General features: G+C 40.2%; 1 protein-coding gene across 2 annotated transcripts; it reads right to left on the bottom strand.

Annotated features, from left to right (window-relative positions):
- Positions 1 to 54,646: 54,646 nt before the first annotated feature.
- Positions 54,647 to 99,099, bottom strand: Clxn (calaxin). 2 transcript variants are annotated; one of them, XM_052739936.1, is made up of 6 exons: positions 98,974 to 99,099; positions 96,190 to 96,348; positions 95,439 to 95,543; positions 90,520 to 90,671; positions 90,055 to 90,159; positions 54,647 to 56,925 (listed from the first exon to the last, which is right to left on the bottom strand). In XM_052739936.1, the coding sequence occupies exons 1-6, from the start codon at positions 99,029 to 99,031 to the stop codon at positions 56,884 to 56,886; spliced, it is 621 nt and encodes a 206-aa protein (XP_052595896.1). In that variant the 5' UTR covers positions 99,032 to 99,099; the 3' UTR covers positions 54,647 to 56,883. The 2 variants fall into 2 exon arrangements, with proteins under 2 accessions (XP_052595896.1, XP_052595895.1); XM_052739935.1 differs by lacking the exon at positions 54,647 to 56,925 and adding an exon at positions 71,183 to 73,300.
- Positions 99,100 to 144,179: the final 45,080 nt, after the last annotated feature.

Below are 144,179 nucleotides of genomic sequence, written 5' to 3'. Positions count from 1 at the left end.
AATAGTTTAACATACAAATAGTCTTGGATGGGAGATGAAAGTTAAATGGCAAATGAAGTCCTTTTCTTTTGTGCAACCACCTTGGAGTGCTTGTTTTTTCATTGTTAGAACAGCACTGAAGGTTAGGAAAGTAGGCATAGAAAACTAACAGAAAGCCACTTACCTCTTGATGCAGAGATAATATGCCATGATTGACACTCAGGGATATTACTTCTGGGTACCAGCATGTTTAGTTCCATAGTAGGAATCATATTTTTTACCTCATGTTTTCTATTTGCATTATATGGCAAGCATTTTTCACCCATGGGACACTGTTCCAAAGTCATGACAGGAGGCAGAATAGTGCCTCAGAGCTTGGGGTCTGTAATTAAATGCAGCTTATGCTCCAACTCTCTCTACCAGCTACATTCTCTCCATCCTCCAACATCCACCAAATGTTGTAGGAGGAAGGCGTTCTCTTGTTAGTGAGATCCACTGTGTTAATGGGCATGAGGGCTTGCTGCACACTAACTGCTTTGCAAATGTAAGATGCCACTAGATTTTACATGGTGGCATAGCTTCCAACATGTTCAATGTCCCACCAGTCACTTACTCATTCTTCAAACTACCTCATTGTTTTTTACTATTTGTAACCTATCTCTACATGGCTGTCTTGGGTACTCTCACATGGCAAAGGCTGGGGTCACTTGTCTGTAATGATCCACTGGACATGAACTCTGGGACATAGCTATAATCAGATTCTATAGCTATTTCAACAGCTCTTCATTTGTCAACACACTTTACCAGGAAGTTTTTCCTTTGATCGTCCTTATCTCACTATACTTCCTTTGTTCTACAACTGTGTCATGTGTGATAGGGAGACAGTGATTCAGGAAAAACCCCAGATTTCAATCATTTGTTGTAGAAAATGAGCTGAGTCCCCACCACGTTTAGTACAGTAGTTTCCAATGTGATAGGAAAGTGTTCACCTTTAAATTTTTAGAAACATATCTATTCAAAAAAGTCATGATGAGGATGACCTCCACCTCTGAGATGCCCACTGCTAGACCTTGCATACCTTCCATCTTCTAATGTGCCCTCAGTGCCTTGCTTCATACTCCATGCTCCATTTGGTTTCCATGTGGCTCTTTTGTCCCCTGCTATTGCAGCTGGAGACCTGTTTACATTATTCTTTGGAGGCTTCACAATTAGCAAATGGAAAGTAACATGAAAACTGAAGGAAGGCAGCAATCTGTTATTTACAATGTGTCCTATATGTGTTGCCAAATACAGCCATTTAGAAAAGAAATACAGAGTGACTATGCAAACTTTCAATAAGGAAATGCAGTACAGAGGGAGTTACAGAATACACAGAACATGCTGTAGGCATACATTGAATTACAGGAATATTTGGATATCCTACTCCATTATAAACTACACAGTATTTTCTAAATACTTGTTAAGGTTTAGGTACGTTTTCCTTCAATGCATCCAGAAAGTGCATGGAGCTCACAAAGACACAATGCATCCTATGGTATTGTTCTGCCTTTCACTGACAGCCATGGACACAATGCTTAGGATTTAATAATTATAGAAGCCAGGTGCAAGACTTTCCAAGCACTGACTCTGCCTCTTCAACAGGATATGTGAGTAGCCAGATGAAGAGGCTGGGGGGTAAGAGCAGAGATAACGAGGTGGTTCTATTCAATCTCAAGAGACACGGAACGGGTAGTAAGAAAGCATTACCTCCTTCTTAGCGTACACGGGGCTAGGGAGAGTCTCATAGCATTGAGACCATCTGGAATGCGTTATGTCTCCTAGAATCATTGCTAATCAAACAATCTTGCTGGTCAGCAACTTCATAAACGGCTTGCTAGCATGATAGAATCTATCACACATATATTAAACAAAGCGTCAATTCCTACAGACCCAGGCAGTTCAGTTCTTCCTTTTCTGACCACATAGCATTCCCAGGATGATGACTTAGCACAGAATTCTGTTGATTATGTCAACCAAGTTCTAAGCCACTCATTTCTGTACTCTCCACTTCCTATATGTATTTTTTCTTAAGTATTTATGAGATACTATTATTAAACAACTTTGGAGACCTCAGTGGAGTGGGTGTGGACCATAAGAGGGCCCTGTGCCATATCTGGAAACCATCTTTGCTGTTCAACTCTGCCAGCTGATACTTCTTTCTCATCAGTCATCAGCCTTACCGTCAAATGAATGGGCATAGTTGCCCAGAAAATCTCTTGTTTATATATTTTTAAAAACCCTCCTATTTTTCCTTTGGATTCCATCTTCAACTTAGAAGAAGAGGGAAGTTAGCTGCTGTTTTCTGTGAATGAATATTAACCTAGTCTTAATAAGAACTGGAAGAAAACAGTGAGAGTCAACCTTTCATTTTTCCTGGTCATCCTTAAGAAAGCAAAACTCATATTTAGCACTGAGGTTCTAAAACAATTGAGCATGCCAAGAATTGCAGAGTACAAAATGGCATTGGCTCTGCTGAACAATTTCAGAAGCTTGCAAAAAAATATATACATTAAAAGGAACTATAGCAAAAGGTCCAATTCTGTTTCTAAACTGGGCATTATGGTTTGTTACTCCTGCAAATGAGATTTTGATCAATTAATTTGTCTTTTGTAAGTTTAGTCAACAAACATTGGGTAGGTGCCTGCTTTGTCTCGGGTGTCAAGATGCATTGTGGTAGCATTTTTGTGTACCTCACATGGTGGTAAGACTCTAGTAGTAGTTATTAGCGAATAGAGAATGAGTGTTTTAAGATTTCTATAAATGTACATGTACAAATAACAATCTAAAGGGCTCAGGGGAGACCATTAGCCCAGAGGAATGCTTGTCAAGTTTCCCACTATATTAGAGTCTAACACAAGCTTTTCTAAAGTGATAAGAGGTAGCTCAGAAATGTCACAGCATCTACTAATACTCTCTTACGTTTTGAATGTGGGTTGTCTACCACACACACATGTGCTGGAGGCTGGGTACCAGAGTAACTGTGTAGATATGTTTTAAATGGTAGGCCTATGGTGAGATGATTAGGGTATAGAGAAATTGTCTCTGAAGAGTCTGATGGGTGCTCTAAGTACTCAGTTCCAAGGAGAGTGAGCTGTTATAAAGAATGAGCCTGGTTCACAGTTCATGTGTTTCCATTCGTTTGGCTATTTGTCCCTGTGCTTTATCCAACCTTGGTCTCAACAATTCTCGCTCATATAAACCCTCCTCATTCTCACTAATTGGACTCCCAGGGACAAATAGCCAAACGAATGGAAACACATGAACTATGAACCAATGGCTGAGGGGTCACCAACTGGATCAGGCCCTCCAAATGGGTGAGACAGTTGATTGGCTTGATCTGTTTGGGAGGCATCCAGGCAGTGGGACTGGGTCCTGTGCTCATTGCATGAGTTGGCTGTTTGAAACCTGGGGCCTATGCAGGATCTCTTGGCTCGGCCTGGGAGGAGGGGACTGAACCTACCTGGACTGAGTCTACCAGGTTGATCTCAGTCCGCAGGGGAGGCTTTGCCCTGGAGGAGGTGGGAATGGGGGGTGGGCTGGGGGGAAGGTGAGGGGGGCGGGAGGGGGGGAGAACAAGGGAAACTGTGGCTGATATGTAGAACTGAATTGTATTGCAAAATAAAAATAAAAATTAAAAAAAAAGAAAAGAAAACAGAAAAAGGAAAAAAAAAAAAGAATGAGCCTGACCCATTTCAGTTCTCTGGCTTTCTCTGCCATTTTGTGGTCATTTCTTCCCCATGTACATTTGCCTGATAATGGGCTCTCCAAAAAGCTGGAACACACTCTTTGGACTTTCAGCTTCCAAAATTATGAGGTAAATAATTTTTTTTCTTTATAAAGGACCCACCCTCAGACATTTTACTACAGTAACAGGAAACTAATCAATATTCAACACATTCAATTGTATTAGTACATATTATCTGTTACTTTAATTTTTCCCTCTATGTATAGAGATCATAGGATGGTTTCCCTGAAATTCTGTGGTGAGTGATTTTATGCAGTGATGGCTATTCTAAACCTTATCTCTAATTTGTAGGTTTATAATTTTGAAATGTTCATATCTCAAAGGCTATCTCACTCTTTCTAGATTGCAGTGTAGTGCTGTGTTTTACAGTTTATTGACCACTGTTGCTTGTGGCTACCCACATTTAGGTTAATCACTATTAAATGGAATAATACCTTTGATCCTCAGCCACATTGGCCATATTTCTAGGGCTCAACCACATGTGACTTAGTGCCTCAATTGAAGAGCACAGATCCTAAATATTCCATAACAACAAACTATTTGCTAGACAGGCTGGGTATCTGCATATTTACTCAGCCACTAATTTAGATCAGAGTTTTATATAAATGAGCATGACAGTCTGGCAGGTGTGCATGACTCTCAACACACAGGCCACATGTGTTCAGTTATCTATGAATGTGGCCCAACACAAAATTGTTCTAAACTTTCTTAAAACAATGTCCCCCCCCCAGTATTTTGGTAATTCACTTAAGCAATTCTTGAGTGTAAAGTTGGTAGATAACAATTCCATTTCAAAACATGAAAAGGTTGGACATGCCAGTTAGTGTACAACATAAGCATCTTTAGCTTTTGTTCATACCACACACACAACATGGTATTGTCAAGGTACTTTTTTTCCTAAAAGGAGATAGACTCATGCAGGATGTGGTGTTGTAATTCCCCTCTTCATCTCCTTTGGACTAATCCAATGGAGTAGGCATTTGGAAATGTAGAGCATAGAGGATGGGAGGAACCAGACGCAAGAACTATGTTTCCAGTATGGCCACTACTTCTGCTTTCAGGAAAGGGTCTAGACAGTCACTGAGAGCAGGTTCAAATGCTCCCCAAACATAAGGACTTATATCAGCATGGAGACCTCCAACAAAGTTTGTCTGCGGTGAACATGACAAATATCTGAGTCTAGAGAGATGGCAGGATGTTGCAGAATATTATTTTATTTTAAGATGTGTTACATTTGTTTATGCTGTGGAACATTTGTTTAATGATGCAAAGATGTGTTGCATTCTTTTATGTTACATTTGTTTAACTCTGTGAATCTGTGATACTTTGCCTGTCTAAAACACCTGATGGTCTAATAAAGAGCTGAATGGCCAATAGGGACGCAGGAGAAAAGACAGGTGGGGCTGGCAGGCAGAGAGAATCAATAAATAGAACAAGAAATCTGGGAGGAACAAGAAGAAAGAGCAAGAGAACAAGGAGAGGAAGATGCTAGGGGCCAGCCACCCAGCCACATAGCCAGCCTTAGAATAAGAGTGAAAGTAAAATTTACAGAAGCCAGAGAAAGGTAAATGGTAGATGGGATAATTTATAGTTAAGAAAAGCTGGCTAGCACCAAGCCAAGCTAAGGCCGGGCATTTATAATTAATAATAAGTCTCTGTGTGTGACTTATTTGGGAACTGGGTGGCAGGCTCTCCAGAAGATCAAAAGCAGCCAATAACACCAGGACTTGAACAGAAATGAGAAAATCCTTCTGTCAGAAAAGACACTTTCCAGGGCAGACATTGAGGCTTCCTGTATTCAAATCACAGAGTTAATCAAGATCTTCCAAGTCCTTTTACAGGAAAAATAGGAATCTTTGCAATTTACTTAAGGAACAGAACTAAAGAAAATAGTTCTTAATAAAAGAAAATGGAAATATCTTTTAAAAAGTTTGTCCATCCATGTTTAATGATATACTAGTCATAATAAGCAAGTTACAGAGTCAGTCTAGGTATCTGTCAACACATGAATTAATAAAGAAAATGTGGTATATACACTCAATTCAACTACAATAGAGTTTTATTCAACTACAAAGAATAATGAAATCATACCATTTTCTAGAAAATTGACACAGCTAATGATCATCATAGTAAGTGAAATAAGGTACACCAGAAACACAAATGTTACATATTTTCTCATTCTTGGACCCCACATTCTATATAAATAAGTAGAGGGAAGAGACAAGTTAACAGGAGAAGGGGAGGAGAGGAGGGAAGAGAAGAGGAAGAAAGGGAAGTGTTGCTAGAGTTTTCCTGCCTGGCCCACAGTCAGGACAAATCTCTCTCACCCACCAGTCCCAAGCCGCTCAAACCCGATCAAGTAAACACAGAGACTTATATTGGTTACAAACTGTATGGCTGTGGCAGGCTTCTTGCTAACTGTTCTTACAGCTTAAATTAATCCATTTCTATTAATCTATACCTTGCCACGTGGCTTGTGGCTTACCGGTACTTTACATCTTCCTTGTCCTGATGGCGGCTGGCAGTGTCTCCCTCTCCCTCAGCCTTCCACTTCCCAGCTCTATTCTCCTCTTTGTCCCGCCTATACTTCCTGCCTGGCCATGGGCCAATCAGTGATTTATTTATTGACCAATCAGCAACACATTTGACAAACAGACCATCCCACAGTACTTCCCCTTTTCTTTTCTTAAAAAGGAAGGTTTTAACCTTTACACATCTCCAAAGTCAGCTTGGTATATTTGGGAATTTGGGCGTAGCTTCTCTTACTACTTCCTGCTGGAGGGGGGCGCTGTATCTTATGGGGACACAAAGAATATTTTAGGATTATGGAGTAGTCCATGAGGGTGTATCATCTGAGCCAGTTGCCTTGAAACGGTTCTGGATGTTGGATCATCTGGGCCATGGTGTCATCGGAGACCTTTCAGGTGGTCTTGGCTGGTCAAACCTGATGTGTCTTAATCTGGAACAAATCCATAGCCTCTGGCTTTCTGTGGAAACAAAAGCAGAGTCTCCTTTCCAAAGTAACATATCCTTATATCTAAATTTTGAAGTCAAGGTACCTTTAAACTATACATTTTGGCATAACTCAACAGCTTTTACAATCAAATGTTTTTCTGCAGTTAAAAATCCCAAAGACAACACAATCCAGATTCTCTGTGTAATATTCATCTTCACGTGGCTTATTTTTTTATACTAATTTTACTGTCTCTTTAAAGACTTTATTTTTTAAAACTATGTATTTGTTTCTATACTGTATATATCACCTTTTTTTGTCTCTTTAAAGACTTTATTTTTTAAAACTATGTATTTGTTTCTATACTGTATATATCACCTTTTTTTTGTCTCTTTCAAGCCTACGTATATTTTACACACATTTTAAACTATTACATCTGAATCTGTGTTATTGTGAATCTATTGCTTTAAGCTGCAGCAGCTGTGGCTGCTGGCTCCGCCCACCGCAGCTTCCCAACATGGCGGTACTTTATCACCAGCTCTGGGAGCCATCGTGGGTCTATGCTTTTATCCAAGCAGCGTGTAGCCCAGAAACCTCTTTTTTTGTTTTGTACTAGCAAAGGCTAAATTCACAATGTAGCTTAATGTGACACTTGCAGAGGCCTCATTCCCGCCATACTGCAGGTCGAGCACGCACGTCAGCAACCCGCCAGTAGCTCAAACCGGCAGCTGCCGCTCATTTGAGAGAGACAATTAGGAAGCTGTTTTTAGCTCCATTTTAGAATCTTTTTTTTTTTTTTTTTAGTTTTTAGGTGGAAACTCTTGGCCCCACGTTGGGCGCCATTTGTTGCTAGAGTTTTCCTGCCTGGCCCACAGTCAGGACAAATCTCTCTCACCCACCAGTCCCAAGCTGCTCAAACCTGATCAAGTAAACACAGAGACTTATATTGGTTACAAACTGTATGGCTGTGGCAGGCTTCTTGCTAACTGTTCTTACAGCTTAAATTAATCCATTTCTATTAATCTATACCTTGCCACGTGGCTTGTGGCTTACGGGTACTTTACATCTTCCTTGTCCTGATGGCGGCTGGCAGTGTCTCCCTCTCCCTCAGCCTTCCACTTCCCAGCTCTATTCTCCTCTTTGTCCCGCCTATACTTCCTGCCTGGCCATGGGCCAATCAGTGATTTGTTTATTGACCAATCAGCAACACATTTGACAAACAGACCATCCCACACATTTGACAAACAGACCATCCCACAGTAGGGAAGGGTAACAAGGACCAATTTGTTAAATTACATCATATACCTGAAGAAAATAATCTTTATTAAACCCATCACTGTATATAGCAAATAAATGTCAATATAAATTTAATGATAAAATGTTTATAAAGAGATAATATGATAATGAACCCATTGTTGTATATGTTAACCAAAAAAACTAATAATGAAAAAGAAAAAGAAACTTAAGTTTATTTGAAAACATTTTACTTCATGTTCAGTTGTCCAAATCTCTGTTCAGTTGTGGGAAATTAGGTTGTGTTCTTGAACATTCTGTCCAGAGATACTGTTAGCCAAATCAACTGACTTCTTAAGTTACTCTTAGCTCTATAATAGTGCAGGCAAAAATATTTGAAAATGGAAATATTTTAAATTTGAGACTCAATGAGTTTTAACAAATCAAATTTTGAGATACCAGTTTTTGTTTGCCAGAAAACTTATCTCAGATGCTGGAGATATGGATCAGTGTTTAAGAGCCCACAGTTCGGCCCCAGACCCCATCCCTGGGCACCAGCCACTCCAGGGAAGACCTGCCCAACTCGGCCCCAGGTTCTGGCCACCGGGCAGGTTCCCTGCTAGCCCCACCGGGAAGGATCCCCTTCTCCAAGACCCCTGGCAGACCCTGCAGTCTCCACGCCCTGCCCCCACGCCCATCCGCCTGAGCCCCAAGCCTCTTCCTGAGACTTAGAGGCCGGCCCCCAGCTCCCATCTTGCTCCGAACTTCCCTTTTGGAACACTGACTTCCCTTTTGGAACACTGGTCTGTCTGAACCAAGTGTGCGGATAAGGCCAAGAACGAACCACAAGGAGATGGGCAGACGTCAAGGCAGAAACATATACAACAAAATGAATAGCAATACAGCATCACCAGGCCCTAGCCCTCCTCCAACACCTAGACCTGAACATCAGAGATTGGAAGAAGCAGAAGAAAGCAGCCTTATGAATGACATCATGAAGAAGCTAGAGGCTTGTGTAGAGGAAAAGACAAAAAAATGTGAAGAACGCTGTAAACAACTAGAGGAAAGGGCAAACAAATTAGAAGAAATCAATAAAGTCCTGGAAGAAAACAATAAAATACTGAGAGAAAATCAAGAAAAATCAATGAAACAAATGAAGGAAACAGTCCAAGACCTGAAAAGGGAAATAGAAAAAATGAAGAAGACACAAACAGAGGGAATGCTGGAAATAGAAAATCGGAGAAAACAATTGGGAACTTCAGATGCAAGTATAATCAACAGAATGCAAGAGATGGAAGAGAGGATCTCTAGCGTTGAAGATACAGTAGAAGAAATAGATTCATCAGTCAAAGAAAACACTAAAGCCAACAAAGTCATGAACCAAAATGTCCAAGAAATTTGGGACACCATGAAAAGACCAAACCTAAGAATAATAGGGGTCGAAGAAGGAGAAGAATACCAACTCAAGGGCACAGAAAATATATTCAACAAGATCATAGAAGAAAACTTTCCCAACTTAAAGAAGGAAATGCCTATGAAGATACAAGAAGCTTATAGAACACCAAACAGACTAGACCCCCAAAAAAAGTCCCCTTGCCACATAATAGTTAAACAACTAAACGTACAGAATAAAGAAAGAATATTAAGAGCAGCAAAGGAAAAAGGCCAAGTGACATATAAAGGCAAACCCATCAGAATAACACCGGATTTCTCAATGGAGACTTTGAAAGCCAGAAGAACCTGGACAGATGTAATGCAGACACTAAGAGACCATGGATGTCAACCTAGACTAATATACCCAGCAAAACTTTCAATCACCATAGATGGAGTGAAGAAGACATTCCATGACAAAGCCAGATTTAAACAATACTTATCCACAAACCCAGCCCTACAGAAAGCACTAGAAGGAAAATTCCAATCTAAGGAAGTCAGGTACACCCTCAAAAACACAGGCAACAGATAAAGCCACAGCAGTAAACCCCAACGTATAGAAGTACCCACACATCACCACCAAAACATAACAGGAATGAACAATCACTGGTCATTAATTTCCCTCAATATCAATGGACTTAATTCACCTATAAAAAGACATAGGCTTACAGAATGGATACGAAAGCAGGACCCATCTTTCTGCTGCATACAAGAAACACATCTCAAATTCAAAGATAGACACTACCTAAAAATAAAAGGCTGGGAAAAGACTTTCCAATCAAACGGTCTTAAGAAACAAGCAAGTGTAGCCATCCTGATATCCAGCAAAATAGACTTCAAACTAAAATCAATCAAAAGAGATCAAGAAGGGCATTACATACTCATCACAGGAAAGATCCACCAAGATGAAGTCTCAATTCTGAATATTTATGCCCCAAACACAAGGGCACCCACATATGTAAAAGAAACATTACTAAAACTTAAATCACATATAAAACCCCACACATTAATAGTGGGAGACCTCAACACCCCACTTTCACCACTGGACAGATCTCCCAAATTGAAACTTAACAGAGAAATAAAGGACTTAACTGATGTCATGACTCAAATGGACTTAATCGATATCTACAGAACATTCCATCCTAACAAAAAAGAATATACCTTCTTCTCAGCACCCCATGGAACCTTCTCTAAAATTGACCACATACTTGGCCACAAAACAAATCTAAACAGATACAAAACAATTGGAATAACCTCCTGTGTTCTATCAGACCACCATGGTCTAAAGTTGGATTTCAACAACAACAAAAACTACAGAAAACTTGCAATCTCATGGAAACTGAATAATACCCAACTGAATCACCAATGGGTTAAGGAAGAAATAAAGAAAGAAATTAAAGACTTCCTAGAGATCAATGAAAATGAAGACACCACATATCCAAATTTATGGGACACTATGAAAGCAGTACTAAGAGGGAAATTCATAGCACTAAATGCCCACATAAATAAGTTGGAGAAATCTCACACTAGAGACTTAACAGCATACCTGAAAGCTCTAGAACAAGAAGAAGCACAGTCTCCCAGGAAAAATAGATGCCAGGAAATTATCAAAGTGAGAGCTGAAATCAATAAAATAGAAACAAAGAGAACAATACAAAAAATTAATGAAACAAAGAGTTGGTTCTTTGAGAAAATCAACAAGATAGACAAGCCCTTATCCAAACTAACCAAAAGACAGAGAGAGAGCATCCAAATCAAAAAATCAGAAATGAAAAGGGGGACATAACAACAGACATTGAGGAAATCCAGAGAATCATCAGGTCATACTTCAAAAACCTCTATTCGACAAAACTGGAAAACCTAAAAGAAATGGATAACTTTCTGGATAGGTACCACATACCTAAGTTAAATCAAGACCAGATAAACTATTTAAATAGTCCAATAACCCCTAATGAAATAGAAACTGTCATTAAAAGTCTCCCAACCAAAAAAAGCCCAGGACCAGATGGTTTCAGCGCAGAATTCTATCAGATCTTCAAAGAAGAGTTAATACCAATACTCTCTAAATTGTTCCACACAATAGAAACAGAAGGAACATTACCAAACTCCTTCTACGAGGCTACAATTACCCTAATTCCTAAACCAAACAAGGATACAACAAAGAAAGAGAACTACAGACCGATCTCCCTCATGAACATTGATGCAAAAATACTCAATAAAATACTGGCAAACAGACTCCAAGAACACATCAAAACAATTATCCACCATGATCAAGTAGGATTCATTCCAGGGATGCAAGGGTGGTTCAACATACGAAAGTCCGTCAATGTAATACACCATATAAACAAACTCAAAGAAAAAAACCATATGATCATCTCACTGGATGCAGAAAAGGCATTTGACAAAATCCAACACCCCTTCATGATAAAGGTCTTGGAGCGATCAGGAATACAGGGAACATACCTAAACATAATAAAGGCAATTTACAGCAAGCCAACAGCCAACATCAAATTAAATGGAGAGAAACTCAAAGCAATTCCACTAAAATCAGGAACGAGGCAAGGCTGTCCACTCTCCCCATACTTATTCAATATAGTACTTGAAGTTCTAGCCAGAGCAATAAGACAACATAAGGAGATTAAGGGGATACAAATTGGAAAGGAAGAAGTCAAGCTTTTCCTACTTGCAGATGACATGATAGTATACTTGAGCGACCCCAAAGATTCCACCAAGGAACTGATACAGCTTATAAACACCTTCAGCAACATAGCAGGATACAAGATCAACTCAAAAAAATCAGTAGCCCTCCTATATACAATGGACAAAGAAGTGGAGAAGGAAATCAGAGATACATCACCCTTTACTATAGCCACAAATGACATAAAATACCTTGGGTAACACTAACCAACCAAGTGAAGGACCTATATGACAAGAACTTTAAGTCCCTGAAAAAAGAAATTGAAGAAGATGTCAGACAATGGAAAGATCTCCCATGCTCATGGATAGGCAGGACTAACATAGTAAAAATGGCAATCTTACCAAAAGCAATCTACAGATTCAATGCAATCCCCATCAAAATACCAACACAATTCTTCACAGACCTGGAAAAAATAATACTCAACTTCATATGGAAAAACAAAAAACCCAGGATAGCCAAAGGAATCCTGTACAATAACACAACCTCTGGAGGCATCACGATCCCTGACTTCAAGCTCTACTATAGAGCTACAGTAATAAAAACAGCTTGGTACTGGCATAAAAACCGACATGTGGACCAATGGAATCGAATTGAAGACCCTGACATTAATCCGCACACCTATGAACATATAATTTTTGACAAAGAAGCCAAAAGTGCACAATGGAAAAAAGAAAGCATCTTCAACAAATGGTGCTGGCAAAACTGGATATCAACATGTAGAAGGCTGCAAATAGATCCATATCTATCACCGTGCACAAAACTTAAGTCCAAGTGGATCAAGGACCTCAACATAAATCCAGCTACTCTGAACCTGATAGAAGAGAAAGTAGGAAGTAGTCTTGAACGCATTGGCATAGGAGACCACTTCCTAAATAGAACACCAGTAGCACAGACACTGAGAGAAACAATCAATCAATGGGACCTCTTGAAACTGAGAAGCTTTTGTAGAGCAAAGGATACGGTCAACAAGGCAAAGCGACAGCCTACAGAATGGGAAAAGATCTTCACCAACCCCACATCTGACAGAGGACTGATATCCAGAATATATAAGGAATTCAAGAAATTAGACATCAAAATGCCCAACAGTCCAATTAAGAAATGGGCTATAGAACTAAACAGAGAATTCTCAACAGAGGAAACTCAAATGGCCGAAAGACATTTAAGGAACTGCTCAACATCCCTAATCATCAGGGAAATGCAAATCAAAACAACTCTGAGATACCACCTTACGCCTGTCAGAATGGCTAAGATCAAAAACACTGAAGACACCTTATGCTGGAGAGGATGTGGAGCTAGGGGAACTCTCCTCCACTGCTGGTGGGAATGCAAGCTTGTACAACCACTTTGGAAATCAATATGGCGCTGTCTTAGAAAATTGGGAATCAATCTCCCCCAAGATCCAGCTATACCACTCTTGGGCATATACCCAAGAAATGCTCAACCACACCATAAGAGCACTTGTTCAGTTATGTTCATATCAGCATTGTTTGTAATAGCCAGAACATGGAAACAACCCAGATGCCCTTCAACTGAAGAATGGATAAACAAAATGTGGTACATATACACAATGGAATACTACTCAGCAGAGAAAAACAATGGCATCATGAGGTTTGCAGACAAATGGATGGATCTAGAAAAAATCATCCTGAGTGAGGTAACCCAGACCCAGAAAGACAAACATGGTATGTACTCACTCATAGCAGGATACTAGACATGAAACAAGGATGACTTGTCTACTACTCACATCACCAGGGAGGCTACCTGGAAAACAGAACCCCAAGAAAGACACAGGGATCACCCAATGACAGAGAAATGGAATGAGATCTACATGAACAGCCTGGACATGAGTGGGGGTAATGAAAGGCGAGGGTTGAGGGAAAGAGAGCTTGGGGGAGCGGGAGATCCCAGCTGGATCAACAACAGAGAGGGAGAACAAGGAATAGGAGACCATGGTAAATAAAGACCACATGAGAATAGGAAGAAGCAAAGTGCTAGAGAGGCCCACAGAAATCCACAAAGATACCCACACAACAGACTGCTGGCAGTGGTCGAGAGACAGCCCGAACTGACCTACTCTGGTGATGGGATGGCCAAACACCCTAATTGTTGTGCTAGAAACCTCATCCAACTACTGAGGGATCTGGATGCAGAGATCCATGACTAGGCCCCGGGTGGATCTCTGGGAGTCCAACTAGCGAGAATGAGGAGGGTTTATATGAGCGAGAATTGTTGAGACCAAGGTTGGATAAAGCACAGGGACAAATAGCCAAATGAATGGAAACACATGAACTATGAACCAATGGCTGAGGGGTCCCCACTGGATCAGGCCCTCTGAATGGATGAGACAGTTGATTGGCTTGATCTGTTTGGGAGGCATCCAGGCAGTGGGACCAGATCTTGTGCTCATTGCATGAGTTGGCTGTTTGAAACCTGGGGCCTATACAGGATTGTTTGGCTCGGCCTGGGAGGAGGGGACTAGACCTACCTGGACTGAGTCTACCAGGTTGACCTCAGTCTGTGGGGAAGGCTTTGCCCTGGAGGAGATGGGAATGGGGGGGGTTTGGGGGGAAGGTGAGGGGGACAGGAGGGAGGAGAATAAGGGAATCCATGGCTGATATGTAGAACTGATTTGTATTGCAAAATAAATTAATAAAAAAAAAAAAAGTAAAAAAAAAAAAAAAAAAAAAGAGCCCACAGTTCTTCCAGAGGACTCATTTATTTCTAGCATCTTTTTCAGGTACTTCAGAACTGCCTGTTATTTCAGCTTGAGAAGAACCTAGAGTCTCTGGCCTCTGTGGGAACCTGCACACACAGATACATGTGTCCACACATATTAAAGTAAAATAAAATCTTAAAAATAACATAAAAGTGACTTATAGTTTCCTTCAAAAGGCTACAGTACACGATTCTGTCTTAGTTTCTGAAAGATGCTGGGTACTAGTATTCATTTCCAGAATGTAAAAGAACATTCCAAGATTCATGTCTTTTTTAATGTAAGAGCAGAAAACTTAATTTCAAAACACATAAGCCCTGTTTTGAAAATTTTGTTAGTTCTCTAATTTTTTGATAAAGATTTGTTGAATAAATAAATAGTTTGATAGATCCTAGTAGAATTAAGTAGAGCGGTACATAAACTCAAAAACTTCTCATAGGGTCCTGTTGCCAGGGCTCTCCCATGCAGGAGCTTGGTTATTGCCCTACACTACAGTTAAGTCTGTGCCTCTTCATATGAAAGCAGAGTTACAGAGGTGCACAGGTGAAGTCAACTCCAAGTATGCAGCATCTGAGCAACTCGCTATAGTTTTGCCAGTGACTGGAACATTATGAAAACTTAGGAATGCTGCTGCCAAAGGATGAAAGTGACTAAATTTTATGATCCAAGAAATTCTTAGAACTTATTAACTTTGGTGGTCCTCTTCCTTTGGTCATCACGGCAAATTCCAGTCTGAGTAGCACAGAAATAATCAGTGTAGAACAAAGTACCTACAAAAGACATAATGCCTAGCAACAGTGACAGGGTGGTTGAGGCAGAAGGAGGAGACACTAGACCCTGACCCAGTTGAAGCCACAGAAACAATAGAAAACTCCTTCCCTGCCCTTGCTAGCACTCCTGGGGTCACCTTGGTTGGACAAAGGTCACTGGGATTTGAATCAAGTTGATGGACCATGCCCTTCCTGCTTTCACTGGAACTTTCCAGGATTTGTGGTTGTTGAGGGATGGTCAAGAACTCTGAGGAAATCTGTGACCCTTTCTGTCCTCAGAAGCTGAGGGGACCCTGACTCTATTACCTCATGTGAGTTCTTACTCCTAAAGGTACCTATAGCATCTCTGTACCCCACTGAAGAAGAACCAGAGTCTCTAGAGAGTGGCAGTGAGTCGGAACGTAGAGATCAATAGCATAACTAAAAGACCAGCAGGTATTTACCTTTTGATGGCAGACTGAGAGCAGAAGCATCAGGTTTATTGCAGTGAGTGAAGAAATCTGACTTGCTACTATTAGTGTTTGTTGGTAACTAGGATTACTCACTAGCTTTATTTAACTGTCTATGATGAAACACTCACTCTTTTTTCCTTGGCTCTTGTTTTCATCATGGTGACAGGAATCTGTTCATATCACACTCATGGGCTCATGCAGATAGCTCTGGAATATGTGTGCTATGCCCAGTGGCTCTACTGTGTAGGAACACAAACAATGGACTTCATGCAAAACTGGCAAGGGAGTCAGAATGTGCCAGCAACTGTGGGGATAAGCAACGCTGACTATCCTGTTGTGGGGCCCATTAGCCCAGGAAAGAAGTGAGCTTTGAAAGCTAAGACACTCTGCAAAGCTGTCGGCCTACCACAGAGCCCTTTTCTGAGTTTTATCCGGTACTGTAAATGAATCCATCAGCAAGAGAATTTGAGAGAAAGAACATTAAAAGCAGACCAGGTGAATGAGTTTGGAATGAAAGACAGAAAAGCTTGCAATCATTGCTCAAACAAGTTCTTCCTTCCTTCCAAGAAATGAGGTATGGGGTGTGGAATCCATTGTAGCTAATCATAAACAGGTGCATCTTAAACCTGGATGCCAGCCTGTTCCAACATGCTGGGCACTCAGCTCATGCTGTTGCTAATTATCCATGTGCTCCTATTGGTGCTGGCTACAGTTACTCTACAGTCTACATTCCTGTTGAGACCTGTGAGGGGCCATGGGTGTCCCCACAGAGCCTGCATACCTCCATCTCTTCACCTACCACAGCCCCATTTGACACCTAGAGACACTGAATCCGGATATGGAAGATTGGCACCAAAATTCTATCAAATTTTAGGACTTAGAACAAACAAACATAATGATATCATTTTGGCAGATGAACTCAGATCACCTACATGGATGATTTTTGTATGATGACTAGTCTGGGTGAATGTGTTGCCTCTTGTTATAGTCCTTACCCTACATTTTATCCTGAGGTATTTGCTGACAACTTATTCTTCGTTTGTAGATATATTAAATTGCCAAGGCTAGATTCCTGTAAATTATACTTCAGTTTCAGGAATGACCAATTCCCCACCTTTGTGAAATAACAGTAAATATCAGAAAAAAATATTCTTATTTTTTTGTATGATGTAAGCAAAACCAGAAGTAATTGTGAGTCCACTTAGAGCTTCAGGGACTGTTCTGATGTTACCTTTATAAGGTTCCAAATTTCAACATTGTATATATGATATTTTCATTTTCAAAATTAGAAATTTCTATAATTGTATAGATCAGGACCCCTCAAAATCTGCATATGCCCCTGAGCTGACTATAGTGTATGATATTATCTTAAGAGATCCAAGGGCTGGAGATGACTCTGAAATTAAGAGCTTGCACTGTTCATGCACAGGATCTGAGTTCAGTTCCCAGAATCCACACTGGGCAGCTCACAACCTCCTTTAAGTACAGCTCTGGGGTAATCTGATGCTTCTAGATAGGTACACCTACATACTTACACATACACATGCATGTGCGCGCGCGTGCGCACACACACACACACACACACACACACACACACACAATCACAAACACAATTTAAAATAATAAAAAAATGAGATGTTCAAGTCCTTTAGAATTTTGATTTTTACTCAAGTATGTTCTGTACACTGAGCAATGTATCCCAAGCCTTTTATCCCTTTTCTTGTTCCTCCCTTTTCTTTCAGTCCCTTTTGTTCTTCTAGACATTTTTACTTTATGTTTCACGTCATGACTTTATGTATCTATGTAACATGTAGGAATCATGTTTGAGAGAAAACACGGTAAGTGCTTTCCTGAGTTTGGCATAACTCTTCATGTGTCCATTTCCTATCAAATCAGTTTTCCTTCATGTGTTCTCTTTTCTGACTGTGAGACACTGGGGCTCATTCCAAAATTCAGCTGACATGAACAATGCTGCAGTAAACACTGCTGTGCTGGTGTTTCTGGGACATGTTGACAAAGAGTCCTTCGAGTGCATTACATTATAAAGTAGATCTATTTTTAATCCTTTTACAAAATCTACATATTGGCATCAGTGGGCAAGTTCCCCTTTTCACATATTCTTTTCCCCATTTGTTGTTATTTGTTTCCTTAATGACACCTATTTTGACTGAGGTGATATGAACAAAAAGACAGTTGAGAGGGTAGGGAAGTGAGGTGGATCTGAAAAACTCTGGGGAAAGAGATAAATATAATCAAAACACATTGCACAAAATTCTCAAAGAACTAGAAAAAAATATTTTTTAAAAAGGAATCTTAATGCAATTTGACTTACTGGTGGCTAGTAAGGTTGCACATTTTCTCATATTTACTGTCTATGGTGGTTGTTCTTCCTTGTCAACATGACAACATCTGGAATTAACTAAAACCCCCAAATAGAAGAGCAACCTGTGAGGTATTTTGGCATAATTTGAAGTGTGAAGATCAACTTCTAATATGGAACTTTAAGGTTGCAAGACACACCATTAATCTAGATTTTTGAGGTGGGAAGCTACACCAGTAATCCAGAACTTTTGAAGTGGGAAGACCTATCCTTAATCTGGGCCATGCCGCCTGTAGAAATTTATATAAAGACACAAAAGAAGGAAGCCCTAACTCATTGCCTGCTTGCTCTAGCCTCCCTAGCAAGGTTATTTCTTCACTGGTATTAGAGCCCACCTTTCAGGATTCTCCTGAAGACCAGCTAACACATCCAGCCACATGTACATATATACATACACACATATATATGAGATTAATTCTATAAATTCTGTTACTCTAGAGAAGTTGACTAATTCTGATTTTGGTACCAGAAGAGTGGTTCTAGGGCAACAAAAGAAGTATAAGGATGAGTCTTTTAAATATCTAGAACAGGCTTTTGAATTTTCGAACAACTACAGTTACAGAAGCCTCTCCAGATATTGAAGCCTCTCCTGGGAGATCAGAGAATACTGAAAGCCTGTGGTGTGAACTATTTTACAAACCTTAGGAGATACATACATTTGATACACAATTCACTAATTGTGGTCAGCAATGATTTGGTGGTGCTGTATATAAAACTTTTGATGGTTTGTAGGAAAATAAGGAAAATGATATTGCTGGTTAACAAAGAAAAGGAATGAATTTCATGATAAAATTAACCAACTTGTAGCATCTCAAAATATGGTGAAAGGCAACAATGAACTTGGTGATAAAATTGACTGCCTCCAGATGCACATGAATGGTCTAAAGTTTTCTAAATGAGCCCTGGAAGAGAATTTTCTCTCTAGTAGCCACAGAGCTCGAGTCCAGAAAATTAAACCAAAGCCTTTTGTTTAAGGTTAGCTTAATTACAGTGAAAATTCAAATCCCAGCCTTGGAATGTGTTGGAGGTTAAAGTAAGGGTGTTAATTGGTAAGGAATGTCATCCTTTATCTTGGAATGACCCTATTGAAACTGAGAACCCTCAGATTCTCAAGGGTTTATCTTACCTGAGGAAGTCATCTCTCCACTCTTAGCAGAAGATGTACTCGCACCCCCTGAAATATTGTCCTTTTCACCTTTGACTTGGGAAATTTATCCCTCATTATTTGCTAAACCTGTAGTGACTTTCTCTAAAAAGATGCCCATCAATAGTTGTCTCTAGACCTATAACCAGATTTAAGGCTAAACAGGCTCCTATAGAGGAGGTAGAAAGTGTAGTCCATGAGGTGGTACACTACTAAAGAGCTTAATGAGTTTGCCAATTCACTTAAACAAAAGTCTTGGGAATGTGTGTGGGAATGGATTTTAAGAGTGTGGGATGATGGTAGATGGAACTGAAAACTGGATCAGGCTGAGTTTACTGATATGCCCCCTCTGAGTTTTAATTTTAGGTTTAATATGGAAGCTCATACAATATAAAAAGTTGTAAAAAGTTTGTTTGAGTAGTTGGCTGAAGTATTTGTCAAAATAGGCCCTCCTGTAAAGGAGTTGGAGATGCCTGATATCCCTTGGCTTAGTATTGATCAAGGTATTTTAAGGTTCAGGGAAACTGCAATGTTAGAGTTGGTACACTGTATATAACCTAATCCTCCACAATGGGACATGTCTTCACTAATCCTATAACATGAAAGATGGTGAGAGGGGCACCAGCATATCTGAAGAGTTTTGTTGTCCCTCTTTTCCCTGTGCAACACCTTAGGGTTGGCAACAAGTGCTGCTCATTTGGATGAATTAAATGCAATGAATTTAATTGGACCCTGAAGTAGCATCATTGGATCATTGGATCATTGTTATTATAATGGGCAGCATAGACAAAGCAATGTTCATAATCACCTGACCTGTAATGGGAAGCATAGACAAAGTGGATCTTATGTTCACATGACTGGTATGAACCTTTGGTACTGACTAATCAGTCATGGATAGATAAGAAGTATACTAAAGTTTCTTTGATCTATATATGGAGAAAAATTCTCAAATGTAAAGAATTGTGTAGGAGGGAAATCCTAAAAAGGTAATCTCAGCCCATGAACCAATTTCCAGACTTGAGCCTGTTTGTAGACCCAGAACCCCGTGAAAGAAGGGATGGAAGATACCAAAAATTTTACTGTTAGTCTTTCCCCAGAGGGACCTAAGGCCTTTTAGAAAAAGTAATTATGGGAAAGGAAACAATTTCAGAGGTCTGTTTGATGCTGGGTCTGAATTGAGGCTAATTTCAGGAGATCCTCAGAAATATTGTGGCCCGTCAGTTATGGAGGTCAGGTGATCAATTGAGTTTTGGCTGATATCTGACTCATAGTTGGTTCAATGCATGCCCAAACTCATCCTGTAGGTCTTTTCTCAGTTTCAGAATGTATAAGTGGGATAGATATACTAAGAACTTGGCAGATTTCTCACATTGATTCCCTGACTTGTGGAGTGAGGACAATTATGGTTGGAAAGGCTAAATGAAAGCCTTTAGAGTTGTCTATCCTAAGGAAAATAGTGAATGGAAAACAGTGCCATATCCCTGGAAGATTTGTAGAAAATAGTGCCACCGTCAAGGACTTGAAAGATGAGGTGGTGGTGCAAGTTTCCACCACATCTCCCTTTATCTCTCCTATCTGGCCAGTTCAGAAGACAGATGAATTGTGGAGAATGACAGTTGACTATTGAAAACTCAATCAAGTAGTGACTCCCTATTGTAGTTGCTATACTTTTGATATGATGTCCTTACTTGAGCAGATTAACACATATCCTGGTGCATGGTATAAAGCTATTGATCTAGTAAATGGCTTTTTCTCATTGATGTCTTATCTATCAATAAGGACCACCAGAAGCTATTTGCTAGAAATTGTCTGTAAGACTTAACTTGGTTCTCTATGAAACGTTTCTCTTTTGTTAGAATTTTTCTGCCTACTTTAAAGATTTTTCTCTTTTCATTTGTTTTAGGCTATTTGATGATGATAGGCATAATCTATAGTATCTTCATAAAGAAAATATATTTATTTCATGGTGTTTATATTTTTTGAGTCTGTATGTATGCTTATAGTTTTCATTAAGTCTGAAAATTTGTGGTTATCTGTATACGTTCTCTGTCCTCTTCCCTTCTCTTAGAAATACATGGACAGCTGTGCTCAAATTCCTCAGATTTTGCTGTTGCACTGCTAGTTATGATTAACTCTTTTTCCCTGCTTTTTTTTGAATCATTTCTACTTCCATTTTCTTTCCATTTTATGTTTTTTATTAAGAAATTTTGCATTCATTTTACATACCAACCACAGGTCCCCCTCTCTGCTCTTTTCCCACCCCCACACCCTTACCTCCAGCTCCCAGCTCATCCCCCATTCCCTCCTACAAGGTAAGGCCTCCCATGGGGAGTCAGCAGAGCCTGGTACATTCAGTTGGGGCAGGTCCAAGCCCCTCCCCCCACATCAAGGCTGTGCAAGGTATCCCACCATAGGTAGTGGTCTCCAAAAAGCCAGCTCATGCACCACGGATGGATCCTGATCCTACTGCCAGGGGGCCCCTTAAGCAGATCAAGCTACATAACTGTCTCACTTAGGCAGAGGGCCTAGTCCAGTCCTATGGAGGTGCCACAGCTGTTCGTCTAAAGTTCATGAGTGCCTACTAGCTTGGTTTGGTTGATTCTATAGGTTTCCCCATCATGACCTTGATGCCCCTTGCTCACAGAATCCCTCTTCTCTCTCATCGACTCATGGAGCTCAGCCTGGTGTTTGGGTGGATCTCTGCAACTGCTTTCATCAGCTACTGGATGAAGGCTCTATGATGACAGTTAGGGTATTCATGATCTGATTACTGGGGTAAGCCAGTTCAGGCACCCTCTCAACTATTGCTAGTGGTCTAAGCTTGTGGATTCCTGGGAACTTTCCTAGCATCAGGTTTCTCCCTATCCCCATGATGTCTCCCTCTATCATGATATCTCTTTCATTGTTTTCACACTACGTCCCTGTTCCAGCTCAACCATCCAGTTCCCTTATATTCTCATCCCCTATCTCCTACCCTCTATTCCACCCCTGAGTCCCAGTTTACTCATGGAGATCTCATCTATTTCCCCTTCCCAGGGAGATCCATGCATCCCTGTTAGAGTCCTCCTTGTTAGCTAGCTTCTCTGGAGCTGTGGGTTTCTACTTCCATTTTTAAGTTGGATGAAGTTTTATGTAGCAATGCCTATTCTGTTGTTTCTTCTAGCCAGCATAGTTTTCATCTTAGATACTATAGTTTTCAATTCTAAAGCTAAACTAGAGTCTTTTTTATATATTTTATGTATTTTTGTTTAACATTTTAAATACATGTGACATAGTCATTAGTATTCTTACTGTCCTTCCCTTTAGCCTGCTGTCTGGGTTGGTTTTAGTTATTTGTTTTTCTCCATCATGAGTTGTCTCTCTCCTGTTTTGTATACCTGAGCATTTCTAAGCAGATTGCAGGAATCACAAAGCTCATCTTGTTGGTTAAGAGTTATTTAAAATTCTACAAATATTCAATTTTTTCTGGGGTGCAGTTCTGTCACTTGGAAACAGTTGGGCCCTTGGGGTGCTGCTTTACTAGGCTGTGCTAGATGCAGGATTCCTCACTCCCCTCTGAGGAGTTGGTGCCATGAGTAGAACAGACACTCCTGTCAGCTTAGGTGAGAGCTAAGCCTTTCACATGTCACTTGCCGAACCATGAGAGGGACTTAGATTTTCTGGAGTTGTCTTTCCTCTCCAGTGTTGCCACTGATAGCCTTCTGAGCCCCTGTAGGATCATAGCTCCCTTGGCTCAATAAGATTGACCTCTACCTAGATCTCCTCCTTGTGCCAGAGCTAGGAATTCTTTCCAGTATTTGGCAACTCAGGGTATTCCTGTCTTGTTTCTCATTACCCATGGTCCCAGTCTTTGTTGTGTGATCTCTATGTTCTAATATTGTTCCTTTATGTACTCTGTGCAGACTCTTAGATCCTGGTAATTTGTCTTGGAGACAGTCAGCAGTCCCATGGTCAGTGCTCCAACATACTCCTTCTATTGTCTTGTTTAATCCTTACAGCATTGTTTTGAGTAGAAACTTGTCATGATCAGTTTGTAGCAGAGAAAACTAATGCCCAGCTAGAATAAATAGTTTTCCCTGAAATCACAGCTGAAAAAAAAATAAAAGATCTGGTATTTCATATGAGCTTTACAAAGCTTACATATATACATGCAGGACTTACAGCCATTATGACATTTTAGATACTTCTAGATTAACTTCTAAGTAAGTATTTTATAATACTGCAAAAGATTGTGAAGAAATAATCAAGAAATTCCCACTGTTTACAATTGATGCATTAATGAAAAGGTTTTAGAATATTAATACAATTGGCACTTTCCAATGGGTTTTATGTGAGTATTGCCTTTTTTAACCCTCAAGTTCAAAATATTCACCCTATAGCCAGAGCATCCTTTTTGAGTAAATGAGAGAAGAAATTATCTGTTAATTCAAGTTAAAAAATATTTTTTACTAGAGATCAACAGATTCACATACTAAGAAAAGAAAACTTTTGAAAAGAAAACTTTTCTTTGCCAGATAGTTATTTAAAATGACATGTGAGCAATGAAAGAGGTGACTTGTAAGAAGAAAGATGCAGAAATCTGGAGTTGGGAGGTGAAATCAGATAGTGAGGTCTAGCCCAGCACCAAGGGAAGGAAAGTGTTGGGGATGTGATAATGCGCTGGGGCCACTAGCACATCATCTATATGATAATATATCTTACATATATTATCAAATGTTCCTATCTATTTTAATGTATTTTACATTAAGCTATATTTAGAATTATATAAAACACAAGCAAGTTTGGTTTAAAAAGGATTTTTTTAGTTTATTTAACTTCATGTGCTTTGGTGTGAAGGTGTCAGATCCCCTGGAACTGAAGTTCCAGACAGTTGTGAACTGCCATGTGGTTGCTGAGAATTGAACCCCAGATCCTCTGGAAGAGCAACCAGTGCTCCTAACCCCTGAGCCATCTCTCCAGCCTCCCAGATAGAATTTTTAACATCACTTCCAATGTACACTCCTAGCTGACTTTCTGTGCACACTTTAGAAAGACATTGTGGTGTGGGCCAGTGAGTAAATACCTACTCAGTCATAATATACCCATTCCTGTTATTTCCTCCACATCTTTTGAAGATTTTCCATTTCTTTCCCTTTTTGTCCTTTGCTTAACTTGAGCTTGGAATTTTAGCTATGCCTCACAGCTGAGTTTTTCCATGTGTAACACTGAAAGTATCTCTCTTAGCTCAGTTTGTATTTACAGAAGGTTATCTAGTAGTTGCTGTTAACTGTCATGGAAATGACAGAGACAAGGAGCTTCAATTCATATCCTAAAGACTCAAAATAAGATCACATAAAGCCAGTGGCCCTTTGGGCATCTATGCAGTACCCCAGCAGCTGGGTCTCTCTGAGTTTACATTTCATTTACATCAAAGGCATGTAAAAAACATAGACCTCTTCTGGAATAGACAGTTGTCTTTTGATAAGAGCATGTGTCTGAACTTCTGGACTCATGACCTTGGCCAGCATAAAGACAATTTAGTGAATATTTCAATGTAGTTTTCCATAGACAAGTTACATTGGAACTTTAAGGGGGAAAGAATTAAAATTATATTAGAACAACATTGTCACTCTCACCCCCATTGAACTCAATAAATGTGCTATAGCAACAATTACTCTCAGCAATGGCAGACCGATTTCTTTAACCAAATGAGTTATTTAACAGTAGACCTTCACATTTTCATTATATTCACCTTGCCTTGTTTCTGTGTTATGGTGCCAACTTCTGAATATCTCTAAGAAAATATACATGATAGAGTTCCAGTGAGCTGGAGGGTAAAAGTAAGTAAGATCTATTAGAAGGATGAATCTCAGTTGTTTGTATTCTCAGGGGGGAAATATCAAATCAGCAAGGCAGACAACCTACTCAAGACTGAGTTCTTAGGAGCCATGCTGAGCATCTACATCAAATATCTGAGTGATATGACGTTATTTAAATGGTTGCTTCCTTGTCTTTGTGCATAACAGTGGGTTAGACTCTTGGAAAGATTTTGAGCTGGCAGATGCATCTTTGAGTAAGATGAGGATATCCACAAATTGGTGATGACTTTTTGTTTAAAGTTCACTCTTAGAGTGAAGAGCTATTTGCCATATCAGACATACAGTGACCCAGCTGGTTTTCATCATCCACATGGCGTTCTTTTGACATCCAGTAGGAGAATTCCTAACTAGAAAGAAATCATAAGTTTTCCTAACAACAAAACCCGAAAATAAAACAGGAGCAATATCAATGGAAATGTTAACATTAATGTGTAAGGGGAAATTTTTCAGGGAGTCCTAACCCTAAACAAAGAGCTACAGGCAATTATTGACTGCTGGGAAGAGAAGAATTAGCCTTTGTCAAAGATAAGCCCCTTTATTGGTTGTCCAATGCAGAATGGTCAACCCTGGAATCATATGCACACAAACAACAAAAATGGACCTAGTACATTCTATTTGTGCACACACATACATATATGTAACAAATATAATCAAATAAAAAGAAACTAGCATCTTGAGCATGGGGATTCATGGGAAGGATTTGAAAGAGGGTAACTGGGAGGACTTGGAGGGAGGGGGAAGTGGTGTAATCCTATTTCATTTAAAACATTTAAAAATAATAAATAAAATGAAAGAGAACATCTCATTCCTCCACTAACTGTTATAAATTATGACTGTTCTATGTCATAAACAGGATTCACAAAAAATACACAGTGATACCCAGTCTGGCTTCTTGCAAGATAGTCCCACTACAACAAAGTGAAAGATGGCTTAGTGCAGCCCTGTAACCTCATACTTAGATTTTTTTGAAAAATAGAAAATTTGATTCATTAATGTGAGATGAGGATGAAGTTGTTAAGATTTGAAAGGGGATCTGGAGTTTTGCAAAAAAAAAAATTAGTGGGAGCAGTTAAACTAAAGTTCTGGTTGACTTTTGTTCTGTGACCACCTGCATATTATTGCACCCTACAGTATGCCACCCAGGCTCGAAGTGTACTGTGAGGTAGTGGTTGGTGCACATAACTGGTTTCAGCTTTATATCTTGTATAGATTATATTTTATTTTATATCTATACATGATATAGATAAGTATATATAATTTTATATATCATATTCTTATAATAGCATCCATGAAGTCTGTATGTGCATCTCTTCATGATGAACACATTTAGCCAACTCAAATAGGTGATTCCTGTTTTTTCCTTTTCCTTAAACAGTAGACATAATTGTGCAGGGAGAGAAGTACTTTTAATTTCCTTCATGGGTTTTCTGTCTGAATGCTGAGTGTTTCAACATTCCTTCTTTGACTCTCACCATGGGTGTCTCATCATACCCTTGGCATGTCTTGCTAGCTTCCTGAGGCTCTTTTTAGTAGGTGAGGTGGATTTCCATCTTCTGTGTGTCCCCAATCTCGCTGGCTCCAGAGTTTATTTTTCTTCCCTTCCCCCACTTCTCACTCCTTCCCTACAGGCTTTTAAAGAAAAACTTTGAATGTGATTAATGGTTTTCAGAGATTAGGCACATAATGTTCAAGCATTGAGTTGTTTATTTGTTTAAGAGAGTTGTTTTCAGGCTGTTTCTTATGCAGTCACATACCCACTTACACAGTCTTAACTTTGTTGTTGGCTGGAAGCATAAGTCTGAGTCAGGCTTGAAGGAGAAACTCCATTTTCTAAGTACTGTTGGCCCTCAGAGCCACAGAGTCTGTACCCAAGATTCACAGATAAAAGATTTTTAAAAAATTACTTATTTCTTGCTGAACATGTACAGATGGTATCCCTAAATAGTAGAATATATCAATTATTTCCTAAACAGTATAGTATGCTAATCATTACAGTTCAACAGTTATTTTAAGTCATGTTAGAGATTCTTTAACATTCATAGATGAATATGTGCAGATTATATGCAAATACTGTGCCATTGCTATTAGGGACATAAGCATCTGTGTTTTTTGGTATCCTCATAGAGTCCTGGAATCTATAAGCACTAAGGGATGACTGTGCTCTGATTATATGCTGAATGATCCTCAAGGCACATCTATTAAAGTCTTGGCCACAGGGGAGTGTTGTTTCAGAGATGGTAGGAACTTCATGAGGCTCAATGGACAGTCTTAGATTATTGAGGGTGTGTCTTGAAAAGGATAGTGGCACCTCAAGCTCTACCTATTCTCTTTCTCTGTCAGTGGGGTAGGCTGCTTTGATTTATCCCATATTCCAACATACTCAGCTGATCATGGACTGAAGCCTCTAAAACTGTGAGCCTAATAAACAATTTCTTGTTATAAATTCATGATCTCATATGGTGTTCTGTTTCATTTTGTTGCAGTTATAGAAAGATAATTAACACAGACTGTAATTCCTTCCTATCTTCTGGATGATTGTTTAGGGGAAGAAGATACATTTTATGGGAAGTTCATATTAACTTTTAGCATAATTTCATAGCTGAAATCGGATTCTTGAACTGAATATGTTATTGGATCAGGAAGGGTGGTTTAATGAAGCTAATAGTTCATGAGTATTACCATATTTTTAAAGAGAGAATTGGAGCATTGAGGGTTTACATTTTGCTTTGTACCCTAATGAACATCCTTTGTATCAGAACTGTGCACCTTCCCTCTGAGGACTTGGTATAATTCTCTAGAGAATGATTTCAGATTAGGAGGCAACAGAAGAGTTTCTTTCTCAGGAGTTACCCAGCAGTTGCCACCTGCTTTTGACAGCCTATGTTACCATACTCCCATGGATTGCAGGTGAGTGTCCATCTCTACGACCACACTCCTGTGGAACAGACTGAGGGTGGAGACTGTTCTGCAGAGGGTGAATCAGCATTTCTTCCTGGATGTGAGGACTTGATACCAGAGAAAGAATCCTGCATGATATTTGTGACACTGGATGAAAGGGAGACCTGGATCTGAAATGATTCTATGAGGCTTGGTCCTCAGCCAACGGCATCATTAGGTGGTGTAGAGACTTTAGGGTGTGAGGCCTAATGGAATGAAGTCAAGCCATTGTGCTTACTCTTTTGAAAAGAGGTGCTAGCTCTTGGTCCCTTTTCTCTCCTGTTCTCATCGCCTGGCTGCCACAAGGTGAAGCAAGCATCTCCTTCCACCAAATGCTCCCACTACAATAGGCTGTCAAATCGCAGGCCCAAATGCAATGGAACAAGTGACCATGGACTGAAACCTCCTAAATAGAACCCCAAAAAAACCCATTTCCCTTTCAGACTTAGTATCTCTGGAATCTTGTCACAGTCACAGAAAGCTAACTAAGTAGATATCAAATTTTTCCAAGTCTGATGGGAGTCGGCTCACTGGCTCGATTATTCATTTAGCTCAGGTACAGAGTTTGTATTCTGTTGGATTGGATACCAACATATTTAAAGCAGAGAGGATGTCACATAATGTTTTCTTTAGTGTTTACCTCTCCTTTGCCCTGGGGAGGCAAGAGCTTCAGCCCTGGGGAAAGGCACTTCTCTTCCATTTGTCCTTTACTGCAAATGTATTAAACCGGAAAATGGTGATTCTTTTTTTATGTTGCCTTTCTCTCAGGAAGAGTTTGTAGGACTTCTTATTATTCTTTTACACTGTCAGCTTTGAATCTTTCATCCTCTCATTGTTTCTGCCATTGCAAATTCTGGTAAATTACTGAGGAAAATAGTTTTAACATAAAATTTGTGAGTTTTGTTATTCTTCATGGGTTGCCAAATATTTCTGTAAAATTATAATACTAACTTCTCAGTTTCAAGATCTATTTGAAGTCAGTTACTCAAATATAGGCTATCAAATAGCTTTAGTTAGACTTTGGGGAACTGTGGGAAGTATTTTTTTATAAATTGTTTATTTCATACTATACACCTAAGAGAATTATTTCAGTATCAGTCTTCATTACACAGTATACAAATACATGTCAACTGGCAATAATATGAACAAAGTAGCATTATATTTTGAGACTTTCTATGACATTTATATGACTAATTTTATACAATTAAAATTAGCTTAAAGTAGAAGAGTGTTTTATTCCACAGGATAGCTCTCTCAGAAGCATTTGATTTACTATTAAAAATAGACATCTCCGGACTCTCAGACCTAAGGAAACAAAGCACAGTGGTGGGCTAAGGTTGCAAAGGTTTCTTATGAATGCTAGAAATTGAAACCATTTGAATAAATTTTCTTTAAATTATGTTCTTACATTATTGAGTTATGATTGCATAAGGAATATGAAGTGACCTCTTAATTCAACTGAAAGCAACACATAAGATGAAATATCTAAGTGAATGATTGCCAAATTTATTCTGCTAAAGTAAATTACATTTTGGTAGCATTCCTCCAAATATAAGACTTCTTTAGTTGCATTAGTAAATGTTGTTTGAGCTTCCAAAATGTTAATAGGTTATGAATTTCCAAGACAAGTAAATGGGAAAGTGAGACACACTAGAACCCTACTTCCCTAGAGTGCCTTCCAGATATCTTAACAGAGGAAATGATGGTGTTGTTCCTCTTTCTATCACTCTCTGTTCCATATTGCAGATAGACAACTTCTGGGGGTCTTGCACAGAACATCAGTCTTGAGAAGTCTTCAGAACTGTCTATCTTTAGTTATTTTCATACAAAGTGACAGGTTTCCTAAAGGCACTTTCATTGTGTATTTTTACTTTGCAAACCTAAGCTGCAGGACAAATGCTACTTAAAACCATGTTTTCCTAGTCTGAAAGGTTATAGAACTCTGCTGCATAAAAAGGAAATTATTCTATGTATTTAAAAGTGTCAATTTAGTAGCTGGGCAGTAGTGGCACACACCTTTAATCCCAGCACTCGGGAGGAAGAGGCAGGTGGATCCCTGTGAGTTCGAGGCCAGCCTGGTCTACGTAGTGAGTTCCAGGTCAGGCTCCAAAGCTACACAAAGAAACCCTATTTCAAAAAACAAAAAAGTGTCAATTTAGTAAATTATTTTTTCCATATTACAATGAAATATTTTTTGATAAATAAAAAATCTCAAAACAGTTTTTTTTCAGCCACAGATTCCCCTGTCGTCCCTCCTCCTCCCCCCACTCACTCCAGCCCACCCCCCCATTCCCAACTCCTCCAGGGCAAGGACTCCCCTGGGAATTCAGCTCAGCTTGGTAGATTCAGTCGAAGCAGGTCCAGTCCCCTCCTCCCTTCACCCAGGCTGAGCAAAGTGTCCCTGCATAGGCCCCAGGTTCCAAACAGCCAGCTCATGCACTAAGGACAGGTCCCGGTCCCACTGCCTGGATGCTTCCCAAACAGTTCAAGTTAATCAACTGTCTCACTTATCCAGAGGGCCTGATCCAGTTGGGGGCTCCTCAGCTATTGGTTCAAAACAATTTTTAAAATCACTCTAGCAGCAATCTCTTGTTGTATTTGTTGCTTTATGGGGAAAGGTTCTCAGATGTTTGCTAAGCTAAATTGCCCCATGAGGAAAAGCTGTTAACTGAAAGGCATAAGCTAATAATCTTGACTCAGCCCAATAAAGGAACTTTATTAAACTTAGCATTTAGAACATTCAACATAACAGAGAAGGCTATAGAGAATGCTGTAAACGATGAGTTCTCTGTGTTAAAGATGGTGGATTTGGGCAAACATGCTATCATCTATCTCATGAGCATGGCAGACACCCCTCATTAGCTGTCAGGGACAAGGACTGAATCTCCAGTTAATGGAAAAATACAGACCCCCATAAGACAGGGAACTAGATCATCTTACAGTCAGGTTGTCTAGCAACAGGACATTGAGTAGAGACCTTGACCCTTTCACCCTGTAAATATCCTACATAAACATCCTGTTAGCTTGCCCCACCTTTTGCAGATAACAGCTTCTTGCTCCCTCTACCCTGCAGGAACTATATAAACCCTCCTGAAGAAAAATAAAGTTGCAACTTGATCAGAATATTGTCTTGGTATATTTCCTTTGTGTCTCCTGTCCCTATCATTCCGTCCTTAGGGTGGTCGAGAACCCGTTGAAGCCCTGCTGGCCGGGGCGACTAGCCATGGGATTCTTTATCTTTATGTCATGTTCTTAATCCACCTCTGTATCGTACTTCTGATGCTCTCTTTCTCCCATGGCAGCATGTAAGAATCTGTAAGCCGTTTGTCAACTGCGGGAGCCAACTGCATAGTGGCTCAATCACTCATTCTTTTATCCTGTTTAGGTTATCTCTGGTCCAGGTCTATGCCATCTATTAGAACATTTAAAATACCTAGTTGCTAGGATATTTTTTTGTGAGGTTTATAATGACCTTATATTCCATGGTATGGTGTAAATATGCAAATATGGACTTTATAAATCCCAGTTAACTGTGGGAAGTATTTTTGAGGACAGATAGTTTGCAGGCCACCCTTGTTCCCACATCCATTAACAGTAATGGGCAGGCACATGTGTCCAGGGGCTGGCCTGATATCCCTTCCTCTGCAGGTGTCACCCCCATTCTACTGATGGTAATACTCTATCTGGGAAGGTCTGAGGCAGTTCCAGAAAGAGGGCGATGGCTTAACAGCTTTGTTCAAGTACAGAAAGGAAATTTATGTTCATGCATGCATGTGTTTCTTTGGCACTATTGTCTTGGGACCAGACAGCTTTATAAGTCTTCTCCACACATCATGTTTCTTTAGAAGCCTCAGAAGAACATCCCTGTATTATGACTTCTCAGACGTGGCAAAGACATATTTTGTTCTCACTAAGAGCCTGCATATACCAATCCTGGTAATTGCTACAAAATTATAACTAATTTAGTTTAATATTAGAGAGTTTTGCTCAAAAGAAATAGCTATATTGAGCAGCTACTTGGCCAGAAGACTCAGTGAATAATACTGGCTGACATTTCCAGCTGGTAACTTTTACTTGATATTGAAACCACTGATGTGCTTCTGATATTACTGGTCTTATCACCCTCAAGGTGATTTTCTTTCACTGATCATAGGGCACAGACCATATTTCTTGTCTACAGCATCCACTCACAAATGCTATTGGTGACATAGTTATGTTTGCACTGTTGTGAGCAGTTTCTTTCTGATTGGTTCTCAAAGCTGCATGATTGACTTTAAGGACAAAGTGCACCATGTTTTTCCTCTGCACAAAGTACCTAAGATCGTACTTCCTGTCAATAACATCAGATGGAAAGTGATAGAATCTTCTGTTTTCCATTAGAGATAGAATTTTAGTGAACAGCTTTGCTGTATTCAAGTTGCCTAAATATGTTAACCTGTGTACTGTTAGTTTTTGTTAACTTAACACAAACTGTAGACATCCAAGAAGAGGTAGCCCAAGCCACAATTGAGAAATTGAGATTGGCCTCTGAGCATGTCTATGGGCATTTTCTCAATTAATGATTGGTGTACAAGGGCCTTTCCCACTATGGGTGATGCCCTCCTTGAGCAAATGCTTTTAGAGTGTATAAGTAAGCTAGTTGAGAAAGCCACGAAGAACAAGCCAGTAAGCAGTACTTTTCCATGGTGTCTTCTTCAGTTCCTGCCTCCAGGTTCCTGCCTTGGCTTCCTTCCATGATGGACTATAACTGGTAAGATGTAATAAGCCCTTTCTTTCCCAAGTTTCTTTTGATCAATGTATCTTATCACAGTGACAGAAACTCTAACTAAAATACCCTTGAAGAATGTTTGCTGAACAAGTTAATTACTCTGTGTTCTTATATGCTCAATAAGGTTATGGTTTATCATGTGATTCATTAGCATTGGGATTTATTGTCTGACTTTAAGAGATGGTGTTGGTGGATGTGCTCATGGCATGATGTGTGTCATCTTGCTGTGTCCTGTATGACATGTGTTCATTCAGAGCTTTGTCCGAAAGCTAGACTTGTTCACACCCAGCTGTGTCCCTGGAGTGCTGAGAGGCTTGATGAATTGGCTCAGTCATAAGCTCTCTACTGATTTTAAGAGTTCAGAATCTAGAAATGAAATTGCTCCCAAAATTTTCACTTTCAATTATCTTGGGCCATGCTGCATCAATATTTTGAAGGATGGGCACCTAGCTGACCTTGGTCAGCTAGGAATATTTTGAAGCCCCTTTCCCCTCTGTGTTCTATCTAGAAGATGGATGTCTGGTGACTCCAGTAATCATGAGGCTAGCTTCTTTTTGTCAGTTTCTTCCTCACTGGCAGGCCATGGCTATGTCCATAGCTCAGCATTTCAGCCTGACTTTGTTGTAGACATACAATTGTCATGAGTTTTGCACAGAAGGGATAGGAAATCCTTGTCATTCCTCATCAGTATTAAGCAGTCAGTTTTCCTGGAATCCTACTTATGTTGAACCAGATAAGCTGTCAGCACTCTGAGTGGCCTTTCACTGATGTGAGGTGCCTGGTCCCATTTACTTAAAACCTGCCTGATGGTCGGAATCTGTCAGACTCAGTGGGTTCATGGCTTGTCTCCAGCCTGCAAGCCAGTCTTCCCTCAGGTGCCTAATTGAAAGAAAGAACTACAGGCAAACACTAAAAGATATGCACACTGACCAGTACTGACAGTGAAGAAAGCAGGAAGAACCTGTGTGCCACTGGGTACTATATGGTAGGGTAGACTTTGTCACTTAGCCCTGAGGCTGGCTTTCTTCTGACAGATGGAGATGGAGAGCAATTATAGTTTAGAAGTATAAGCAGACCAATCTATTTTGTTTATACAGAGAGTTTCCCCTAGAAGTGAGGCAGAAGCGGAGACATAAGTAATGAGCACATGTGTTTGGAAAGAGTATAAGATACTTATAAATATTATAGTGGCGTCACTATAGTTAAAGGCCTGGCAGCCTTTCCATTGCAGAATCTCATTGTCAGGGGTTTAAAACTCAGCTGTAAACATACCAGGCTGCAACTTAACAGCACAGGGTGTGCCTGGGAATAAAGCTTTATTCCTTGCTGCCATGAAAGTCTCTACTGGGGTTCCCATGTACCATGTTCCTCTCTCTACCCCAGGTCCTGTTTGGATCTGCAGCAACAGAAGAGTCTCAAGCAGGCTTCTTTGGTTATTGGAAAGCTAGCTGAGAAGCCACCACTGATGTATTATTAACCTCTCTTCCTTGATCTGGGAACAACTTTTCCCCAGATGTCAGTGGTTCCAATGGTCAGATGTCACTGGACTTGCATTTGGCTTAGAAAAAAATGCAGCAAAGATCATAATAGTAATATATAGAAGGCAATTACCTAACACGGGCAGCCTTCTGAGGGTCCACCAAACCTCTTTAGGGGTAAATCTCATCAAGATTGCTGTCCCCAGATATTATACTCTAGGAAGGGATGCCATATGTTGATCTGTAATCCAAATGGTAGGAAGAAACTGGGTAAACACTTTGGCCAAGGGTTACATAAATTTAGTAAACATAGAAATAGAAAGTCCCAGAATTAATTGGCTAAAAAATTGTAGGCCAACAAAGCAAATTTTAAACAACAACAATAATAACAACACAACCCATTTTCTTTTCGTTGGCTGATGGGAACAACTGGGGATTTTACATTAAGAAATACTCTGTGTTGGGTGACACCAAACTGAAGACCAGTGTGCACAGCATGTACAACCAGACCCTCCATTTTCCAGGTTGTTGAGAGGTAGTGCTCACTTTGTTCTAGATGAAGTTGACTCAGTCTACCCCAATTTGCACAGCCCATCTTCCCCCATGACAAGCTCCTCCCTAACCAAGGACCTCCACATCTAGTGGGGGCAACTATGTGCCTCTCTCTCTCTACGTGTTATGAGACATGGAGGTTTGGTCCAGGTATTTATGAATCTACTGAAGAGACTGTGCACCTGTCCATCATTGGATGTGTAATCCTTTAAGGGCTTGGAGCCTAAAAACTTTGGAGTCACTACTATATGACATAGGTGTGTTCATTGTGCAGGAAGAGAAAGATTTCTTGGGTGAAGAGCCTATAAAGAACAAGGCCACACTGTCAGTGTTTGTCCATGTCCCTGGGATCTAGTAGTTAGGGTTCAGCATGGAACTTGGGAGTCCTTGACTTCTGCCCTCTTCTTGGTATACCCTGAAAGGGATGGAAGAGTATCTGGACCAGATAAACTGATGTGCTTGACCAGAAGGGGCTCAAAAGTTTCTTTTTCCTTTTCCTAACATCAATCCTGGTTCTCTTGCATCCAGGCATGTGACTTGCCTTTCAGATTCAGAATTCAGGTATTTTGCTGGACATGATTAATATAGTTCAAGGAAAGTATCTGTACCTTAAATGCTCGGAGCCAGAAGTGTTTGGATTTTACAATATTTTCATATTCATAATGAGATATAGTTATACACATAAATTAATTTGTTTCATATACACCTTATAAACATACCCTGAAGGTAAATGTATACAATATTTTGTGAGACAGGATCTCATTATGTGTACTGAATGGCCTGAAATTCACTTATAGACCAGGCTAGTCTTGAACTCATGGAGATCCCCTTGCCCCATCCAGAGTGCAAGGATTAAAGATGTGTGTCACCATACCCAGCCCAATTTGTTAAATATATTTTTAATTGAGCCAGGCAGTGGTGGAGCACGTTTTTAATCCCAGCACTTGGGAGGCAGAAGCAGGTGGATCTTTGTGAGTTCGAGGCCAGCCTGGGCTACAGAGTGAGTTCCAGGAAAGGCGCCAAAGCTACACAGAGAAATCTTGTCTCGAAAAAACATATATATATTTAATTGAAATAGAACTACATCCTTTTCTGCCCCCCTTTCCGCCCTTAAGTGTAGCTAGGGTTTTTCTGCTTGGCCCACAGTCAGGACAAATCTCTCTCACCCGCCAGTCCCACAGCTGCTCAGACCCAACCAAGTAAACACAGAGACTTATATTGGTTACAAACTGTATGGCTGTGGCAGGCTTCTTGCTAACTGTTCCTACAGCTTAAATTAATCCATTTCCATTAATCTATACCTTGCCACATGGCTCATGGCTTACGGGCATCTTCACATGCTGTTTGTCATGGTGGCGGCTGGCAGTGTCTCTCTGACTCAGCCTTCCACTTCCCAGCTTTATTCTCCTCCTTGTCCCACCTACACTTCCTGCCTAGCCAATGGCCAATCAGTGTTCTATTTATTGACTAATTAGCAACACATTTGCCATACAGAACATCCCACAGCACTTAAGTGTCTCCTAGATACCTCCCTTGAGCTCCTCCTATGTTGATACACACAAATGCACACAGGCAAACACAAGCATAAATACAGAAAAAAATAACTCCTGAGTCTGTTTTTATTGTGGGTATAGGATTTGGGGCTGACCACGCTAAAGTCTAGTAAGGGTGCTTATGTCTGGGACTGGTTAATTCTCCTCCTAGCAGTCTTCAGTTGCTCCTGTTTTAAGTATATCCTAACAAATGAAGTCATGTGTGGAATTTTCCACTTGTGGTATTCTGTTGGTACTCAAGTTTCAGATTTAAGAGTATTTTTGATTTCAGATATTTGAATTAGTGATGTTCAGGCTGTTTGATATTTACTGATACAGTAAATAATCAGTAAAGTTAATAGCACTAATCATAGTTTAGAACTTTTGAGCAGACTCTATATTTATTTATTTTTTCATGGTTCCATGAGAAAACGGATCCTTTTCCTCAGTAGGGAGTGTGCTGAATTAATCTCTTTCTCTAAATGGTGCTTGGCATGACAGGTGTACAACAGTTTTCAACATGCAGAATGCAATTCCCAATAACTGGTCAACCTGACATTCTGTAACAATTGAAATCCAGCTTCCAAGTATTTTCCTAATATAATTAATTCTGTTTCTCCAAATACCTGCTGAGGAGCATTTTTAGTTTCTTCTTAAGACAGGATCTCAGTGCTAATCTTCAAGTTTGGTAAGTCCTGTGGAAATTCTCAGGAAAATCATGAGAAAACCTTGAAGTAATTTGGATATTTTAATTGCACACAAATTCATATAATAAATTATTTTCATCTAAAGAAGAAAGAAGGCTGTTTGTTTTCAAATATATGGATGATGAATTATAATTAACTTATATTTTACAAAAAACAGAAAAAATATATGGAATTACTGATGGATAATTAAAGTGAGTCTAAGGAACGTTGCTCAGTGGTAGAACACTTGGTTAGCATACGTGAGGCCCTGGATGCAATGCTTATCATCACATTAATGTACACACAGAGACACACACATACTCATATAAGCACAAATATATGCACACACATACACACACTAAAAACTATGGGCCCAGATTGTCTTAAAAGTTGTGTAGACTTCTGAAAACTAAAAGCAAAACTGTTCCATAGTTTGTCCTTGTAAGGAAGTCTTATTAAGGTATGTTCCTGCACAGGGCTTTAAGACAACTTTTTCCCAAGAGAACAAATACAGTCTTCCTACACTGGGTCACACAGGAGTTCACAGCCATTTAACAGTTTGAAGACAATAAGCACTGTCACATTAGTAAAAGTCAACTAGTGCACCCTTCTTAGAAAAATCATAAAATTTGGAAAATAGCCAATAACCTGATGGCTGAGAGGGGAAGCTGGCCCAAGCAGCTCATTTCCTCCCACTGATGCTGTTTCTACAGAAATAGAGTGTGACTCTGCCCTCAATGTCCTCTGGCTCTGTCATGGCTGGGAAGGATCCTGGCCCAAGACAGGAACAGGAATGAGGGGCTGTTTGCAGGTCTCCTTCCTCTCCATGGAATGAACAGAATCTAGAAGGCAGCCTGAGCATTAGAGTTAAGCTTCAGACACTCAGTTGATTAATGTATGTGAACCACAATGTTCTGAACTCTGTGAGCAATGCCATGAATATAAATTCTTGTTCCCCATGTTTTGAAAAGTGAGAACAAAGCAATAACAGAATAATTACTTTTCAACATGAAGAGTAACCACCATTTCAGTATGTCATAGGATTCTATTCAATGGAAGATATAAAACCTGAAAATGAAAGATGTTAAGAAAAATCTCAATACAGCAAAAAGTTTGCATTTCAGACTTTAATAGATAAGGCAAATTTAGGCTAAGTTCCAGAGGACTGGCATTATGTGGCTGGCCTCCAGGGGGCATACTTCCTTGTCTGGGACAGCATGAGGTCTACCTGCAGCCTGGTGAAATCCAGCAAACTTCATCTTCAGCCTTCTTTTATTTCTCTGCTTACGGTCATCGATGTTAAAGATACTTTCCTTGTCTTCAAAATTGTGAAATTATAGTGAACATGAACACTTTCTTTGTCTGCTCATCTGGCATATTTTCCTCTTAGGATGATGATTATTGGATTGTCACTTCTTTTCTCCATCAATCAGACATATACTTTGTTTTTAGTTAAGTCCTTCTGTGTAGCCCAGGCTAGCCTCAAACTTGTGATCCTCCTGTCTCAGCTTTGAAAGTTATGGGATTAAAGGTGTACATCATCATTATGCCTTTCTACTTCCTGTAATGCACGTGTAGTATACACAGGCCTTTTTTAACTTAGAGATTTAGAACTCTGTTGGGTCTTCCTTAAGGGTTGCACAATAATAAACACCATCAATGGCACAATGACAAAACTAATTAAAATCTTGGCTACGTAAAGGAAATGTTTCTTGATCTTTTTCAGAGCAGTAGAGTATGTTTTCTAGCTTCAGGCCTACATGTTTTATAGGTATGTGTACAGTAGCTGTGAAAAAAGGACAAGCAAGAGAATAGCTTTCATTTTTGCTGGCAGACTGCCTATACTTTTAACTGCTTCTGCAAAATTCTGATTGATTGAATCCTATTATTTTCACTGAAAGCTAGTGTCCAAATACTCTATGAACTTCTTTATCAAAACTGCTGAAAATCTTTCATCCATCCACACTCTTAGAGGACCTTTCAAGTGTTCTAGGTAACTAGCTGGATGAATAGCCTACCTTCCTGCTGTAGTCTGGAGCATTCCCCAGTCTCCTCACCTCTTTTCTCACCCAGCAGAGTCCTGCATGCCCACTGGGATGGCTCAGCCTAGGCATTATTTACTTAACTGCAACAGGGGAGTGTGAGAAAGCTAGATCTAATATTAAGTTGCAAATGGTAACAGATTCAGCAGATACTCTGAATAAAGAACATCAGCATTGGAAAGTGAGTTGGGTGCTGCTTCCTCTGCTGCAGGGGCTATAACTCTGCAATGAGGAATTGGAAACTTGTCATAGAGAGGCTGAATGGATGGAAAGGATGGAGATGACAGCAAAAGAAAATGTTCTTTAAATTGCAAAGTTAAAACAAGGCTTACATAATTGCAAATTCATTTTTTTAAAATTTTTTTTAGTGTATCTTTTTTTTAAATTTTTTATTTTTATATTGCAGTACAATTCAGTTCTACATATCAGCCATGGATTCCCTTGTTCTCCCCCCTCTGGCCCCCGTCACCTTCCCCCCAGCCTACCCCCCATTCCCACCTCCTCCAGGGCAAAGCCTCCCCCGCGGACTGAGATCAACCTGGTAGACTCAGTCCAGGTAGGTCCAGTCCCCTCCTCCCAGGCCGAGCCAAGCGATCCTGCATAGGCCCCAGGTTTCAAACAGCCAACTCATGCAATGAGCACAGGACCCGGTCCCACTGCCTGGATGCCTCCCAAACAGATCAAGCCAATCAACTGTCTTACCCATTCAGAGGGCCTGATCCAGTTGGGGGCCCCTCAGCCATTGGTTCATAGTTCATGTGTTTCCATTCGTTTGGCTATTTGTCCCCGTGCTTTATCCAACCTTGGTCTCAACAATTCTCACTCATATAAACCCTCCTCATTTTTGCTAATTGAACTCCCAGAGCTCCACCCAGGGTCTAGCCATGGATCTCTGCATCCAGATCCCTCAGTATTTGGATGGGATTTCTAGCACGACAATTAGGGTGTTTGGCCATCCCATCACCGCAAATTCATTTTTATGATGTTTTTTACCCTATAATTTATTGATGAATATAACTTCAGATATTTTTTAATGCTAAGAAAGCTCCAAATCCTCTTTTTAAGAGACAGACTTTCTGTTTTGTTAGTATGTGTGTATGTTTTAGAGAATCTGAGCATAAAGTTTCTTAAATTTTGAAAACTCACAGAGACTGAAATATTATATCAACATGAAAGATCTGTGGCTTAATTTATGTGGCCCGATGGCCAGCAGATGTTGGTTGTAGAAAGGCTGTTGCATAATTGCTATCATCATTAACTTTCAAATTAGAAGACCTACCTGGAAAAACAAACACAGGTTCCCTTCCGGCATGCATCTGCCACAAGATCAGAGAGCTGTCTCCAGCTGTGAAAGGGTCTCTGGGGCCAAGGCACCTAGTGCAGTCTTGGTAGTTTCTAAAACTACAAGTTCTAGGTGGTTGGGTAGGTGTGCAGAAAACATGATGCCCTTCCTTCTGCAGGTTATGCAGCCCCTGTATATTATATTATTGAAAACAAGCAGGTTATTTGGGGCCTACTTATATGCATATTTTTATTTCTTTGCTTTCCATGAAAATTTCATGATTATTTCTTAAGAATTTCAAATATGTTCTCTTCTTCCAGGCCCTTGTCTTCAAAGTTCTAATTTGGTATCTTTCTATTTTAACTAGACAATGAATATTTCAATAATTTGAAGAAAGTTAATATGAGCCCAGGAGGCCTCAGTGAAAGCTCAAAATTTAAGTGTTCATAAAAATCTGAAAATCTTCAATAACTTCAAATCCCCATATGCAGAAGAAAAAAAATACACATTTTTGTAGCAATGAACTTGCAGGCATGTCTGCCTGGGTTGTCTGCTAAGCCATTTCTAACTAATGTAGCTTTGGGAGGAAAGGGCCAAGTTAGGCTTAAAATGTCACAATCAAAACATTGTGAGTGTAAGAAATAAAACCCCAGGGCCAAATATCACCAATGAAAAGAAATCTTTCTGGTTGTGCAAATGCTGTACTTGGAAGGCAAGGAGGTGAAAAAGGAAAAACATGAAGGGAGGGAGAAGGCAGCTCATTGAAGTGCTGGGAAGTTTTTCTGAAAGAAGGAAGGCTGTGATGGTAGCTTTTTAGTTGCATTAGGAATAGGTAGCTGTTCACTTGGTCAGATAGTGGCATTATTGCATGAAGATCTGCTTCTTCCTGTTTGTATAACTCTCTCTGTTTTTTTTTCTATAAAACCATTCAATTTATTACATCTCAATGAAGAAACGGTTTCTAGTCGACCTTCTCTTCAATTCTGGTTCCCTCTTTCCTTTTACAAGCTCTTAGGATACTTTTAAAAAATATTTTATTTTTTTATTTTTTATAACATAATTCTTTATTGATTCTTTGGGAATTTCATATCAGGCACCCCAATCCTGTTCACACCCCAGACCCTCCACCTCTAACCCCTTTCATGGCTCCCCACAAAAGAATACTCTCCCCAAATTAATTAAAAACAAACAAAAAACCACCTTGCTCCTCCATCTTTCTGGCGTCTCCAAAACCTCTTCATTGGTCTTAGTGGCATTATGAGCTGCAGTGTGTCAGGGAGAATACCCTTTTGTCCTCTCAGCTTTACCTGTAATTGTTCATTGCAATGGGTCATTGGTCTGGTTCAAGTACCCTGGCCTCTGGCACACCATCATCAGTGGACCCTCACCAAAACTGCTCTCGGGTATCCTGAGGTTATCGTTTCACAGGACCATTCCCTTCACATGTTCCAACAAGTCATAGATGGGAGAGATGTTAGGGTGAGCTAACCCAAGGCCCAGGATGTGGCACTGGGTGGTAGCTGAGCTGGTCAGTCCAGGTCCCTGGGACTGCCACCCTCAGGAAAGGGGTGGGGTCATCTCTCCTGGAGTGTGGGAGCCAGCTCTCCCATGAGGTGTGGGACCACTTCTCCTGCTAAAGTGTCCAATGAGGGGCAGGACCAGCTATCTGAGGGCCAGTGAAGGATAACTCAGATTTCAACATGCATGGTTCTTATGGCCTCCTGTGGTAACAAGGGCCATGGATATCAACACAGATTCCAGCTGCAGCAGGACCATGGACCCAGACATAGCTCTCAGCAGCAACTTGGGACCAGACAATCAGTATTACCCTGGTGGCAGCATGGCCCTTAGACACCAACGTGGTCTCAGGTGACTAACCAGACCGATGGCATCTACTCAGCCCTTGATGATAGCATGATGTAGGATTCTCAGCTCCTTCTCCAGCACCATACCTGTCTGCTTGCTTCCATACTTCTTGCCATGATAATAAAACTGAAAGTATAAGCAAGCCCCAATTAAATGCTTTCTTTTATAAGAATTGCCTTGGTCATGGTGTCTCTTCACAGAAATAAAATACCAGCTAAGACAGGCATGAACTATTTTGCGCTTCTTCCACTTCATGCTTCCCTAAAATCCAAAGCCCTCAATCAGATGTTACAAAGATTTTTCCAAAATATAAATAAGCGACACCCAGAGAAACAGAAAATTGTAGCATGGAAAGTTTTCAGGAAAAAATATAACCTTCTTTTTTAAATGAACTTATAGACACAGGGCTAAATGAGATGAATGACTTGAACAGAAGACACAGCACAGGCTAGGACAATCATTCCTACTAAGAATCATGCAGCCTCGCCTCTAACACTCTCTCCTAGTAGGATTGCATCAGATGCTTTGTTTTTCCTAAATTATTCTCTTATCATCTGTGTCATTAGAAACTGAAGCATATACTCATTTGTTTCTGATCTGAAACTAAGCTTTATTCTGTATTAAATGATTTTTAAAACTTATTACTTAGTTCTTGTTTCTATGACAATACAAGTTTTTCAAAACATCTTTATTTCCGAAAGATGTATGGCATTGTCAATTGCATATCCAGAGAATAATAACAATTGCTATTTCAGGAGGTAATCTTGAAGTTTACTGCATTAATCCTTGCCAGCAAACTTTCAAATTTGTTAAAGCACTTAGATTCTACTTTTTAAAAACTTAACTTGAAACATTGATTAAAGCTATATACTCTTTCACCTGTAATTGGACTTTGGTGAAATCATGTTATCTGTGGAGGAGGAAAGCTTATAAAACCTTCCCAGAGAAAGAGAACCATGGGAAGACAGGAAGTGGTCAGGAAATTTCTGACCAGTTTGTGAAAAAGACTCTGGCAATCTGAACTAAAAGGCATGTGTCCATGCCATTTTTCTCAGTCAAAGTTCTATTTCTGTCAAGAAACACTATGACCATGGCAACTCTTATAATGGAAAGCATTTAATCGGGGCTGATTTACACTTTCAGAGGTTTAGTTCATTAACGTCATGCTAGGAAGCATGGTGGCTTGCAGGGAGGAATGGTGCTAAAGAAGGAGCTGAGAGTTCTACATCCAGATTCACAGGCAGCAGGAAGAGAGAGGAGAGAGAGGGAGAGGGAGAGAGAGAGAGAGAGAGAGAGAGAGAGAGAGAGAGAGAGAGAGAGAGAGAGAGAATGAGAATTGACTTGAGCTTCTTTTGAACATCAGAGCTTACCCCCAGTGATACAATTCCCCCATCAAGGCCACACCTATTCCAATAAGGCCACATCTCCCAATTCCTCTCAAGTAGTGCCACTCCCTGATGACCAAACATTCAAATATGTGAACCTATGGGGCCACTCCTATTCAACCAACCACACCATCACTGATGGAAGTGACACCACAAAGAAACAAGGAAGTGGGTCCAGGAGCTGAGAAAAATTAGTTCAGAAAATAGGAGTATCAATAACTTCACTATCTGTCTCCTCTATCCCTGTTATGCATGGTATTTATTTTCTGGGACAATCACAAAGCATGTACTAAGAAGGTAGAGTTGAACAGTTCTGGGTAATCACAAAATTGACAAACAGACAAGAATAGGAATAGAGACAACTCTGAAAAGCAGTGAACAAATTAACTTTAGATAAAGTTGATTACTCTGGGTCTCACTGACCTTGGCAGTGCTCAGAGTGTCATATTTTATGTGGATGAACTGTTTTTGCTTTCTCTTGCATCTCCGGGATATGGAGATTTTTTCCATCTGTTATCACAATATTCTTTATGTTCCTCACCATTTCATTACATTAATATGTGGGTTTTCATGTTTATTTGAATCTATCTGAACATTATATTTTTTTCACCATAAGAAAGCAATAATCTTTTTTGTTTGTTTGTTTATCTGTTTTGGCCTCTATTTTGACCTTCTGGCACATTCCTCAACTCCACTATAATGTGGGTAAAAAATAACATAATAGAGTTTATAAGTCACATAAAAGTCATCCTTGTAAAAATCATCATTAATTGTGATGCTGTCCCCTCCAAGTTATTCTGTTTGTGGATTGCTGCTTGAGGAGGCCATCCCAGTAAGGGTAACCCATATTTGTATTCAAGTGGCCCCATTTTCCTATCTCCATCCTCTAGTTTTTGTTGTTGTTGAGAGTTTTAGTAACTTAGAGAAATAAATTGGGGTTAAAAACAAAGCAAGGAGGTAGAAACAGTTCTGTTTGGAACTTCTCACAATCTCATGAGTGAGGAGACAATGTGCTTGGAGCTCAGGCTGTGACAGCTGTACTGGCCCTGGATCTGGGGATGAATCATATTCATGCTGCATGTGATCATGGCATTTTGAGCCATAGAGATTTATTAGTCAGACAATGCAGGTTTTTGTATAAGATTAGAACACTGCTTTAGATGTTGCTGACTCATGTACAAAAATTAAAGATATTCATAAAGCTGTAAGAGAAAAGTTTAACCACAAAGAAATGTGGTCCCATTTTCACCATCCCATACCCACTGTTCTAACTCCAAGGATTCTGTCTTTCCCACCTCAAGACATTTGCACATATGGCATAGTGGAGAAAGTCTGACCTAAGCCTACTGGATTACTTGTACACAACTTTAGTGAGTCCCCCACAAGGCCCATGTCCTTTCATTGTGAGCCATTGTGGTTCATGGAACATAGCCATATGACATTTTTATGCAAACATCTGGAAACATGTATATTCCTTCTATGCTGAAGTGGTACTCATCATACTTAGCAGAAAGTTAGAGCCAAATAAATAAAGTGTAGGAATGTGATGATTAGTGCTGCAGTTATGCAAACTAGCAATGTACAGGTAAGATAGTAAAATGAGTCCAAACAATATTTATCTTAATATACTGTCTCAGAAGGTAATAGTCATAGCTGTTTTTCATCATTCTTCTATATAATTAATTGCTCTTCTTTAATAAAATCTTATAGTGTGGCTTGAAAAAAATGTATGCTATCAGAAAAAGCAGCCCAGAAATAAGCCTGGTGTCAGGTTTGATTCAGCTCCTGAGTTCTTTTTACCCCACCTTTTACTGCCTCCTGTACTAACCTCAGTCTCAGCTCTGAGGACAAGATGGGACACAAACAGGATCAGGGAACTGCTACTCTGCAAAACTACCTGGTTGAAGGCAGAGTCTTGCGTATGTTATGATGCCTCTCCACACTTAGGTCTAATGCAGAGTGGTCCTACGTGTTCCCATTGCTTTCCTCTTCTTGGCTGTGTCTGGCTGTACTTATGACACCCTATCTTACTCCTGGGCACTCCCTTCTCCCTCAGGCTGCAGACTCACACAGCTTGGCTTTGAAAGTTGGGAAGACCTAGTCCTTCTTCCACTACCTGTTTCCAGGTGCTGGGTGCCTTGGTGTCCACATAATTTTGCTTTTCTGAAACACTATGAAGCTGCAAGACCTGCTGAGATCGTACCAATAGGACTTTGGGGAGGGTATGGGAGCTCTTGAAAGGTTTAAAAGAGCGTAGTATTCCAGACAATCAGGTTGTCACTTTTCCTCCTGCACTAGGAGGTTTGGCTATAACAAGAGTCCATAGCCAAAATGAATATATTGTGGCTTTACCCTTCCCTACACCTGGGCAGAGGCCTATCAGGTCATCCTCATTCTTTTTATCTATGCTGAGACAGCTGAACCCTACTTGTATCAAAGGATCAGAGTGATTCGGAAGCATAATCTGCCTTGTAAAGCCTGAGGCCTTCCTCTCTTGGCATCCCCTGTCCTTCCCATGTGCAGAGCATGGGTACCTTCCTCAGACTTATGGTCTTATCCTGTACCAGACAGGGAATGTCACTAATTATAGACATCTCCTTTTTCCTTTGACAACTAGAATTCCTGAATAGGAGAGATATTTTATTTATTCCCAATGAAATAGTGTTTTTGTGACTTTGTTTTTGAGGATGACTTTGTGCTTTCTTGGGCATGCCAGCCTAGAGTTGGTGCGAAAACAGCACTGAGATCTCATTCTCTTCCCAGCCCCATTGAGCTGAAGGATCAGTCTGAGTCTCTAGGAAGAAGCTAGATAACAACTATGGTGGGGTATTTCTTCTCTCTCTCTTCTGAAAAAGTGTACTGTTTGTAGTTGTTGCTATGTGCATTTTAAAGTTTAAAACAATGTATGATTAAAGTATAACACATACTTAACCACAATCATGGATAGTGCCAAACACTACCATAAACACTGTATTTACCCTGTGCATATGTTTTTTATAAACTTTGGAATGTAAGTCACACACAGGAAGAGTTTAACAAAATGTAATAATAAACCACTGTTTGCCACTCTAGTTGGTGGTATAAACCTGGGAGAATCAAGCCAATAAATGAGGCAGATTAAAGTCTTATGTGATAATAAACTTTATTCAGAGCATCAGACATTTTATATTCTGAAAGTTAAGAAGAATTACCCTAGTAAAGTGTATAATCACAATGACAAGTGCATATGTGAAAATATGTTTTTCCACAGAGGCGTATGAATAACAACAGGTAAAGTTAACTTACTCTTATCCCCTACCCCTGGGAGGAACGTGAAATCACATTCCAAGAAGAATTCTGTGTTTGAAGAAAATGAGTTAATAAGACTTTTGTGATTTTTTTTTTGAGTTTTCTTAACAAGTACTCAGAATTCTCACATGACTTCAATCTTAAACTGTGTTCCAACAAAGCATGATAGTTTTTTTAAGTGCTTTGTACTCAGGCAAACACTTTGCTGATAACCCACATCTCCAACTCAGATCTCCTGAACTATTTATTGAAACAATACCTTTCTCCAGCATGTGTCCCTAGTACATCTATCAAAAAACATTTGTCTGTAAATGCATAGGTCTTCTCCTTAGTTTTCTTTTCCTTCCTACAGCTGTATGTGTTTCTATGTAATACTAAGGCATGTTACTACTGTGGCTTTTTGAAGCCTGGTAGCATAGTACCTCCTGCATCATTCCTTCTGAAGAACTTGCTTTGCTGTGTGTGTGTATGCATAACATTTAGAAACAAACTTCCTTGTTTTGTGAAGAATTAAAAAAATTGTGTGTACATGTGTTTCTGTAAGTGGATGCCAAGTGTGTGTGAGTGCCTAAGCAGGCCAGGAGAGGACATCAGATCCCTTGGAGCTGGAATCCCAAGGGACTGTAAGCTAATATGTGGTTGCTGGGAACTGAAATTAGGTCCTCACAAAGGGTAGCAAGCACTTCTAGTCATTGAACCAGCTTGCCAGCCTGGAGGAGGCCATGGTATTTTAATAAGTATTGGCTTCAGTCTTTAAGTCACTTTGGTTTGTGTAGACATTGTAGCAGTAACGATTCTTCTAATCAGTGAACATAGCATGGATTCAGTTTTATGCCCTGTGTCAATGTCTATCACTGATGTTTTATAGTTTTTAGTACAGAGTTCTTCTACCTCTTTGACTAAACTAGGTATTTTATTTCAATAATTATCATAAATGAGATTCTTGATTTCTGTTTCAGGCAATTTTGATTGTTAATTTGATTGGATTGAGAATTGACTAGGTGATTAATGAAACACACTTCTGGCTATGTCTGTCAATATATTAGTTTCTGCCTCTCAATTCCTGCTTTGACTTCCTTTGATGATGAACAGTGATGTGGAAGTGTAAGCTAAATTAGCCCTTTCTTCCCCTAAGTTGCTTAAGTCATAGTGTTTCATCACAGCAATAGCAACTCTACCTAAGACAGAAATTGGTTCCAGGAGTGGGGTATTGCTGGGGCATACATGACCATTTGTTTTAGGGAAGATTGTGGAAAGACTTTGGAACTTAGAAAAGCCACTGAGTATTGAGAGCTCAGTGACCTGTTCTGTAGAAGCCTGGAAGATAAGAATATTGAGTGCAGTGCAGACAATAGAAGCTTAACTTGTGAAATTTCAAAGGGAAGCAAAGCCTCTACTGGGCCATTTGTGTGGTGTATCTGTGGTGTCTGGTCAGCTGGGGCTGAAGAATCAACTGTGATTAACAAGGGACCAGAACCGCTAAAGTAAAACCTTTTATTTTGCTGGGATAATGGAAACTGGCCAGCTGGGGCTGAAGTATCAGCCATGATTAAGAAGAGAGCAACAGCATTGGAGTGAAATCTTCTGGAAAGTGTTTCCTAGAGTCAGCATACAGAAGCTGGGGTTCAAAGGTGGTCCAAATGTTGTACCTTGTGCTGGCAGCTGAACTTGGTAGTATAAGAGTCACCCAGGTGGTACTGACTTTGAAGGCATAAAGAGGTCATGGATATCAGCTAAGATTTGGCACTGTGTGGCAGGACTGGAGTCCCTGAAAAGAGTCCAGGGGAGGATACTGGTGAAAGTGCAGCCTAGTTGCAGCAAGAGATGCCAGCATTTTGGAGATGCAAGTACCATGGGATGACTACTAAGAACAGCAGCAGTGGAGTGGAACCAGCCAGGACCTATAAGACAAGATGTGTGTGCTGCAGAGGGCAGAGCCAGAGAACTGACTCAAGCATTTTGGAGGAGCTTATAAGTGGATCTTCAGATATAAGAGGAGTTCATGAGTGGATCTCAGACATTGGACATTGAGGTTATGTACACAGTTGGAGTTTGGTTTTGCTTTGATCTGATTGTGACTGTGCCCTGGTTCTTTCCTCTTGAAATAAGACAGTATTTTCTATTTAATAAATAATTTATTTATTTTTAACTTAGTTTTGATTTTGTAGGAACCCACAGTTGAGAGACTTTGGATTTTAAAAGAGAGTGAAGTTTTAAATTTTGAATTTGTAAGACTTGGGGGACTTTTAAAGTTTGAAAAGTTTTAATATTGTGATTTCAATATTAATACATGATCTTCAGAATGAACAATAAAGAACAGGTTGTGGCATAACAGATGTTTATTTGTCAAATTGACAAGAGGTCAGTTGTGCTGGCTAGTTTTATGTCAACTTGACCCAAGCTAAAGTCTTCTGAGAGGAGGGAACCACAAATAAGAAAATTCCTCCATAAGATTGGGCTATAGGCAAGCCTGTAGGGTATTTCCTTAATTAGTGATTGATGTGGGAGGGCCCAGCCCACAGTAGATTGTGCCACACCTGGCCTGGGGTCCTGGGTTCTATAAGAAAGAAGGCTGAACAAACCATAGAGGGTAAGCCAGTAAACAGCACTCCTCCATGGCCTCTGCATCAGCTTCTGCCCCCTGGTTCCTGCCCTGTTTGAATTCCTGCCCTGACTTCCTTTGGTGATGAATAATGATATAGCAGTGTAAGCCAGATAAACACTTTTCTCCCCAAGTTGGCAATGGTGTTTGATCACAGCAATAGTAACCCTAAGACAGCTAGCTAAGGAAGAAAATCATCCCTGAGTGTGGACAGCAGCCTGTAGGCTGGGGCCCCAGATGCAGTTAATGACTGTCAATAAAGAGAGGGCTTTATTAGAAAGTCTTCCTCCTACTCCTCTCTTGGCCACTGCCCTGCCACACTGTCTCCAGATAGATGAAGAAACCTCTGTAACTAGGAGAAAGAATAAATCTTTCTTCTCTTCCTTGTTTTTCTTAGATATTTCCCACAGCAAAAAAAGTCTAACATGACCAATGACCAATTTAGTATGTTTTTTTTTTTTTTTACTTTGGCCTCTTTCATTTATCATTCTCAATATGTTACCAGTATAGTGTAATTTAGTCACTAGTTACGTATGATTATTTAAATAAAGGTTAGAATTAAATTACAATTTCAGCTTTAGTTTCATTAGTAGCATTTCTTTTACCTGAGACACTGAATTTTTATTTATGCTTTTATTATTGTTTGAAAATTTCATACATGCTTATAATGCATTTTGATAAAAATCTCACTCCCATTCCCTCTTATCCAGTTTCTTCCCTATTCCACTTCTTTCATCTCCAATTCTTGTTTTTCTATTTTATATTAAGTCCACTGAGTTCACTTAGTGCTGCCGGGATGTGTTGGGGTATAAGATTGGAGGATGGGCAGCCTCTTAGCCCCACATGAAGAAAACTGACTTCACACCCCACAGCCATTCATTCTCAGTAGCTCCTCAGGTAGGAGCGGGTCTTAATGATCCCCACATCATCCTTACTGTGATTTTGGCTGCCTTCATCTTTGCAGTCACAGAAGCTGTGTAATCTTATGTGCAATGGACTTGCCAGTACTGTCTTACTGCAGATATACCCTCTCTATGACTTCTACAATACTTCTGCTCCCTCTTCCAAGATGATCCTTCAACATTGAAGGAGTGATACTGATGTCCTATTTAGATTTGAGCCCTTTACAGACTCTCATTCTCTGCAAGTTGACTAGCTGTGGGTTTCTGTGCTAATCCACATCTAGAAGCACCCATAGGGCCTCATTTCAGCAAAGTTCATTCAGTGGCTGTGGTTTCTAAGTAAGCATGATAAAAAAGAAAATTAGATAATTTAAACTAAATCCAAGTGCAAGAATGAACTGAACTTTTTTATAAAATCTATTATGAACATACGGAAATAGTGTGTCAGGCACCCAACCGTTGGAAAATGTTTTAAAGAAATAACACACATGGGACTGGAGAGATGGCTCAGTGTTCAAGAGCAGTGGCTGCTCTTCCAGAGGACCCAAGTTCAAATCCCAGTACCCACATGGCAGTTTACAACTATTTGTAACTCCACTTCCAGGGGATCCAATCCCCTTTCTGGCTACAGTTTCTAAGCAAGCACATGGTATACAGACATACCATATAGGCAAAACACGCATATACAACAATTCAATTCAATTAAAAAAATAATATACTAGTATAATTAAGGATGATGCTACATAAAAGCAATGATACAATAAATTTATAACACAGGTAAAATGTTCTTTTATTCTTCAAAACATTTCTTGTGAGTGAGTCAGGACCACAAATCCTGGTGTGGGACCCAAGGTCTGGGCTCCAGAGGGGAAGTAGGTGAGGTAGACCTTGGAGGACTAGCATATGATGGCCATAGTTTTCTCATATATATAGTAGAGCAATGGGGGATTATGTATCTCACATAGAAAAGGAAGCAGGATGAAGGGACTCTAGACTCTGCTTGAGCAATGTTTAGAGTCATTCATCACTATGGAGGGAAGCCAGGGAAGCCAGTGTTGTTTGGGTGGAAACTACAAGGAAGGAAGGCCTACATGTCCCCATGAATAGCTTGGAGTATGGGCTACTCAAAAGCATCAGGGCATAGCTATGTATAAGAATATCTGAAACTAAAGTAGTCTGGGCAAGATTTCAGAGCAGTTGTTTTATCAAGGGCTGAATTACTATACTACTTGTGAATCACTACTGTTACCTAGGTCTCATACAGCTCCCTGCACAAACTCTGCAGGCCAGTTTCAGGAGGTAAGGACATAATGCAGTTATGGGTTAGGGCTGGTTTGAACAAGTGTTCCTGCACTGTAGAAATAAGTAATAAGAAAGGAAGTGTCCCTGAAGCTGTAGCTAGCACAAAATTGCATCTGGAAAATGAATAGTATGAAATAGCTCTCTGAGTTTGCCATTCTTTTATTTCTTTCATTCATTATTATTTTGTTTCTTTTGAAAACCAGATTTTCATAGAAATGAGTAATTTATTCTCTTACCTTTGGATCTATCAAATGAAATATTATCTCCATTTGACAATTTCCCCTAAAAGAAGTGACATACTTCCTACTTAAACTGCTCAGAATAGTGTCTTCCATCACTTCTTTGTACTTGAGAATATTAATCCCTTTGCTTTGACCAGGACCCAATTCCTTACACAGAATTTTCTGGGAATGCATGGAGAAGCAGGGTTCTTGGGCTTCAACTCCCTAAGAGCAGATACCAATCCTCTGAGGCATCAGGTGGGCTTGGGAGATGGTGATTGGAGGCCATGGACCCAGGTAGAAGCTCCTTGCAGGGGTGGTTGCAAGTCTGGAGTAGGTGTAGTTAAGAAGGTCACTCAGAACAAGGCTGTTCACGTACTCAGAGCTGCTGCTCACTGAACAGAGAAGATGAAAGCATTGCTATAAACTAAAGAGGAATGGCTGCTTTGAAGGAATGAGGCAGAAAAGTCCTGGAGGAGCTCAGACTCTAGAGCCCTCCCTTCTTTGATCTAGAGATATCTGGGTACTGGCAAGAAGCCTAGAGCCCACAGTGTGAGATGTGTCAGATGGGTCTGGAGTAGAGTACTAGGGTCACACCTCTTGCAGCTGGAATGCTAGGTTCCTGAAGCTGGTTGTGGGATGCGGAGTGTAGGTGGCACTTGGCTCCTTGGCTCCTCTACTGAGCTGTGTGTCTGGGTCTGTGATTACCTGAGGCAACACACAGCAGGCCGGGACTCGCTTGTATACATAACTGAGGGTAATGACAACATCCTCACCTGCAGGTGCCTGCTGGGGGTGTAGCACCTTATTGCAGCAGGTGAGCAGTGCTTCAGTCAGGTGAGGGTAATTCTTACTGAGACCCTGTGCTAACACGCTTCCAGGCATCACAGAAATGTCTTATGTGAATGGCAGCATTGGCCAGTGGGCACCTCTGTGAAGACCAAGAACTACCAAAACTCAGTCCTTGAGAGCCAGGTATGGTGGAACATACCTGATGTCCTGGCACTGGAGAGGTCATGCTAGCTTCGCCTACATAGTATTATCTTGTCTCAAAAAACAAAATAAAATAAAATAAAACAAAACAAAATACCATGTCTCTGAGGGAATAACCTTGAGTTTATTTGTAATTCTCTAAAAAGACACAAAATAATATATTGATTCCTTTATTAGCAATTCTGGTCCAAAAGTTTTATCAAAATATTATTCTACAGAGATGTCTTTGCATGTGGAAGCCACATTTTTGACTTGCCTTTGCTCATAATACAAATATCTAAGTGACTTGTACTCATTGCCCAGAAGCAATTTGAATTGGATTCTCCATGGAACCAGATGTCTATTAGCACAAGTGACTGTCAAGTAGCCTGTGATAGTCTGAGAGTAGTAGCAAAATGCACCTAACAATGCCTTTGCTTTTCCAAGTTTACATTCTATGCCAAAATGTAGGTCCTCAAACTTCCTAGGAGTTCTTCATCAAGGAGTGTTTGGCTACAGTTGCTACAGTAGGGTTGCTTTTCTCTGATCCCATTTATTCTGTGTATTTATGACACTAGTTTTCAAATGAATCCATAGGCTCCATAGAAGCTCAGCAGTCCACATGGAGACAGGCTACAAGTCCCAAAACATGCTCTCAGATATCCTTAGTCCCCTAAAAAACCTGGCAGAAGCTTCTCAAAATTTACCACAAGCCCTGCCTCCCCTCAGTTCACTCCCTGGGAGCCGGCCTCAACCTGGCTCCTGGCATCACACAGAATGTCTGTTTCACTACTTCAGCTGGTCTTAGAGTTGCCCTCCTAGTGAAAATACAGTGGAAAACATCCCCTAATGCAGAGAAACTCTATCCCCTCGGGCATGTGGGCTTGGCCTTTGGTTCCAGTAAGTGGTTACGTGGGCTATGTAACCTAAGGCCATGCTTCTTAAGATGAACATTCAGGAAGACAGAGGCTGGGTCCCACACACCTAGCCTGGGGGCAAAGAGCATGGAAGATGGAAGTGTCCTCTTCATTCTCTCTATTCATAGAAATTTTACCTGTGCCTTTGCATGTAGATACCAGAGTTGTTGTGGCTTTGCTCTACTGTGTTCCATGATGAAAGAGAAAAGGCAAACTTGGTTTTTGAAAAGCACCTAAGAAAACTAAGGTGCTTAGTTATTTGGGTAGCATTGGGGATTTGACTGAACTGGGGGACAGATTGTGACCAGTAAGGAGGAGATGGCTTTATGGTGAGGAATTCAGAGATGTGATCCAAGAGTCAGTTCCAGAGCTCTCTCTCCTTTGTACAGAGGAGGCTTTTTTTTTTTTTTTTTTTTTTTTTTTTTTTTTTTTTTTTTTTACTGTGTGTTTGCAAGAGGTGCTTCTGTAGGCGACAAGCATGGCTGGAATGTTTCTAGCTGAAGACTCTGGATTCTTTGTTCCTCTGCCTCAGCCCTTTTCTGTAGTCTGGGAAGAAAGGACCCTGGCTCTATATCCTTTCAGTCCTGCTCCAAGAGGCTCCCTGGCTTCAAGGCCTGAGAACTATGGAGCTCCCTGTTACCTGCATATAGAACCAGCCTTTGATTTGTAAAGGGCTTCATCCCCTCCCTGGCCTGAACTCTAAGAACAATTACGAAGAATTTAGGTGCTATTTCAGGTCTTTGTCAGACATGGGGAATTGTTCCTGTTCTTAGTTCTTGCTATTTTTCATTGCTACCATTCTGACTATTTTTAGTTAAATTTAATTCATTAGTCAATTTTACTGTGCGCTATTTTAGAACTGACATACTTGGAAAGCTCTCTTGACCGCTGCAGTTTTCCTGGAGCTCAAGTTCTCCTAAGAAGCAAGCATTCATCTTTCATTCTTGCAGTCTTGATTTGATATCCCAACAATGATAACACTGAGCTGGGCATTCCTCACCAGCAGGAACTGCCAGTGCCATGTGGAGGGCTGTGCTGCTTCCTTCCATTTGGAGTGTATAAGTCTCTCTCTGCTCAGTATAACATGATATTGTCCATGCCAAATTCTTGATTCCAGGACAAGATATGACTTATTATTATAAGTGATCTGTTTTCCAATCCCTCCCTCCAGGCTTCCTTCCTTCAGTGCTGGTGATCAAACTCAGAATATTTATTATGAAAGTATTTTACCACTGAGAGGCATTTGCAGCCTTTTTGTGCTTTTCTTTTTACAGCTAGAACTTCAGCCTGCATTTTTTTCAGACAAATAGACACTCTTCCTATTATTAGTGAATATGGAAGAAGCCAGCTGGAAATCCAACCCAAGACTTTGGACAAAAGCTTTGTTAAGAGAAGCATCTCCAGAGACTTTCCTGCTATTCTTTCAGTTCTCCAGCTTCTAGGCAGGATGCACATTACAGAGACAGTGTGTGTGTGTGTGTGTGTGTGTGTGTGTGTGTGTGTGTGTGTGTATAAGAGATAAAAAGTGTGAGTGTGAGTATGTGTGTGTGAGAGAAAGTGTGAGTGTATGTGTGTGTGAGAATGTATGAGTGTGAGTGTACATGTATGTGAGTACATGTGTGTGAGAGAGAGAGAGGGAGAAAGTCTGAGTGTGTGTGTGAGAGTGTATAAGTATGTAAGTGTATGTGTGTGAGTGTGCATATGTGTAGATGTGTGTGTGTGTGAAAGAGAAAGTATGAGTGTACATATGTGTGGGTGAATGTGTGTGAATGTGTGTGTGTATACATATGTGTGTGTTTGCACACACAGGAGAAAATGAGAAAGCTTTGAGGGACCCCACTTCTAGGAAATTTTGTTGTTATGGTTGGTGCAGAGAAACCCCCTTGGTCTCCTCTCAACATAAATTTATTTATTTGTTTTAGTTTATAGAAGTCAAAGTATTGAGAAATTTGGTGGTAATAATGATGCAGCCACTTAAAAAATTCTTTGAACTTTTAAAAGCCCTTTGTGTTTTCCTAACAGTTACTCACTGAAGGGCTGGGATAGGAAAAATGCAGGCAGGCTGGTGCCTGCTTTTGAGTGCTCAAGTTTAAGCAATAGTGTACCTACAATTCATCCAGTCACTCTTTTCCCCTCCTGGTGGTGGCAGCAGGAAGTTGGACAGGTTTCTGAGTTCTGAGTACATTTTGTCCTCTGATAATATGAATATTTTGTTTTCATCTTTGTGTAAAGATGTGTGAAACGAGTTCCTGTGCCCTGGTGGAAGTTGCTTGGCTATGTGAAAAACTGAGCAGGACACAGTAGGCCCCAGATAGTCAAGGTCATTCCATTCAAACTAGCCCAGCTGCCTCCGGTTCACTAGGAGGCTGTGGAAGAAAGGACATTCCCTGCCACTTCTATTCTCCTTTCTGCCAGATGTTGCTGGCCACTTCTGGGCTCTGGTGTCCTAGGAAATGTGGTAGACATTTCTGGAAGAGCTGAATTTGTATTTGAAGAGTCTTAGAAGCTGGGCCTGGTGGGCAAATGGCCAAGAGATGGTATCTTTATAACATCTGCCGTCATCTTTGCTGTGTGGGAATTAATGGCTGTGTTTGAATAATTAGGTCTTTGCACCATAGCACAACAAAAGCAGGTATTGCCCCATTAAAGCAACGTAATTACTGTAGCTCACTTACTTAAAGCTCTTTCATCCCTCCAGAACCTGTAGTATTTGAGAAGGTCTGTACTCCAGTGTCTCTGGCTCTGGCTACTTGGGGTCAGGCCCCTCTCCAGAGTCTTCCGTCTGGTATCTGCAAGCACTGGAAAGAGAATCAACCACTTGTGAGTCAGCACTCAGGATATATAAGCCTTTGTTTGGTCATGTGTGAAATCTGATTCTTCTATCAAACTGTAAGCACAGACTTTGCTTCTCTTTTGTAGACACTGGAGTTAAGAGGTCCATACCTCTCTGGACCTAGGTCCACTCATCTGTTAGTCACCACATCTGTCCCATCTACCTCTGGGCTGACTGTAAAGATCAAATGAAGTCATGGATATAAAAGTGATCTGCAAAGATTTAAAATACCACACAAGTCTTAAAAATACTGCAGTTACCTGGGGCGAGGCACAGGGATTCTAACCTTGTCAGCTTTGGACTCACAATGAAGCTCTGTAACCATTACTTTTTAGGAAATTAGATTGCATGGACCAAGATAACCCTACAATATAACTGTCTTGTCTTACTAGAAATTCTGGCCTTCAGAATTACATTATTAATGTATTATTATTATTATTATTATTAAAGGATACATGTCCTTTATAACAGTAAACAATGAATTCTTTTTCCTAATCAATGTGACAATGTTCTTGGAGCACCTGCTGCATGGTATTAGTCATACTGAGGTAGTCAGTGCATACACCTGCACAAGCATAGGGGCATTGATTCATACAATCTTTCTAGTTCCTTAAAATTTGGGGGAATTATGCCACATTGCTGGTAAAGACACAGAACATCCAGGATTCAAAGTAGGAAAGAGGGAATTCCTATAGTTCTTCTCAAATTGAATCCTAGTATTGAAGAAGTGTCATAGGAGAAATGGAGCACACCTTTCACGATGGGTGGAGTCAGTCTATGAAGGAAAGACAAATGGGTTAAAAATTATAGAGAGGGGACCTATGTGAACTATCTTTTAGAATGTGCCTAGAGATGCACAGTCCTTGACTGCTTCTCCAGGTATCAACATCTTATGCTGAGTCTGAGTCCCCTGCAGTCCTGGTGAGAAGCTTTGGTATAGGCTAACAGTGGTAGGAAAACTTTTTAAGTCTTAACAATGTTTCTAGAGTTCTCCCATTTCCCAAGGTTCAGGATACTTTGTATCTTCCCACAAGCCCTCAGCTTTACCTAGCTTACTAATAGTATCTTAAGGAGGTGACAGATAAACAACACTTATTTCTGTGGAGAAGGCATATAAATCATATCTATTCTGTGCACTGCAAAGTTTATGTTTTTGTAGAACGTAAAGATACTTCCAGGACAGGGCCTATAGAGAGCTAAGTACAGCATGAGATGACAAGACTGCAGGCCAACACCGCAGGAACACAGAGCACTGCAGACGTTTCTGAGACTAGGCTGGAGGCAAGTCTGATGCTTGAAAGGTTATTCAAAGGAACAGAAGGGAAGAGAAGGCCAAAAAGATAGGAGGGAGAAATGTTGGGATCCTGGACATGAAGGAATGTCAAGGGACACTGAACTTTAGACACAGAATCCAGGAAATCATGATCAAGGTTTAAAAAACTGATATCAAAGGGAATGCTTTCAGTTAATGTCAGCCCCTAGAGTGGCACTCTAGTTGTACATTGTACACTAAAGCAGTACACAGAAGATTATCTGTATGAATGCTTATTCCTCACAAGGAAAGAGTCACTGAATTTCAGGGGCATTTTGGGGCATTTCAGAACCTCTAAAGTTGATGAATTTTATTTGAGAACACTCATTGTTGACCTATCCCTTGAATGGTTATTTTTATACACTAGACAAGACATGAGGTGATTGTGTCTGGGGCCTCAGCTGTACTCGTGTAGACAGGTAGTGCAAAATCTTCTGTTGAGGATGTGATGCTTGCACATAGGACTTGGGGTGCTCTGGCTTCTTAGTAGAGCTCAGATTGTATCATAAATGAAATGACTTAAAGGAACTAGAAACTCAGTAATTTCTTAGGATGTTATAGGTGGTGGTAACCAGCCACCTTTCAGAAGCATCATCCTGCTTTGACAACCTTTCCTGGATGGCACAAACTGCCCATATCTAAAATGTGGTGACCTGCTGAAGAAGGAAAAGCTTTCTCAGCCAGACTCATTTTCATCATGTAATTTTACCCTGTTATGAGCTGACTTGAACACACATGTCCGCTTTAGTTGGGAATGTGTGGTCAGCAAGGAGTTTTGAAACCCTCACTATTGCACTAAGAACTGAAACAATCAGTTCATTCCCCCAGTTAACACCCTCCCCCCTTGATTACCAGCTTCTGTGCAGCTCTCATCAAAACAATGCAGCAGTCTTACAAATGGTTACTGCTTGGTTGACTGTTGTAGCTTGTGGCATTACATCTAGTACATGCTTACAACAAACTAAACTTACTGTCATTTGGAATATGTTTGGATGTGTTCCTTTTAGCAAGCTAAGCTCACTTGGATCAACTTACTCACATGCACAGTGCTCAGACTGTGCTTTTCTTCTGGAAAGAAGAAAGCACATCACAGTTGCAGATACAGGAAAGTCCATGATTGACCTCTTACGTTTTCTCAGAAGTATGTTTAATTTTGTTTGAAGCCCAAAATGAACAGAAAGCTATTTTAGCCTATGTAGTTATGGATGGAATAAAAACGCCAATTCCTTTCCTTGACTTCATGTAATATGTCACAGGCCTTCGAGGATGTGTCAGGCTTTGAGGAACAAATAATCTGGCCCCTTGATTTATACTGTTATGTTCAAAGTGGTATCCCATCAGCTTTCTTGAGAACCAACATATCCTAAGCATAAGAACTCAAATGAGATCTGATATAGAGTGGTCTTTTCTACCCCACAATGCCTTGGGATCTAGGCCTGCTCTGCTCCTTCAGCAAATTTAGACTATCTACTGGGTGTCAGGTTGTGGGAAACAGCAGCTGATAGAGATGATTATGTTTGTGTTTTCATGGATTTACTTTCTGAGAGAAGGAAAATATGAGAAGCAAAAAGAAGAAAGTAAAGCACAGAGTGACCACAGAACTTCTTCCTGGCTCCCTTGTATAAAGAGATCACATGCCTTGTCCCCTTTCAATAGTACTGAAATATTCAGTACAAGAAGCCACACTGATAAAGTTGCTCAATTTTACACTTCCTTTTGAATACTTTGCTTTTGAATACTTTGCTTGCTTGAGTATTGTTTTCCACTTTCTCACAAAGCATATGGGAGACATATTAGACGCTGGCCTCAGACAAAAGCCCTCTTTGGAAGGCAAGAGTCTGTGATGTCAAGAGAGAAGAGTATTCTCCCTGGTGACAAGGGGCTACCCGGAGGCTAGCCAGGGTATTCACTAACACCCCTCCTTCAGCACAGTTATCTAACACATACTTACTCTCAGACCTCCAGGCTGCTCCACCCCCTCAGGCACCTCCAACTTCTGTAGCAACCTGTGTGTCATCAAAGCTGCCAGACTGGAGACTCCACCAAACCACTCCCTCTCTTGCATCTCCTCCCACTGAAAACCATAATCTTGAAGACAGACAATGAAGATAGGACAGCTATTCAGAAAAATTGCATGACTGTAGAGGCTTAGGGCATGTCCTGACTGCACCTGCAGGTTTTCCTTTCCTGAGGCCGCTCAGCACTGGCTGTGCTGCACCTGCTGCGGGCCAGTGCCTGCCTCTCAGCACATACCTGGGACTTGTACAGGCCCTGGCCTGCTTTACATCCTGCTGCTCCATTCCACCTCCTGTGCCCTGCTCAACAGTCTTGAGAGGCCAGCCTGTCATACCAGTCACCTGATGTCTTCTAATACACCCACAGAAGAAACAGAAATGTAGCAGCTTTTTGCCTCTTTATCACTGTCACAAGCATGGTAGGTTTGCCATGGCTCCATTTGCTTCAGTCGGTGTCCTTTCCAGATTATGATGCTTTATTCAGCAAATCAGTCTCATTGCTATGGGCCGGTACTTGTTTACTGGTACTTTCCAGACAGGTCTGGAAGAGTGATGAGCCCATTCCTCCAACTGAATAAGGATGTGCTCTTCTGAGGTCAATTGTTCTTATTAAAACCAACATGCAAGCTTTCTATAAAAAATAGGGTATTTGCAGCTGTATCTTGAAACTTTTTATATCATTTGCAAGCTCCAATTAATATCTACAGGTGAGTTTATTCACAGAGACAGGGCAATGCTAAGAAATGAGTAGCCATTATACCACTCACACGAAGGAACAGAGGAGATAGAGGGCATACCGGTCCTGTTCCTCAGAACTTTCCTATCACTGTCTGAATCATTAATGAGGCTTTCTTTCAATGGCATACAACAATTTTGTTCCTGTGATTTGTCAGTCAGTACTTAGAAATGAGGAAGTTTTGCTGTAAATGGTACGACAGGTTCCACTAACTTTCCTGACCAACACAGTAATGTGCATATAATGATTACTTTTGTGGTAGCAACTGAAAGTCTTCCTGAACCTTCCATAGGGGGCATTCATGTTTCTCCAGAAATCTGTTGGAGAAGATCACACTTGCTGCACAGATGATGGGTGATTGGCTTTCAGGTTTAGTCATTCATGTCAAGGAACTTTGGTGTTGCAAAGAGGGAAGACAGCAAGCACCCCCAGGTGAAGGGAGGAGGTGGAGCTGTGTTCTTCCCCCACATTCAAATACCCTTTCACCCAACAAGCCTATGGGCAGAGAACACTGTACCAGTGGCCGGAGACATCTAATTGGAGCAGAGTAGGGTACGATGAGCAAAAGAAGCAGAAATAAACAAAAGATAGTGTACATCAGGGGGAGGAAAATTTTCTTGGTGGATTGAATGACAGCCTGAGGTACACAGCAAGCCACAAATTACTGAGGCAGAGAGGGTTGTTCTGTGCCTACAGGCTGCAGGCAAATGCATACAGATGTAATGACATGTTGAAGAGATTAGTGCATGTCTTGGGCACTCCCTGTTGTAGCTCCCAAGGTTTCTGTGCAGCCTTCCACAATTAGGAGTGCATGTGGAAATAAGAGTCAGTACAAGACTTCTGCCCACCTGATGGACACATTGGGCTGAATCCAGTAATTTTCAGCCTTCCTAAAGCTGCAACTCTTTAAGACAGTTCCTCATGTTGTGATGACCCCCAACCATAAAATTATTTTGCTGCTACTTCAAAATTGTAATTTTGTTACTGTTATGAAAAATTGTATATGCAAGATATCTGATATGAGACCCCAAAGGAACCTTGACCCACAGGTTAAGGACCACTGGAACATTCTTCAGTGTTCTTCAAGAGCACACCCCACTGGTGGTCTCATCTTTCCCAGTAGCTATATATCAGACTGTCTTGTTGTAGAAATGCTTTCCTGCTACAGGTCTATCAGCCACCAAGGTGCTCTTCCTGATGAGAGTCCACTTAGTTGTTTCTATATGTAAAAAGGCCAATTCCTTTTATACAAGGTTTCTTTGGGTATGTAAAAAATTAGACTAGCGTCTGCCTTTAAAAAACTTCCATTTGTTGTGAGAATGACTGCTTTTCTTTAAGAACTTGGTGCAACTAAATGAATCCTCGGTTTCATTCTTCTCTGTGATATAGTGATTCCTCTTGTAGTTTGTCATTGCCAGAGCTTAAGTCTTGATTTGGGGGTCCAGATCTGAACTTCTCACGTCTTTATAATGAATTTGTAATGAATTGCCTTCAGAGAGAAGACAGCTTTCTGGATCCATATGTGCTCTGCCTTCACTGAAGTCTAAACTGGAGATGCTCATGGTCCCTAATGTGACAGCCCCCTCTGAAGCTCCTAGTGTCTGCTCTGTGCTTAGTTGCTCCTCACTCAGCTCTGCCAGCCACTTGTTAGTTGAGGAGCAACTAAAATGAAGTTAATCCCCAAAGCAGCTGCTCAATTTGCTGCCCTTCTAGAGAATAGAGCTTGGTTATGTGCCACATGGACAGAATACACAGGACACTGATGTGTTGTAGATGCTCCTGTCTGCTCCCCATCAAGCTTGCAGTCTGACTTGATTTTTCTGATGTTTGTCCTTAGCTGTTCCCTTCCTGCCATCAGAGTAATGTTTTCCTCAAGGAAAGCTCATTGTTTGCTTTACTGTGGGTCCAGCAATACCTAGACAAGGGCAGATTGCCACTGTCCTCTTTTCTCAGGATTCAGTTATCTTTCTCATCCTTGCCTCCCTCTCTTCTGCTCACATTCATCTGTGTTGATGGTATCAACGAAAGCATAATTTTGTTTCTATCTATTCTATAGGGATTAGACTTGTGGTCAATAATAGTTCTCCTTCCATAAATGTTTGCAAAAACAAACTTAATGACTGCAGAGGGTTTGTGTGTTCTAGCATAGGGCTTCCTTTCTCATTCACAACTCTTTTTCATCTGAGAAATTTTTAGTATGTGGTCCTAGGTATATGGGTATATAAAACAGGTATAAAATCAAATGTTTACTGGTAAATCAGAAATTTATTGTAAAATAGTTTGTTGGCACATATATAGTTTTGCCCTTTATAAAAGATCTAAGAAAGTGTATTTACTACTTATGAACATGCTTATTCATTTTTACATACAGAATTAAATTGTGGCTGAATATCTTCACTGTTTTTAGAGTTGATCTATATTTTGATTTTTATAATCACCAATGCCAAGAATGCCTTTTTGCATACATGCATACATATATACATTCGATGGCAAAAGCATATTTAGGACTATTTCATAAATTGTTGAATTCTATCCTAATCCCAACCCCAAATTAATTTGATAATATTTTTATGAAATTCAAACAATGCAAGTAGAAAATTTTAAATGTAACATTCTAACACAATACATTTCAAAGATATCCTATATACCAAGGAATGATGTGGAAAGTATTAAATGTCTTTGTTTACCACAATTAAACCACTATTCTTCTGTAAGAACTGAGACACTGGGGTGTATAGTAAAAGCACTGTAATCCCTAACATTTCGCAGTCACTAAACTGAGATGAAGTGGTTCAAGAAATGTTCAGTGGCACTTGTGCAACTTTAGGGAATACACAGAGTAAGCATGCTGAGGAAGGGAGGGTAGCAACAAAGTTTGCAATGGAGCTGCGTGACACAAGGCTGAGCCCTTCCTGAAAGACTTGGATACACTGAATGTTTAAGTAAATTAATGATCTTGAACTGTTGCTAAAATTTAGTAACACACAGTTCAGTTATGTGATGCCATATGTGATATGACACTAAATTTAAGAAGCTACAGTCTGAGGTCATAAGAGTGGAAGAGCTGTCCCTGCCCTGCTACCAGCTTAAACACTTGTGAGAGCAGACCCTGCACCTTGCCTGGGCAGCACAATAGAGGCAATCCTGTGGGCAGAGGTGTTGGTCAGATAGCTCTGAAGGTGTGAGAATGAGATAGCTAGCTGACAACACCCCCTGGTGAAGTGAAGGGAAAGATGTCCCCCACTTGACCCTACCACCTATAGTGGGTGAGTGAGCTGACCCTCCCTGTTACCAGCTGCAGCACTCAGGAAAGTGAACCCTGCTCCTTGCCTGGGCAACACAACTAACTCTTTTGGTAGAGGTGTGGATAAGCCAGCACTAATATTGTGAGCATGGGAGAGCTGTCCCCATTACTCATCTGTCATGTGGCAGCATGGTCAGGGGAGAGATGCTTCCCACTCCTACCCATCAATGCCTTGAGGCAAGTGAAAGAGCTAGCCCTGAGTTCATAAGAGCAGGAGACCTGTTCCTGCCCCTCATCAGCTGCAGCGTTGCATTCAGAAGAGTGGCCCCTATACCTCCCTGGGGCAACACAGTAGAGCTGGCCCTGAAAGTGTAGGAATGAGATAACCCACCCTGAGAATATGAAGGCTGGAGAACTGGCCCTGCCACTTGCTCATCACTGCAAGGGGTGAACTAGCCAGGGCAATGCTGGAGAGCTTATCCTGGTGGTAAGAACAGGGGAGAGTTGGTGGTCTGACTAAACCTGCAACTACCCAGGCCCAAAGCAAGGCTTATGTGTTGGCCCACCCCAACATCCATTCCATCTGTGAGGGGTGTCCTGCAGACCCAGGGATACAGGGTCTCCATGACACATGGCAGCAACAGGATGTACAGGAAGAATCCTAGTGAGGGCTCAGTGTCAATGGTATAGCAGAGACCAGGGATCTTGAACCAGACCAATGATTTTTTTTGCAATGAACGCCTGCATGTAAAAAATGTATAGATAAAGGGGTTTACTGTGTGACTGACTGTGTCACACTGTAGTTTCCATGATGAGATTTTCCTCTTCTTCCATGTTCCCCTTAAACTTTATTTTATTTTATTTGCTGGGTAGAGGGGTATCTGCAGGATTGGGAGGCATGATGTGAAAGACACAAAGAATAAATTTTTAAAAAGTTTTAAAAAAATGAAAAAGAAGAAGCTACAGCCTAATAGACTTAGGTCACACTTTCCCATCCTGGATCTCCATAGTCAGTATTCACCAGGTTCCCTGCTGCACTCATAAATGGAAGTAGGAAGTCCATGTTGGTGTCCATGTTCAGTGCTGCCCAGAGTAGAAAAGAAGGATGTGGTCAGAGCCTGGAGGCTTATCTGCCATCCTTGTTCTTCAGACAGTAACTAGTTCATATTATCTAGCTACTGGGTCAACTTACCTATTTCTTCCATGAGCTATCTGGAAAGAACAACAAGATGATAAAAAAGAGTATGTGGATAAATATACTGTCTTCATCTGCAGGCCATGAAAGCAGTTGTAGCAACAAATGGAACCAAGGACACTGATGTCTCAGAGGAGAGGGGCTCACTGAATGTAAAAGTGACTTTAATGTATCTGTGCATGTACCTGTACACATCACACATATACACATCACAGACACAAACACACAGAGGAGAAGTGGGGAAGGAAGGGGCAGCCACAGCTTAAATTAAGAGCAGATTTTAAAATGCTCAAAATTTCACATAGTCTTTTAGCTAAGTGCCTAGGAACTAGGAGAAAAGACTTTTTTTTTTCCTCACAACAACCTGTGTGTGCCTGGGGCATTAATTTAATAAAGACAACATGATTGAGAGTGATATTGATTTGATGTGGAGTCAGCATTCTCTGAGAGTGGACCATTATGTTCTGAGTTGAGTACTTTGGGAAGGTATTTGTGCAACATCTAATGAGGAATATCTTAATCACCTACTCAGGGAAGCCAAACTCCACCTGTCTTGGCTCCCTCCAGGCATGCCCAAGGAGAGTGCTGATTCCTGGAGGAATTCCAGTTCTGTTAAGGAGCTGAAGATGAGCTAGCAGCAGGTGGCCTTCTGTAGTCAGAAAGTTTTAGGAAATGACCAAGCTAGTTGCTGAAATCATAGCCATTCTTGGTAATGTGACACTGAATAGGAAGATATGTCAAAACAATGAAATGTGCCAAAGCACACAAATCTTTTCATGAGAAATATCTACACTTAATAGTCATGGAAGCTAGTGTTTACAGAGCATCTTGTATGTACCAGCCCCCTTTTCAGAGTGTTTTTAATCTCATCACTTAAAACTTCTCTACCATGACTGGTATTCTGATAGAACTCCCAATTTCGTAGCAAACACTGCAACTACATGTATAAGGCAAGGCATTAAGTGCTCAAGGCACTTGAATAGTGTTGTGGTCTCACCAGGCTGCTGGGCCCATGCACCAAGGACTTAGGCTGGGTTGAGGTTAGTCATGTGGGGTTGGGAGAGGGTACTCAGCCCCTAGAATGATGCTCAGGAGATCTTGCTCAGATCTAGTCATGAGGGTTCAAAGCATGGTACAAATTTCAATCTCCCAGCAAAGGAAACTATTCCAGCTAGAGGGGAAATGAATGTGTCTTATATGTAGTTCACCTGCAGTTTAGAACAGTTCATCCATCTTTGGTTTCTTGTGACTGGAGGTAGAATTTGTTTATTTCTCTCTTTCTTTCTCTCCTCCCCATCTCCTTTCCCCTCTCTCCCTCCCTCATTCCCTCTTCATCATGGGGTCAGCTCATAAATTGACATTATTCTTGCTTATTTTTCCTAGTGTGAGGAGTTTATTTCATATCATATTCTTACACTCTTTCCAGAATAGCAGGCCTCTGTAGGCTTCACTGTGTGCTCTTGCAGCAGACTGAGACAGCCAGGAAGTTATGCAGGGGGCTGAAAGGAAGCCGAGGGAAGAAGGAATGAGACTGAAGGAACTCTGGCCCTTTCATACAGACATGGATGTTCTGAAGCTCCCCTGGTGTTGCCTAGATGTCAAGTGTCACTTCCCAGAACATCTGCACTACAGGGTATTGGCCTTAGCTTCTCCTTTCTCATCACCAAGCCTCCATTCACTACCTCTTCTACCAGGTAGCATCTATGAAGCTTCCTCTTCCCCCCTGCAAGTGCTTCCTCAGCAACTTGTCCCTCCAGCAGTTCCCTCTGGCTTCTCTCCAGGCTGTGTCTTTTGGGGTTTTCCAGGATCTGCATTGTTCTTTCAGGCATCATTTTGAAAGAACCCACTTGCTCACTGCATTCTCTGACTTTTGATCTGGAGCCTGCTTTATGATCTAACACTTTCTTTTCTGCACCCCCACCCCAGCTCCAGCTTCTCCAGAGGTAGAAGGTCTTAGTTTCTGTTCTTTCTACCACCTTAAGCTGGTCACATCAATGCTACAACAATGATTATATTTGAGTTCCCTCATCTCCTGAGTCCCCAGGCCCCTTTTCATATGCCCTCCTGTTTCCAGCTGCAGAAAATGGCTGCTTATTTGTAAAACTACCTCTGATTGTAGGTCATGAGAAGGACTGAGACGTAGATTGACAAAATGCTCAGCACTCTCCATCTGCTGCTAGACCTAGTTCTTCCTTGGATAAACAGAGTTTAGGAAGCCACAGGAAAATCCCAGCATTGTGGTTTCTGAGATGGGGTTACAAGACAGAGTCTTGGGTGTGGAAGACAGTGACCTCCAGGTCAGAGGAAGATGTCATTTTGTCTTGTGTCTCACAGTCATGGGTTAATGAGAAGGGTGCTTTGCATGGGGGATAATACGGGACATCTCCATTGCTGTGGTCTAAGCCAGGCCAACTTGTCAAAGAGTCTGAGGCTGCTCCACCGCCTTAGGCACCTCCAACTTCTGTAGCAACCTGTGTGTCATCAAAGTTGCCAGAACTGGAGACTCCACCAAACCACTCCCTCTCTTGCATCTCCTCCCACTGAAAACCATAATCTTGAAGACAGACAATGAGGATGGGACAGCTATTCAGAAAAATCGCATGGCTGTGGAGGCTTAGGGCATGTCCTGACTGCACCTGCAAGTTTTCCTTTCCTGAGGCCACTCGGCACTGGCTGTGCTGCACCTGCTGCGGGCCAGTGCCTGCCTCTCAGCACATACCTGGGACTTGTACAGGCCCTAGCCTGCTCTACATCCTGCTGCTCCACCACCTCCTGTGCCCTGCTCAACAGTCTTGAGAGGCCAGCCTGTCATACCAGCCACCTGATATCTTCTAATCATGTACCCACAGAAGAAACAGAAAAGCAGCAGCCTTAGCTCTCCTACTCCTCTCTCCCATGCTCTTTAGAGGAAAAGTCATGTAAGAAAATCATGTCATTTGCTTACTAATCTTTTTCTCTTACTCCTTACCCCGTCATTGTTCACCTTCTCCCTTTCTGCTCTTTCTTTCCCCTCCTTTTATAAGACAACCACCACAATGATTTCCTGCGCTGCACTCCTTAAAAGCAGGAAGAAAACTTTTTGCACATGCTTTTTCCATTTAGTATTGTCTACAGTTGCAGTGAGCACATATCATGTGGAAATTCAGACATGATTCCAGGAACCTGGAAATAGGGAGTCTGCTCACTTCCTGGTATATAACAGACAGTGTTTCAGGGCTGTTGGGCTCTCCTCTACATTTAAATGACTAAAATACAACACCAAGTAATTAGAAATCCATGGAGTACAGTGGCTTGCATTTCACTTGATCAAATGCATACTACCTCATTAAGACTACAGCAAAGAGACTGCAGCCCAGATTTGGATCATTGGGATTCACTAACTTGTGTACAAGTACATGTGGGGTTTTAGGTTTATATGCTTTTGTACAAATCATACACTATATTTCTTTCTCTGTAATATACACTGGGATCAGTGCAAAAAGCACATTTAATCACTTGACCTATTTTGTTTTTGTTATACTGAGAATTAAACCCAAGGCCTCCTGCATGCTAGGGAAGTGCTCTACCACTGAGCTACATCCTCAGTGATACACTAAAGTTTAAATTTGGGTTTTTAAACTGTATTCATTAGTAGTATCTTTGGCTTCTTACTGGCATGTAGCAAACACCTTACCATAGTTTCTTGTGTTTGTCAGTTAGTGCACAAGTCTCTCTCTTGTTTTTGTCATCTTCCTCTCCAGACAGAATCCCTCTCTTATCACCAATGATTAGCCATAAAGGCATATTCCCTGTCCTTCAATAGAGGAGCACAACTTAACTTCTCTATTCTTTTCATAATCCAACAATGACCCAGCCTATCATCTCTTTTCATGGCTTTGAATTCACCAAGGTGGTGACAGCCTGGTGACCACTGCATGGAAGTTACCTCATCTGGAAGCCTGGTAAGGCACAGGCCCAGCTTCATGTCTGGTTCCTAATAGGCAATCTTAAGGGGTGCTGAGGTAAGAAGAGGCAATGACTCCCATTTCATGTATATTTTAGTGCAGCCACAAACTGCAGCCTTGAGGGTATATTTGAAAATTCTTTAGGAATATAGAATATTCAGTGATCACAGCTAGGAGGCATGAGGCTACAAGGAGCAGATGCTACTTCAGATAAATCTTTAGTGTTAGAACTAGACAGACAAAGTCTAAATCTTGGGCATATTCATTGCCAGTCATGGACAAATATCAAATTTCTAGATTATCTGAAGTCCAGTTTCCTCAATCTGTGGCTGAAAACAATCAATAATGTTAAGATCTGTTAGTTGTGTGATGAGATAATGAGTTGGGGCTGAGAGACTGCTTCTAGTTCATTTCTGACTTTGGCATATTTATGAAGCATCACCAAGAAACATTTCCCCAATGGTTTGTGTGTCCTGGTCTGTTCTGTACTTCCCTGCTAGTGGAAGTAGCAGATAGCTCCTCCCAGAAGGTTATAGCTCCCAAGGGGACTTCTGTATTCTCTGCCTTTTGCCTCATGGGCCATTTGTTGTTCCAGATTCCATGTGATGCAATTCCTAGCTGCAATGCTTCAGTATCTCTCCACTTGTGGACAGAAGAGAGGAAACTGCATCTCACTTTAAGGGGAAAACAGATTGTATTTCATTCATATACTTATTAAGCTGACAAGCCTCCACTCCAGTGAGCCTGCCTGTCGAGGGCCACATAATAGGACCAGTCTGGAATTGAGCAGGCAGGAGGAAAGTAAAAGTAAACAAGAGAATGTGTGTCTTAGGGGGATACTACTTTCTTGGCAAACTAGGTAGGAGGCAAGAGATACAGAGAAAGCTATAAATTACAACCAAGGGTGATACTACCCTGGCCAAAGCATCTCAATTGTGATAGCTTTCATATTCCCTATGAAATAAGCATGTTTCCTGAAATGTGCTCCATATGTAACTGGGTTGTTAACTGTGATAACACAGGTTGGAAGATCTCTCCAGTGACCACCTGCCTCACTAACTGGGAAGGCAACATGACACCAAATCACAGCTTTTCAAACTGTAAATAATACACTCATATCTCTGGCTCTTTTATTATCCCCCTCTCCTCTCCTCTCCTCCCCTCTCCTCCCCTCTCCCTCTCCTCTCCTCTCCTCTCCTCCCCTCCCCTCCCCTCCCCTCCCCTCCCCCCCTCCCCTCCCCTCCCCTCCCCTCCCCTCTTCTCCCCTCCTCTCCTCTCTTCTGCCCTCCTCTCCTCTCCCCTCCTCTCCCCCTCCCCTCCCCTCCCCTCCCTCTCCCCTCCCTCTCCTCTCCCTCTCCTCTCCCTCTCCTCTCCCTCTCCTCTCCCTCTCCTCTCCTCTCCCTCCCCTCTCCCTCTCCTCTCTCTCTTCTCTCCTCTCCCTCTCCTCTCCCTCTCCCCTCCTCTCCCCTCCCTTCCTCCCCTCCCCTCCCTTCCCCTCCCCTCCTCTCCTCTCTTCTCTCTCTTCTTCTTCTTCTTCTTCTTCTTCTTCTTCTTCTTCTTCTTCTCTCTCTCTCTCTCTCTCTCTCTCTCTCTCTCTCTCTCTCTCCCTCTCCCTCCTCTCTCTGCACCACCGGGCAACTTTATTTATTTTATTTGTATTAAAATGTTATTTGTATGTTAATAAATAAAGTTGCCGGCAACTTTATTTATTTTATTTGTATTAAAATGTTATTTGTATGTTAATAAATAAAGTTGCCCGGGGGTCAGAGCTATTAGCAAGCCATAGGAAAGCAGGGCAGTGGTAGCGTACGCTTGTAATTCCAGCACTTGGTAGGCAGAGCTGGGTAAGTCTCTGTGTGTTCAGGGATACAGCCATTATTGGATACACATGCTTTTAATCTTAATACCAATCATGGAAAACCTGGAGGCCTATACAGACAGGCTGTGAGGAGGCGGTCATGTGGTTGGGTTTACAACCAATGAGAAGGCAGGACAGGAACTCTATATAAAGACTTTAACACAGGGGTAGCTCTGGTTCGGAGAGGTAGGACCACCGCAGGAGGAAGGGTAAGGTTTTAGCTCTTAGCTCTGACCTCTTGGCTTTCTTCTTTGCATTGGTTCTGTGTTTATTACTTAATAAGAAGGTTGGATACATCTACATTTGGCGTCCAACGTGGTGGCAAGAGTTTCCACCTAAAACCTGAGAAAAGATTCTAAAACGGAGCTAAAAACAGCTTCCTAATCGTCTCTCTCAAATGAGCGGCAGCTGCCAGTTTGAGCTACTGGTGGGTTCCTAGCATGTGCGCTTGACCTGCAGTATGGCGGGAATGAGTCCTCTGCAAGTGGCACATTAAGCTGCGTGGTGGATTTAGCCTTTGCAGGTACAAAACAAAGGTTTCTGGGCTATATGCTGCTTGGATAAAAGCATAGAGACCCACGATAGCTCCCAGAGCTGGTGGAAAACGCCACGTTGGGAAGCTGAGGTGGGTGGAGCCAGCAGTCACAGCTGCTGCAGTTTAAAGCAATAGATTCACAATAAGACAGATTCAGATGTAATAGTTTACAATGTGTGTAAAAGATGTGTAGGCTTGAAAGAGACAAAAAAGATGATATATAGAGTTATAGAAACAAATACATAGTTTTAAAAAATAAAGTCTTTAAAGAGACAGTAAAGGTAGTATAAAATATAAGCCATGTAAAAATGGATATTACACAGAGAATCTGCATTGTATTGTCTTTGGGACTTGTAACTGCAGAAAAACATTTGATTGTAAAAGCTGTTGAGTTATGCCAAAATGTATATTTTAAAGGTACCTTGACTTCAAAATTTGAATATAAGGATATGTTACTTTGGAAAGGAGACTCTGCTTTTGTTCCCACAGAAAGCAAGACCCTATGGATTTGTTCAAGATTAAGATACATCAGGTTTGACCAGCCAAGACCCCCCTGAAAGGTCTCCGATGACACCATGGCCCAGATGACACCATGGCCCAGATGATCCAACATCCAGAATGATTTGGAAGCAACTGGCTCAGATGATACACCCTCATGGACTATTCTATAATTCTAAAATTTTCTTTGTATCCCCATAAGATACAGCGCCCCCCTCCAGCAGGAAGTAGTAAGAGAAGCTATGCCCAAATTCCCAAATTATATGTAATTTTACTTTGTTAAGGTTAAAACCTTCCTTTTTGAAAAAAAAAAGGGAAGTGCTGTGGGATGTTCTGTATGGAAAATGTGTTGCTAATTAGTCAATAAATAAAACACTGATTGGCCATTGGCTAGGCAGGAAGTGTAGGTGGGGCAAAGAGGAGAATAAAGCTGGGAAGTAGAAGGCTGAGTCAGAGAGACAACAGCATGTGAAGGTGCCGGTAAGCCATGAGCCATGTGGCAAGGCATAGATTTGTAGAAATGGATTAATTTAAGCTGTAAGAACACTTAGCAAGAAGCCTGCCACGGCCATACAGTTTGTAACCAATACAAGTCTCTGTGTTTACTTGGTTGGGTCTGAGTGGCTGTGGGACTGGCAGGTGAGAGAGATTTGTCCTGACTGTGGGCCAGGCAGGAAAACTCAAGCTACAGATGACCACATAATTTGTTCATTGCTTTGATTAATCTGGAGGTTTATGACAGGTATGTGTCTTAAAAGAGTCCATGTGGTAAAATGCTCTATCAATGTCAATGTCTCTTGCCAAACCCAGCATCTCTGAAGAAGGCCTGAACTACAATACATACAAATGATCTGAATCTCACCACAGCATCTCCTGAACTGAGAAGAACAGATGAACTTAAGGTGCTTCTCTTGTACTTCCTCAAAACAGTACATTTACAAATTCACATATCATTGAAATCATTTGCGTCTTTGAATACTTGGGCTTCAAATTCCATCTGGCTCTGTAAGATAAAATTGTTGAACTTAGTATAGTCTTAAAAAAGAGACAGAACAAAAAAAAAAGCACTCTGTGCCTCTCTAATGTCTGTAGAGACATGTTCACAGGGAAGGTGGGTATGGGAGCTGTTCTTGGTTATTACCTTGATTATATCTGATATAAACTAAACACCAAGCTGCTGGGTAAAAGATTTTTCTTGATTGGACTATTTGAGGTGGGACAACCCACTTTAAATCTGGGACACACTTTCTGGTGGTGGCCTATAAAAGGACATGGAAGAAAGGAGCTTTTGCTCTTTGTGTTCTTGCTCCCACTTTCCCTGGCCAGTTGATAGCTTTACTGAGATTCAAGCCTACTTCTTTGGGATGCCAATCAATACTGAAGACCAGCTGTGTCATCCAGGCTTGTGAAATAAACAACTATTGGACTCTTGGACTTTCTTTTAGAGGATAGTCATTAATAGATAGTGGGACTACAAACCGTAAGCCACTCTAATAAATACCATATATATTTAATCAGTTCTGTTTCTCCTGAGAACCCTGATTAATACAAATTTTGGTGCCAGGAGTGGTTCTAGAGCAACAGAAGTGTAAGTATGAATTATATTAGTACCTGGAATAGGCTTTTCAATTTGCCAACAACGACAGTTACTGAAACCTTTGCTAGAAGCTTGGAGAGCTCTGAAAACTTAGAGTGTAAACTATTTAACAAAGTCATTGAAATAAATGCTTTTGATTATTCTGATTTATCTATTGTGAGAAGCAAAAAATTTAGTAATTCTGTCTATTAAACTTCTGACAATTTGTGGAAAAATAAGGAAAATAATGATGCTGACTGGTTGCTCTTAGCATCTATAGATGAATTGACCAAGGAAAAGAATGAATAGTGTGATAAATTAAGCAACTTCTAGCATCTCAAAATATCGTGAAGGATAGCAGTGAACTGAGGGATAAAATTGACTGCCTCTAAATGTGCATAAATAGTCTAAAGGTTTCTAAGTGTTCCCTGGAAGAGAAACTTTTCTCCAGCAGCCACAGAACTCAAATTGAAGAAAAATCAAGCCAAAGCCCTCATTGTAAGACTGGCTTGGCTGAATCACAGGGAAAATTCAAGTCCTAGCCATGAAGGGTTTGGGTTTATAGTACGGGCATTAATTGGTAAAGAACAGGATCCTATAACTTGAGATGCAGATTTGTGAGAGTATCATTCTGGGGCTGAGAACTTTGACCCCCTCAGATTCTCCAAGGTTTATTTCCCTTGATGAAGAGGTCTCTCAACATTTAGCAGGTGATGTATCCCTACTCTTACCCCCTGAAGTACTGTATTTTCCACATAAGGACATTAGTCCTTTATTATATTTCAATCCAACACTCAATTTCCAAGAAGGAGATGCCAGGCAAGACAGTACTGATGTCTCTCAGGTCCCACCAATAGATGCCTCTCAACCCATGACCAGACTTAAGGCTAAACAGGTTCCTAAATGGGAGCTAGAAAGTGCAGTCCATGAGGCATGTGCTATACCACTGAAGAGCTTAGTGAGTTTGCTAATTTATTTAAGTAAAATTCTGGGGAATACGTATGAGAATGGATTTTAAGGATGTAGGATAATGGTGGGAGGGACACAGAACTAGATCAGGCTGAGTTTATTGATATAGGCACACCGAGTGGAGATTCTAGGTTTGATATGGAAGATCACAGAATTAAAAAAAAAAAAGTGTCAAAAGTCTGCTTGAATAGTTGCTCGAAGCATTTGTCAAAGATGGCCTCCTGAAAAGGAGTTGGAAATGTCTGATATCCCTTAGCTTAGTGATGATGAAGGTATTTAAAGGCTCAGGGAAATTGCAATGCTAAGAGTGGGTATGCTGTGTAAAACCTAATTCTCCATAATGAGAAGGCACAGAAGACAGGCCCTTCACTGGTCCTTCCTATAAGATGCAAAATGGTGAGAAGGGCACTAACACATTCAAAGACCTTTGTCTTCAACCTTTTCCTTGTGCCAGACCTTGGGGTCAGAGACATTGCTATGCAGTTGGATGAATTTAAATTTAATGGGTTTAACTGAGCTTGAAAGTAGGCAGTATTGAATCACCAAAGACAAGGTGATGTTAGTTATTGTAATAGATAGCATAGGCAAAGCAATGTCCATAATGCCTGTTCTATAGTGAGTAGCATGGGCAAATTGATTTTTATGGTGGAATAACTTGTATGGACATTTGATACTGGTTAATTGTTCATGATGTTTTCAGTCATAAAATAGATAAGAAGCCCACTGCATTTTTGTTTGATCTGTATATGCAGAAATTTTCTCAAACAAATGAAAGAAAAGCTACATTTGGATTGTAGCAAGAGGCCTGTGAGCCAATTATCTGACTTGAGCCAGTTTGCAGATGCAGAACCCTTGAATGAAGGCACAGCCAGGTCTTTGTTAAAATAACTAAGAGTTTTACTGTTAGCCTTTCTTGAATGCTTCCCCAGAGGGACTTATGACCTTTTTACACTGGGAATAGGGAGACAGTCAGACTTCCAGGGTGTATTGGATACTGGTTCAGAATTAACAGTGATTCTGGGAGACCTCAAGAAGCATTGTGGCCATCCATGATGGGATTAAGGAGGTTAAATGATTAACGGAGTTTTGGCTGAAGTACAACTCACAATAGGTCTAGTACATTGCCAAACTCATCCTGTAGTTATCTCCCCAGTTCCAGAATGTATAATTGGGTTAGAAATACTTAGAAGTTGGTAGAATTCTCACATTGGTTATCTGACCTGTAGAGTAAGGGCTATTATGGTTGGAAATTCCAAATGGAAGCCATTGGAGTTGCCTCTGCCAGGGACAACAGTGAGCTAAAAACAGCATTGTATCTCAAGAACTGCATAAATTAGTGCCACCATCAAGGACTTGAAAGGTGCAGGGGTAGTGGTTTAATTCTTCCCTTAACTCTCCTATCTGGCCATGGCAAAAGACAGATGGTTTATGGAAAATGACAGTTGATTTTCAAAAATTTAAACAAGTAGTGACTCTTGATTCAGTTGCTTTGCCAGATGTAGTGTCCTTACTTGAGCAGATTAACACATCTCCTGGTACATGGTATGTAGCTACTGATTTAGCAAATGCCTTTTTCTTGGTAAACTGTCCATAAAGATAATCAAAAACCTTTTGCTTTCAGTTGGCAAGACTAGTAGTATTACCTTTAGTTTTACTTCAAAGATATATTAACTCACTAGCTCTGTGTCAGAACTTAGTTTCAAAGAATCTTGATCACTTGTCTCTTCCACAAAATACCACATTGGTCCACTATATTAATGATGTTATGCAGACTAGACCAAGTGAACAGGAAGTAGCAACCACTTTGGGCTTGTTGAAAACACATATGCACATCAGATAATGGGAAATAACTCTAACCAAAACTCAAGGGCCTTCTACCTCAGTGAAAAGTTCAGTGACGCAGTAGTGTGGGGCATGCAGAGGTATTCCTTCAAAGGTGAAGGATATATTATTGCATTTGACTGCTCCCACCGTCTACTGTAAGGGTAGGGATACATCACCTGCTAAGTGTTGAGAGACTTCTTCATCAAGGGAAATAATGGATGCATTATCCCATCCAGCATTTAGAGGCGTATGGTGATATTTTATTTGTATTAAAATGTTATTTGTATGTTAATAAATAAAGTTGCCCGGGGGTCAGAGCTATTAGCAAGCCATAGGAAAGCAGGGCAGTGGTAGCGTACGCTTGTAATTCCAGCACTTAGTAGGCAGAGCTGGGTAAGTCTTTGTGTGTTCAGGGATACAGCCATTATTGGATACACATGCCTTTAATCTTAATACCAATCATGGAAAACCTGGAGGCCTATACAGACAGGCTGTGAGGAGGCGGTCATGTGGTTGGGTTTACAACCAATGAGAAGGCAGGACAGGAACTCTATATAAAGACTTTAACACAGGGGTAGCTCTGGTTCGGAGAGGTAGGACCACTGCAGGAGGAAGGGTAAGGTTTTGGCTCTTGGCTCTGACCTCTTGGCTTTCTTCTTTGCATTGGTTCTGTGTTTATTGTTTGATGGGAAGGTTGGATACATCTACATTTGGCGCCCAACGTGACAAGAATTCATTAAAAACCGATTGGCTTGGCTTGGCGGCAGGTCCGGTTTCCAGCCTGGGCGGCCCGGCTGCCTAGCTTGGGCCCAGGCCTGACTGACCCGCAGCTGGAACTGCTACAAACAACTCAGACCTGCCCCGCTGAACAGGGCCCCTGCCTGTAAAGCCAAGGCTTGACTCGGCTCAAGCGGCTACACTTTCTCTCTCTCTCTCTCTCTCTCTCTCTCTCTCTCTCTCTCTCTCTCTTGCTGGATTCACACCTCGAACACCAGGTGGCTGTGAAATTCCCTGGGATTCTACTGTTCTACCCAGACTTGGTAAGTCAATTAACATATCTATTTAAAAGAGAATTTTTTTCTACATTAAAAAAAAAAATGGGCTTTATGTGTACATTGGAAGAAAATTGGGCTTTGTTTGAAATTTTAGGCACTCTGACAATGGAACAACTATATGAAAAGATTAATATTGATCGAATTATTCAGTTTATTACTTTTCTTATCCTCATTTTACTATTTAAAAAGATCGTCAACTTAAGTGCCAGAATAACAGTCTTAGAAAAACTTGTTAAACCGGTAAAAATGAATTATAGAGAAATTCAAATTCAGACAGAAGAAATAAATAGTGAAGTTGTTTCAAAATTGGATCGTAAGGTTACAGAAAGAAAGCCAGTTTTCACACAATCACCCTTAATTTATCCAGTAGCCGTACAGCAGCTACCTGATGAAGAGAATGAACAAAATACTTGGGTTCCAGTTGAAATGTTAGACTTACGAAGATTTAAGGAGGCAATAGCATCTTATGGCATGCACTCCCCATATGTAAAGCAAATGTTAAACACCTGGTCAACTTGTAGTAGGATTATACCAAAGGACTGGCGGGAATTGGCACAGGCTGTTCTTGAACCCGGACAAAATCTCCAGTGGAAAATGTGGTTCAGTAATGAGGCTAAAAATATAGAAAGACAATGGAGGGATAGCGGAATACAAGTCTGCCAGGATCAGCTTATTGGCGAAGGCCAATATGCTTCAGTACAAACACAATGTTCATATGATGTCCAAACCCTACTTCTATGTAAAACGGCAGCTTTGAATGCATGGGACAGAGTTGAAGAACCAGGAAAAAAAACTGAGTCATTTACAAAGGTTATACAGGGCCCCAAAGAATCTTTCACAGACTTCTTACAAAGATTGACTTCAGCAGTACAAAAAATGGTCCCGAATTCAGAGGCTAGTCAGATAATAATTGAATCTTTAGCCTTTGAGAATGCAAATGCAGCGTGCAAAAGAATAATTAGGCCGTTAAAGGCAAGATCTGCACCTTTGGAAGATTGGATTAGAGATACAGTTAATGTAGAGGCTTATGACCATGATGATATGTGGGTAGGAAAAGCAATTTCAAAAGGTTTGAGCAATGTTAGATGTTTTGGATGTGGAAAGCAAGGACATTTGAAAAGGGATTGTAAACAGGTCATTCCTAGAAATAATGTTTCTTCAAGGAACACTGGCAACAGAATGCCCCTTCCTTCTGGAGTATGCAGAAGGTGTGGTAAGGGAAAACACTGGACCAACGAATGTAGATCAACAAGGGACAGACAGGGTAACCCTCTGCCTCGAGCTTCGGGAAACTCCCAGAGGGGCCTCAGGCAGGCCCCCACAGTAAATCCAGTTCAAACCTTTCCTGCAGTTGTAGAGGAAACCCCTACTCAAAGCAACTAAATAACCAAATGTCTATTGGAATAAATCATGTTAGTCGAGATGATGAAACAGAGAAAATAGGAAATACAGGAAAAAACATAAAGAAAATTTTTTGGCAAACTTCTATTAATGAACAAAGACCAAAACTAACAATAAAAATAAATGGTGTTTTGTTGTCTGGTCTGGTAGACACAGGTGCTGACATTACCATAATTGCACCAGAATTTTGGCATCCAACTTGGCCTCTTCAGGAGGTAAACATTCAACTCTTAGGAATTGGGACATTATCTAGAGTGAAACAAAGTGTAAGATGGCTTGAATGTATAGGTCCAGAAGGACAGAAAGGAAAATTAAAACCATATATGGCTAACATAGCTATGAACCTGTGGGGTCGAGACTTGTTACAACAGTGGAATACTCAGATTAATATCCCTCCAATCTCAGAAACAAATCATAAATTAGTACATGTTTCTGAGAGAAATATTAAAAGATATTATTCTAATGAGTGCTCACCAGCCATCCATGTCATACAAGAACAGGGCACAACAACTGATAATCTTCCAAAAACATTAACAGCTCTACCTTTAAAATGGTCAACAGACAAGCCTGTATGGGTTCAGCAATGGCCTTTAACAACAGAGAAACTCCAGGCTTTACAAGAGCTGGTGGAAGAACAGTTAAATGCTCATCATATTGAAGAATCAACCAGCCCTTGGAATTCTCCTGTATTTGTTATAAAAAAAAAATCTGGTAAATGGAGAATGGTAACAGACCTTAGAGCAATTAACAAAGTAATTCAGCCAATGGGCTCTTTACAATCTGGAATTCCTTTACCTACTCTGTTACCAAAAGGCTGGCCTCTCATAGTTATTGATTTAAAAGACTGTTTCTTTTCAATACCCTTACAAGAAAAAGACAGAGAAAGATTTGCTTTCACAGTGCCTATTTATAATAATTCTCAACCGGTTAAAAGATTTCAATGGAGGGTTCTCCCACAGGGAATGTTGAATAGCCCAACTTTGTGCCAATATTTTGTAAAACAGCCATTAGAAGTGGTACGTAAAAAATTTCCTAAATCTATAATTTATCATTATATGGATGACATTTTATTAGCTGATTCAAATGCAGATACTTTAGAAAGAATGTTTGAAAAAGTAAAGAAAATTTTGCCTTGCTGGGGATTACAAATTGCTTTAGAAAAGGTACAAAGAGGAGATTCTATTAATTATTTAGGATATAAAATAGAACTTCAAAAAATTAGACCTCAAAAGGTGCAAATTAGGAGAGATCGACTACAGACTCTTAATGACTTTCAAAAATTATTTGGAGACATTTCTCATCTAAGAACTATTGTTGGGGTAAAAAATGATGAACTGAATAATTTGTTTAAAACCTTAGAAGGTGATAAGGACTTAAATAGTCCAAGAGAATTATCACCTGAAGCTGAGAAAGAATTGGCCTTGGTAGAAAAGAAAGTACATGAAGGGCACGTAGATCGTATTGATCCAAAGCTGGATTGCATTTTGGTTATTTTACCTTCTAGGCATTCCCCAACAGGAATATTAATGCAAAGGGAAGATATTATATTGGAATGGATATTTTTACCAAATAAACCAAATAAAAAATTAAAAACTTATGTGGAAAAAATCTCTGACTTGATTTGGAAAGGAAAATTGAGACTTCGTCAATTAGCAGGAATAGACCCAGCAGAAATTGTCGTACCTTTAACTAAGGAGGACATTGAAAAATTATGGATAGAAAATGAAGCTTGGCAAAAAGCTTGTAGTAATTTTTTTGGGAGAAATTAACAGCAAATATCCCAAAAGCAATAGAATTGATCTTATAAAGAGAGCTGATTGGATCTTGCCTCAAATTGTGAGGAAAAAACCCATATCTGGAGTTCGTACATTTTATACAGATGCCAACAAACAAGGAAAGGCAGGTTACAAATCAGAAAATTTAAGTAAAGTGGTTCAAAGTCCTTATAATTCAGTTCAAAAATCAGAATTGTATGCTATTCTGTTGGTATTAATGGATTTTTCAGAACCTCTCAATATAGTAACTGACTCTCAGTATGCTGAAAGAGTAGTATTACATATTGAGACTGCAGAATTTATCCACGATGCTTCAGAATTAACTTCATTATTTATTCAATTACAAGATACAATCAGAAAACGGAGTCATCCTTTATATATAACTCACATCCGATCCCATACTGGTCTGCCAGGCCCTCTAGCACAAGGCAATGATGAGATTGATAAATTATTGATAGGAAATGTGCTGGAGGCCTCAGAATTTCATAAAAAACATCATGTAAATAGTAAAGGTTTAAAAAAGGATTTTTCCATAACCTGGCAACAAGCCAAAGAAATAGTAAAGAAATGTCCTACTTGTTCCTTCTACAATCAAACACCATTACCAGCAGGATGTAACCCAAAGGGTACTCAGAGGAATGAAATCTGGCAGATGGACGTGTTTCACTTTGCAGAATTTGGAAAACTGAAATATGTACACCACACTATCGATACTTATTCAGGATTTCAATGGGCAACTGCTTTGAGTTCTGAAAAAGCTGATTCTGTAATCACTCATTTGCTAGAAGTTATGGCCATTATGGGTATACCTGCACAAATCAAAACTGATAATGCTCCATCATATGTCTCTGTTAAAATGAAACAGTTTTTTGCTTATTATAATATAAACCATGTTACAGGTATACCACATAATCCTACAGGTCAAGCAGTTATAGAAAGATCAAACAGAACTCTAAAGGATATGCTAAATAAACAAAAAGGAGTAACAAAAACCCCCAGAAATAGACTACATAATGCTCTATTAACTTTGAATTTTCTCAATGCCAATGAGAAAGGAACAACAGCTGCAGAGAGACATTGGATAATAGAAAAAACTACAGAATTAAATCAACCTATATACTTTAAGGATGTGCTGACCTCAGAATGGAAACCAGGGTATGTGTTACGTTGGGGACGAGGTTTTGCTTTTATTTCTACAGGAGAAGATAAGCTGTGGGTACCATCAAAATTGATAAAGGTTCGATTTGAACAAGAGAGACCTCTTAATTAGAGGAGGTGATAGTTCATCAACTATCGTAAACATCCAATTTAAACTAACTTACACCAGTAACACATGCCTTTTCATTTAATCAGATAACTTGTCAAAAAGGAACATCCCCAAAAAACCTTGGGGAAAGGTTTTTGTTTTTGTCTTTTAGGAGAATGAAGGTTAACGAATTTGAAGAACACTGGACAAATGAGACAACTGAAGAAAAGGAACAAATCATCTATCCTAAGAAACAGAGTGAAATGGCGTATGGGTATGTTATCTAAAAAAATTTTATGTCTTCCTAAATGTTTGTTTCTGCTTTTCTTTAAAGATTTAACACTATTTAACTTCTAATAGTCCCAGTTCAATTAAAATTTAAAGCTGACTTTGGAGTTGGAGAATGGCTCTCTCCTTCTTTAAACTCAAGCATGTTGTTAAAAGGAAAATGCAAACTCCCTGTATCATGCCAGAGGAAAAGAGCCATCTTCTGCTATGGGACAGGAGAAAAGCCAAATTAATTAAGGGACTATTCTATTACGAATCTCAACTCTTTGATTCTATTCTGATACTTTAAACTTTTCTTAAAGTATGAATTTTATATCAAAATTTACAAGATCAATATATATAGATATATATACATTTTAAACTTTGTTAAGATATAAATGGTCATATAGAGTACTAACTAATTCTAAAAAGTCGCATATATAGTCTTTGTGTTCGAGTCTCTTATCAGTTTTTTGCAGGAAATCACGGTTAGGCCTAACATCAACTGAAGTCTCCAGGAAGAAGATGGGGCCCCACAACAACAACAATTCCACGTGGACAATAATAACATCACTAAGCTGACAAACATCATCTACAGATCAGCTTTGAACTACAAAGTGCTCAGAGCAATTTTGAGAAGAGCTAGCTGAGATGATCCAGTCTCAAAGACTACTTGAATAAGGATTTGAGATAAACCCTGAATTTTGGCATTATACACAGACTGGATAACGAAGGATATATTTACCTTTCCTAGAATTTGACAATTAACCTAAAATTTTTCTTTCAGGATAAAGATACCTTCGCCCATACCCAGCAGGAAGCAATTTCAAGAATACGACGCCCACATTCCCAAAGAGGTGGTGTGGGGCGGTTGGTTTTTTTGGTCTTTTAATGGGTTTTGGGTCTGGGATAATTTTCAATGATTAGGGGGGTTGGTTACAAGTTGTTGTCAAGGGTTAGGAAAAAGGCTAAGCAAAGGAGATTAGATTTAAGGTTCTTATTAAAAAAAAAAAAGAAAGAAAGAAAAGAAAAATGTAAATACTTTACATTGGATTGGATTGTTTTATATTGTATACAAATTATATATATTGAAATTGATATTGTTAGAAAATGTTATATATATTTTTCTAATTGTACCGTTCATCTAACAATGTAATGCAATTTTCTGATCCTTGAATGTTATTACCAACTATTAGGATATAAAGAAATGAAAGTTAGTAGTTAGATATTATAATAGAACTTGTAGTTATATTAGGTATGTTTTCAAGATTGAGTAGATATATTTTAGATAGACAGGTTATCTTCAAACCCTTCAGAGATCTACAGAATATGGCATTTAAAATGTTTTAATAACTTAGAAAATTTTTCTTTTTTGTTATGACTATGAGACATGTCGGCTCCTGGCAGTACCAATCTACTTCAGAGAAAATATGGGCATTGAAGAAACTGCATATGGAGTTAACTTTCATTGTGGCAAAAGTTAGCCACTGAACAACAAAGTATCCTCGAATCAACAGGACAAAATGGACAAACAGGACATAAAACAAAGGATTACTGATTCTTGCCAAAACAAGTGTGGTTATGGCTTTATCAAAAGGCATCTTCAGAGGCCAGGACAATATGGCACCATCCCTGAAGTGGCCTTCGCAATTCGAAAAAGGTACAGTGCCCTTTTCTTCGAAGGCAGCTGAACAGGCAGTGGGCCGATGGCCTCTGATGTGCAATGGAACAGCAGCTGAAACAGTTATTCTTGAAGAGTAACTAAGCTCACGCCTCTCAATAGTAGACTGGCATTTGATGGAGGGATATGGAGAAGAATGGGATGCTGAGATGAAGCCATATATACATAGCCAGGAAGAATGGACAGCTGAGTTGGAAAACCAACAGCAATTTCCAGAATTTGAAATCCTGAATCATGACATGACACTGGTGGAATTCAGGTGTTTCTGGTACATGGACTACTCTCACTCAATGTGAGGTTGAACTGTTGACCTTGTGTACATCCTGCTTCACAAATGAGTCTGTCAGATATGCTAAGCCTATAGGCTGAAGATGATGCCCCAGCACTTCGGAGAAACCTCAGGTGACTGTCCAGACAGCTGTCTGTTTCTGTCAACTCACAAATTTTTTGGAGGTTGCTTATGTGCACTTCCTGTTTTTATTTTTGTTAGCTAATATTATTTCCTTCTTGGGTCTCTGAGGGAGTTGAAGATTAGTTAGTTATAGTTGAAGGTTAGTTAGTTATAGTTGAAGATTAATTAGGATACATTTTGGACTTACCAAAATAGGATAGATAATGAAATTATTTTCTCTGAATTTGTCAAATACAAATGGACTAGACATTGTTTAGGTATTTATTACTTGTATATATTGTATATAGTTATTGTCCTTTTGTATATAGTTTTTCTTATATTAGTTATAAGCTTTTTCTTTTTTTTCCTTTTTATTAAAATAGAAAAGGGGAAATATGGTGATATTTTATTTGTATTAAAATGTTATTTGTATGTTAATAAATAAAGTTGCCCGGGGGTCAGAGCTATTAGCAAGCCATAGGAAAGCAGGGCAGTGGTAGCGTACGCTTGTAATTCCAGCACTTAGTAGGCAGAGCTGGGTAAGTCTTTGTGTGTTCAGGGATACAGCCATTATTGGATACACATGCCTTTAATCTTAATACCAATCATGGAAAACCTGGAGGCCTATACAGACAGGCTGTGAGGAGGCGGTCATGTGGTTGGGTTTACAACCAATGAGAAGGCAGGACAGGAACTCTATATAAAGACTTTAACACAGGGGTAGCTCTGGTTCGGAGAGGTAGGACCACTGCAGGAGGAAGGGTAAGGTTTTGGCTCTTGGCTCTGACCTCTTGGCTTTCTTCTTTGCATTGGTTCTGTGTTTATTGTTTGATGGGAAGGTTGGATACATCTACAGAGGCGATTTGGATTCTGGAGACAGAACATTCCTCACTTGGATGTGTTACTCGAGAATATATACCAAGTGACTTGAAAATCTGCTAGTTTTGAATGGGGGCTGGAGAAGGAGAAGGCTCTTCAACAGGTCCAGGCTGCTATGCAGTCTGCGCTACCATCTGAAGCATAGATCCAGCAGGCCCAATGGTACTTGAGGTGTCAGTGGCAGATACTGATGCTGTTTGGAGCCTTTAGCAGCCCTCTAGAGGTGAATCACAGAGGAGCCCTTTACAGTTTTTGTAGTAAGGCTGTACCATCATCTGCAGACAACTACTGTCCCTTTGAGGGATAGCTCTCGGCCTTCTATAGGGACTTAGTGGAAACTGAACATTTGCCAGTGGGCCATCAAATTACCATGAGTCCTGAGCTGCCAATCATAATCTGGGTGTTATCTGATACACCAAGCCATAAAGCAGAACATTCACAGCAGCAATCCATTATGAACTGGAAGTTACATGATCAGACCAAGCAGGTCCTGCAGGTACAAGCAAGTTACATGAAGATGTTGCTTAAATGCCTGTGGTTTCTACTCCTCTTACAGTGCCCTCTGCCCCCTAGCATGCATCTGTAGACACATGTGGTGTGTCCTATGATGATGATGACTTGACTGAAGAAGAAACTAGGGCCTGGTTTACTGATGGTATAGAGGTACCACCTCAAGGTAAATAGTTACAGAATTACAATCCTGTGTGTGAGTATCCTAACAGACGCTGACAAATGGAAATCTTTATCCTGGGCAGAATTCAGGTATCATACGTTCATACATTTTGTTTGGAAGGATAAATGGCCAAATGTGTGATTGTTCACCAATTCACGGGCCATAGACAATTGGTTGGCTGGATGGCCAGGGACTTGGAAAGAGCATGATTGGAAAATTGATAAGAAAGACATCTAGGGAAGAAGTATGTCCATAGATCCTTCACACAGGATAGGAAGATACTTATTTGCCATGTATATGCTCATCAAAAGGTTGACTTCAGCTAAGGAGGAGTTTAACAATCAAATAGATATAATGACCCATTCTGTGGACAGTCAGCCTGTTTTTCCCAGCCATTTTTGTCGTTGCTAAATGGGCCAAAGAACAAAATGGCCATGGTAACAGAGATGGGGGTTATGCATGGGATCAACAACATGGACTTCAACTCACCAAGACTGACCTGGCTATAGCTGCTGCTGAGTGACAAATCTGCCAGTAGCAGAAACTAACACTGAACCCTCAATGTAGCACTATTCCTTGGGGTTTCCAGCCAGTGACCTAGTGGCAGGCTGACTACGTTGAATCACTTCCTTCAGGGAAAGGACAGCACTTTGTCCTTTTGTGATATATACTCATTCTGGTTGTAGGTTTGCCTTTCATTCATGTAATGTTTTTGCCAAAACACTACCCATGGACTTATAGAATGCATTATCCACCATCATGGTATTCTACACAGCATTGCTTCTGACTGAGGAACTCACTTCACAGACAGAAAAGTGTCACAGTGGACCTATGCTCATGTAATACATTGGTCTTATCCTGTTCCTCACCATTCTCAAGCAGCTGGTCTGATATAATAATGGAAAAGAATCAAAGCCTGCTGATGTGCTTGCTCAGGATAGAGGGAATACAAAACAGGTAGTAGAGGAAAATACCAGTTAAGGCCATGTGACTAGTCACAAAAATGAGGATTATAATTGACATAGGGGGTTTTGTAAATAACATATTTATGATTTCTTTCCTTGATTTTTTATCATGTAATGTAAAATCAATTGAGATAATATCAATGATTATCACATGTAAGATTTGAGTTACTAAAAGAATGTCCCTCAAGGTATTACCACCTATTCTAAAATATATGCATTTGCACTTGTATGTGGGATATTTACATCATGTTAGGTGTTATTATGACCTGGTTATTGTTTTCAAAAATCAAGGAAAGAAATTGTGTAAGAAATAGTACAAAGGAAAAACGGAAGCTTGAGCACAGAGAAGCAGGGGTTAGGAGGCAAAGGTTATCTGTATGATGTAGAAAGTAGAAAGTCTAGTGATCTTGGGTGACTAGTATCCTGAGGCTTGTGAAGAGTTGGGGAAGAGATGGGAAGGACACAGCAGGTAGAAGGGCAGAAAGGGAAGAACATAGAGCTTACTGCCCCCATTCCAATGTCCTGAGAGAATGTGGAAAGGGAAGAGATGTTTCTGGAGAGACAGGATACAGAATCTGCATCTGGAGATCTCACTGGAGGGTGTGGACAAAGGTGGGGCATGATGCAATCTGTATTTTAAAACACAGTGGGTGTAGCAGGAGAAAGGCAGTAGGGGGAAAACAGTAGGAATAAGAAAGCTGATAATGGATGAGGTTTCTAGCACAACAATTAGGGTGTTTGGCCATCCCATCACCAGAGTAGGTCAGTTCGGGCTGTCTCTCGACCATTGCCGGCAGTCTGTTGTGTGGGTATCTTTGTGGATTTCTGTGGGCCTCTCTAGCACTTTGCTTCTTCCTGTTCTCATGTGGTCTTCATTTACCATGGTCTCCTATTCCTTGTTCTCCCTCTCTGTTGTTGATCCAGCTGGGATCTCCCGCTCCCCCAAGCTCTCTTTCCCTCGACCCTCACCTTTCATTACCCCCACTCATGTCCAGGCTGTTCATGTAGATCTCATTCCATTTCTCTGTCATTGGGCGATCCCTGTGTCTTTCTTGGGGTCCTGTTTTCCGGGTAGCCTCCCTGGTGATGTGAGTAGCAGACAATTCATCCTTGTTTCATGTCTAGTATCCTGCTATGAGTGAGTACATACCATGTTTGTCTTTCTGAGTCTGGGTTACCTCACTCAGGATGATTTTTTCTAGATCCATCCATTTGTCTGCAAACCTCATGATGCCATTGTTTTTTTCTGCTGAGTAGTATTCCATTGTGTATATGTACCACATTTTGTTTATCCATTCTTCAGTTGAAGGGCATCTGGGTTGTTTCCATGTTCTGGCTATTACAAACAATGCTGATATGAACATAGCTGAACAAGTGCTCTTATGGTGTGGTCTGGATGCAGAGATCCATGACTAGGCCCTGGGTGGATCTCTGGGAGTCCAATCAACGAGAATGAGGAGGGTTTATATGAGCGAGAATTGTTGAGACCAAGGTTGGATAAAGCACAGGGACAAATAGCCAAATGAATGGAAACACATGAACTATGAACCAATGGCTGAGGAGTCCACACTGGATCAGGCCTTCTGAATGGGTGAGACAGTTGATTGGCTTGATCTGTTTGGGAGGCATCCAGGCAGTGGGACCAGATCTTGTGCTCATTGCATGAGTTGGCTGTTTGAAACCTGGGGCCTATGCAGGATTGTTTGGCTTGGCCTGGGAGGAGGGGACTAGACCTACCTGGACTGAGTCTACCAGGTTGACCTCAGTCTGTGGGGAAGGCTTTGCCCTGGAGGAGATGGGAATGGGGGGGGGGGGCGTTGGGGGGAAGGTGAGGGGGACGGGAGGGGGGGAGAACAAGGGAATCCGTGACCGATATGTAGAACTGAATTGTATTGCAAAATAAATTAAAAAAAAAAAAAAAAAAAACCCAAAGACAACACAAAAAAAAAAAAAAAAAAAAAAAAAAAAGAAAGCTGATAATGATGGTGGCCAATGGCATGGGCCGTATTTAAAGCTAAATGACGAAGGAGTAGCTCAGAGTGCCAGAGAAACCAAACATGGCTCTCAGGTTACTGAAACTTCTAGAAACAGGACACCATTTGATGACACTGGGGAAACAGGAGAGATGTAAATTTTATAAGAACCAGGAATTTTTAGAAGATATCTTACTAGACACTTGAGTTGGTAGCTGGAGATACAAACTAGAGCTCAGGGGATATGTACATTCATAAACTGCATTACTTGCTTGTTAAATCCCCAACACATCCTTACCATTTTCCAGACAAATGCATGCTGTGAAGGACATAGTCTTTCTAGGCACTTGCTACTTTATCTCTAGCCATGTATACACCAGGCCCTTTTGTCATACACTCCCTGATCCCTCCCTTCCTCCATTTCTTTCATACATGTGTCATTTCCTTTGCCTGGATTATTTTTCCATTTTTACTAGACTGTTTTTCCTTTGAACCCTAGTTCTTTGGATAAGCCTTCCTGTCTTCTTGTGGTATAGATAGTCTGGATGTTCTTTTTCCTGCCTGTCACCACACTCTACCCAGTTTTCTATGGACAATAGCACCAGCATATTCATCCTGGTACTCCACTAACTAGTTAAGTTAGCTTTGATAAAATGCAATAATCCTTTAAGTTTGACTCCTCATCTATAAACTAAGTGATATGAGGTATTGCGCTTATGACATTGCCTGGCATAGTAGAAGTACCATGCAACTCATTAAATATTATTATAATGATATAATACCTACTGCAATGTTGTGTGACAATTTTCATGTTGCTTTTTTGCCTTCCAGTGGAGCCGCTAAGCCTTTCCTCTGGGCTTCTGGCACACGTTAAACCTCATTAATTCTTTCTAACATGGATTAATGCATTTAAGAATGAAGAAAACATAGCAGTGGGCTGTATCAGTACCCTGAAATAAACTGTCACTTCTATGGGGGTCTTTCTATGCTCATATTCTTCTGGCTACTGTACACCATGCTGAGAAGTCCTGGGTTGACTGTTCCAATTATATTTTGATTGAAGGAAAAAGGAATATTGTTACCTTTGGATCAGGCAGGCATGGCCCAAAGGCTTCCAGTAGAAGGGTCTCTTCTCTCACAGCGTTCTCATAGTCTGCAAAGGACAACTTCCCATCATGGTCTTGGTCCTGAGAGGTGAGCATCCTGGGTCAGTGAGCACATGGCACTCTTGCTGCAAATGCACACTCTTTTTCACAGTCAGGTGTTAGTAGGAGAATGAGAGATTAGGTTGGCAAGGTAAAAAATAAAGTTTTGTAGTTGTGGGGGGAACAAGATGTTATTAATGGAATCAAGAGCCTCTCACATGCTAGGCAAGTGCTCTGTCACTGACCCACACCAGCAGCTCAAAGAAATCACTCTACTGACAAGCAAAAGTTGACTCATTTAACTAAACAGAATACTGAAAATCATCATCACTGAATTCTTACTTCTGTCCCACACATTGCTTATAAGTTGCAATACAAAAATTCTACATTACTCATACTTACCATTTTCTTAAGTATAATTTCAACCAAATCTTTAATTCCTTCATCAGGGTCCTCCTCAGAGGGCTGCTTGAGAAGACTGCTCTTCAGCATGTAGAACATCTCTTCCTTTGAAATGAAGCCATCACCATTCAGATCAAACACTTCAAAACAATCTAAAGAAAATTACATATATTATATATGTATGTACACACACAATATGTGTGTGTGTGTGTGTGTGTGTGTGTGTGTGTGTGTGTGTGTGTGTGTGTGTGATTATCACTAAGGTGGCATTTTCTTCTGATAAAGCAGTCAGAATGGAAACATATCTTATTACTTCATTATTTGGCTACTAGCTTGATGCTAGTCGACTTTCATGGGAAATATTCCCATTTCTCTTTACATGTTTCTTTAACTGACTACTAAAAGAAACTCCTAGGAGCACTAACCTGAGCATTACTGACTGGAAACATGGAAAAGCAATTGCATATTTATATTAATTATATTAAATGAAGTATGACTCCATCAGTTAAGAATTAAGAAGTAGAAAACTTAAATTGTGTTTTCTAGTTTAATGTTTGTTATCAATGTAAACTACTTAGAACATGAATGTACTGTTGCATGGTTAGACTGTAGATCACAACCTGCGCTGCTTTCCTTTCATGACACTCCTTTAATGGCTTGATTTTCCTGTTAATTAATATACTCCCATTATTTATTCACTTAAATTTGTCTCCATAAAAAGGCCAATGAAGATTCACCAACTAACCAACCAACCAACCAACCAACCAATCAAAACCTACTTTATTGGGTTGGAAATAGTGATTTAAAAAGCTTTTGCTGAACCCAGCCACTTCCTGAGACTTGGAAACCAACCCCCAGCCATATTCGGACCTAGAGGTGAGTGACTGTGTACAAACCCGGTGAGGCCCACCCCTAGGGACCCATCCCTGGTTCCAGAAGTTCCCTGGGAACACCTGGCCAACTTGGCCCCAGTTGCCGGCCAGCAGGCAGGGCTCCTGCTGAAAGGCTCCCTGTTCACCAAGAACCCTGGGCAAACACACCCTGCAATCTACACACCTTGCCCCCCTACTCCCATCTGCCTGAGACCCCAGCTACTTCCTGAGGCTTGGAAACCAACCCCCAGCTCTATTCGGGCCTAGAGAGAAAGCTCTCATTGGACAAAGGGCTGTCATTGGACCAAGGGTAACCTCAGCAGACAGGGAATCTGCCAGCCCTCATTAGACCAAGAGTGGCTTTCTGAGAAGTAAAATCTCCCACCTCTCATTGGAACAAGAGAGGCTTCCTGAAATATAGAATCAGTCAGCTCTGACTGGACCAAGAGACCTGAGAAGACCAAGAAAGCATCTGTGACTCACAGAGTCAACTAGCTTGGGTTGACCCAAGAGCAGCTCCCCTGAGACATAGAATCTGCCTGGTCCAAGTAGACCAATAGGTAAGATTAGACCCAGAAGGGCCCCCTGAGATACAGACACAACAAGCACAGAGTGGACCAACAGCAACTCACTCACACAGGAACCTCGTATACCCGTTAGAGGAGGAGTTGGGGCCGACGTCAAGGCAGAAGTACATACAACAACATAAAGAGCAATACAGCATCACCAGAACCTAGCCCTCCTCCAACAGCAAGACCTGAACATTACAAGACAGAAGAAGCAGAAAAAAGCAACCTTAAGAATAGCATCATGAAAAAAAAGCATCATGAAGATGCTAGAGGCCTTTCAAGAAAAAAATGAAAAATGAAATTGAGGAAAAGATGAACAAAAAGTGGAAGAAATAGAGGAAAAGACAAATAAAAAATTGGAAGAATGCAATAAATCCCTTAAAGAAAACCATGAAAAAGCAATCAGCAGGTGAGGGAAACAGTTCAAGACCTGAAAAGGGAAATAGAAACAATGAAGAAGACACAAACAGAGGGAATGCTGCAAACAGAAAATCTGAGTAAACAAATAGGATAACCAACAGAATACAAGAGATGGAGGAGAAGATCTCTGCTATAGAGGATACAATAGAGGATTCATTAGTCAAAGAAAATACCAAAGCCAAAAAGTTATAACACAAAATGTCCAAGAACTCTGGGACACCATGAAAAGACCAAACCCAAGAATAATAGGGATAGAGGAAGGAGAAGAATACCAACTCAAAGGTACAGAAAATATATTCAACAAGATCATAGAAGAAAACTTTCCCAACTTAAAGAAGGAAATACCTATGAAGATACAAGAAGCCTATATAGAACACCAAACAGACTAGACCCCCCAGAAAGTCCCCTCACCATATACTAATTAAACAGCTGAACCTACAGAATAAAGAAAGAATATTAAGAGCAGCAAAGGAAAAAGGCCAAGTGACTTATAAAGGCAAACTCATCAGAATAACACCCAATTTCTCAATGGAGACTTTGAAAGCCAGAAGGACCTGGACACATGTAATGCAGACACTAAGAGACTGTGGATGCCAGCCTAAACTAATATACCTAGCAAAACTTTCAATCATCATAGATGGAGTGCACAAGACATTCCAAGACAAAGCCAGATTTAAACAATATCTCTCCACAAATCCAGCCCTACAGAAAGCACTAGAAGGGAAATTCCAACCTAAGGAAGTCAGATACACCCTTGAAAACACAGGCAATAGATAACACCACAGCAGTAAACCCCAAAGAAGAGAAGTACACACACACTACCACCAAAAGATAACAGGAACTAACAATCACTGGTCATTAATATCCCTTAATGTCAATGAACTTAATTCACCTATAAAAAGACACAGGCTAACAAAATGGATACAAAAGCACGACCCATCTTTCTGCTTCATACAAGAAACACACCTCAATTTCAAAGACAGACACTACCTCAGAATAAAAGACTGGGAAAAGTCTTTTCCAATCAAATGGTCTTAAGAACCTAGCGGGTGTAGCCATCCTAATATCCAGCAAAATAGACTTCAAACTAAAATCAATCAAAAGAGATCACGAAGGACATTATATACTCATCACAGAAAAAATCCACCAAGATGAAGTTCCAATTCCGAAACAATGTCCCAAACACAAGGCATTATGTAAAAAGAAACATTACTAAAGCTTAAATCACACATAAAAACCCCACACATTAATAGTGGGAGACTTCAACACCCCACTCTCACCACTGGACAGATCTGCAAAATCAAAACTTAAGAGAGAAATAAGGGACTTAACTGATGTTATGACTCAAATGGAATTAATATCTATAGAACATTCCATCCTAACAAAAAAGACCATACCTCCTTCTCAGCACCACATGGAACCTTCTCTAAAATCGACCACATACTCGACCACAAAAGCAAATCTCAACAGATAACAAAAAAAAATGGGCCAGGCGGTGGTGGTGCACGCCTTTAATCCCAGCACTCGGGAGGCAGAGGCAGGTATATTTTTGTGAGTTCAAGGCTAGCCTGGTCTACAGAGCGGGATCCAGGAAAGGCACGAGCTACACAGAGAAACCCTGTCTTGAAAAACCAAAAAACCAAAAAAAAACCAAAACAAAACAAAACAAAAAAAAACCAAAAAATGGAATAACCTCCTGTGTTCTATCAGACTACCATGGTTTAAAGTTAGATTTCAACAACAACAAGAATTACAGAAAGCCTACAATCTCATGGAAGCTTAATAATGCCCAACTGAATCACCAATGGGTCAAGGAAGAAATAAAGAAATTAAAGACTTCCTAGAGATCAATGAAAATTGTATACCATATACCCAAACTTATGGGATGCTATGAAAGCAGTGCTAAGAGGAAAATTCATCACACTAAATGCCCACATAAAGAAGTTGGAGAAATCTCACACTAGTGACTTAATAGCACACCTGAAAGCTCTAGAACAAGAAGAAGCAAAGTCACCCAGGAGGAATAAATTCCAGGAAATAATCAAATGAGAGCTGAAATCAATAAAATAGAAACAAAGAGAACAATACAAAGAATCAATGAAACAAAGAGTTGATTCTTGGAGAAAATCAACAAAATAGACAAGCCCTTATCCAGACTAACCAAAAGGCAGAGAGAGGGCATCCAAATTAGCAAATTCAGAAATGAAAAGGGAGACATAACAACTAACATTGAGGAAATCCAGAGAACCATCAGGTCATACTTCAAAAACCTGTACTCCACAAAACTGGAAAATCTAAAATAAATGGATAATTTTCTGGATAGGTACCACATACCTAAGTTAAATCAAGACCAAATAAACTATTTAAATAGTCCAATAATCCCTAAGGAAATAGAAACAGTCATTAAAAGTCTCCCAACCAAAAAAAGCCTAGGACCAGATAGTTTCAGCACAGAATTCTACCAGATTTTCAAAGAAGAGATAATACCAATACTCTTTAAATTGTTCCACACAATAGAAACAGAGGGAACATTACCAAACTCCTTTTATGAGGCTACAATTACCCTGATTCCCAAGCCAAACAATGATGCAATAAAGAAAGAGAACTACAGGCCAATCTTCCTCATGAATATTGCTGCAAAAAATACTCAATAAAATATTGGCAGTTGATTAGCTTGAACTGTTTGGGAGTGGAGCCCAGGCAGTGGAGCCAGGACCTGTCCTTGGTGCATGGGCTGGCTTTTTGGAGCCTGAGGCCTATGCTGGAACACTTTGTTCAGCCTTGGTGTAGGAAGGAGGGGAATGGACCTGCCTTGGCTGAGTCTGCCAGGCTGGGCTGACTCCCCAGGGGAGACCTTGCCTTGGAGGAGGTGGGAATGGGGGGGTGGATTGGGGGGCATGGCAGGGGGCAGGTGGGAGAAGGGAGGACGGGGGAATCTGTGGCTGATATGTGAAATTAAGTTAATTATAAAATAAAAATACTATAAAAAATAAAAAAATAAAACGCTTTTGCTATGTTTATCTTAATGTATAAACTAGCAAGTCATCTGCAAGCTTACATTTCATTTTTTCTTCTAAAGTCCCTCGAAGAAACAGTGATAATCCATGAATCCATTCTGATACATTTACACAGCCATCATTGTCTTTATCAAAACCTCGAAATACTAAAAATGACACAATGTAATAGTTGTGTTGGATTTTAATCCTGCATAATATATCAAATCTAACTTCACTCTCCATTTCACAGCTGTTTCAAGCCCCAAGGTCACCATGCCCTCATTTGACAAAAGAAACTGAAACACATAACCTGAAAAAACTCTTTTAGTTATATATTCAACTTCCTCTTCATATGTTGTAGAAATAGCTAATGTTCTTTATATATAAAATATGGCTAAAATGATAATATACTGGCACATTAAACATGCTAGTCATTAGATATTTAAGCTTCTTAATAAAAAATAGTTTATGTTTTTATTCCTCAAGATAAGCTATGCTGTTACATGTTGGGAGTGTATCTTAACTGTTATGTAGTATTTTCTAGCATGTAAGAAAATTTAAGTAGAAGTAGAACACTATGGGGCTTTTTTTGTATGAGTATGAAACCTAGCTACCCAACAAAACTTTGTTCTCTTTCTAAACAACAAAAGGAATAGGAGACTGATTCCGTCTCCAAACATTTTGGAAGATTAAAATATATTCAAATGAAATTGGGAAATGTAGAACATGAGATTCCTCCCAAGAGCATAACCAAACTTAAACCTTTGTTAATTACAGTTGAATTTGACAATCTCTCTCACATATGCATCTTACCTCTGTCCATAATCATGTCATCTGTCATTCCAAATGTCACATGCAGGATGTTCCGAAATGCATTACGATCTAGTCCAATGACTACCCCTGGTCTTTCTGCTACATCACCCACCAAGTTATAGAAAAGCGTAATAAGACAGTTCACTTCAAATTTATTAACTGTAAAAGATCAAAATGAACACATAACAAAAGTATACTTTAAAATCTTAGGCTCTATTCAAATACTGTATTAATGAGTTTATATATTCAAAATCAAAAGCATCTAATGAATGAAAATGCATCTAATGAAAGCATCTAATGAAAGTGGCTTGGTTGCCACTTTCAAGTCTCCCATATCCTGAGCCACAGCCTCATAGTTTAAAAGATGATGATGCCAATGTCACATTATACACTAATAGAAGGTAAGTTATTCATGGAGCCAAATGCTAAATAGAAATAGATTCTACTGCATTTAGGATGAATGAAAATGAGGTGGCAGCAATGTGATCCAAATGACTGTGGTGTCAGATTTGAGACTTCACAGTACAGACAGAGGGCACGTCACAGTTGTGTTGTTTGAGACTGCTAGCAACAGCCAGCATTTGATGGTAGGTGTTTATGTCAGCTACAAACAAGCATTTCCCTGGAAGTTTAGACTCCTAAATATCTATGTACTCATTTTCATTTTAGTTTAGGCCTAGTGAATTTATAAGGCAGAACCTTGAAATCAGAATTATTTTCTAATAAAAGGCATTTTAAGCAAGTTCTACTAACCAGCATGGTTCTTCTCCAAGTTGTGGTGAACATTAACACTAAACTGTTCAGGGATTACTTTGGTAGAAGGATTTCTTTTTAATTAAAAACACACACACTCACACACACCTACACACAAAAAAAGAGAGGAAAGAGGAAAGAGTGAGAGAGAGACAGAGAGACAACAGAGAGACAGACAGAGAGAGAATATGAGAGAGGGAATGAGAGAGAGATGAGAATGAAATACTTACTGGCATTAAGAACATAAGTGAAAGCTGGCAACATAGCTCAGCTGGTAAAAAACCAACAAACACTTGCCTTGCCACAGAGGCCTGGTGATTTGCGTTTTGAAAATACACACACACACACACACACACACACACACCACACACACACACACACACACACTTACTTATGCAACAGCAGCAACACTAGCACCATCAACAATAAACAGATAAAACATTTTAAAATACAGTTTTACCAAAAAGAACTTAAGTTAATTTAAATGTGAGGTATGAGTGGAGAGGGGTGAAATTTTATTTAAAACCAAAAAGAAAACAGGTGAAATACTTTCATACATAAGGACGTCTATGTGTAAGAGAAAATAGAGAAATTGAACATATCTAACATGCCACAACACATAGAGAGTGGTTCCTGGTTTTAAAAATCACATTTTAAGAGAGAGCTTAAAACTTTGAAAAAGGAAAAAATAGTAAGTAAAATTAGTAAGTAATCGTAAACAATATAATTGTTAAGATTTTATTAAATGAGCTGTAAGTTACTGTGGAAAACAGCATGCCCTAAAATATAAATAGTGTGATCCCAATGATTCTACTTCTCAGCATGCACACACACTTAAAGAACTGAAAGAAGCTAGGTGGATTAACAAGCTGCCCACTCTAAGACCCTTTCTTCTCTGGTTCAACACAATGAATCTGTCTCATTGTACTGTGTCATAATCTGCTATTTAAAGACATTTTAAATGATCATAATGTCCATGAGCTGTAGCTGTTTAAACAGAACATACCACTTACATTTCACTAATAATCACTAAAGTTTCTAGGATTTATGTAAAAATTTTTACTTAAGATCAAAAATCAAGAGATTTTTTCCAGACATCTTTTTACTCATAATTTAAAATCTATACAAAGTTTAGAGTTTAGCTCAGTGGTAGATGGCTTGCATAGCATGTTTAGTCCTCGATACTGCAATTAAAAATACAAAGGAAAACCACTCATTTTCAATTGTTCTCAGTGTTTGTTAGTGAAGCAATGTGAACTTATTAAACAAGACTCAATCAATTGAGAATTATGTTCTATACTGGTCAGACATGTTTGTATTCATTTTAGAAATATCAGGTATTCTCCTAGAAAACTCTGGGACAAGGACAACTCTGTTTTTCAGTCTGAGTACCATTCACTGGTGTCTGGTCATTTGGAGGAGCTCCTTCACCTTTGAAACCCACTAGTAATTGGAAATTGAGTGTCTGAAACTGGGGACAGATTCTTTACCATCTTGAATTTACTCAGCAACACAGTTTTCAAAATAGACTGCCTCTTCCTAAGACATTGTTTGTAGAACTTCAAGTCTCTTTCTTAAAGGTGTCCAGGAAGTGGATGACTGTTTTCCCTTATTCAGCCCGTTAGTAAGAGCTAGAGTGTAAGTTAAGGTGCTATATACATTGGCTCTGCTACTTTCTTGATTCTAGTGTTTTTCTAGAACTTTTTCAATCTGTCTAAAGCTAAAGACACATACCTCCCAGGCATGTAGCATCTCACTTCTTTAACATAAACACAGGTAAAGAGAGTCTTTGAATTTAGTGAGTGTGAAGGAGCGCAGGCAGCACACACTAGACGCTTGCCATCTGGTTGAGTTTCTAAAGATCCTGGGACTGGATGAGTAGCTGACACCCCAGAAAAAGATTCTCTTCCAGATTTCTCTTGAGGGGTAGTGTGGAGGGGGCCCTTGTGGTGGAAGCAGGAAGGAGGCACTAGGTAGGAAAGAGACCTGGCCCAGAAGTCCTGGGTCCTCCAGCATTAGGTTCTTACTTACAATGCTTGCAACTTTTAGTTAAGGTGTCTGTCAACTTCTGTAGCTTCTTTCGGTTCATGGTGGGTGCTCACATAATTAGGTCTCAGTGTCCTCTGGAGCCAGGTCCCTTCACAAGCTCCAGGCTGAAAAGGCCTGGTGCAGACTCCTTGGCATTTGCGGCCCTAACAGATAGTGTGGCCATGGCAACGCCTTAGAGGGCCACCAATTGGCTCCCAGGGGCGGGCACGCGAGACATAAATGAGGCCCCTGCACACAAAGGAGCCATGGCAACCGCTGGGCCTGCTGCAGATTGGCTCCTGCTCTGGAGGTTGAGTAGTCAGACTAGAAAAGCTTGTGGCTGGAACTGCCAGCCCTGGCTGCCCAGCCCCTGCAGTCCAAGTTACAGAGTTCCAACCTGGCGCTCTGCAGACTGTTGGTTGCCAGGTTGGGGTTTTTAATTTCCACTTGTCATTGTCTTTTTGGTTCACAGTCCCTCAAGATTGGGACGTAAATATTCAGAAGTCTAAGAGTAAGGTGTGCATATTATGTAGGAGATGTTTTGGGTACTGAGCACGACGGGATTTAGGGTCTTCAAGGAGGTCTGTGGAAGTGCTGGAGGGAAATAGGTGTCATTCAAACAACTGTCACGGTGGCTTTTTGCCGGAGTGTGAGAATTTTCTTCAGGACTAATTGACCACCGGAAGTGAGTCTGAACACTTAGACTTGAACTGTGTTGCTGAGAACTCTCTCTCTCTCTCTCTCTCTCTCTCTCTCTCTCTCTCTCTCTCTCTCTCTCTCTCTCTCTCTCTCCTCTCTCATCTCCTGTCTCACTCTTTGGAGGTAGAGGTTGTCAGTCAAATTTTGCAAATTTTGCAAAAAGCCACTGTCAAATTTTAAGTTTGTGAATTAAAGTTACATCCTCTTATATGGAGATGGGTTCCCACTTAAGTGCGGGGTATAACCCAAGCTTGCTTTTTAAAAATATATCCCATTAAAACTAATGCTTTGCCAGTTCTGGCTCTGTTTTTTTTTTTAAAAATAAAAGAATCATTATACATCTGTAGTACTGCAGTACTTTCTGCTTTACTCATTAACAGATGGGATGCTCTGTTTGAATTTAGACCTAAATGAACGGGCTAGCTCAACATGAACCTTCAGAGAGCAACGGCTGGGAAATCACAGGAGTTTATTGAAAACATAATGTCCTTTTCAAACTGAAAATAGAAAAATACTGCCAAGAATAAGGAACAACCCCAAATGAAATAGTTCCAGTGTTGAAGTGTCTGATTTTCTTTTACAGTTTTATTTGTAGAAATAATTACAACGCTGTTTGAAACCAGAACCAAGAACCAGGGACTTTGCCTCCCTAAAGAAAACTGAGAACTGTTAACCAATATGAAATGACCACCTTAAATCTAGAAACTGAGAAACTCTGAGGTAGTAGAAGCAAATGAGAAGGACTGGATATATTGTGATTTCTTCCCATAAAATCATAGAATTTCCCCCCTACATTTCGGAGTTGAATTGAAGCAAAAGCCAGGGAGTAGGTGTGGCTGTCAGTTGTTAATGACATAATCCATGGGCATGTGAGGTGTCTTAGGAAACAGCTTTGACCGATGGTAAACACATTAATGAGTGTGCCGGGCATCCAGGAAGACAGCACACATTGGACGACTCTTGAAGGCACATACAGATGAGATAATTGCTTATTTCAATCAGACCATATTGGCCATTTTTCCTTAAAGTGAAAAAAAATGTAGGGTCAATATTGGAGCCTGTTGAGATTAAAAATAGGCAAGTGCTTACAGTAGACAAAATCTCTTAGCCATTGAGCAATATTTGAAAAAAAAAACTCCTTGCTTCCTAAACTCCAACTGGACTAAAGAGATCTGCATAAATTGTGTGCAGCTTGTCAGCAAATCTTTGTCAGGGTAAGTATATTTATTTGAGGCATGTTTTGTTAACACACTAGTATAATTCAGACCACTCACCACATTTTGTGAAAAATTAAAATCCATACTTCTTCCACTTTAGAAACAAATTGCAGGCCTCTAATCAAATTTAAGACAAAATTGAAATTTCTATTTGTAATTTTTAGTTGCTTGAGATGAACAGACTCAGGCCTTCCCTTAGGGCTTTCTTTCTTTTTCTGTTTTTGTTTTTGTTTTTGTTTTTGTTTTTCAAGACAGGGTTTCTCTGTGTAGCTTTGCTCCTTTCATGGAACTCACTTGGTTGTCCAGGCTGGCCTCGAACTCACAGAGATCCGCCTGGCTCTGCCTCCCTAGTGCTGGGATTAAAGGCATGCACCACCACAGCCCAGTGGCCCTTAGGGCTTTCTAAGAGTAAATCAATTAAGTGTGAATGCTTAACTTAGATCAGGTCAGCTGATAACACAACAACAAAAGATTGTGGTTCATTTGTGTTGGACAGCAATTTTACTGTGCATGAAATGATCATGGAACTCTCTAAAGTTCAAGAAACCTTGAGATGGATATTTTTCTAAATACAAAGTTATATTTAAATGACTATTGATGCTATAATGTTTCCTTTAATTTGGGGTTACCTTGACTTGCTATTCTTTGGAATGTTGCCATAATAAATAACTTAGACCTTGACTTGATGGAAGTGTTTTATTAACATGAACCTTTTATGATGAAGGCACTGAGAAGCTCTTTGGGAAATGACATCATAGAATTGATGTCCAACTATAGTGTATTATAAATATATAATGGGATTATTTAATAAAAGGAACAGAGAACTTGGTTTTCTGCATTATTTAAATTCAATTTTACTAATTTATTTTATAGAGATAATGATTAAAGTTTGGAGTTAAGTTTAGTCAGTTGTTTGAGTTGAATATCCTCTGCTATTTGTGGCCATTTTGTCTTTTGCTCAGATATTGTGATGATAGTCTCTTTTTAAAACCAAGAGTCCATTGAACATTGAACATCAGGATTTCTGGATACATTTCATCTCTGTCCACCAGAAATTATACTTCTTCAAATAGGTCTTTTGATATTCCTATGAAATTCTCTTTATTTATCCTCTTGCCAAGGAGCATTAACTTTCAAACACTCAGCACTAAACTGTGAATTACCTGATGTTGTAATTCTCTATTCCAATATGTAAATTTATTTTAATCAATGTCTTTATGTGCATTTGTCTAGCCTTTGTCTATACTTCTGAAGTTTAACAAGCCCCAATTTGGATTGTATTAACAGAAATCAGAGAGGAAAATGTTCAATGAGAGGGAAAAAATGTTGCCTCCTGGTTCTCCAAGGCATCTCCGTGTGGAGCCCTGTGTGCGACACCTCAGAGGGAGGGATTTCTACCTGCAGTGGAGTCCTTAAAGGGAGTAGGGCACTAAGGAAAAACTTTCTTTCAAACTAGCCTTTCCCCAAAGTGCACACTCAGCCCTCACTGGTGTTAATACAGTCAAGACATTTTTTTTCACAATCAAGTGACCAGTAGGTAAAACTAATGTAGATGTAATTCTAAACGGTTTTATTAAATAAGAAACACAGAGCCAAATAAAGAGCCCAGAGATCGAGCAGTAGCCAAGAGCTAAGACTACTTATCTTACCACTTGCTGCTGTCCTTTCCCTGGAGAGAGAGACCTTCTTCCTATGTCCTGTCTTTTTATTGTCTTTCTGTTCTGCATTCTCATTGGTTATAAACCCAAGCACATGACTTCCTTGTCACTGCCGTTCTACACAGACCTCCAGGTCTCTATGGTTTGTACTGAGATTAAAGGTTCGGGTCACCGCTTGGCTGTGTCCTTGAACACACAAAGATTCTGCCTGCCTTGTGATTGGATTAAGGGCATGTGCCACCACCACTGGACCTCTGCTAAATGGCTTGCTCTTAGCTCTGATCCCAGGCAACTTTATTTATTAACATACAAATAAAATCACATTTCAGCACAAATAAAATATCACCATAAACTAATGCTTAAGGTTTACCAAAGTAGGATTCTTACAATTCACATGTAATCTAAAAAGTTGGAAATGAAGTTGTGGCCTGTAGTAAGTAGCTATCAGATGAGCATGTCAGTAGTATGAGTAAAGAAGACACTGGTTTCTCTAAAACTTCATGAACCCAATTATAAATCCAATGGGAGTGTGGGAATGAAGTCTACAAAGGCTGCACCATAAGCTTCTCTGACAAGACTTATGATAACTGTGCTGTTTACATAGCTACCACAGGGACAGTAGGTACTCTCCCTTTCCCAACAAAATACCAGGATGCTGTAACCTACTAATGGGAACTAGGAAAGTGGCCATACACCTCCTCCATATCTTTGTAATACACTCTCCATACTTTCCCAAGATTTCACCACTGCCAGGCTTATAAGCCTCTTCTCTGGCCGATCTATGGATATTTAAAGGATGGACAGGGCTGGAGAGATGGTTCAGTGGTTAAGAGCATTGACTGTTCTTCCAAAGGACCTGGGTTCAGTTTCCATCACCCACATGGCAGCTCACAACTGTCTGTAACTCCAGTTCCAGGGAACCCAGCATCTATGGCAAAAACACCAATATGCATTAAAAAAAAGTAAAGACTGGATCTCCAAAGGTAACCCATAGATCATGACATGCACTGGGGACCTGAATTCATTCAGAACAGACATCAATAGAAAGCCTGTGACTGTCAGACTGTGGGCACTTTTGGACAGGAAACGGGAATCAGCATTTGTAGTATTAACATTTGGAGAATTCCACATATTTTCATCTGTGAGCAAAAGCTCATGAGAACTTGGACTTCCTTTCCTTTTGTCCAAGCTGGGATTTGAAAGCAGGGCCTGTGCATACCAAGAAAATGCTGACTTTCACTTCTTTAAGACTGTTTCATACTTGATGATTCTTAAGAATACAACTAAAATTTGTATCAATACTTTCACTGTTCCTTCATTAAGTCAAACTTTATGCTAATATCAGCAGGTCACTCTACTGATGTTATTAGAAGCATCTGGAGTGCTCAGCTTTGAATTTCTTGACTGTGTTGTTGGAGAAATGACAGGGATTGCTTGGTTCATTATCCCATGAACCTACTGTCTCTTCAGAATGATCTCTCACTAAAATAAATGCTACCAGCCAAACCCTCGAGAACAATGCTGTCTAATAGCTGGGTGGACAAGACTCATTCTCCAGCTCTGGGTAATTTGCAGTGGTATATCACTCTATGGGCATTTGAAGGGACGTTTGTAGGACTGGAAACTAGCAAGTCAAGAAAGGCGTAGTAGAAAGCATTTGTGTAGCATCATGACCTTTATATTTCACAAGTGTGAGTTCTCAATTTGCTTAAGAAAAGACTATTTGTTTGTTTAATATTGCAAGTCCTAGTAACGATTTCCATATATTGTTTATTTATTCATTTTAATAGTAGTTTGAAGCATTTACCATGAGCCAGGTGTGTCTAGTTAAGGACCTAGGTACTTTCCTGTTAGTCGCTAATCTGTACTGGGACTTTGCAGTGTAATATACATGTACATCTGGGAAGATCATGTCCTCTCTGGTAAAGTTCCACAAAGGAAATCAGTCTTTAGGACATGCAAGTCCAGGTACTGCTTCCTAAAATCCATTCAGAGGTGATAATGAGCTAGGATACCCAGCACTATTAAAAAATGAGATATCTGGGAGAATAAGGAGGTATCTGAAAGTGCATTGATAATCTATCAGAATTATTTTTGGTGGGTCCAGTGCTGTCACATAGCCCCTTAATAGCAGAAGAGGAAGTACAAAGTAAAACAGAGAGATTCAAAGGGAATTAAGGACTGTGTGTGCTTATCAGGTAATGTAGACTCCAGCCCTCCACCAATGGGAAACTAATTCTATCAATGGCCTACCCTAGTCTCAGGATGGCTAAAATTATGATGTGGCTGTGGGAGACCACACCAGAAAAACTTGTCAAACCTGCCCAAAATATGAGATAAATGAGTCTTGTTTCAAGCTGTTAATTTGTCATACAGCAATAAAGAATAAATATAGGATCTTTTAACTTCAAAAGAACTTCCATGTGCTTTTTAATCTTTTTAATATTTAAAAAGTCACTCAAATCTCAAAGAAACTTCAAGAAACATTTTGAGATCTACTTTACACAGAGTAAAGACAACAAATTTCCAGATCATAATTTGAGAAACTTTGAAATGGATGTAATTTTGTAACTGTTTCTGACCAAACACTTGACAAGAAGTAATTTAAGGTGAGAGTGAATGCAGTTCACTTTGGAGGGAAATGTTGTGTGGTGGGAATGGCTGAGTCTATTCTCTGATCAGGACACAGGGGCAGGAGGGGAAGGCCTGCGTTCACAATGTTGACTTACTAGGCCCATTGTTCCAAGGTGATAGAGTCCATCATGGTGGAAGGCACAGAAAGAAGGAAGCATCAGCATCAGCTAAAAATAACAGAAATGAACTCTGGCAACATTGGAAAAAACTTTCCCTCTTTCCTTCCTTCCTTCCTTCCTTCCTTCCTTCCTTCCTTCCTTCCTTTCCCTTCCTTCCTTCCTTCTTTACTTCCATCCTTTTCCATCTTTCCATTCCTTCCTCCCTCCCTTCCTTCTCTTCTTTTCTTCGCTGTATTTCCATTATTTGTTGAGACAGAGTCTCACTATGCAGTCCAAATTGGACTCAATTTCATAGCAATCCTTCTCCCTCATCCTCCCAAGTACAGTGATTACAGACGTGAGCACCATTTCATCCAGCTTTAAGATATCTTTATCACAGGTCTATAGGTTTTTGTCCATCATCTTACAGACCTGAGTGATTATCATTGACTCCACTACCTACTGATATCAGGAAGCACCCACATGGCTCAGAAAACAGGAGTGCATTCTTTTGTATTCCAGGTTTCTGTGAAGGATTGACTTTGATTTGTTTGTTCTTTTTGTCAGAGTTGATTTAATCCAAATACAGGTAATTCAATTCATAAACTCACTTAACCACTAATTCACTAAGTGAAGCCTTTATGATATTCTGAAATCAAACAAATCAAGAGAGGTACCACCATAACTTTTTCTACTTCTTGCATTTGAAGACATTTCTGGACTGAATATTTGGGGCCCCAAGAATTCATATTATAATGTCAGAATATTCTGTTAGGAGGGTTAGAAGGAAAGAGGGCTTTAAGGGGCATTTAGGAAATGATGGAGGAACACTTACTAATAGGATTAAAACCTCTACAGATCTCTAGAGAGCCCCTTCCTCTTGTGTTAATTATTGACACAGCAAGAAAATGTCCTTGCCAATTGGTGAATGTTCATTGCCATAATCCTGGACTTCCCAACTTCTAAAACAGTGAGCAATAGATTATGAGAGCTGCCCAGCTCATGATGTTTTCCTAGAGCAGCATAAGTGAACTCCTACATATACAACTGCTTTGCATACTTAAAAGGGTATGAGATATCCTTTGTCATACACTCTCTACATCCAATGTCTTCTAAGTCAATAACTTCCTCTCAGAAATCTGTAAGCACTTTTTGCCTGTTTTGTTTGCTCCTCTCACCTGGCACATCCTACTTAAGTCATCCTACTTAGGTCTCCTAAATCTTTTCTTAGCGAACCAACCTTCCTGACACATAAGAAATATGGTCTTCCTGACTGCTATAGTTTGGGTGTAGAATGTTTCCTATAGACCCACATATGTAAGCGTTGGCCCACATCTTAGAGCAACTGGGAGATGTGGGACTTTAAAACAGTGTGGCCTAGTTGCAGGTTTTTTTTATAACTGGGGCATTCCCTTGAAAATAGTAGAAAGAGTAGAGATTCATTAGCCTCTTCACTGACTATATTTCTTTCCTATCAGGTTGAGCAGATTTGATACACCACAGGCTCCAGCTATGTTCTGCTACCCCAACTAGACTTTTGAAGCAATGTGACTGACTAGTTATAAACCACAACTACTCAATTATTTTTTCTTTACATACTGATTATCTAGGATATTTGTTTTAATGACAGAAAGCAAGTGTACTGACAAACAAATGATCTTAATTTTTATAAAAGGTGTGTAAATGTCTATCTAGTCTTGCAGCTTATATTTAAATGCATATTTGAACATGACCTTGAAACTCTGTGAATTGGTGTTTTATGCTTTTTTTAAAAAAATTTGTATTGTATTTGAACATATAACTATCTTCAGCTACACTGAATTATTTGGACTGAAATCATGTCAAACAATGCAATACCTAATAAGAGCCTGGTAAATTGATGTCATGTGACAGGTCAAAGTTGAGTTTGAACATGAAGATAGTTGGTTTCTTAGAATTAACAGTTTAGACTTGAAAAACTGAATTTTCATTTTCTCTTACACTCCAGGCCACATTCACATTTAACCATGTAGTTTAGCTACACTTGAAGAATTAGAGTCAAACTCTTCTTTAAAAAAGTATCCAGTTCTACAGGCGACATGGTTGAGAAGGAAACACATATATTTTCCTTCTTCACCAACCCTGATGAAATAAATTCTTGATGAGGTCAATGTTTCAGTTTGGAAAATATAAGGGCTGTTTATGAAAATCTGATTGCATGCACATGATTGTTCAGTGTCCACAGTAGGCAAGAGATCATAGCCACAGGTCATTGCTTCTACATTTTCCCCCCAATGTATCCAACATGTGGAAAATATGTATAACTTATTCTGTGTCAATGAAACTTCACAATTAGTGTGTCGTTGGAGTACCCCAAGCAGTACCGATCGATCCAGAAGTGTGGTTCTCTGAAATAAATATGAGTCATTATGACTTACAGGGCATGATTAGGAAGACAGGGACTAGAGGTGTACTTTAGAATCACATAGTCATTAAATAGTTTATTTCTGTAGGTGGTATTCTGTCGATAGAGAAGCTGACTATGGAGGCAGGGAAGTGTTTGCTGCTGGCTTCAGGATTTGTTGTGGGATTAGCAGTTACCCAGAACATTAGAAGATAGTAGTCAACTCAGCATAGACAGAATGATTTCATTTGTTGTTTACTTGAAAGCTGTCAATGGCTCATCATTAATAAAGTCTCTGAAACTGCAATGGACTGGCAGTATCTAACTAGGGAGTCTCATACTTTCAATTTCAAAGACCTTAAAACTTTTTGTGGGGGGAGATTAGAGAGCCAGGCATTTAAATAAAAACCCAGACTGGCTTACAGGAGCCTTCATGCTTAATCCATCAGTGGTTCTTATTCTATATGTAAAGTTTTAATTTTTATTTTAAAGGTGTTTTATTATTTGAAAATTTTGCATGTATATGCCTGTGTATGAGTATGTGCACATAAGTACCCTTGGGACCAGAGGCATCAGATTCCCCTGGAGCTAAAGTTGCAGACAGCTGTTAGCCAGTCACACATTATGGTGAAATCTTATTTCCTCAGAGTCAGCATGAAGGTTTGTGATCCAGAAGAGGACAAGGCTGTGTCTTAAGCTAGCAGTCAAGCTGGCAATGAGTATGAGTCTCCCCTGTGTTACTGGTCTGGGCACCATGAGAATGGCAGTCTTGCAGGGTTCATGGAAAGACATTATGCTTGGCATAATGAGAGGCCAGAAAAGGTCATTGTTGAAGGTGCAGCCTCAGTTGAGGTGGAAAATCCAGGAGTCAAAAGGTCATAAAAAGAAGCTGAAGCATGTTACCATCTGATGAGGTTGGAGTCCCTGAAGAGACATCACTAGGGAATATGAAGCCTAGCTGTAGTGGAAACCCCAGCATACTTACTGGCAATATCAGGAACATGTGATGTCTGTGAAGGATAAAAGCAGATATAAAGTAGAGTGAGTCTGAACCTATAAGACAGTCTGTGTGTCCTACAGATGGTAGAGCTGGGGAGGTGGAGCTGTCCAAGCCCTTTGGAGCCCAGGAGACTATGAGTGAATCCCAGCTGCAAGATATTGGGCTACAGGATTTGGTTTATACTGTTGGATGTTGGTTTTGCTTTGGCTTGATTGTGACTGTGCCCTGTTCTTTCTGCTAGTTGAGAAAATAATTAACTAGTTTTTTTATTTATAAAAACCCATAATTGAGAGACTTTGGACTTTTAAAGAGACAAGGTTTTTAAAGAAGATTTAACTTTTAGGATCTTGAAATTTAAAAAAACAATGTGGAATTTTTAAAGTTATATTATGTTTTATGTTGTGATATTGACATAAGATCTTGGTGATGAACAAGAAAAGGAAGGTAATAGCTTAGTAATGATGCGTTCGTGTGTCAAGTTGACAAGGATTCAGTCGTATTGGTTAGTTTTGTCAACTTGATATAAACTAGAGTCATCTGGTAAAAGAGAACCTTAACTGAGGGGTTGCCTGTATCAGATTACCTCTAGGCAAGTGTGTGGGCACATTTTGATCAATGACTGATGTGAGACTACTGTGGACAGTGCCAGCTCTGAAAACATATGTAAAAGCAACCTGAGCAAGCCATGGAAATAAAACCAGCAAACAATATTTTGTCATCATTTCTGCTTTAGTTTCTGCTTCCAGATTCCTGCCCTGACTTCCCTTCATAATGGATGATAACCTGTAAGCTTAAAGCTGAAAGCTGAAATAAACCTTTTCCTTGTAGTTAGAGTTTTCCTGCCTGCCCACGGTCAGGACAAATCTCTCTCACCTGCCAGTCCCACAGCTGCTCAGACCCAACCAAGTAAACACAGAGACTTATATTGGTTACAAACTGTATGACCATGGCAGGCTTCTTGCTAACTGTTCTTACAGCTTAAATTAATCCATTTCTATAAATCTATACCTTGCCACGTGGTTTGTGGCTTACCGGCATCTTCGCATGCTGTTTGTCATTGTGGCGACTGGCAGTGTCTCTGACTCAGCCTTCCACTTCCCAGCTTTATTCTCCTCCTTGTCCCGCCTATACTTCCTTCTGCCTGACTACTGGTCAATCAGTGTTTTATTTACTAACCAATCAGAGCAACTCATTTGCCATACAGAACATCCCACAGCATTTCCTCTTCAATTTTCTTTTGGCAAGTGTGCTATCACATCATTAGAAAGCAAACTATGACAATATACGAAGATGTAAATACCTCCTGTGCTCATTAGCAGGTCCCTTTTGTGAAAATTGCCATCCTGCCAAAAGCAACTTATAGATTCAATGTAATCCCTATCAAAATTATAATGCAGTTTTTCAAAGAATTGAAAAAAATCATATGGAAGAACAAAATACTGAATATAGTCAAAACAATCTCAGGATAGCAACATTGCTGAAAGTATCACCATTCCCTATTTCAAGCTATATTGCAGAGCTACAGGAATAAAACAAATAGTTCATTACTGACATAAAAACAGACACACTGATCAGTGGAATAAAATTGAGGGCCAGGATATAAGTCCATGCTCCTATACTCATGTAAATTTTTTACCAAGAGGTCACAAATATTCACTGGAAAAAAAGTGAATGGAGTTGGTAAAATAGGATAACTGCATGTAAAAGGATGAAACTACATTCTCATATGTCATTCTTTACTAAATTCAATTTTGAAACAGAACAAGGACCTCAACATAAGACATGATACCCTGAATATCATAGAAGACAAAGTGGGAAATAGCTTCAGTTTATTGGCATAGGAAAGGATTTCTGAGCAGACCCATGGTAATACAGATACTAATAATTGGCAAATGGGACTCATGAAACTGAAAAACTTCTGTATAGCAAAGGATACTACTATTCAAGTGAACTGTAAGCCCACACAATAGTAAAAACCATCACCATCTATCCACCTGACAAAGGGGTAGAATTCAAGCAGTATGGAGGGGGAATGGGGAAGAATGGACCAGGAAGGGCTAAATGGAGCAGGGTATGATAGGGCAGCACAGCAAAGGGAGTATGGGATGGAATAAAGATTTTTGAAAATTCCATATGGGAGCTTACTTTCTTCTTTCCAAATAAAAAGGCCATAGTCAATTGTGGGTTAACTTTGAGTTTTAGGTCACTGTGACACCTTAGATCCCTGTCAAACATTACAGGCTATTGACGTTGCTCTTGGTTACATAGTAGTTTGAAAGAAAATTACCCCCAAGAATGAGTGGCACTATTAGGAAGTATGGACTTGTTGGTGTAGGTGTGGCCTTGTTGGAGGAAGTGTGTCACTATGGAGGTGGGCTTTGAGGTCTTATACATGCTCAAGATACTGCCCAGTGTCTCGGTCTACTTCCTGTTGCCTGAATATCAACATGTAACAGCATCTTCCCTAGCACCAGATCTGCCTGCATGCTGCAATGTTCCCCACCAGGATGATAGTAGACTAAATCTCTAAAAATGTAAGCCACCCCAATTAAATGATTTTATTTTATAAAATTGCTATGGTCTATATACCCAAAGGATGATCAATCACACCATAGGGACACTTGTTCAACAATGTTCATAGCAGCATTATTTGTAATAGCTAGAACCTTGAAATAGTCTAGATGCCCCTCAACTGAAGCATGGTTAAAGAAAATGTGGTACATTTATACAACAGTGGTTAAAAAAACTGATTTCATGAAATTTGCAGGTAAATGGATGGAGCTGGAAAGAATCTTCCTGGGTGAGGTAACCCAGACCCAGAAAGACAAGCATGGTATGTACTCACATATAAGTGGATATTAGATGTAAAGCAAAGGATAACCAGGCTACAGTCCATAGCCCCAGACAAGCAAGGTAACAAGGAGGAACCTAAGAAGGACACGTATGGATTGCCTTAGGAAGGGGAAATAGATAAGACCTCCTGGGTAAATTTGGGGGTGATGAGAGGAGAGGATAAGGGATGAGAATATGAGGGAATGGGATAGTTGAATTGGGTGAGGGATGGAAAGCGAGAGCAATGAAAGAGATATCTTGACAGAAGGAGCCATTATGGATTAGAGAGAAACCTGGTGCCATGTAAACTCCCAGGAATCCACAAGGATAACCCCAGCTAAGACTCCTAGCAATAGTGGAGAGGGTGCCTGAACTAGCCTTCTCCTGTAGTCAGATTAGTGACTACCCTAGCTTTCATAATAGAACCTTCATTCAGTAACTGACGGAAGCCGATGTAGAAACCCACAGCCAAGCACTTGGCTGAGCTCCTGGAGAGCAGTTAAAGAGAAGAAGGATGGATTGTAGGAACAAGGAGTGTCAAGATCATGATGGGGAAACCCACAGAAACAGCTGACCTGAGTTAGTGGGAGCTCATGGACTCTCAATTGACAGCTGGGGAGCCTGCATGGGACCAAACTAGGCTCTCTGAATGTGGGTTACAGTTGTGTAGCTTGGTCTATTTGTGGGGCCCCTGGCAGTGGGACTAGGATCTATTCCTGGTGCATGAACTGGCTTTTTGGAGCCCATTCCCTGTGGTGGGCTACCTTGCTGAGCCTTGATGCACGGGAGAGGGAATTGGTCCTGCCTCAACTTGATATGCCAGGCTTTGTGGACTCCCCATGGGAGGCCTTACCTTCTCTGAGAAATGGATGCGGGTCGGGGGAGGGGAAGGATGGGAGGGAGGGAGAACTATGGTTTGTAGCAGGAATCTTAACAGGTCTTATTAATAAAATCAAACCTGAGGCCAGTTATTGGGTTGAATGCTGGAAGATCAGAGAAGCAGAATAGGCCACAGCTACCTCACCTTGCCAGTTCCTCAGCTGGTCCTGATTCCTCAGACTGGAAGCCTCTGAGTCCTCATCCCAATGGCTCTCAGCTGAACTGCTGCTCAAAAGCCTGAAGCTTAACCAGCTAAAAGCTTAACCAGCCAAATGCTTCTAGTTTCTGGTCCTCACGCCTTATATATCTTTCTGCCTTCTACCATCACTTCCTGGGATTAAAGGCTCGCTTTCTGGGATTAAAGGCGTGAGTCACCATGCTTGGCTGTATCCTTGAACAGATGGATTTCTGCCTCTGGAATGCTAGGATTAAAGGCGTGTGCTACCACTGCCTATCCTAAGTATTTAGTGGCTTTTCTGTTCTCTGACCCCAGATAAGTTTATTAGGGTACACAATATTTTGGGGAACACAATACCACCACATTTCCTCTATTTTTGTCTAAAATTAAAAAAAGCTTATAACTAATACAAGAAAAAACTATCTAATAAGTATATACAATAGATACAGTCAAGAATTACATTAATGATGTCTAGTCCATTAACATTTGAAAGATTCAGATGAATAACTCCACTAATATATAACAATGTCCAGTCCAGTAACATTTGGTAGACTCAGAAAAAAAATTTCATTACTTATCCTATGTAAAACAAGTAGTTCCCTTTTAAAAGTAGATTCCAAAATCTCCTTTTTATATTATCATATTCATATTTTCTCTTTTTTCTTTTCATAATAGATTCAGTAATTTACCTTTTGTCATTTTTATATCTTCCCCTTTTTCTTTTCAGTGTAGATTCAGTGATCTATCCATTTATCCTATTATTTCTTTATCTTTTTTCTCAGAGTAGATTCGATGATCTATCTCGTATCTATATTCTCTTTTTCTTTTTGCTTTCTAGGGGTGAAGATATCTTTAGGGAATCTTGAAAAGAAAATTTTTGGATTAATTGTCAAGTCCTGTATCATTTGTCCAGTCTTTGCATAATAGGAAAGTTCAGGGCTTGTCACAAGTCCTTGTTTGAGTATTCTGTCAGGCTGGATCATCTCAGCTAGCCATCTCAAAATTGTCCTGACCAGTTTGTAGGCCAAAGTCAATCTTTTGGTGGTGTTAATCAGCTTAATGGCTTTACCGTAGTCCATGTCGAATCATCGTTGTGGGATCCTGTCATCTTTTTGAAGATTCCAAAGTCGCTGTTAGGCGTGGTCATGGCTCCCTTTAGAATTTTTTTCCCTCCTCTGTGGTTTGGAGCAATCACAGTCTGATAAATGTCTGTCTCTTGGAACCATGAACTTTCTTCCCTAGAAGAGAATATCTTCACAGCAATTTCTCCCCACCATTTGTCTTGCCAAACTTTTCCAAACTGACCTTTGCTGATGCTTTCTTGTAACACGATGGTCCTGGTAATTCTTCTCTGAACAAGCAGTAGTAAATCCTTCATCCCAGGTAGCAGCATCACCGCAGTTACCAACATGATGAGAAGAAACCAGCAACTAGGAGCAGCAGCCACTGCCTCCATGGTCCTACCACTGTTTGTGGCTCGGCCCCAGCCGAAGCTTCTCCTAGGTTGGCCTCAAACTCGGGATCCTCCTGCCTCTGCCTTCTTCAGCAAATGCTACTGGCATGAACCACCACAACCAGCCAAGCATAACTTTGGCCTGAACTGGGGCCTACAAGGCCACAGACAAGCAGCATTTTTATGAATTCATACCACGAACATTGGGCGCCAGATGTAGCAGGAATCTTAAAAGTTCTTATTAATAAAATCAAAGCTGAGCCAGGTATTGGGGTGAACACTGGAAGATTAGAGAGACAGAACAAGCCACAGCTAACCTCACCTGGCCAACTTCTCAACTGGTCTTGTTTCCTCAGACTGGAAGCTTCTGTGTCCTCATCCCAGTGGCTCTCAGCTGAACTGCTGCTTGAAAGCCTGAAGCTTAACCAGCTAAAAGCTTAACCAGCCAAATGCTTAACCAGCCAAATGCTTCTAGTTTCTGGTCCTCATGCCTTATATATCTTTCTGCCTTCTACCATCACTCCCTGGGATTAAAGGGCCACTTTCTGGGATTAAAGGTGTGAGTTATCATGCTTGGCTGTATCCTTGAACAGATGGATTTCTGCCTCTGGAATGCTAGGATTAAAGGCGTGTGCTACCACTGCCTATCCTAAGTATTTAGTGGCTTTTCTGTTCTCTGACCCCAGATAAGTTTATTAGGGTACACAATATTTTGGGGAACACAATACCACCATAATGGTTTGTAGATGTAACCAACCATCTTATTAAATAAGAAACACAGAAACAATGCAAAGAAGAAAGCCAAGAGATCAGAGCTAAGAGCCTTACCCGGCTGTTGCAGCTAGCCTCTTCAGCCAAGAGACCTCTCTGAAAGAGACCTACTTCCTGTCTGTTTGTCTTTATATAGACTTTCTGTTCTGCCTTCTCATTGGTTGTAAACCCAGCCACATGACTGCCTGGTCACTGCCTGTCTGTACAGACCTCCAGGTCTTCTATGGTTGGTATTGAGATTAAAGGCATGTGTCTCCAATGCTGGCTGTATCCTTGACCACACAGAGATCTACCTAGCTCTGCCTACCAAGTGTTGGGATTAAAGGCATGCACCACCACCGCCCAGCTTTCGCTATGGCTCTAATAGCTCTTACCCCCGGGCAACTTTATTTATTAACATACAATTAAAATCACATTTCAGTACAAATAAAATATCACCATAATGGTTGGTATATAAAATGAAAAAATAATAAAAAATATATAATCATCAGAAAAAAAGAGTTACCATGGTCACGTTGTCTCTTCACAGCAATAGAAACCTTAACTAAGACAGTTACCCCCAGAACTTGCCAGCAAGAGGAGTTGCTGAAGAACCCACATACTTATATCATAGGATATGGGTAAATCAAACTGAGTAATGACATGGAAGCTTTATCCATACTGACTACTTTTCATAGTGCTGAAAGTGTCTGTGTATGCTACTGACAGAGAAATGTCATCAACACTGCTAGACAACCATGAGCCCTATGAGCTACAACAATGGTTAATCAACAATGATTAGATGGCAAGAGATGCCTAGTAATGCAATAGTACCATGAGTGTTATGGGAGTAACCAAAGTCTTTCTGAATGTATTTAAAGCCCAATCTAACAAAGAGAACACATGCTATGTACTGTTGACTGGGCCAAAAAATTCATGACTGGCTAAGGTTATAGACCCTAGGGGGAAAAAAAACCCTATATTATTCTGCTAAATTTGACATATTATTAGACTGCCTCATAAGTTCTTACCCTTATATCTATAAGTTAGTGCACCTTCCAAACCTCATCAGAGAAACTTCTTTTTGAAGTAGATGGCTATTAATACAACTCATCAATATGAAGAGAATATGAGACGATGGAGTGCTCAACTCTAAGTGGTACATCCATACAGTTCTCCTTCCTAAGGCTCAGAAATCACAGAAGGATGGACTGTAATAACCAGAGTGAGTAGATGTCTATAATAGTGAAACATTATTGGTCTTAATAGCCTGTCAGACACATGAAATCACCGTGCCTTGACTGCTTGAATAAGACTTGCATAAGATAAAGCCAGTCAAAATATCAGCATGAGTGAATGAGAGACTCATAAAGTCCCATTCCTATTCCAGGATCTATTGGGAATTAATGTCTATTGGGAGAGGGAAAGTAAGTTTTCTCCAGGGATGTGGCCTATGACAGGCTATCAGTGCTCCAGAAGATGGCTATTGCTCATGCTTATACAGGTAACATTAAAGGATTCAGTGGGGTTTAACAAGAAAAAAGCATGAAGTTGAACTTAGTGAGAAGTGGGAGGAAGAGGGGAATAATTGAAAGAAGGGAGTTGTGGGTAGTTTTGATTAAAAAAAAACTTTATATGTGTGTATGAATTTCTCAAACAATAAAATTAGAAACTTTATTTTATAATCACTAATGAAGTCATTCTTTACTGAGATTAAAATTGGCTCATTTTTGTATTTTCTTTTTTATGAGTAAGCTACTAGCTGACAGAGAACACACTACAAGATAATTGACTAATAATAGTCCTTGAGGATGCCAAGGACAGCAGGACAGGGCTACAGGACAACCATTTCTTATTCTAGACTTTTCAAAACACCACCAGCTCCTACCATAGCATTACAAGGTTTATACAAACAATTTTGAAGCAATTTGAGGGTTTTGTCTTAAAGAAACTGCTAAGAACTTGTTATTGAACGCCTCTGTGGAGAAACCACAGTTGCTCTATGGTAGAAGTGGTCAATCCAGTTCAATGTGGAGAGTGTGATTTATTTCAGTGTAGACAGTGGGTTGAACATGGCACTCCTCCTTCCATTCCTGTTTCAATTTGCTGAGTCACCTTTTGGACAGAATAATTTGGATGCATTTGCTGTTCCTTTTACACTGGACTCACTGATCTCTAAGCATGCTTTACCTGTGTGAACATATTAATTAAATATATTGCTTGAATTTGTTTTTATTACCACATTAAGAAAGTCATCAATAGTGGCAAGTGTCACCTCCATGATATAATACAATGTCCTATACTCACCTTCTTTCTTTCCTTCAGGTATAATAGGTATGATTGTGTCACTGCCCTAGAGACAGTGTGATCTGGTAGGATGGAGCTGATAAATGAGGTGGACTAAAGTCTCCTGCAATGGTCAACTTTATTTGGATACTCAGACTATTTATACTCTCAGAGTTAAGAAGGGTCACCAGAGTAAAGTTCTCATGTGTTCAAGCTGTATGCAATGACAAGGACAAGTTGCACATGGCAAAAACCTGTTTTTCTGTAGAAGTATAATTGAATAACAACAAGCAATTGCTGTGGGATGGTCTGTATGTCAAATGTGTTGCTCTGATTGGTCAATAAATAAATCCCTGATTGGCCAGTGGCTGGACAGTAAGTATAGGTGGGACAAGGAGGAGAATAAAGCTGGGAAGTGGAAGGCTGAGTCAGAGACACTGCCAGCCGCTACGATGACAAACAGCATGTGAAGATGCCAGTAAGCCACGAGCCACGTGGCAAGGTATAGATTTATAGAAATGGATTAATTTAAGCTGTAAGAACAGTTAGCAAGAAGCCTGCCACGGCCATACAGTTTGTAACCAATATAAGTCTCTGTGTTTACTTGGTTGGGTCTGAGCAGCTGTGGGACTGGCAGGTGAGAGAGATTTGTCCTGATGGGCCAGGCAGGAAAACTCTAGCTACAAGAAATAATCAGTAATGTGAAGTAAATGCACTCCTGTCTGCTACTCCTGGGAGGAGCACAAAAATACATTTCAAGAACAGTTCCATTCTGAAGAAATTGATGTCACAAGACTCTTGTCTTGTTTTCTTGGAGTCTTCTCATAAGCACTCCAAAGTCTCCTCACATGACTCCATTCCTGAATGGTGTTTCAACATTATTACAGTACCAGAAAGGACTTAGCTGCTTGTTTGGTGCCTCACCATGTTGGTTCAGAGACCATTACCATTGCCTTATGAATTCAAGTTCATCTCATGGATCTTCCTGAAGAGATCTTGGGATTATTCCAGGAAAAGAAACTGATGATGAGAAGAGTTGATTGATTAGCCTACAAACCAGCCAGTCAGTTGTAAGGCTGTACTTCAATCCTGAATTATGTTTGTGCAGATTATGCTCTCTCCAGCATGCCAATGTCCTGTGCTCTGTGAGTCTGGATGCTTTATCACTGTTGCTGAAGGACCACACCAGCTGATTCATTATGCCTGTTAGTGAAGCCCAAGGGGCATCAGAGAAGCAGCATATCTTTTAACGTTCCTTCTTATTATTAATTTTACTTGTAGTTGTTCTGGTATCCATTTCAGAGCAGTAATTCCTGAGAAAACCATCTTTTGGTGAGGAATGATGGCAAAATTGATTTCTGGAATTGAAAATTCTTTTTAGCATGGTCATGAGCACACAGCTACCCAGCTAGACTATAGCCCCAGAGGGTCTGGCCAGTAGGAATAGCAAAAAGGTCAGGAGGGGTTTGTGCCATCCCATTCTGTGATGTAAGCTATCCATTCATGTCCTCTTTCTCCTTCCCAGAAGTCAAGACATAGGGATTTCCTGGCACCTGAGCTCACCTTTTAGGGTATATTGGAAGACTCAGATGGAAAATAATGTTTGTGTATTCTGTGACCAGAGGGATCTGCTAACCTGGGAAGTGTGCCTTGGATCTCAGAGAAAGACCTATCTGGTTGCTTTGAGTCTCTTTGCTGTAATGGCCAACATTTCCAAAGCTCATACAGTTTAATGTAGGAGTCTATATTCTTAATATCATACCAATGGAAACTAACCATATAGATAGAGATGGAATGGAGAATAAACAAAGTTAACGTATCAGTCATGCTAAACAACAGCAAGTGTTATGGGGCTCAGAAGTAAGGAAAGGGTTAGGGGAAGCCTCCCTCGAAGAGAACCTCTGCAGCACAACCTCAAGTGTATAGAGAGCTGACCCTGCAAAAGAAATATGGGCAGAAAGCAGTAGAGGAAACAGAAGATCTGAGACTAATCCCTGAGTTATGTCCAGGCATGGGATGCTTGAGAAAGCATGAGGAGGATCACATATCTGAAGCAAAGTTCTGAAAGTACCTTGATTCTACAAAATTCATTATTCTGAAACTTAGAGGCCCCAAACCACACTCTGTTATTAGCATTCAGTTCCATGGGTAGTGTTCTAGATTTCTCTTGTGTACAGTCTTAATGGTCTTGGAATTTCAGGTGGCCCTACAGGATGGAGATGGGCCCAGTTAGTTTTGTAAAGGATTTATACTGTCTTTGGTTGGTTTCTTTCACCAGGCTTTCATCTTCCATCTTCAGGGAGACTTAGTTAGTTTTCCTAATAGCAGAAAGAGCCTGAATGGATGCTGCAGTTCCTTGAAGCAATGTTATTAGAGACTGATACACATTCCACTTGTTCAAGTCACAAGGCTGACCCAGATACAAGGTATGGAGAAGAGGTGCCAAGTTGGGAAGAGTAGCTACTTTGGCAGGATTTTACTATTTGTATGGGCTGCTTTCTGCAAGAGTAATAAAGGTTGATGGGGTTGGAAAGAACTTGGGCTCATCATGGAGGTATTGTGGGTCCTGCTGTGTCTGTGCTTAAGCTTTAGCTACTTACTTACAGGACTCTACAAAAGTAGGAGATGTACAAATGAGGAGGGTGCTCCAACTTGTGAGGGAAGATGGAGGCAGTATAGAAGGAGAAAGATAGACAACTAACACCAAAGTTATTTGATAAAGCCTCAAGGAACTTATACCTATCTAAATTATGCACAATACATATAAGTGAATGTGCATATATATTTAAGTTATTTTATACACACACACATTAAATGAAGTTATGACAGTAGGGCTGACAATTCTCCCCACAGGAACTGTAGACTGATGAAAGCCCCAGTACTAAGCATGAGAAACCTCCTTTAGAATGGTTGTCTACATGACTCCAAAAACAATATAGAGTATTGCTATTCCTACTGGTTGTCCCTCAGAGGTTGAAGGTAAACCACTATTGCCAAAGACACTGCACACTAAGGTCACAGGACTTGGATTACTCAAGCTGAATCTAACCTAGAAGCCTCTTTCCTGCATTCTGGTTTCCAGGGTACCAGGAAATACTATAAAAGCTGCCTAAAGAAGGGAAGCAATTAATAATCCTATCCAGCTGCAACACCCATGATCCATAACAATGATCAGTATGGCAATATATCCATAAAGATGCAGTAAGTGGCACTCATATGTTGATGGTAACTAACAGCCATTTAATTGGGTTTAAGGGCCAACTCAACAGGAGGGAAAAGCATGTCTTGAAACCTAGCCAACTTCCTGGAGCTAGTGAGGTCACAGCAAACTTCCTGTTTCTGTGGCTCTTACAATCTTTCTGCCTCCTCTTTCAAGCATTGTGTTGTTCATGTATCAGATGGGATTGGGTATCACACAATCTCTTATTCTCTGCATTTTGACCAGTTGTGATGGTCTGTAATGGTCTCCATCTGTTTAATCAAGAAATGTCTTTGATGAGGGGTGAGTACTACCCTTATCTGTGGATATAAGGGTAAATATTTAGAAAGTACTTAGGAATTATGCTGGTTTAGTCAACTGTTGGTTGTGGATTCTCCTCCAAAATCTACAATTTCTTTAGCTCTAGGGAGCTGGCTAGGTTTCTAGTATCAGGTATTGTTTTCCTCTTGTTGACCAGACCTGAAGTTCAGTTAGGAGTGATTGGTTACCACTAACATATGAATGTCACTACTGTACCCTGTAAGCTTATCATGCCATGCTGGTTGTTGTTATGGTTCAAAGCTGAACTATTGGTTGCTTCCCTCCCTTGGAAGCTTGCATGGTGGCTTGTTATACCATGAAAGCTAGTTTTCAGGGAAGAGGATTTCAGGTCAGATCCAGTCTGGATGCTCTGAGTTCTGTGTTCAAAGCACATGGTTTCTTCAGCCACAGGTACTTAACTTTCATTGCTGGGTGACCATCAAGGTTAACAGCAATAATCTATAATGTTTCAGAAGTTTTTTGAACAACCCTGACCAACTACTCAGAGTTCGTCTTCTCATGGCTGGTGTTGGGATTTTTGTTAGATGGTTTATGTTTTTTTGGGGAAAGCATTGCCAGCCAAGACAGAAATTTTCATTTAAACTATATATGTGTGTTAGATAAGTTATATGTAATTTTTGGTAAAAAAAGATAATGATTTCTTGTGAATTTTTCAGACATCATTACTTTTATTTTACCCTCTTTCTTCTCTCTCTCTCTCCCAATTAAAGCCCCTTCCAATTTTCTTATTCTTCTTTCAAATCACTTGTACCTACTATTCCTCTCTCTATTGCTCCTCTTCATGTTTTGTTTTAAAGAACATGTTGTGTTTAGTGAATGCCAGATGCTAGGCATTGTTGTCTGCACCGATTAATAATTTAATCATGTAGTCCTTGTGATAACATAGGTACATACTACAGTTGTTTGAGCTCTGCACTTGAAAAATGAAGGCTCAGAGACTGAGAGGTTACATAACCTGTTCAGTGTTACAAACTAGAGGATAGGACTCAGTAACCAGGAGGCTTCCTCATCAATGAATAGCACACCTGCGCCTGAAGGCGTGTGTGTGTGTGTGTGTGTGTGTGTGTGTGTGTGTGTGTGTGTGTGTGTGTTGAAAGGCATGCTTTTTACCTACATAACTCCCCAGACAATTTCCTGGCTTTTCTATTCTCAGGTGCCATTTGTATTTTACCATGAGAGCTCCGTTTATCACTTGCCATTTCTTATCTGCCTGCAGTCCCTGGAACGTTGTTTCCCTTGGAAGATGGATGTGGACAGAGGTTTGGGGGTAAAGAAAGTATTCTATTTCCTAATGTCCTATTGCTGGGTGTTCTCAGCGGACGTGTACACACTGTCATTTGAGAGCTAGGCCTTGTTCAAATCTGGATTGTAGGCTTTTATTTCTTGGCTTAGGTACAGATTTGGCTTCCATCATTATGTGCATTTAGAAAGCAGGCTTTCTCCTGAAAAGAGATGTTCAAGTGCACAGCAGAGTCTTGTCATCTGAAAGCAGCCATGTATTTATGCATGTGAGGATGCATGAACATACTTGCTTACTTTATATGTTTTATCACAATTTGTTATGTATTGTATGGGGCCTCACTGGCACCAGGAATTAATCTTTCTTTAGGCATATCAGAAATTTATCTGTCCTTACAGTGAAACTTCTGCCTTCTTTGTTCAAAGCTTGAGACCATGAGTCCTGAGCATTGTTCAAAGGTGTATTAACTGCTTGATCACAAAGGGCCCGCTTGGTTAAATAATAAAAATCTATTTGTTTGCAGTCTAAGATGGCAGTGTAGGTTGGGCTGATGCAACTGAGTATGCAAATCTCCTGGACTTGCATATGGCCATCCTCCCATCGTCTCTGTGTTTCACATGCTCTTTCCTGCTATGTGTCTGAGTCTTCAACTCTTCCAGCCAGGACATTTTGACATGCCCATTCATATTGAATTAGACCTACTTTAATGACTTGATTTACCCTAATTATGTCATTAAAGGCTATCGCTAAGTATAGTCACCGGATCCTGAAGTTATGGCTCAGTCTACAAAGTTCTAAGGGACACTGCTTGGCATGCTTATGCCCCCTGTGAGCTTATGGAGGTACAAGATGGCGAAGCCCCACCCATGAGGAGAACAGCTGCAGCACTTGCTTTTCTGCTTTGGACTCAGAAAAGGCAGCCAGACCCCAGATGTGTGCTTTCGCAGAAGCAGAGGTTTTGCTGCTGTCCAGAAAGTTAGGCCAAACTACAGCAAGGGGCAGCTTCTAAGCTAGAAAGGACCTCCTAAACTTTGTTGTGAAATATCTTTCTCTAAACAATTAAGACACTTTCACATTACACACCAGAGACCAGGTCCTGGGAAGTGTCTCTTTGTGCATTCCAACAAGTCACATGCTCACAAGTATTCATAGTTGTTAACATTATTGATGGGGCTTCCTTGCTTTTCACAGGAAACCAGTCCTTACATTTTAATGAAATAGAATGAAAGAATATACTTTCAATAGATTCTTTTGTTAAGCTATCCATGTGCCCTGAGGGAATGTTTTGGGGTTTTGTTTATGTTTCACACTTAATAAAACAAATGAATTTAGATTTAGCAATTGGATATTCTTTTACCTGGAACATGTGAACCAAAGCTCTAAGAATCAGCTGCCTTTTCTTTTTCCGTTTTTGTTTCTCACCTCAAGTACATGTACATTTCTTATTGGATTAAAAAGCCAGTGAAATCACAAAGAAAAAAAGCAATATAAAAGGGTTCTTTCCAAACATGCTTAGCAAATGCTTTCTTATTTTAATCTTTCATTTTGATTTATTGAGTATTCAAAGTTGGTCCCAGAGATCCATCCCAACAACTCTAGCCTGCAGAGATAAATATCTTTGCTGGCTTTTAGCTGCATTTGGCAATCTATTCATGGCTAGTTTTTACTGCACCCCTAAGGAAATAGGATCACTGTGTATTCTAGGGAAAAAAACACCCCTTTCAAATCATCCCTACTTCTGCGGCCTGCAGAGCACGCCATGCGGGCACCTCAGTGCTTGGGAACAGAGAGGCTTTCTGTAGAGCTGGCGAGCTCATCCCCAGCAGCCGACTTGCTGTCTGTGTGGGGAATTCCTGCTCCTGGCCCAAACCCACAGGCCTCCTTGTGAAGGCTGCAGCACACACACTCTTTCTTTTGCCTGGATAATGATCTGCCTTGGAGACTCACACAGAGCAGGGAGAGAAGGAAAGGAGAGGAAAGAGAGGGAGAGAGGAAGAAGGATTTCATCTACATTCATGATTGCAAAATTAGTTCTTTGTGAAGGAAGTTTTTTTCCTAATCTTTCTATTGCTTCCAAGAAACATATTTATTAAAGGGAAACAAAACCGTGTGCCTTCCAACCTCTGACTTCTTCAATAGGAGCTGGTTACAAATGCCATCCTTCATCACACTACACATTATCTCCTATACCCAAAATCTCACTTGAGTGGCCTGGGGTTCTCCACTGACAAGCATTCTGAGTAGAAAGACTTGGCACTTCATATTTAAGTCAGCCACTCCGGATACAGTATATAGTTTCCAGAGCTGGCAGTCTGTCACAGTGGATACTGGAGCACTAGTTTTGAGCAGGGTCTCTGGCTTACATCTTCATACTGCCTGAGACTTAAAAGTGAGGTCCCTCTGCACTCTAGGTGAATGTTCTAAAAATCCTTACAGGTTATCTGTGGTAACTGGTCAGCTACCATGGTGAAAACAGGCTGGAATCTAGAGGAAATTGCTGCTTCATGATGTGAAGTAAACATAGGAAGGATGGGGGAGTGAGTGGAACCTGCATCCTCAACACATTCTCTGCATCTTTGGAGAACCAAAGGGAGATTTTGGAAACTAAAGGTCTTGAAGTCTTGCCCTAGGAGAGCCTGCTTCATAAGCATGCTGGAGAAGGGCCCTGGGAATATAAAGCTCCAGAAGTGAGTCTGACTGCTTGGAGAAGGGAATCATTCATTTTGACAAATTCTGTCTTCCTTTGTAGTTTTGAGGAACAACAGACTAGAAAGGGATAATCTGGAAAAGAAATCCTTTAGTCCAGAATAACACTGCAGGCCTTCTTCCTGTGTGGGATAAACTACTAGTGCATCAGTGGCATCATCCAGTATAAAACACCAAATAGCCACAGAGTTGATCATTTTAAGTGGATCTTTTGTTCAGCTAAAGAGGGTCAGGAGCAGAGTGCACAAGAAGAGGCTCCTTCAAAGCAAACTTATACTTTCCACAACAGAGGAGCTGGGAACACTCCTACATATCCACTACATAGTCCCTTGAGGAACCATCCTGCTGGCTATAGGTCTTCAATAATTTATATTTAAAAATTGCTTTTAAAACATCTTGGGAATCTAAGCTTCTTTGTCTACTGAATACTTTTTCAATCTGGTCATGTGCACTTGGAGATGCAGCTATGTTAGGGGGTAGAACTTTGTCTTACTAAAAGGACTTTTCTCTTTTGAATAATTGTATAAATTCTTCACTGATATTATAATGAAAAAAGTATTATATAGTAAATAAATAAAAGAAAAGGGCACATACTAGACACATTGCCTTGAGCCTCATGACATCACTGACAGACTTACAATGTAATACACCATATAAACAAACTGAAAGAAAAAAACCACATGGTCATCTCATTAGATGCCAAAAAAGCCTTTGACTAAATCTAACACCCCTTCATGATAAAGGTCCTAGAGAGATCAGGAATAAAAGGAACATACCTAAACATAATAAAGGCAATTTACAGCAAATCTACAGCAAACATCAAATTAAATGGAGAGAAACTCAAAGTGATTCCACTAAAATCAGGAACAAGACAAGGTTGTTCACTTTCCCCATATCTATTCAACATAGTACTTGAAGTTCTAGCCAGAGCAATAAGACAACAAAAGAAGATCAAATGGATAGAAATTGGAAAGGAGGAAGTAAAGCTTTCACTACTTGCAGATGACAAGATAGTGTACATAGGTGACCCCAAAAATTCTATCAGGGACTCCTACAACTGGTAAACTCTTTGAGTAATGTGGCAGGATACAAGATTAACAAAAAATATATATATATATATCAGTAGCCTTCCTATATATAAATGATAAAAGGGCTGAGAAAGAAATCAGAGAAACATATCTTGGGGTAACTCTAACTAAGTAAGTCAAAGACCTGTATGATAAGAACTTTAAGTTTCTGAAGAAAGAAATTGAAGAAGATATCATAAAGTGGAAAAATCTCCCATGCTCATGGATAGGAAGGATTAACATGGTAAAGATGGCAATCTTACCAAAAGCAATCTACAGATTCAATGCAATCCCTGTCAAAATCCCAACACAATTCTTCACAGGCTTAGAAAGAACAATACTCAACTTCATATGGAAAAACAAAAAACCCAGATTAGCTAAAAGAATCCTGTACAATAAAGCAACCTCGGGAGGCATCATGGTCCCTATCTTCAAGCTCTACTATAGAGCTACAGTAATAAAAACAGCTTGGTACTGGTGTAAAAACTGACATGTGGATAAACTGAATTGAATTGAAGACCCTGACATTAATCTGCACATATATGAACACCTGATTCTTGACAAAGAAGAAAAACTGTACAATGGAAAAAAGAAAGTACCTTCAACAAATGGTGCTGGCATAACTGGATGTCAACATGTAGACGATTGCAAATAGATCCAAATCTGTCATCATGCATAAAACTCAAGTCCAAGTGGATCAAAGACCTCAACATAAATCCTGTTACACTGAACTTGATAGAAGAGAAAGTAGGAAGTAGTCTTGAATACATTGGCACAGGGGACCGCTTTCTAAATATAACACCAGTAGCACAGACATTGAGAGCAACAATTAATAAATGAGGCTGAAATCAACAAAATAGAAACAAATAGAACAGTGCAAAGAATCAATGAAACACAGAGTTGGTTCTTGAAGAAAATCAACAAGATAGACAAATCCTTATCCAAACTAACCAAAAGGCAGAGGGATAATATCGAAATTAACAAAATCAGAAAGGAAAGGGGGGATTTAACAACAGAAAATAAAGAAATCCAAGGAATCACCAGGTCATACTTCAAATACCTGTACTCCACAAAATTGGAAAATCTAAAAGAAATGGACAGTTTTCTAGATAGGTACCACATGCACAAATTAAATCAAGACCAGATATACAATTTAAATAGACCTATAACCCCTTAGAAATAGAAGTAGTCATTAAAAGTCACCCAACCAAAAAACAAAAAAACAAAAAAAACAAAAACAAAAAACCCAGGACCAGATAGTTTCAGTGCAGAATTATACCCGAATTTCAAAGAAGAGTTAATACCAATACTCCTCAAATTGTTTCATACAATAGAAACAGAAGGAACATTGTCAAACTCTTTTTATGAGGCTATAGTTACCCTGATAACCAAACCACACAAAAATGTAATGAAGAAAAAGAATTACTGACCAATCTTCCCTCATGAACATTGATGCAAAAATACTCAATAAAATATTGGTGAACCTAATCCAAGAACACATCAAAAAAAATCCACCATGATCAAGTAGGCTTAATCCCAGAAATGCAGGGATGGTTCAACATACAAAAGTCTGTCAATGTAATCCATCATATAAACAAACTGAAAAAAAAAGTCACATGATCATCTCATTTGAGGATGAAAAAAACCTTTGACAAAGTCCAAAACACCTTCATTATGAAGGTCTTGGAGAAATCGGGAATACAAGAAACATACCTGAACATAATAAAGGTAATTTAGAGCAAGCCAACAGCCAACATCAAATTAAATGGCAAAAAACTCAAAGCAATTCCACTAAAATCAAGAACAAGACAAGGCTGTTCACTCGCCCATATCTATTCAAAATAGCACTCAAAGGTTTAGCTAAAGCAATAAGAAAACAAAAGGAGATTAAGTGGTTACAAATGGGAAAGAAAGAAGCCAAATGTTCACTATTTGCAGATCATATGATAGTATGCATAAGTGACCCCAAAAATTCTACCAGGAAACTCCTACAACTGATAAACACCTTCAGTAAAGTGGTGGGATACAAGATTAACTAAAAAAAATCAATAGCCCTCCTATATATAAGTGATAAAAGGGTTGAGAAAGAAATCAGAGAAACATCACCATTTACAATAGCCACAAATAATATAAAATATCTTGGGGTAACTCTAACCAAGCAAATGAAAGACCTGTATGACAAGAACTTTAAGTTTCTGAGGAAAGAAGTGGAAGAAGATAAGAGAATATGGAAAGATCTCCCATGGTCATGGATAGTAAAAACCAACATAATAAAAATGTCAATCTTACAAAAAACGTATTATAGACTCAATGCAATCCCCATCAAAATCCCAATATAATTCTTCACAGACCTTGAAGAACAATATTCTACTTCATATGGAAAAAGAAACAGGACAGCTAAAATAATCCTTTACAATAAAGCAACTTCAAAAGGCATCATCATCCCTGACTTTAAGCTCTACTATAGAGCTATAGTAATAAAAACAGCTTGGTATTGGCATAAAAACTGACATATAGTCCAATGGAATCAAGTTGGAGACCCTGATGTTAATCCATATACCTGTGCACACCTAATTTTTGACAAAGAAGGAAGAACTGTGCAATGGAATAAAGAAAGCATCTTCATCAAATGTTGCTGGCACAACAGGATGTCAACAAGTAAAAGACTGCAAATAGATCCATATCTATTGCCATGTATAAAACTCAAGTCCAAGTGGGTCTTAGACCTCAACATATATCCAGCTACACTGAACCTGATAGGAGAGAAAGTAGAAAGTAGTCTTCAATGCATCAGCACTGGAGATCACTTCCTAAATATAATACCAGTAGCACATACACTGAGAGCAACAATTAATAAATAGGACCTCTTGAAACTGCAAAGCTTTTGTAGGGCAAAGGGCATGATCAATAAGACAAAATGACAACCTACAGAATGGGAAAATATCTTCACCAACCCCACATCTGACATAGGGCTGATCTCCGGAATATATAAAGAACTCAAGAAACTAGACATCAAAATACCTAACAATTCAATTAAGAAATGGGCTACAGAACTAAACAGAGAATTCTCAACAGAAGAATTTCAAATGGCCGAAAGACGTTTAAGAAATTGCCCAACATCCTTAGTCATCAGGGAAATGCAAATCAAAATGACTCTGAGATACCATCTTATATCTGTCAGAATGGCTAAGATCAAAAACACTGAAGACAGCTTATGTTGGAGAGGATGTGGAGTGAGGGGAACACTCACACTGTTGGTGGGAATGCAAACTTTGGAAATCAGTATGGCAGTTTCTCAGAAAATTGGGAATGAATCTTCCTCAAGACCCCACTATACCATCTTGGGCATATACCCAAGGAATGCTCAATCATACCACAAGGACACATGCTCAACTATGTTCATAGCTGCATTATTCATAATAGCCAGAACCTGGAAACAACCTAGATGCCCCTCAAATGAATAATTGATAAAGAAAATGTGACACATATACACAATGGAATACTACTCAGTAGAGAAAAACAATGACATCACAAAATTTGCAGGCAAATGTATAGAACTAGAAAATACCATCCTGAGTGAGGTAACCCAGACTCAGAAGGACAAACATGGTATGTGCTTACTCATAAGTGAATACTAGATGTAAAGCAGAGGATGTAAACCAGACTGCAACCCACAGCTTCAGGGAGACTAGCTAGCTGGGAGGACCCTAGGAAGGATTCATGGATTGTCCACAGAAGGAGAAATAGATGAGATCTACATGAGCAAACTGGGGGTGAGGGGGGTAATGGAGGGCCAGGGATGGGAGATGAGAACATACAGGAATGGGAGGTTCAAGCTGGAACAGGGACAGAGTGGGAGAGCAAGGAAAGAAATACCATGATAAATGAAGATACCATGGAAATAGGGAGAAACAGAGTTCTAGGGAAGTTTCCAGGAATCCATAAGGATGACCCCACCAGAGACTACTGGCAATAGTTGAGAGGGTGTCTGAACTGGCCTACTCTGGTGATCAGATGGCTGAATACCCTTACTGTCATCATAGAGCCCTCATCCAGTGACTGATGGAAGCAGATGCAGAGATCCACGGCCGGATGCCAAGCTGAGCTCCAGGAGTCCAATTGATGAGAGAGAGGAGGGATTGATCAAGGGACATTGAGACCGTGATGGGAAAATGTACAGAGACAACTAGCCAAACTAGTAGAAACACATGAATTGTGGATCAATAGCTGAGGAGTCCCCATGGTACTGGACTAGGCCCTTTGGATAGGCGAGACAGTTGTTTAGCTTAAACTGTTTAGGGGGCCCCCAGGGAGTGGGATCAGGACCCATCCCTAGTGTATGATCTGGCTTTTTGGAGCCTAGTGCCTATGGTGAGACCCTTTGCACAGCTTGTTGCAGGGAGGAGGGACTTGGACCTGCCTCAGCTGAGTGTACCAAGCTCTGCTGACTCCTCCATGGGAGACCTAGCATTAGAGGAAGTGAAAATGGGGGTTGGGTTGTGGGGAAAGGCTTGAGGGCAGGAGAAGGGAGGACAGGGGAATCTGTGGTTGGTATGTGAAATGAATAGAAAATCTCTTAATAATAAGAAAAAGAAGGGAAAAAACTGACAACAATGAACTAAAATAAAGAAAAAGAAAAACCAGAAATGGATTCCTGTGTCTCAGTGGGGTTAGGGTGGCCCAGTAGCCTTGAGCAAATCCTGAGACTAGCTGTGCTACCTCTTTTAGACATGCTATGGTGTCCATGAGGCTGAAAAATAAGAATGGCCCTTCTGTACCCTGGAGATTAGATATGCTTTGGACAATACACATCAATTATAAGGAATTCCTTCCAAGTGAAGCCAAGACCAGAGATCTACTTGAAGCCTGAGGACCTGTGGCAAGGTCATGGGTGTCAGATCTGAATATTCATGCCACCAATATGTTGGGTAGAATTTCAAGATGCAATATTGGGAGGTGATTTGGTCATAGTATAGAACCCTGAAGTCTGGGTTTTGTGCTTTGATAAAAGAGACCCCAGAGAGCTCTCTTCCTTTTCTCCATGTAGGAATGCAGCAAGAGGACAGACAGCCGGTAGTAAACAGAAAGCTGGCTCTCCTCAGGCACTGGATCTGTCATCACCTTGGTCTTGGACTTCTGAACTTTTAGAAATAAACTTTTCCTTTTTTAATCCACTCAGTTTATGGTGTTTTGTTAATATGGCAGCCAGGAGAATCTGAGAGATTTGGTTTTGAGATGACAGTGGTTACTGCAATGATTATTCCCAAATGTGACTCACTTTTAGAATTGAGTGATGGGTGGAGGTTAGGAGAGTTTGGGGTTCATGCTAGGAATGAAGCTTACCATGTCTACCAAACAATCATTCTCAGTAATAAAAAAGGCATGAATTCTTTATTTTTATAATTATTTATTGTATAAATTTATATAATTTTGTATAAATAAAGAATACAAACTGGCAGCAGTTTGTATAAATACCCAGACAAGTGTGCTGAGTGAAGAAAAGGAAAATCTCTCAAAGTTGCTCACTATGGTTTGTTCTCTACAATACAATAGAGAACAGATGTGTATCTGTTGAGGTCTAAGCATGTTATCAGAGGAGAAGAACATGAGTCCTATCAGCAAACCGCAATAGGAGAGAAGGTCTTGCTGATGTGAATGTCATGAGTGTACTAACAGAAAGGGGTCATGCATCTTTCACTTTATCCCTTTCCAGTTACTAGTTGAAATTTCCTCATCTGTTTACCCATCATTCTGGATAGCTCACCATCTCTGAGGCAGATAAGTATCCACAGTTATCCTGTGAGGCATAAAAAAGGTCATTTGACTGCTTAGAGGAGCCTGCAAAGTGCTAAGGTGGAATGGCCATGCTATAGAGGACAGTGAAATCCAAAGCCATTAATGCACACATCACTAAACTAAGAACTCTACCAGAAGAAACCTTATAAATATGACCCCCATGCTTTCTTAGAAAAGAAAAGCCTGACTTTGTTCTTTCCTCCTTTCTCCCTTCCCTTCCTCCTTCCTTTCTTCCTTTTTTTTCTTCCTTTCCTTCCTTTTTTTTTTTTTTGAGACCAGTCTCACTTTGTAGCCCTGGCTGGCTTAGAACTCACTATGTAGACCAAATTGGCCTTCAACTCAGAGAGATCTACCTGCCTCTGCCTCAAGAGAGCTGGAATTAAGGGCATGCCTGACTACATTCAGCAACTTAAATTTATACTAAATACCTTAAAATTGAATTCATTAACTCTCATATTAATTACTTTGGATTAAAGTATATGGGAGATTTTAGAAGGAAGAAAGGGTAAAATGATGCAATTATATTATAATCTCAAAAATTATAGAAATAGTAATAGTAATAAAAGTCAGGTTCCTTCCAGTGTGGCTGCTGACTCTGAGTGTGGGCAGGCAGCACTACTCAGTCACTGTCAATTATGGGCTCATCCTTTCTATGGAGGTGGCATTGGTGGAGACAGGCTGCACATGAGCATCACATAGTAACTTACAGTGTTGCTCCTGGAGCAAGAACCTCCATGGTTTTCCACTTTTCTTCTGGGTGCTAGATAAGCATGGGTTTCAGTTCTATGTTTTGATCAGTCACTATTTTTCAGGTTTATACACTAAGGTGCTGACCATCATGGGGTCTTACACCAAAGTTTCTTGGTAGGTAAATAGCTAGTTATAATTGTAGTCACAATTTTTTTTCAGATTTCTGTGTTATGATATATGGTTGCTTTTAGTAAGAAGATGAATTTAAGGCACAGGAACGTAGTGAAACTATTTTAATACTGTCATTTTTAATGCAAGCAACATGTTTCATTTTGATGCAACTGAAATTTTAATCATTGACTCAGAAACCCAGAGGAATTGCTGGCTGTCTCTATAAGAGGTGACAGAGATCAGATTGCAGACTTACTTTTTGTGGGTCTGACATTTTTCTTTTGACTATTATAAGAGTTCTTACCTAGCTATTATGAGATTCATCAATTCAGATACTACAGATTGAAGTTCATTTTAAAGCAGCAAAACTCAATTTTCACCCAGTTTCTCTCTCTCTCTCTCTCTCTCTCTCTCTCTCTCTCTCTCTCTCTCTCTCTCTCTCTCTCTCTCTCTCTCTCTCTCTCCCTCTCTTCTTCCTTTCTTTCCTTTTCCTTACACTCTTAAAGCATTTTGGCCTGGCACTGGCATCTATTGGAGAAGGCTTTGGAACTCCTGCATGTACAGTTTGCAGGCAATATCACAGAGGATCTCTGCCAGCATAAATAGTCCTGATTGGAATGTATATGTAAGACATATATTAAAGATGGGAAGATAAAAGAAACAGAAGAAAGACTTTTCAATTTGCCTCAGTATTTAAATACATTTATATTTTAAAATAATATAATGAGTGTCAAGGACCCACCTTCAGTGCAAGAGAGTGTCCATGTGGCACACACCAGCCTATTCTCTCTAGCACTGAAATATTTGTCAGACCCAGCAGGAGGAGGTGTATTTGTGGATGCTGTTTTCTTTATTGAAAAATGGGTGCACGACTTTTATCTGCCTCACTCCTTCAGACCAGCCCATGCTGTCTTGGACTTCAGCTCTACCCTTCCCTCTCTGCTCAAGAAAGTACCTTAGTTCAGGAGTGAAAATGACTTTGTTAGGGCTGTGGATTTGCTACAACTTACCAAGAAACAGTGGTGTGCCTCCTTATGCACAGTGGCTCCTTCTCATTGTGTTCTATGTGTCCAACTGACAAGTCTCCTAAGGCTGGAGTCTGTGAAGAGTGTGGTCCTAGTACCCAAAAAGTCAAGGGTTGGCATAGACCAGGAGACAGGACTATACTTGGTCATACTTGTCTTTCTTTAAAATGCAAATGCACCTTTGGAATAATCAATGTGCTTTTTTGATGTATCTCTAAAACATTTTTATTTTCTGGGGGATGATGAGAAAGGATAGGAACTGACAAGCTTGGTCAACCTGGCAAGTGGACGGACTCAGCTGACAACTACAAGAGTGGACTGCTGTAGTACAAGGGTGTGAGGAAGGTACAGCAAGTCCAGGGGAATGTTTTGGAGAGGAACTGTTTTGTTTGATACCCCCTTTAGATCTTTAAGGTGACAACTGTGTGGGTCCTGTACCTGATAATCTTCAGTTTCATACTCTTACAGGTACAGATCATGCAGTGCCAGCCAAATCATTGGCAGCTGCTGAGGACTGCATTGAAATGGTCTGCCCCAAACCATGGAACTTGGCCTTCCAAGGCTAAATTAGACAGAGAATCATTGTTCAGAATAGAATGCAGCACTGCTCTGTGCATACTACAGCATCCAAGGGTTTTGCCAACATTATGAAGAAACAGCAGCTCAACAGGAATGTCCAGTAGTTAGCTTGCTACTCTGTTATGGTGGAGCAGCAAATTTATTTCAAGCTCATTCTTCCTTCTTTCACAATAATAACACAAAATTGTAATATTAATATAGAAAAGTGAGACATGAACACACATATGAACATTATTACATGGGTTCCAGATTTCTCACTTGATAAATAATTCTCTTCTAAAAGCTCTTTACTTTTCCCCCCAAGGCTAGAAAATCTCTGAAATACTAGCTCCCTTACTTTAATCTGAGACAACAGATTTTTATGAAAGATTTGAGAGAGTTAAATAAACTATTTCCTTACTTATGAAATGTGGCATCATGTGCACAGCAGTACTCAGAGACTGGCTTTCTCCACATCCTTGTATAGGCCCTATGTCTAAGAAACCATAAATGCTTTGTGTGGTGGCTCATTTCCAGTCACCTTTACTTTCCACTATCCATTCTGTTCTAGTTTTAAGCAACATCAGTTTTAACAATGTGCTTTAAAAAAATTTAGACAGAAGTGAATACATAAAAATCAAAAGCAGTCAGTGTGGTATGGACACCTCTGATGAGGTCAGAGTGAGAAGACACTGACAGGAAAATGGTGTGGACCAGGATTGAAATTGTAAACTGCAGGATTTGACACACATTAAATCTCACTTTCTTAGGTTTAGCACTGTTAGTGTGTTAACTCGTATTTTACGCACAGGTGTATATGCTTTTTTCTTGTTTGCCAGTACCCTCAAATAGATGAATATTTAAAAGAGGAAAGATACGGTCACCATGTGGCTTCTAGAATTATACTCTTATATAACAGAGATCACAACAAATGACAAGGACTAGTCTACCCTTTTTATCATCTCAGTAAGGTAATTTGTTCATAAAGTGATTAGTTATGAACTGATAGTTTTACAGATTTCCAACTCTTCGTGGCTTCACAGGATGAGAAGATAATTGATGCATCTTCAGTATTTTCTATTTTGAAGGGCTGGCTTTGGCTTTGCGTCTGAAAGTGAATGCAAGGACTACACTGTTGTACCTTCATTGCCTGTCTAGGCACAGTCTACCCTCTAATTCCTTAGATGTACTTATGCAGTTGATTTTCAAGGGCATTCAATTGAAATGTTTTTTAAATTCAAATCTGCACAAATGTTTTTCAGTCTTAGCCTACTTTCTCTCTGATATGCCTGTCATGTCACAGACAGACACTTACAGGGGGAGAGGCCCACCTGTACATCTGTCTTCATCCACTGTGTTATGTTCCTATTCAGAATACAGCTCTTATCTCCTGGTTTACTTTCTTGTCCTCTCAAATACCTAAAAATCTATAGATTTGAATAGGATAGGTTTGGAAGATTATTCTTGACTTTTAAAAAAGAACTTTAAGTAAAATTTGCATCTAGGGATCTCTAAAAATTCCTGACACTTTGTTAGGAAATCCATCTTTGAAGTCACTAAGGCAAGCTATTCAAAGCTCCTCATAACTCCTCTAAACAAGAAAATAACTTTAATAGCTATGAAAATAAACTTGTGCATAGGACTCTAAAGGGAGAGTTAATAAAATGTTTACCTGCTTGAGTCTAGAGTTCTAGTCATACATTGGAATCCAACAGGGAGGGATGCTTTGTTTCACATGTTCACTTTGTTTTTTTACCTAGTGCCATCTATTATTCAGTTCTATTCACTTTATAATATTATTTCCTATGACACCACATGGTTCTAGAAAGTAGCTGTACTTATTTCAGAGCAGGTGCAGGCAATTCCAGAAAGCTGGCTGCTTATATCCACTGATATTAAATACTGCTTGTTGGTTCTTGCTAGACTAGACTTTTGGATGAAGCCATAGAAAAGATGCACACATAATGTAACCTCTGATGGTGACTGAGAAACTGAAATCCACTCCTGAAATCCAACAGTGGAAATGGATACCAATTTTATGTTGAGGCCTTGTCATTTCCCACACATGGAACACAGGCTAAGCGAAGATTGTGGCAGCAGATAACTTTCCTTTTATCTTCAGCAGTTGTCTTCTCTTTTAACACTGTGGATATTACTCAGAGGTCATATTTCATGTTATAATTTGTTATCTAATAGACACCATATATTTATTATATATAGATGCCAAGTAGATCATATATTGCATGTGCGTCAGAGAGGAAGGAAGGGAGGGAGAGGGAGAGAGAGAGTATTTTGTTAAAGACTGGACTTCCACTGAAACCCTTCATAGAATAGTAACTATATAGACATATATGCATATATAAACATATAATTCAAACACATAGATCTATATTACATAGAAGAAAAACCATCTAATTGTATTTGTAAATTGAAGGCAATAAAACAAAATAATTGACCTGGGTTACCAAAGAAGGATGGGCTCACAGCATAGGGAGCAGTTAAGAAGTTAAGCAGTCAAGTTCCAAGGTGGGCATGGGACAAAGTATAAAAACTTTTATGGTGTTTATTTGATAATGTAGAAAAGCTTTATACTAGAACAAACATCTAAGGGTACGAGGAAAAAAAAGAAAACCTTGCACTTATTAAAGTATTTTCAAGGATCTGGAATTTCACACATGATTAAAAGGTAGAAACTGTTGCTCAACAAATATTCTCAGTATCCTCTGAATGATTCAGATGTTGAGTGGCTTCTTGATATTAGAACAAAACATAAAACACAAAACATTTCCAACAAAAGAGCAGGAAAACAAATAGCAGGGCACATAGGCCATGTTTCCATGCTCACACTAGAGCACTGCAAAATCAGTCAGCTGACCTCCCTTACTAGTGTAAGTTTTACAAATCAGCACTTCATTTTGGAAATCTGAAAATTTACACAGAAAATACAAAATACTCTGTGAATAAAAAGAGGTTTGACATTTAAGGCTGCCTGTCAAAGAGTTTAGCTGCCTACAAAGCATGCATGAGCTCTTTCTGGAGTTAATAAATGAAGGGATGGTCTCATTGCTCTACTCCCAGTCTGTGTGTAAACTTCCCTAATTGGCTGTGACATGCTATCCATCTCTCCATGTGGCACACCATCTGTCCACTGTGCACTCAAACCAAGTGGTCTTGTTGACAGTCTATTGCTCCACACCTACTTTCTCTGTCTCCTTATAAATCCCCCATACCTACCTTTGCTCTGGGTTACCTAGGTTTAGTTAAAAAAAAAAAACTCCTTCTCTGTGTTCATGGTAACTCTGCTTTTCCCTATAGCAGAGATCATGTTCTACGAGTATGCTCTGGGTTTTCTACTCTTTGGATAATGTCATTTTGACAGAGTGCATTTCCACAAAGGCATGATAACTTACTCACTATTCTCTTTCTCTAACATTTAGCACAGTGCTCATTACATGTTTTAAAATTAATTTATGAATAAGATTACTGCAGTAATAATCACCAAATTTGAGTGTTTCTTGGCTATTACTTAATCAAACAGGACCCTTGTATCACTCTATCAGGTATAAGGACCACACATGGGGTTTTTAAACCATATGGTCATGATCATTGTGCTCTTACTGACAGATATCCTCTTGGTCAGCCTCTCAGTAACTTCAGTGTACATGGTGAAATCAAAAGGGTGGCGCAATGCCTCCTTGATGGACCTGAAACTGTAGACACTGAAGGTCTCTCTTCTTGGCACACAGCCTGACGTTGATGCTGCCCAGATAAACAGTATCCTTGCAAATTTCTTCTTTTCTGGTTGTATTTCAACCCCATCTTGTAGCACTCCTGTCATCAATTGCTTTATTTCTCCATTCTAAGGAAAAAATAATGTAACTATTACTATGACAAAAAAAATCTTATATTATGCCAAGTATGTTGGTGGGCTCTGAGAGTCTTACTTCTCATTCATACCTGTCTACAAAAGTTCCATGAATGACAGGCATATGTACTGGACCAGTTTTAATTCCTGTTATACCATTAAGACAGAAGACTTCTAAGACAATTTTTCATGTTATTCATATTGAATGATGTTGGTTTGAGTCAGTGCTGAGGAAATCTACATAATTCCTTATCTATCCTATACTGATACCATTGATGCCACTCCTGTGTCTGTGGATAGCAAGTATTTCTCGTTTAGTTGTGGAGCTCATGAGAAAAGTGGAGTGCTGAAGGGAAAGACAATAAAATTAAAACCACATGCGATGGAATCCTGTCTCCTGTGTTTCCTAGCCCCAGCACTGACACCATGGAAATGCTGCACTACTTAAAACCTGTTGGCCTCTGTAGCATGAATCTTAAAAGTTCTTATTAATAAAATCAAACCCAGAGCCAGTTATCGGGGTGAACACTGGAAGATCAGAGAGACAGAACAAGCCACAGCTAACCTCACCTGGACAACTCAGCTGGTCTTGTTTCCTCAGACTGGAAGCTTCTGTGTCCTTATCCCAATGGCTCTCAGCTGAACTGCTGCTTGAAAGCCTGAACGCTTAACCAGCCAAATGCTTCTAGTTTCTGGTCTCCACGCCTTATATATCTTTCTGTTTTTGCCATCATTCCCTGGGATTAAAGGCTGTCTTTCTGGGATTAAAGGCATGAGTCACCATGCTTGGCTGTTTCCAATGTGGCCTTAAACTCACAGAGATCCAGAGGGATTTCTGTCTCTGGAATGCTAGGATTAAAGGCGTGAGTGCCACCATTTTCTAGCCTTTGTATCTAGTGGCTGTCTGTTCTCTGACCCCAGATAAATTTATTAGGAGGCTTCCATTTCAGTAAGTGTTCAACACTGATAATTGATATTTGAACTCTTCTGAACTTTGGCCTGTTGTATAAGCAACACACATGTCACATTGGGCCCTTGCTGCCCCATGACAACATTGAAGCTCATTTCATTGTTGAAATTCTTAGAAAATGTGTCCCCAAATCTTCATAAATCCTATTTTGGCTTTTTGCTTTCCTTTCTTCTTCCACTCATGGGACTACCTTAGATACTTTTCATTTCCTAAGTCAAATAAGGTGCATGACTCATTCTACAGTCAAACAGCTGCTTTCTAGGAATTTTTATTAGATTTCATGCCTCTTTGTGCCATGGCATTGAATATTTACTGTTGTGGTAGGCATGATACCAAATAAATATTAAAACAGTCTGCTCCTATCCTTGAGGAACCTCTTCACTGAGTCCAGATAAGTTGGGTAGCTGAGTGAGGTGCTAACTAGAGCATTCTTGTCATCCATGTCTCAATTCACATCAACAGACCTAAGCAGAGAGCCCACAGGGCAATGGGGGGAGGGGTTAAGTATCTTCTCCCCCTTGTGCATCTCCATCATGCCTTAGCATTTGTCTTTGGGCTTTAGGGCTAGAGGCATAGCAAGATATCACTTGCATTAGAGGGAACATGCTGGATTATGGACAGGTTGATTTATTCTAGAGGACATTAGTTACCTCTCCACTCTTTGTGGAGAGATTCAGCTTCTGTGCAGAAAAGATCATGAATAGCTTATTATTTAAAACTTATGACTATGATCTGGAAACATGGTTCAGTTTCTAGATTTGTCTTAAAACTTTTTTATTGCTTTTTTGGGAATTTTGCATCATGCATCCAATACCACTCACTTCCCAGTCCCTCCATATCTGCCCTTTAGCCATCAAAAGAAAACTTTAAAAGAAATAATGAAAATAATGAAAGTAAAAATACAAATAAGAATATTAATTAAAATAAACAAACAAAAACACTAAAACAAAAACAAAATATAATCAAACAAAAATAAATAAATAAAGCTACTTCTTTCTTCTATCTTTCTAACCTCTCCATCTACTCTTCATTCCTCTGAGTGGTATTGGGAGCTGCTGTGTATAATGCAGTATACCCTTTTGTCTGAACTGCTTTACTTGCAAATGTTCATGGTGTTATATGTTGTTGGTCAGGTTCAAGGCCTCTGACTTCGGCTACACCATCAATACTGGATGCTCACCCTAGTTGTACTGCAAAGATGAATGCACAGGGCAGAACAGCAGATAGGCCCTTCATTGGTACATCTTGGAAAAATGGAGGGTGGAGGGTTCCAGCTGCTTGACATGTATCCTGAATAGGTGCCTGCTTGAGCCTGGAGAGATGATACCAGCATAGATGTCTCAAGAGCTTGGCAGCTGAGGTGGTGGTGAGGATCATAGTATCCTGTCCATCAGGGCTCAAAAGGCTTAGAAGCTAACTGTTTGAAAAGTACTCTGTTGGGCAGGGAGAGTTGGGCAGGTTCAGGGGCAGTTGGGTCTATTGATGTTGGGGCAGGGAGATAGTTGTCAGCATGTGAAAAAAGAAGGGACCTCAGAAGAGAGAGGTAGGGGAGGTACCCAGCCAGTGAGGGAGTTTGGGCCAGGGTGTGGTGATTGAGGAGAAAGGCCTTCTGTAAAGGAGTTCAAAAGGGCTCAGGCCTGTAGGAGAGAATGTGGTGGCCTAGAGGCAGGTAAGGGCTATGGGGAGAAGGGAGGGCCAAGATAACCCGAGTTCAATGCAGAGCTTGGTGAGCTGTTGTTTGATTAGTACCTTGGTCTTCTCAACCTTTCCCAAGGATTATGGGTAACAGGGAATGTGAATCTTCTAGGAGGTGTGAAGAGCTTCTGATAGGCACTCCATGACACTGCCAATCCTCGCCAGGTTGGTGTCCTCAAAGCTGGTGTAGAGGCTGACATATCTGGAGACCCTGTGAATGGACCTGTGAAATACCCAGAAGAGTGTGAGTGGCCAAGGTGAGTATGGCCTCAAAGTGGCTGAGATTATTGCAACCAAGCAGAAGTGTAGGGCAAGCAGGTATGACTAGAAAAAGTGTGTGAGCATAATTACTCTGTAAAAATGCAGGAAAGTGGCTGAGTCTTAAGTGGGATGGATAGGGTCCTCACATGAGGAAGTAGACTCTTCATTGTAGCAGGCTTTCTTGGACTACCAGAAACCAAATCATGACATGGAGACTTCTTATTAGTTATGAATGCTCGGCTTTAGTTTATGCTTGTTCCACTAGCTCTTATAACTTATTTTAATCTGTTTCTCTTCATATATGTTTTGCCTCAAGGCTTTTTACCTTTCTTTCATTCTAGATGTCCTACTTCTCCTGCTTCCTCCATGTCTGGGTGGGTGGTGACTTCCTGACTGGCGGGCCCTGGGACTCTCTCTCTCTCTCTCTCTGACTTCCTCTTTCTCTCTTCTCTGTCTCAAGCCTAGACTCTTCCTCCTACTTATTCTCTATGCCTGCCAGCCCTGCATGTCCCTCTACTGCCTAGCTATTGGCTGTTCAGCTTTTTATTAGACTAACCAGGTACCTTAGGCAGACAAGGTGAAACAAATGTAACACATTTTTACATAGTTAAACAAATGCAGCATAAGCAAATGCAACATACCTTTTCATAGTTAAAGTAATATTCCATAGCATAAACAAATGTAACACATCTTTACACAGTTAAAGTAACATTCCACAATACTCTACTCTCAGTAGATGTACACACACCCCTACCCCCTAAAATATTGGGTTTTTTTTTCTACTTTTGACTAAGGAAATTAATCCTTGAGTCACTTCAGCCCATATGACAAGTGATTTTAAAAGCTGATAGCTTTGGGTAGGGCCTTGGACACGAGAAGGAAGACTCTTCAACCTGTCCAGACTGCTATGCAGCTGTTTTACCACTTGGATCATATGATCCAGTAGACTTGATTGTACTTGAAGTGTCAATTGTAGCAGATAGGGATGCTGCTTGGAGCCTTTGGCCACACCTTATAGGTAAAAAACAAAAAAGATATTTGAAAATTTGGAGCAAGGCTCTGCCATCATTTGCAGACAACTCTTCTCCCTTTGAAAGACAACTCTTGGCCTGCTATTGGGCCTTAGAAGAAACTGAATATTTAGCAATGTGCCACCAAGTTACTGTTTGACCAGAGCTGCTGATTATAAGCTGGGTGTTATCTGACCCGCTAAGTCATAAAGTAGGACACACAGCAGCAGCAATCCATTATCAAGTGGAAGTGGGATGTGTGAGACAAGGCCTACATAGGTCCTGAAGGCACAAGAAAATTACATAAAGAAGTTGCCCTAATGCCTATGGTTTCTACTCCCATTACAATGCTGTCTGCTGCTAAACATGCACCTATGATCAGTTGACTGAGAAAGAGAAAACTAGGGCCTAGTTTACTGATGGCTCTGCACATTCTGCAGTTACCACCCAGAAGACCACAGCTACATAACTTATAACTCATTCCTTGGACAACAGTGAAGGGAAATATTCTCACTGAAAAAAAACTTTAGGCAGTACATGGTTGTACATTTCGTTTGGAAGGAGAAATGTCCAGATGTATGATTGTTCACTGATTCATGAGCTACATACAATGGATCAACTTGGATCAGGGACTTGGAATATATATGATTGGGAAATTGATTAGAAAGACATCTGGAGAAGAAGTATATGGATAGATCTTTCTAAATGAGCAAAGAATGTGAAGATACTTGTGTCCCATGTGAATGCTCACCAAAAGGTGATTTCAGCTGAGGAGTTCAATTATCAAGTAGACAGGATGACCCATTCTGTGGATAGTTAGCTTCTTTCCCCAGCCATTCCTTTCATTGCCCAATGGGCCCATGAACAAAGTGGCCATGGTGGCAGAGATGGGGGTTATGCATGTGTTCCACAAAAAGTACTTCTACTCACCAAAGCTGACCTAGCTACAGCTATTGCTGAGTGACAAATCTTCCAACAACAGACACCAACATCAGTCTTTAAGTAGGCAAAGACTTTTAGGAAGAATGGAGAAATTCTAAGTTAAAAAGTATACATATGCATATATACATACACACATATACATCCAGACATGTATACATACACAGCAGGATTTCATCAAAGATAAAAGTGGAAGAGAAATCACTTTTTAAAAAAAAACACTTATCAAAATTAACTATATGTATATGAAAAAGATTGACACAAAACTTCACTAAATAATCCAGAAATGGCAATGAGGATGTGAAAAACACTATTATTGCAGAAAACTGTAACAAGAGACCAAGAGGACACAATTCTGTACCATTCGTACATGTTTAAAGTTGGAAAGGATGCTGGGAGTATAAAATGGTGCAACTGCTTTGCAGAACAATTTGGCAGTTTCATATAAGATAAACACACAGTTGTTTCAAAACCTAACTGAAAGATTTGTGCACCCCATTGGCCTCTCTGCTGACACAGCAATCCAAGTCAAACCAAATCAGACTGAATTAGGAGGAGCCCTGGTTTAATGGGTAAAGTGTTCTCAGGTGATTCTCTAGACCAGAGAGAGAAGACTGAGATGAGAGACCAAAAAACCATATGTCTGTTTTCTGGGATACAGCTTAAATACCCTGTCAGAGTGGTCTTGAGCCTCTCTGGGGGAGGAGCTGTGTTTGGTGGGCTTTGAAGTGGCAGGTTTGGGGAAAGAGATGTGGGATGGGCATTGAGGTCGATCTTCCACCAGAACATTCTAGACTCTTTGGGTATATGGATGCCAGGGTGCCAGACTATTTGGGTATAGGGGCACCAATTCAAGTCTGGCTACTTCCTGTGAGCATGGGATGATGTGGGGGAGAAGGGAGTCCGGAATTGGTGGGCTCATATTCAACAGGAGGTACAAGTGGAGAAGCATCCGGTTGTCATTCTGGAGACCTCAGGCATCTGTTTCTTGAGGAAGCAAAGAAGCAAGTTTCTAGAAAAAAAGAAGTGCAGGGCAAGCAGGTATGACTAGAAAAAGTGTGTGAGAATAATTACTCTGTAGGAAAGTGGCTGAGTCTTAAGTGGGAAGGAAAGGGTCCTGTCCATCCCCATGACAGAAATTGGTGAGGGAACTGTAGGACCTGAGTGAGGTGTCAAAACAGAATAGTCTGTGTCCAAAAGAAAGTCAATGGACTTACCCACTCACTACCTGCAGTGTCACCCTAGGCCCAGAGAGGGCAATGGGAGTCACCAACTCTAGGCTGCATTAATCCTCCACCAGGCTTAGGAGTTTAAAGGCTAGAAGAGTTTCAGTTGCTGATGTTGGTAAGGCTGGACCTCTGTGGTGTGGCATAGAAGATGAGTCCTCATGGGTTTATTCCAATTTCCAGTGCCCAGACTGTCAGCAGATAGGGCATGGCTTCTTGGATGGCTGAGGGTCAGGGCAATACCATGACCAGGGGCCCTGCTTGCCAAATTTGAAATAGGTTTCTGGCAGAGTTGACTTGGGCTGAGTTCCAGTGGGATAAAACCTCATGACCAACTTCCCTTGTCCTCCTTGTGGGGGCCCAGTGGCCTCAGGCAGTTGCT

This window comes from Peromyscus californicus, unplaced genomic scaffold (genome assembly GCF_007827085.1).
Source record: "Peromyscus californicus insignis strain IS unplaced genomic scaffold, ASM782708v3 Scaffold_16__1_contigs__length_79575227, whole genome shotgun sequence".
In the NCBI taxonomy this organism is placed as follows: Eukaryota; Metazoa; Chordata; class Mammalia; order Rodentia; family Cricetidae; genus Peromyscus; species Peromyscus californicus.
This window is presented reverse-complemented; position numbering and strand designations above follow the sequence as displayed.

Coding starts and splice junctions, on each gene's coding strand:
- Clxn (XM_052739935.1), bottom strand. CDS start 99,031: ATGAACCGAAAGAAGCTACAGAAGTTGACAGACACCTTAACTAAAAGT. Junction 96,349..98,973: donor AACTAAAAGTTGCAAGCATT/GTAAGTAAGAAC, acceptor GATCTTTTACAG/TTAATAAATTTGAAGTGAAC. Junction 90,160..90,519: donor AAATTATACTTAAGAAAATG/GTAAGTATGAGT, acceptor CTCACCTCTCAG/GACCAAGACCATGATGGGAA.